This window comes from Callithrix jacchus, chromosome 3 (assembly GCF_049354715.1).
Source record: "Callithrix jacchus isolate 240 chromosome 3, calJac240_pri, whole genome shotgun sequence".
Taxonomy (NCBI): Eukaryota; Metazoa; Chordata; class Mammalia; order Primates; family Cebidae; genus Callithrix; species Callithrix jacchus.
The window spans coordinates 16,804,764-16,948,942 of NC_133504.1; the positions used below are offsets into that span (position 1 = coordinate 16,804,764).

The 144,179-nt window shown below is 35.5% G+C and overlaps 2 protein-coding genes across 22 annotated transcripts; one reads left to right on the top strand and one right to left on the bottom strand.

Annotated features, from left to right (window-relative positions):
- Positions 1-2,900: 2,900 nt before the first annotated feature.
- On the bottom strand, positions 2,901-36,843 carry CEP44 (centrosomal protein 44). Of its 20 annotated transcripts, XM_078366241.1 has the most exons (13): positions 36,528-36,843; positions 31,139-31,225; positions 26,810-26,903; positions 25,701-25,839; positions 20,783-20,930; positions 19,585-19,731; positions 19,093-19,215; positions 14,247-14,417; positions 13,093-13,299; positions 12,300-12,366; positions 7,174-7,298; positions 6,896-6,933; positions 2,901-6,127 (listed from the first exon to the last, which is right to left on the bottom strand). In XM_078366241.1, exons 4-13 carry the CDS (start codon positions 25,787-25,789, stop codon positions 6,085-6,087), a joined length of 1,158 nt encoding a protein of 385 aa, XP_078222367.1. In that variant the 5' UTR covers positions 25,790-25,839; positions 26,810-26,903; positions 31,139-31,225; positions 36,528-36,843; the 3' UTR covers positions 2,901-6,084. The 20 variants fall into 20 exon arrangements, with proteins under 20 accessions (XP_078222367.1, XP_002745255.1, XP_078222373.1 ...); XM_002745209.6 differs by lacking the exon at positions 31,139-31,225; XM_078366247.1 differs by lacking the exon at positions 19,093-19,215.
- A 258-nt stretch (positions 36,844-37,101) lies between these two features.
- FBXO8 (F-box protein 8) lies at positions 37,102-82,914 on the top strand. 2 transcript variants are annotated; one of them, XM_035292613.3, is made up of 7 exons: positions 37,102-37,359; positions 51,113-51,210; positions 57,045-57,381; positions 59,451-59,577; positions 78,314-78,432; positions 80,279-80,475; positions 82,288-82,914. In XM_035292613.3, exons 3-7 carry the CDS (start codon positions 57,053-57,055, stop codon positions 82,473-82,475), a joined length of 960 nt encoding a protein of 319 aa, XP_035148504.1. In that variant the 5' UTR covers positions 37,102-37,359; positions 51,113-51,210; positions 57,045-57,052; the 3' UTR covers positions 82,476-82,914. The 2 variants fall into 2 exon arrangements, with proteins under 2 accessions (XP_035148504.1, XP_008990691.1); XM_008992443.5 differs by lacking the exon at positions 51,113-51,210.
- Positions 82,915-144,179: the final 61,265 nt, after the last annotated feature.

A 144,179-nucleotide genomic window follows, 5' to 3' on the forward strand; every position in this document is an offset into this window, starting at 1 on the left:
CCATCTGATGGCTCATTGGAATGCCTTATTCTTCTCTTATCACAGTAGTACACATTGCTATTGCTTATTTAATTGTCTTTGCTACTTAGCTATTAGCTCCATAAAAACAGGAACCATATCTATCTTTTTCTCTGCATATATCCAGTGCCCGGCACACTGACTGGCATTAGTAGACACTTCAATCAACTTTCATTCTAAATGTATTCATTAACCTATCAATGAGCTAGTCATCTTTGGCCAACTCTTTGCTAGAATTCATGATTATATCTTTCTTGTGTCAATACATTTCTTCCATAGAAAGAATACAATATGATTGACCAGGCCTTAGCTTGATAAAACCTTGCTTATCTGGAACACAAATTATAATGTATTTGATATTCATTTAGTCAAAAATAATTATTAGTACCATTTAGTCTGTAATGAATAAATGATAGGCACTAGAAGAAATGAACATTAGAAAAAATACTGAAAGCTGGAAGACCAATGAGAATTAAAGTCATATAAATAAAGTGGGTACAAAACTCAAAAGTATAAAAAGGGCACTAAAGCAGCAAAGAGACAGAAGTAGATAATTTGGCCTCTACAGTTGAGAAAAGCTTTTCCAAGAAAGGTACTGGGTCTTTGAGGATAAGCAGAAACTTGCCAGATGAAAGGAAAAGTCATGCTAGACAGAATAAAGAGTGTCTGAAAGCAGATTTTTAAGAGTTCTGTGTATTTAGGTTCTCTACAGAGTTACAGAAGATGACACGGGAAAGAAAGACTTCAAAGATAAAGAGGTTTGCTGTCCGGCATAAGAAGTTGGGCTCTACACATTAGAAATAAAAGAAACACAAAGATACATTTTTTAGCAGCAACATGGCATAATTAATTTATATATATACACACACACACTTTGGTAGTGGTGTGGATACACTGAAGGAAGCAAGATCAGTGAATAGTGCAAGCAAAGAATGAGAAGCCTTGAATACAGCGGCAATGAGAAAGGAGATACATGCATGAAATAATTTAAAGGATAAAGAATAGTCCAGTATAAATAACAGGGCTTAGGCAGGGGATGGATCAGTAGTAGCAGCAGCAGCAGCAGCAGTAGTAATCTTTGAGTGAGATTCTATGTACTGTTTTTGACGGTGAAGTGTGGCAGAAAATGCCACCATAAAATAGGCCACTTTGGCATAAGATTATTTTGAGCTAAAGGAATTTGAAAACCAGCAAATGCAAAAAAGACACTGCCCTCCTGCACCAGGAAAAAAGAAACATTGTTATCACCAAACAGAGAAAGCTTACCTGTGAAAGATGCCTTCCCTGTACAAGGAAAGAAGAAACACTCTTATTACCAGAGATGAGTTCAAGTGGAGAAAAATCTGTACAAACGGTCTCTGTTAAAATAACTCTTACCTTCCTTTAGTCTTTTCATACAGTTACTTTTCTATAATTGCTACTCTTCATTCAACCCACTGTATAAGCATTTAGGTTTTGCAACTTCTTTGGGTCTTCATTTTCCTATGGAGCACCCACGTACATCGGAAAATCCATTTGTTTTTCTCATGCTAATTTACCTTACATCAATTTAATTATATGGCCTAGCCAGAGGCCGTAAGATGGTAAAGTTTTGCCTCCCATACAATAGCAAAGGGCACGCAAAAAAAACATCCTCCACTTTATAAGGACTTACAGAAGGTAATGCTTCCTCATCAAAGTGGGGAATGGGAAAAATAGAAAAAAAAAGTGAGCCAGTCATGGGTCTAAAAATGATCAATTTTTACTCAAATTCAGATTGATAGAGTTTTACCACTGTAATTACAAATAACTTCCAAAGTTTATTTTAAAGCCTTTTTTTCATAAATAACTTAATATTCATAGTCTTAGAAAACCTCAGAAGTTTCAGAGACAAGATAACAAAAACAGAAATACTGTTGATGGAGGACCCAGAAAGGCGATCTACCTGGGGCAAACATTACTGGGAAACTGCAAAAGTCCATCTATAGGGACGGCCAAGAGACATAAGAAACACATAAAAAATTCTGTTGCATTGTCACAAGTGCCTCTTAGGGTTTCAACAACAAACAAATTGAAGAGCTACATCTCATGATTTAATAAGTTGATTTGCATCCAAAGTACATAACAACTTAAGTGAACCAAAGGACTGAAACAAATTAGCAACTATTCCAAAATATTCAGCCTTCTCATCACTCTAATTCCCCGACTGTTCAACTTTCGTGTGATTCTCTACTTTTCTTCTTCCCACCCATCTCCCTAATGTAAAATTAAAATAATTTATGCATTTGGGATACTTACTAAGTACTCTGTTTCTAATTTTAAAATGTTGAGATTAATATTTTACACGTGAACAATTAAAAAGCAAAATCAAATCAAATTTTTACTAGTAATATAGTGGACTTTGCTGAGGAAAAAAAACCAAAAACCATGTATTCTTATATAGTCCTAATTCCCGCAAATATGACAAATAAACATAAATCATAAAACTAATATGAATTTTTAAAAATTTCCTCTTCAAAAGTAAGTTTGCATGTTCCGAATGTGTTACTGCTGTCAGTGCTGTACTGATTTTCCAGCTTTCTTCGCTGAGTGGTATAAGAAACCTGCCCTTTTTGGTAGGAACATTAAAACTCAAGAGACACAATTAAAGCTTTAATTTTGTAGTTTAATGTTTTACATTACCTCTACTTCACCTTCTTTATGTCCTTCAGTTTCAAAGAAAGGAGACAAACCAACCTGGGGAATTGCTAAAGAGTAAAAATCAAAGTGGCAATGTTATTTGAGTTCAAAAAAAGCCCTGTAGCTTATAAAATTGACAAGGCTTTTTAAAAAAAATTTATGCTTCCCCAAGTGTGTATCAATTATATAACACTATGCGTAATGAAAGGCATGAAACAAAGTTCCAATGTTTTCAAGTTTTATTTTTAAAAGAATATATTATAACATTACATAAAAAAATAGAGGAAAACAAACAAACATGATACTATTTTTTTCCAACTCAATAGTTCTTAGCTTTATCTAGAATTTTCACATAGTTGATGTTAACCTCTTTTGAGCCCTTTCTGACTAGTATTTTACCTTATGTATTCTTTATAGTATTTCCATATTATCTCTACCTAGACCTATTCAGAGCATAGTACAGAAAGGGCAGCACAAGCTACTGACATCTTTGTCGGTAGTATGACATTTTTTCATCCAGCTTATGTGAGAATGAAAGAACATTTAATTTAACTTAGGGTTAATTATGTAGCTCCAGATAGTTTCTTCAGAACTCCCCTGCATCACCTTCTCAAGTTAATCAACAGTGGTTAGTTTAAGACTACAAACCACTTACCAAATTGCGTAAAATAGAAACTTTTAAAAATAACAATTTGTTGTAAGCCCAGCACTTTGGGAGGCCGAGGGAGGTGGATCACGAGGTCAAGAGATCGAGACCATCTTGGTCAACATGTTGAAACCCTGTTTCTACTAAAGATACAAAAAATTAGCTGGGCACGGTGGCGCGTGCCTGTAATCCCAGCTGCTCAGGAGGCTGAGGCAGGAGAATTGCCTGAACCCAGGAGGCGGAGATTGTGGTGAGCCAAGATTGCGCCATTGCACTCCAGCCTGGGTAACAAGAGCGAAACTCTGTCTCAAAAAAAAAAAAAACCAATTTGTTGATTGCTCCAATAACTTCAATAAAGTCAAATTTGCTTTATTTTTCCAAAAATTATGTTGTCAAGATAGAGACTCTTTGTAAGTGTAAATGTATGATGTATTATGAGTTGATTAGTCCGTTAGATAGTTGTTAGACAAAAGTTATTAGAGAAAAGTTTAAGAAAATTTGGATTCTAAATTTCCACTTGATAATATATATGAAATATTTTATATTTTCAGTATATTCTTATCTTTAGCCCAGTGTCTATACACTAGATTAGAAATGTTTAAGTAATTTCATTGTGTATATATCTATACTATATAAAGAAAAAACAAAGGAAGAAAGAGACAACTTTTCTTCTAACTTCCATTAAGAAAACTTCAAAACTGTTTCCTTTTAAAACTGATTTTTTCAAAAGGGAAAAATTATTGTTTGAAGGGAAATCACTTGTTTTCCTAAAAGGTAAAATAGTGGCATATTAACCACAAGGTGGTGCTATAATTCCATGCTGCTACTGGTATTTTATAACTTAATCGATACAGTTTTTTACCTTATAACCATAATTTCTTAATTTTTATAAATGTACTTCTCTGGCAATTAAAAAAAATTAAACCTAACAGGCTTCATTAATTCTGGAAATATTTACTGAAACTCCATTAAATTCAAAATTGTATGTTTCTGTGGGCTAACAGAAAATTTCATTTTAAAGTCTGATGACCAAATATTTATTAGAATACTAAAAACGTGGCCAGGCATGGTGACTCACGCCTGAAATCCTAACACTTTGGGAAGTTGAGGTATGCAGGTAGCTTTAGCTCAGGAGTTCAAGAACAGACTGGGCAACATGGTGAAACCCTGTCTCTACAAAAATACACAAATTAGCCGGGCATGGTGGTAGAGGCTTATAGTCCCAGCTACTTAGGAGGCTGAGGCACAAGAATTCACTTGAACTTGGGAGGTGGAGGTTGCAGTGAACGGAGATCATGCCACTGCACTCCAGCCAGGGCAAAAGAGTGAGACCCTATCTGAAAAAGGAAAAAAAAAAATACCAAAAGTGCTTTCTTAAAAGTGATTTCTTATGCTGTTTCAAATTTATAAAAACAAAAATACATTTTTAAGTGATTTCTACTCATAACAATATTTTACATTTGACAGTGAAATACAGAATGATACATGTCTACCATAAATAGAGAATAAATAAAATACAATCAGATGATCCATATAATAAAAAATAAAGTACTTTTTCCTTCCAAATAATAAAGTTAATTTTCTTGAGGATTTTCCAGGATTGTTACACTTTTATCTATAAAATTTTAAGAAATATAATTTATATAGTAATACTAAAAATAAATTTCATTTTTCCATTGATTTAACTTCAGCTAAGGCTTTTTTTCCTCTCAAAAAAATGTATAATTTTTTATGATTTTAGAAAAACAAAACACCGCACTGTGTATCTTTTAATGCCAGCTAGAATGACTACATTCTCTGTTATACTGCTATTAAAAAGTGTTACACGACTGGGAGTGGTGGCTCATGCCTGTAATCTCATTCAGCACTTTGGGAAGCCGAGGCAAGCAGGTCACCTGAGGTCGGGAGTTTGAGATGAGCCTGATCGACATGGAGAAACCCTGTCTCTACTAAAAATACAAAGTTAGCTGGGTGTGGTGGTGCCTGTAATCCCAGATACCCAGGAGGCTGAGGCAGGAGAATCACTTGAACTTGGGAGGTAGAGGTTGTGGTGAGCTAAGATCCACCATTGTACTCCAGCCTGGGCAACAAGAGCGAAACTCCGTCTCAAAAAAAGCAGAAGTGTTACAGGACAGAGCACTACAATGTTCAACATGTTTCTTATGGTGAACCTTGAGACCTGTTACCCAGTACAAAAGGAGAATCTTAACCTTAATTTCTCAGTGTTATGTGGAAAGGTACTGCCATTTTTGACTAAGCATGAAATAGCTGTCTTCTTGTTTAATTTTCAGTGAGCATTTTTAACTATTCATTATAACTTATTCATCAGTACACATGGCAAGATGGTAGATATATGAGAGCCTCCTGGGTATAATACACAAGTTCCAACTGGAATGTTTCCAATAGGATGTAACCCATAGTCCTCAAGCTTGTGCTTTAAAAAACATTACTTAGCACACTGCCAACAAATGTCAACACAAAAATACAGTGTTGTAATGACTTCACTCTGTAAGAGAAATATACTGGAACATGAATTTTTCCTAAAAAAAAAGAAAAAGAAAAAGAAAAAGTGACACAAGGTAAAGTAGTATAACCATTGCTCAATATTACACGATTTATTCAATAATGAATGAAAATATTCATAGACCAAATGAAATCAAAATTGTCAAAAATATTGCAGTATATTAAAACTGTAGAAAGAATTCTTAAAATATACATGTACAGTAACCGAAGTCCTAGAGTTAATGTAGAAAATCCTACAATTAGTGATTTGAACATTTCAGTAACTCTGCAGTTTCTTCAAACCTGAAATATAATAGACAGATAATGTATTAAGTAAATCAATAATTCACAATAAAGCACAGCATTTTAGTTATTAAAATTATGCTTTTTAAGCTAAAATAAATTTGAATATTTTTCTTATCTATAAGTACAGTCACTATGAATAAACTGTGTCCAGAGGGAGGAAAAACAAGAGTCAATTATGAGTCTTGTATTCTCAGAGTAAGTTATTTAAATACTTTTTGCATTTCAAAAGAATATCATAATTTTCTAAAGTAGTAGGCTGCATAATCATATTACATGCAATTTCACTCATATTTTCTTTGAACTGCTCTTTAGAAAACTCACATCATTTGTACTAGATAAAAGCGTCATTTTTAGTATCTTATCAATAACTTGCCAAAAAACACCAGTGATATTTTCACAATACTGAAAATGTCTCCAAACCAACCATCTACATATATTATTTAATATTTTGATAAATCAGTTATCAAAAATAGGTAATATTCTTTATTATTTACCAATCAAAAATATCTTTGTACTGTAATCTGCAGTTAATTCCATTAACAATTCCAACAAGTTTTACATCACTTGCTGGAAAGTAAAACAGTGACTCATCTCACAAACACATAACTGTGGGTGAATTTATTATCCAATGGAGTCCTGAAGGAAATTCCACACCTGATAGAGACATTGAAGGTTTGAAACACACATGCACATTCTATATATATTGTAATCCAGTACAATTCCCTGTAGAGAAATAAATTTCTGTTGCCTCTTTCTGTTACTTACATTTTTTTCATCCTTTCCATTTTCTGGATTGTTGTTTCCTTTAATTTAAAAAGCAACAAATTTAGGTGATTTCTCAACGTAAACCATCATCAAAGATGGACCCGGAATGTATAAAATACAATCTAAAACATTGCACTAAGTACTGTTTACTTGAGAAAGAATTTGAGAGACTAAGATTTACAGTTTTGCTATTTTTCTTGCCAGCAATATATTGAACTAAAACTAATGCTTGCTTGTTTTCCTAATTTAGAAAGAAAATAATCTAAGCATTTTCTTACCTCTGAAATCTCATTCAAACCACAGTAATTAATTGTAGAGGTTCTGGGAGTTGAATCTGATGATGCTTTACTATAGCCAGAGGACAGAGGAATACTTGCTGGCCTCTCTACTTTGCTTTTGCTGTCTGTGAAAAAAATTAAGTTTTAGGTAACCTTTTCCTTTCACAGAGTCAGATATCTGAAAACATTATTTACAGACGGAAGAAAAACATACTATTTTAATTAAAAATGGCTATTGGTATAGATCAAAGAGTTTTTAGTACTCTTTTAAGGTAACAGCTTACATATGGAGATTCTCATGTTAAAAATTGGCCAGTAAAAATTACAAAAGGCAGTATTATTATCATGATAGCAATCAGTTTGAATAAACAGGCAAGTTAATAATTTATTTTACAATAAAACCTATTTAATCAATCATGTATATTCTTTTCTTAAAATGGTGACATCTACATTAAATAATTAGTATCAATGAATTTGTCATGATCTTTTATTCAGCAATATTTAAGCATTTCACAATTTATTTTTACTACTGTTCAGTGGCAAGTGACAACTATTACCATAACTGACCATACATATCTTTTAAAAATCAAGAAACATTCTAACTTAATTTGACATATATGAAAAGAAGTAATGCAAAAAATTTGATTCACAGATTTTTCTAAAAAACTGAAAAACCTAACATTTCAAATATTCTGATATTATTAATTTGACAAAATGATGGCAAATCTCCCCTACAGAAAAACCAGTTAGAGACGATTACAGATAATGGAATAAATCCTACAGACCCTATGTTTTAGTCAGAAGACATTGGGCTGCAAAAGCAATACGAAAAAAAAAAATAGACACCCATTTAAAGTGGCTCACATAAAGACAGCTTTATTGTAAGCCTACACAGACAACCTCAATTAGGAAAAAAACTATTACCATGTGAGAACTGAAATAACTAGAAGACTAACTTTCATGTCTCATTGAGCCACAGTCTCTTTTGCCTACTTCTGCCAGCTGCTCCATTCCTCTGCTTTTCTCTGTAGAATGGCTTTCTCTGCTGACTCATCAGCATATACTTAAACCACATAGCCAGCCCAGTCCAGGCTCGGTATCATTTCACTAACTTATCTGTGGTGTCCTAATTCCAAATTGTAAGAGGATGTATTTTGACTCAACACACTTTGGATTGGTATTCTCTGGGTTAGGTGTCTATTCTTGATCCAATTAGCTAAGCCTGGGGGTCAAGATTACAGGGTACAATGCTGAAGACTAAACCCAGATCTCTTAGCGAGAGCTAAGGACAAGAGGTTATTTTAAGAAATAATTTGAAATTAGGTAGGAACTATATCTACTATGCCCTAAAACTTGGATTATTCTCTATGGGTACAGATAGTTATGCTGAACATTTCTTATGTCTTTCCCAAAAGAGGAGGGGGCCCTAAGAAAAGGAAACAGGTCTGGGAAGACAGATAAAGAGTGAAGGAATGGCTCTCTTTGTCTTCCACTTTGGGGTCCAGACTTTGAGCTATCTAACCTTATTCAAGGGTGTGCCTCATGGTGGAAGAAAGCTGGCATTAGGCAGCTGGCAGGCTATTCACAGTTATTCATAAGGTTAGAGGTTACAGAGTGGACTATTACAGAACACCAGCTGTACTTAATAGCCAGATCAGTTAAGTGCATATTAATTTCTATAATTTTTCTTATTGCTTTCCCGAATCTTTTAATAATGTCTTACTTGTTTAAACATTAATCGTTTCTTAGCTGTGCTACAGGGGATTGAGAAAAGAATTGGTAACTGAGTTCAGGTTGGAAAAAAATCGGGAAAGGCAATGGCAGCTGACACAAGGCCCCCAACCCAGTTGCTATGTCCTTCAGTAGTGACTACTAAACAGTCTCTATGAAGAAAGAGACTCTTCTTCTTCTAAGGGTATGGGGCATGAGATCTTCTAACCAACTCTTACCACATGACAATTAATCTTTCACTCTATCTTTGGAGGCTTATCACCTTATTCCACTAAAATAATCAGTAGGGTCCTTCACCATTTAATAATTTGTAAGCCAATACTTCTAAATCAAGGACCAATGTATGTATCTAACTGATTTCTAGATATTTTGTCTTAAGTGTTTTAAACATAATTTATTATATATTAAAAGTGAATTCATTATTTCTCCCAAACCTTCTCCTCCATTAACGAGTAACTAACAATCATCTACCCAATCATGTGAGCCAAACACAAGTAGTCAGTTTTAACTTTCTTACTCTCCTTCACTCTTTCTGTATCTATCAGGAATCATGGCAGATCAATTTTAACATCTAAATATCTCCCAAATAAATCTTTATCCTCACTATCAGTGCCTTAGTAGATACCCTCATTATTATTAGGAAATAATGATCACTAAATACTCTTCAAATCATCCTTGCCTATCTTACTTTCCTGACAAATCACTATTCTGCTTTGATGACAACTTTGTGAAACACAAACCTGAGAATATTTGCTAAAAATCTTTCTATGACTCTGGGACAAACTCCACGACTTGATTTTTCTACTCTTCTGCTTCAGCTTCTTTCAGCACCACACTCTTCTGTGGTGCCACATCTTTCTTAATAATACTTTTTTCCTCTGAGATGAAAAAGGCATAAAACAAAGCAAAACAAACAAACAAGCAAACAAAAAAGCAGCCCTAACAGTTGGTGCTCTATCTAGCAATTGACACCTAAACTACTGTACCCTCTACTGAACATAATTTCATAAAAAAATAGCATCACATGAGGTCACTTCATTACTGTAATGAAACAAACCCCTAAAACCACTGTCATGTCTGAACACAGATAAAACAAGGACACCATGTAACCACATAAATGACTGGACAGATAAAAGCCCCCTTTGCCTAGTACAAGTACCTATTTTATGAAAATTTCAACTCTATTTCATTCTTACCATCAATCATCAAATTGCTCCTGCTTCCTGATGGCACCCATAGCCCTTGCTTTCTCAAGCCCTCTTCAAAATTATCCATCACAAGCCCAATTCTTAAAAGCCTCTGCTAACTCACTCTTACCAAGACATGAAGGTGACTTACAGTTCATGGAACACTGTATTCCTGATAAAGGCAAAACAAATCTAGAACCTCACAAAAACTATTCTTGATTTAACATGAATCTAAACCAAGAGTGGTAAATTATTGCTCTCTGTATCCAAATGAAACAAACCCTCCTATTTCCAAGTAGCATGTACAAGGTATAATGTGTCTTTATAAACTTGAGTCTTTTGATTAACCTACATCAGATCATAAACTCTGAGACCAGGTATTTACCCTAATCATAATCCGTAATTCATTTCAGATGGTGGCCTATCTGTTCATTATTCTCAGTCCTGGCACAGTTTTTGAAATTTAGCTAGGTGAGTCTGGACATGGTAATGCACACCTGTAATCCCAGCACTTTGAGAAGCAGAGACGGAAGGATCAGTTGAGCTCACGAGTTTAAGGCCAGCATGAGCAACATAGTGAGACCTTGTCTTTACTAAAAACAATAAATAAATAAATAAAATTAGCCAGTTGTGGTGGCACACACCTGTAGTCCTGCCTATCCAGGAGGTTGAGGCAGGAGGACAACTTTAAGCCAAGGAATTAATGTCCAGGAGACTGCACTGAGCTATGATTGCACCACTGCACTCCAGCCTGAGCAAGAGTGAGATCATCCTTGTCTCACAACACAAACAAACAAATAAAATTTAGCCATGTGTTTTCTAAATAGGTTAAAGATATATTCTATAATCATGTCATTAAAAAAATAACAAGCCTGAAGATGTAAAATCAAACTTGCAAAAGGCAATGTTTTGCAAATAGCAAGCATTCAATATTCTTTCAGTATGTAAATATTTAAACTCTACTATAGGCAAATATTGGTGATAAAAGCACAGATACACTTTCTGTGTGTTAGACAGGCAGACCGTAAGATAAAGTTTTGCTCCCAAGGATCCTATAGTCAAGCTTTAGCATTTGTTAAATAAATGCATGAATGGATAAATAAAACAGGCAACATTTTACCAAATCTGAAATCTGCAGCCTATAATAAATTTAGCTGCCTTACATAACACCTCAAATAATTATATTTAATGAACTAATCACCGAAATTATTCTGTGTGATGATATTGATATGTGCTCCAAATATGCAGTGGTTTAAAAAAACTTCAAATCAGTTGCCTAGATTCAAATTTGACCTACCATTCAATAACTGTGTGACCTTTGTCATAGTTACTTAATTTTGCTGTACCTCCGTTTCCTCATCTATAAAATATAAAAATAGTCACATCTTGCATTCAAGAATTAAATGAGTTAATATAGTAGTTATAATAGTGCTAGGCACACTGTTAGTGCTAGAATATACTGTTATTTTATTGTGACATATATAGTAGAGCTGAAAGATTTTATAATGTTAATCCACAGATATTAAAATTTAACTTGCTGAATTCTCAATTGGACAAAACATCTCTTTTATAGAAATGATTTAATCATAGAAGTAGCACACAATTTAGATCTGTCTTTAAAAAAATATAAGAATTAAAAAAAAAAAAACAAAAAACAAAGCTGTCACTGAAAAACAGAAATCTTATCCTGAGAAAAATATCAATAGCCTAGTAAAGTTACGTGACACAGAAAAGACCTGTCCTAAATTAGATCTTTCTCATTTTCTCATTATCAGTGAACTATTCACATGTAAGAAGTTTGCAATACTTTATAGGTTACTGACAAAGGTGTTTTCTTCTCTTCCATATTATTATTTGCATATGAGAAAGCTACTACCTACCTAAGCTTAAATTTTAAAAGTTGGAGGCCAATTTTAATATTCTAGAGCACTAGATTATTCTAAAATGATTGAGACAATAAAATATCTCTAAAATTTTTCAATTTTGTACACTAAAATTTATTCACCCACTCTATTAAGTGAAATAAGTAGGCTGGATTCTTAAGCAATTCTTGGCTTTGGAGGTATGCAGGTTCATTATTTTCTTTGTTCTAAGAGCTTTGCAATTTCTAAACAATAAGGATTAAGAATATTAAAATTACCAAATACCTATAATAATTATTTTTCTGAAAACTCATTATAGAAATTCTAATAGTATTTACAAACTTACGAGGATTCAGAAGATTCATGTTGCTACAAGAAGTGTAGTCTTCGCTAATTTCATTAAACTCATCACTCTGAAATAACAGTTAAATATTTAGAATGAAGCCAAAGGAAAACCCCTCATTTTATATTCTTAATACCAAGCATAAAATATAAAGATAGCATAATAAATGTTTAAATATTTTTAATTTCTGTATTTATAAAGCAATACATATACTGTATGTTCCACATATAAGAAATGTTTTAAATATAAAAGCAGACAGCAAGCTTCTTGAATCTATCAACTTTACTTTCTAAGAAGGAAAGACAGACCAGAAATTGAAATCCTGAGAAAAAGAAACAAATTCCTCAGATTTGATAAGGCAATGGTAAATTTCGTAACTTGTCTATGAAATTCACAATATGATTGAAGTAAATGAGAGAAAAAAAGAAAAAAGTTATCAATATCTTCTGTATCTTTTCTACTCTATGAAAATAGGTCATCTGTACTATTAAAAGATATAAAATAATATTAGGCTTTTCATAAAATCTATCATATTCTTCCCTTATTTTAAGTTCTTCAAGTATTATTATTATCTGTAAAAGTTCAACTTACAAGTTTTTCAGATTACCTTATTCAATGAAGAGAGAAATAGCCACAATAACATACAGGCTATATTTAAACAGGAATTCATTCTAACTAGGCATTTACTCATCACTGAAATATTCTCATACTTAGCATTCCCCCAATAACGTACATATAACAAAGAAATACTTTGTTATACCTGAGATATTTTATACATGTTAAAGGAAGAAAATACCTTTTTAGACAAAAGCATTTCTGTTTCAAGAAGAGTAACACGACTAAGGAGATTCGTCCATGTCTTTTCATCCACCATCACTTTTCCTTTCATTTTTTGTTCCAAACAGTCTAACCTTTTCTCTATCAAAGTTAGTTTCTTAAGATTTTCTTGGCATTCAGCAAGCATAGTCTGTAGTGCAGTAATCTCAGGATTAACACTTATATCCTAAAAAGGTTAGAGAGATTAAAAATAAAATTATACAAACTGAATTTCCTTTAAAATTAATGTATTCCCACTTCCACTGTGTTATCTCAATAGTTAGGAGAGACAGTCCTGTGCTTGAGAGTCAAGAGGGTTAGCTCTGGATGGAGACTACTTGGCCACTTAAACTAGTTCTGAAAATTTATGACCTTGATGCCTCCATTTCCTCATCTTAAAAAAAAAGAAACAGAGAGGTAAGAGCAGTATCTACTTCATATGATTCTTGTGATGAATTAATTTGCATAATTCTCTTAATACCAGGTAATAAAACTATTATTAACTAGCTTCTTGAAACAACACCTAGCACAAAGCTAAGAAGAAATGACCAAAAACAACACTTAGTGAATTGAGATTGTTCAGTTTTCCATATAACAGGAAGTAGGTCCAATGGCCATCTGGCAGTTTCTGTAAGTGACAACTATATATTGATATACTGAGATCTATAGAAGTCACAAGACATCGAAGCATAGAAAAAGAAGTTTTAGCAGGAACATTAGAGATCAGACATATATTGAGGTCTGTGGCAATCAAGAGTAATAGAAATGGCACCTTAAGAGAGGCAGAAAAGAATAGCCAGGACCCAGAAAGGAAAACGAATAGGCAATAAAGTGCCAATCTTTTCCATTCACCAGTAAAGAAAATAGGTGGTAAAGAAAATGTCTCACTAAATTGTAGATTCCTTAAAGCCAAGTACCATATATTATTCTACTTTGCATTACTCCAACACTTAGCCCAGCACCCTAAACATATCCAGCAAATAATTATTTTTAGTAAGACTTACTAAGTAATTGTAACATAGGTAAAATATCATGATTAATAATTCAAAAGGCTAGAAATATTCCAAAGTTTAGAGGCTAGAAATATTTAAGTAAGAAATATTCGTATCTATTTAAAAAGTCCGAAATTGTTACCTGTCGCTCAGCCTCGATTTCAGGAACCTTTATTTCAGGCATCTTTATTTCGGCAGCATTTAAGTCAGACGCAGTAACTGCTTCATTAACCTCTGTTACTGCACTTAACGTATCCTCCGGAATGTTAACATTATCTTCAATATACAAGTGACGAATCACCACAGCTTTTTTCTGCATAGGCAAAAATATGCAGGAAATACTTCAATGTTTTCCTCCCACAATTTTTATTTTTTTAAACTTTTAAGTTCAGGGGTACATGTGCAAGTTTGTTTCACAAGTAAATTTGTGTCAAGAGGGTTTGTTATGCAGATTATTTCATCACCCAGGTATTAAGCTTAGTACTCATTAGTTATTTTTCCTGAACTCCCTCCTACCCTCCACCCTCTGAAAGGCCCCAATATGTGTTGTTTCCCTCCATATGTCCATGGGTTCTCATTATTTCGCTCCCACTTATAAGTGAGAACAAGCAGTATTTGGTTTTCTGTTTCTGCATTAGTTTGCTAAGGATAAGAACCTCTAGTTCCATCCATGTCCCTGCGAAGGACATGATCTCATTAATTTTTATGGCTATAGAGTATTCCACAGTGTGTATGTACCACATCTTCTTTATCTGCTCTATCATTGATGGGCATTTAGGTTGATTCGATGTCTCTGCTATTGCATTTATGTTTGCTATTTTGAATAGTGCTGCAATGAACATATGCATACATGTGTCTTTACAACAGAACAATTTATATTCTCTTGAGTATATACCAAGTAATCAGACTGATGGGTCAAATGGTATTTCTGTCTTTAGGTCTTTGAGGACTTGCCATATTATCTTCCACAGTAGTTGAACTAACTTACACTCCCACCAACAGCGTATAACTTTTCCTTTTTCTCCACAACCTCACAAGCATCTGTTGTTGTTTTTTTGACTTTTTAATCATAGTCATTGTGAGAAGCATGAGATAGTATCTCATTGCGGTTGTGATTTGCATTTTTCTAATGATCAGTGATGTTGGGCTTTTTTCCATATGATTATTGGCTACATGTATGCCTTCTTTTGAGAAGTATATGTTCATATCCTTTTTCCACTTTTTAATGAGGTTGTTTTTTTCTTATAAATTTGCTTAAATTCTTTATAGATGCTGGACATTAGGCCTTTGTCAGATATAAGTTTGCAAAAATTTTCTCCCACTTTGGAGGGTGTCTGTTTACTTGGCTGACAGTTTCTTTTGCTGTGTAGAAGCTTTTTAGTTTAATTAAATCCCATTTGCTAACTTTTGCTTTTGTTGGAATTGCCTTTGGCATCTTCATCAAGAAATCATTGCCTATGCCTATGTCCTGAGTGGTATTGCCTAGGTTGTCTTCCAGAGTTTTTATAGTTTTGGGTTTTATACTTATATCTTTAATCCATCTTGAGTCGATTTTTGTATATGGTGTAAGGAAAGGGTCTAGTTTCAATCTTCTGTATATGACTAGCCAGTTATCCCAGCACCATTTATTAAATAGGGAAACCTTTCCCCATTGTTTGTTTTCATCGGATTTGTTGAAGATCAGATAGTTGCAGGTGTGCGGTCTTATTTCTGGGTTCTCTATTCTCTTCCATTGGTCTATGAGTCTGTTTTTGTACTATGCTGTTTTGGTTACTGTAGCCCTGTAGTATAGTTTGAAGTTGGGTAGCATGATGCCTCTAGCTTTGTTCTTTCTCCCTAGGATTGTCTTGGCTATTCGGGCTCTTTTTGGTTTCATATAAATTTTACAATAGTTTTCTTTAGTTCTGTGAAGAATGTCAACGATAGTTTAATGGTAATAGGAGTGAATCTATAAATTGCTTTGGGCAGTATGGTCATTTTAGCAATACCGATTCTTCCTACCCATGAGCATAAAATGTTTTTCCATGTGTTTGTTTCATCGCTGATTTCTTTGAGCAATGTTTGATAGTTCCTGTAGAGATCTTCCACCTCCCTTGTTAGCTATATTTCTAGGTATTTTATTCTTTTTGTGGCAATTGTGAATGGGAGTTTGTGATTAGTTTTCGACTTGACTATTGTTGGTGTATAAAAATGTTAGCAATTTTTACACATTAATTTTGTATTCTGAGATTTTACTGAAGTTCCTTATCAGCTTAAGAAGCTTTTGGGCTGAGAAGATCCTCCCACGATTATTTTAAACATACTCACAGTAACTTTGCAGAAGTAACACCAATCTTTAATGATTTTTAAAAGTTTAAATTGTCATATATAATGTATATATCCAAACATTACAATTACTACTCCAAATTATGTGATGATAAAATTAGAGTTATGACTTAACACAATTCTTACCTTTTAGAAAAAACACTTAAATATTTATTAAATTATGTCTGAGATTTGTTTTTTTTTTTTTTTTTTTTTTTTTGAGATGGAGTTTTGCTCTTGTTACCCAGGCTGGAGTGCCATGGCGCGATCTCAGCTCACCGCAACCTCCGCCTCCTGGGTTCAGGCAATTCTTCTGCCTCAGCCTCCTAAGTAGCTGGGATTACAGGCATGCGCCACCATGCCCAGCTAATTTTTTGTATTTTTAGTAGAGATGGGGTTTCACCATGTTGACCAGGATGGTCTCGATCTCTTGACCTCGTGATCCACCCGCCTCAGCCTCCCAAAGTGCTGGAATTACAGGCTTGAGCCACCACGCCCAGCCTGTCTGAGATTTGTTTTAAACTGTTCCAGTTTTTTGTGTGTGGTGGCAGGTGGGGTGTTGGAAAATAAAGACAAAACAAGATTAGCAAAGAGTTGAGAAATTGTTGAAAGTGGATGATGGGTACGTTTGTAAATGTTTGAAATGTTCCATAACAAAAAGTTATTTTTAAAAAAGGTTGCTGCATAATTCACTTATAAATAATCAAGAACTGGCTCTATGAGTAGGACTCATTACAATTTTTCTATGAAACAAACTGCAATTTATTAGACCTTCAGCTAGCAATTCAAACCTAATAACAACAAAGAAAAAGTCCTGACAAAAAAGCATTAGGTCACGCTAGGCATTTATATAGAATTCTTCTACCTACTTGCTATTCCACAGTTTGTATACACACTATAAAAACATACGTGACTCAGAAGTCACATATAGCGCACCATATAAGGCACGGGGATACAAGATAATTGGCTTTAATATTGACTCAACTTTTGCTTGTAAACAAAGAAATGTACTTCTAGGCTCTATCTTTTCTGAATCTGAGAACTTTCAATACTTACTCAAATTCCTGATAAAGATCTGATACAAATTTTGATACAAAACAAAGAAAACTTTTCTTTAAGAAAATGAAAAGTCTAACGTTTTGAAGTTTACATTTTTCTTGGCTAGGACAATTTAGATTATCCCCTCAACTCTCATAGTGAAAAAGAAGATTGAAAAGTATACTTAATTATATCAACTTATATATAATAAGTGCTCACAGTGTACCTAATCCTGTGCTAAGCAAAATGAAGGTACAAAAAAGTCAGTATAAGAAAATCCCTGTTTATATACATTCCTTGAAGTTGACAAAGAATATAAGCTATAAGTCATTTAGCAGTTAGAAAAATAATATATAAAACTAACGAGTTAGATGAGTTAGAGATGCAAGTGTACAAAAATTATGTGCACTTATTCAAAAATCGTGCCTCTTTGTCATTCTTTATATTGTCCTCATTATCTAGAGCAAAACAGGCATATTAAAAAAGAGTGGCATAAGAACCTTTTCTTACAATAAAACTTCACTTTTTTAAGGTATAAAGGAACAAATACATATTTCTTTGAGATGGAGTCTCGCGCTGTCACCCAGACTGGACTGCAGTAGTACAGTCTTGGCTCACTGTAACCTCTGCCTCCAGGTTCAGGCAATTTTCCTGCCTCAGCCTCTTGAATAGCTGGGGTTACAGGTGCCTGCCACCATGTCTGGCTAATTTTTATATTTTTAGTAGAAACGGAATTTTGCCATGTTGACCAGGCTGGTCTTGAACTCCTGACCTCAGGTGATCTGCCTGACTTGGCCTCCCAAAGTGCTCAGATTAGAGACATGAGCTACTATGCCAGACCCAAGAATAAATTTTTAAAATAGATTCTGTTTACGTAACTCACCTATTTTGGATTAGGACAGAAATAATTCCCTAGATTATACTTCAGCCAGGAATTATTCACATCCTTTATTTAATTACACCATTGATAATTCATCTGATATTCTATCATTCAATCAGAAAGAGTTTTCTCCAAATGGAAGACAGCTGAAAGTATATCATAAAATAATATTTTAGCTTATATCTCCCTTACTGGTAGAAAAACTGTATCTCTGAATACGTTAGATTCATTTTGCCACAGCTGCTCAAAGCAGATAAGGGCAGAGAAATTATCTCTTAACAAAGTGAAAACATTCAAAATATTAACTGAAAACCGGATTCTATGTATAGGGACTACCAATCATTGGATAATTCATATTTGGTTACAGAAATAAAAATGTACATAACTGAATCATTATAACCTATTACTATTACTAATGTAGGCTCTTCATATGTTCCCATGTTTTAGGAAGACCAGATGCACAATTAAGAGCAAATGTAGACAACTGCGTACAATAATCTTCCTAAATCACTACTCTTCTGTTTAGGAGATTAGGCAGAATTAGAAGCCAGAAATAAAAAGAAAACACCTACTTAATTTTATATTTCTATCCTACTGTTATAACTTCAGGAATATTTCTCAAAAGAATGTGACATGCACTGTTAAAAATCCCTACGCTCCATTATCTAATTAGAATGTTTCACCAGGTGCCACTCAGAAGAGTGAACACTGTACATTGGATTAGGTAACTCTTAAACTACATGATGTTTTCTTTGTGGTTCTGTACCTTTCCTGAAGTTATAAGCCTCCCAGTGATATCAATGCCAATAGCTTCTGCAGATATCTTATCATTGCTTAAAGGAGGTTCTGACTTAGCAGAACTGATTTTCTTCCTTTGTTGTGATGGAATCTAAAAAAAAGTATTAGTCAAAATAACAAATTTTGTGTGAAAGCATAATTATATATTAAAATTCCATTAACATTTAAATTTTCTTATATGAAATATAACTGACAAATGAGACTCAGATGAGACTACATGTCTTTGAAGAAGTAATCAAAATGTATTATGTTTGAACTGTTAGTTTAACACCAGCAGTTCCCAGACACAGATGTATAAAGTAAGAGAGTAGTATTTAAAATAAACATCAAGCTTTATAAGGTTACTCAAATATTTGAATAATACAGTAATTTGCTATCTAGGGTTTTGATTTTATATATTAAAATACTGAGCCATCTATTAATAGCATACATTAGCATTAAAATCTATTCACAAAATTACCTTCTGAAGACTGCTTAGTTCCTTGTGCTTTTTCATCACACAATTCAAAATATCACAAACAATTTGAATTTTCCGTTCTGCAAACCCACATTGGATGAACTGCTTTTTCGTCAAAATTGGTTTATAATTAAATTGATCACGAAGAAGCTGCAGAGGAAACAGATTGATGTAATAATTGGGAGCAATTCATTTCTAAAACTCAAAATGATAAATGGCCACCTGGTCAGGGGAATAACGGCTACTTTTGAGAGGACAAGGAAAACTAAGACATGAACTAAAGAGTACTAAAGTAATTTATAGGGCTGGCGTTAAGTTATGATCTGGTAAAAGAGGTATCAGGTGGAAGACAGGTAGCCAAACATATGCTGTAGAAGAGAAGCTGTCCAGAGAGATGGTCAATATGGTGAAACCCTGTCTCTACTAAAATGTAAAAAATAGCTGGGCATGGAAGAACGTGCCTATAGTCCCTACTCAGGAGGCTGAGGCAGGAGACTTGCTTGAATTGGGGAGGCAGAGATCGCAGTGAGCAGTGAGCCTAGATCGCACCACCATACTCCAGCCTGGTGACAGAGCAAGACTCTATCTCAAAAGGGAAAAAAAAAAAAGACTACATTTGATAAATGGGTTTTACCATTAAGAACAAACTTTAATAAAAACCACAGTACCTAAGCAAAAAATAATGATAAAAGCAGGGTTTAAAAAAAATCAAATACCAGATTAAATTAAGTATACACATAGTCCAAGTGTAAATACTAGGGTAGATACAATGTAAGACATACTCTCAGATGTCAAAGAATATATCAGTTAAAAGAGTATGTCAGTAAGAGTTCCTTCTTACAAACAACTAAATTAACTTATAATTATAAAAAACTATGAATTTTACTGAACATAATTACATTATTCTCTAATTACTGCCAGTATACCAAATTTTACTAAAATTTGATATAAAAAGGGCCAAGAACAGCCAACAACAAATGTTTATTTGCCGTCGCTGTATTTATTAGAATAGGAAACAATCAAAAACCAAACATGAATTGTATCTTGATTTCAATAGGGACTACATTTAAATGAGATAAATACAAATGAAAATAGCCTGTCAACTGTACGTGCTGTATATATTTAAGAAGTTATAACTAAAACATTCATTTAAAAAAATCATTCAATAACTTATAATTATTATTTTATAAACTCAAAATACCTTATAGACAGCGTCTATAAAGCGCAAGTCATTCTTTGCTATCAGCTCTACATTGGATTCCATTATAAGTTCTGTTACATATGGTGAGTAAGAGGTAAAAGAATAGCTGATGATGGGCAAAGATGCTGCTGTGTCCCCCTTTATCAAACTGTCAGGGAAAAAAAGAAACATATTTTAATAAGCATTTAGTAAGCATAATTCCACAAATCTGGATAATCAAGAAAATATAAGAAATGTTTATAATAACTTTAAACTTAACACTATAGCCATAATAATTAGGTGATACCGTCTAGATGAGACGTATCTAGATAAGACCGTCTAGATTCCATTCACTGTTCTAAACCACTCTAGCCAGACTACTAGGAAATACCACTGTTCATCTGCTGGAAAAACTTACTATAGCTCTCTAGTACCAATTATTTACCATTGATTTTCCAAAGCTTAGTTACATTACCTCCTTTGCTCTCTGTCGCAAACTTGCAAAGGTAAATTTTATGAATTCTAAGTTACAGATGAGGAAGACAGGGCGGGAGAAAGCATGCACTGTGACTTAGCTGAGCAGTCTATTACTTTTCACTTACTGCTTATTCCAAATCTGTACATCATTACCTATGCTAATTTCTCCAGTCTAGAAAGGTATCCCACTCTTCTTTGCTTATCCAATTGTTATTTATTCTTTATGAATCATTCATCAAATCTCAAGCCTCCCATGACACTTTCCTCAACTTTCTGATCTATACTGATCTCTCCAAAAAAGACTCCCAGGCTGCTCTGTATCTGTTGTCTCATCGTCTGTCTGGTAGTGTTTCCTGTCTTCTTATTTTCTCAATGTCAAGAACCTTAACTGATTTTCCCATAACAAAGCGCAGGAGATATTTGTTCAATTTGCCAGTTAGATTTGTTCAATTTAAGTATTTGTACTTATATAAAACATAAATGTCTTCCAAAAAAATTCGAGATGTTCACATAAATATCCCCATCCCCACCCAAATTTTTAATAAGACAGAGAACAAACACATGATAACACTACATTTTGTTTTTCTGGACAAATATTGAAAAACAAATATTGAAATATTGAAAAACATAAAAGAATTGTTTCTTTTATGTTTCTTTAAAAGTACTATTTCGCCCAATTAGAAAACTGCTCTGGCAACCTTGTCTATCTAAAAAACAGTCCAAACACAGGAAATGAAAAGTAAATGCCTTTTTACAGCAAACTCGCCCATTTTATGCACATTATACATAGATGACAGCCAGGCCCATATTTAACACTTCTTTTGTCAAACAATCTTAAAAACTTTGGTTTTTTAGTTCCTAAAGACTTAGCATATTGAAACAGTAAGAAAAACAGACATTACAAACTGGCATACTAAGCCAAAAAAGCAGCAAATGGCCAGAAAACATTAAAAATATGAAAAAAGTATCAAAATGAGGGTGTTATTGTGTGTGTACTACATGTGTGTGTCAAAAAGACTAGCAATCTGAGTGTCTCTGGGGAAGAAGCAGCTAGCATTACAAATCTCAATAGACCCTGTAGATTTTAGTAGGTTATACAATAACGTAAAAATTATTGTCCTTAACGATGCTCTTGGGTAATAAGAAAACTAATGCTTAAACATTGTGTTTAGAAAACAAGACATATTGGTATATTTTAGAATTATTCCTATTTAAAATGTCTCTTAAAATGTTGATGCTTAAAGTGGAAAGGAGAAAACTTGACTACTCAAACTGGTTAAAGCCCTGCAAGTTCTGGATGGTCAAAATTTTCATGTTTTGAGGAATCTAGATGACTCTTACATACATGGATTATATCTGTTTCATATCTTCTGCCTTTCACATATCATGCCTGTAATAACAGCAATTAGAGTTAAACTTTCTTATTCCCCCTCTCTATTGTTTCACTAGCAGCCCTCTCTTGAGTTATGTCTCCCTAGTATAAACTCAAGAGTTATCAGAAAATCCATTCTTATATGGATATCCAATCTTATATGTAAAGCCCATTACTCAAGGATTCTACTTAGTAGCTGATTTAACCAAGTTTTACTCTACTCTTGAACATCTAACTTGGACTTGTCCCTGGACACTCATTCATCCAATAAATACCTAATTGACTCCTAATATGTGCCATGCATAATTCTAGATGGGGGATTTCACAGTGAAAAAAAAAAACAACAACAACAAGGAAGTCCAAAACTTCAGCTTACATTCTAGTAAGCTGAAGGGAAACATTTAACCAATCCCTCAATTAATCAAGGACAAAAGGTTAAGGGTAAGTGTTACAAAGAAACAGAAGTATGAAAGGATAGAGAATGACTGCAGTATCATATTAGGTTGGCATGAATATAGGATAATGTATGTCGCCATACTCTAAAAACGTTAACTCACAGTTGAAAAATGAAAGCTAAAGTGAAAGGTTCAAAGTGGGGTCTGTTAAATGGGATAGCTTAATAGCAATCTTCAGGTTGCCACAGAAAAACATCTACTAACTAGAGTCTTCCATATGAAAAAGAACACTTGGCTTAAGTGTATAAAACCTTTCCTCCATAAGAGAATAAACGAATGACAAGAAAATACTGACAAGAAATGGCAACAATCTCTTCTTATTCTGGATATATTTAACTGTAAGAAATACCATAAAACTGAATATGAGAGAGTGGTAGATTATGCAATTAATGAAATCTATTATACTTCTATGAGTTTAAAAGTTGTACAAAGATTATACCTTATACAGATAAATACTGTGCTTCTAAACAGTTTCAAATTTTCTAAGTTGGAATTCTTCATTACTTCATACTTAGAAATAAACTTATATAATTCCCTGCTTTCTCAAATATTTTAATCATTTCAAGGCAGATTTAAATAGGATCCAATATCTAGAAGATCCCATCGTCTCAGCCCAAATTCTCCTGAAACTGATAAGCAACTTCAGCAAAGTCTCAGCATATAAAATCAATGTGCAAAAATCACAAGCATTCCTATACACCAATAACAGACTTAAAGAGAGACAAATCAAGAACGAACTGCCATTCACAATTGCTACAAAAAGAATAAAATACCTAGGAATACAACTAACAAGAATGTAAAGGACCTCCTCAAGGAGAACGACAAACCACTGCTCAACGGAATAAGAGAGGACACAAATAGATGGAGAATCATTCCATGTTCATGGTTAGAAAGAATCAATATCGTGAAAATGGCCATACAGCCCAAAGTAATTTACAGATTCAATGCTATCCCCATCAAGCTACCGATGACCTTCTTCACAGAACTGGAAAAAACCACCTTAAACTTTATATGGAACCAAAGGATAGCCCGCATATCCAAGTCAATTCTAGGCAAAAAGAACACAGCCCAAGGCATCACACTACCAGACTTCAAACTACACTACAAGGCTACAGTAATCAAAACAGCATGGTACTGGTACCAAAACAGAGATATAGACCAATGGAACAGAACAGAGGCAACACAGCATATTTACAACCATCTGATCTTTGACAAACCTAACAAAAACAATCAATGGGGAAAGGATTCCCTGTTTAATAAATGATGTTGGGAAAACTGGCTAGCCATGGGCAGAAAGCAGAAACTGGACCCCTTCCTGACACCTTACACTAAAATTAACTCCAGATGGATTAAAGACTTAAACATAAGACCCTACACCATAAAAACCCTAGAAGAAAATCTAGGCAAAACCATTCAGGACATAGGGAGTTGGTAAGGACTTCATGACCAAACACCAAAAGCATTGGCAACAAAAGCCAAAATACATAAATGGGACCTAATCAAACTCCACAGCTTCTGCACAGCAAAAGAAACAGTAATTAGAGTGAATCGGCAACAACAGAATGGGAAAAAATTTTTGCAGTTTACCTATCTGACAAAGGGCTGATATCCAGAATTTACAAAGAACTAAAACAGATTTACAAGAACAAATCAAACAAGCCCGTTCAAAAGTGGGCAAAGGATATGAACAGACACTTTACAAAAGAAGACATACATGAGGCCAACAAATATATGAAAAAATGCTCATCATGACTGGTCATTAGAGAAATGCAAATCAAAACCACAAGATACCATCTCACGCCAGTTAGAATGGCGATCATTAAAAAATGTGGAGACAACAGATGCTGGAGAGGATGTGGAGAAATAAGAACACTTTTACACTGCTGGTGGGAGTGTAAATTAGTTCAGCCATTGTGGAAGACAGTGTGGCGATTCCTCAAGGACCTAGAAATAGAAATTCCATTTGACCCAGCAATCCCATTACTGGGTATATATCAAGAGGATTATAAATCGTTTTACTATAAGGACAGACGCACACGAATGTTCATTGCAGCACTGTTTACAATAGCAAAGACCTGGAATCAACCCAAATGCCCATTGATGATAGACTGGACAGGGAAAATGTGGCACATGTATACCATGGAATACTATGCAGCCATCAAAAACAATGAGTTCGTGTCCTTTGTAGGGACATGGATGAACCTGGAGACCATCATTCTCAGCAAACTGACACAAGAACAGAAAATAAAATACCACATGTTCTCACTCATAGTTGGGTATTGAACAATGAGAACACATGAGCACAGGGAGTGGGGCACTACACACGGGTCTGCTGGGGGGAATAGGGGAGGGACAGTGGGGGGTGGGGAGTTGGGGAGAAACAGCATGGGGAGAAACGCCAGATATAAGTGAAGGGGAGGAAGGCAGCAAATCACACTGCCCCGTGTGTACCTATGCAACTATCTTGCATGTTCTTCACATGTACCCCAAAACCTAAAATGCAATAAAGGAAATAAATAAAATAAATAAATAGGATCCAGATAAAATCTGATTTTTCTTAGGTAATCTCCCATGTTAAATATTATCTTAAATCACTAGCAAGAAGAATACAAGTAAGTTTGATATCAGAGCTTACCCTACACAGTCCACCTCTTCAGGATAATTTAGCAAGCGGAGAACCTGTTCTAGGTTCCGTAAGCTTCTTTTTAAGTCACCGGTTGCCATTATTTAATATCAGATTCAGCTCCACTCCTTAAAATAGTCTAATTTTTCACCTAAAAATATAAATTCATGAAATACTGGTTAACTGTGTATTTTTGAAGCTTCTTGACTCTATTTTGTTCATATCTCCTATTGGCACTTACCATATATATCCTAACCTCGATCTTTTTTCCCCTAGCTTCTTCTTTACTATTCAAGTTCTACTTTGTAATGACTATAAATTCCCGAATAGTGTCTCCCCTACCCTCCTTTATGTTTTCCTTCCAAAAAAGAAGTTTGCCTTATATTCATGTTCTTATAATGTATCTTTTTTGACATTTTCCCAAATACTTTCTTTTTTAAGAATAAAGCATCATTTGAGAAGACACATCAACTTGGAATAACATCCATCAATGACTCTTTTGGATGTTTATAAAGGCTAAATAACACAATCAATAAAAAATAGATCAGCCTGTATTCCCAGTACTTTGGGAGGTTGATGTAGGCAAATCATGAGGTCAGGAATTCGAGACTCAGCCTGGCCAGCATGGTGAAACCCCGCCTCTACTAAAAATACAAAAAATTAGCCAGGCATGGTGGCATGCGCCTGTAATCTCAACTACATGAAAGGCTGAGGCAGAAGATTGCTTGAACTTGGGAGGCAGAGGTTGCAGGGGGCCGAGATCACACTACTGCACTCCAGTGTGGGTGACAGAATGAGACTCCATCTCAAAAAAATAAAAAAGAGATACATAAATTTAGCACAGATTTAATCGGAGTCACAGGGCTCTGATCTCACATAGTTGCCAAAAAGATAGCTTTCCTGAAAACTAAAACCACATTTTAAAAATGCAGGGTTCACTTGGATAAATATGACAGATAAAATGCACGTTACCTTCATTTCCATTTTCTAAAGACCACTAACATGAAAGTAAATAATTAAAAATCAGATATATCCACCAGGACAAAAAGAACTAGGTATTTCACATGACAAAAGAGGTATCAACCAAATTTTGGAAAATGAAATGCAAATGAATAACCAACCTTGCAGAGCAGAGACAAGCCAATCCCATCTGCCTATTCAGGAGGAAACCAACTGAAGCAAGATATGTTCACAAATCAGGTACACTTGATGCTTCTGAAATCAGAGGGGTAAGTCCAGGGGGCTAAAATAAGAATGATTATTTGAAAGTCTACATAAGCAGCAGCTAACCCTAGAATTTATTTTCCCTCTGCCTCCTATACATACACACATAATTTGTTCAGCAAGGCAACTACCTCTCACCTTCCCTGGAAAGAGAAAAGAGTTTTATACGCTAAAGAAATTGAATCAAAGAAGCACCAAATTTGGAAACACCAGGCAAGGCAAGCGACATGGAATGAAGTGCTCAAAGGCAGAAAGAAGTATTAATAAACACACACACACACACACACACAGAATAAAAAAGTTTCTTCCTATATCTCAGCCTCAAAAAGCTGTTTAGTTAGACTTACGCCTTCCATGACAACAGACTAGCAAGTTCTATGCTAGAGAACGGGAAAAAAAAATGTCATCACATTTCTGACATCTGAGGAAAATCCCCATTGAAAAGGCCAGGTCCAATAAACTTGCAGCAAACTCATCATTGATAAGCCCTAGCCAGGTACCTTTTTTTCTTAGAGAAACTGAATATATGCCCAAAGATCAATAACTTTTAGAGGAAAGCTTTCAGTACGAAAGGTTTATATAAATACCTTAAACAAAATGAGCAGAGAAGAAATATTTCTTCTCTGGAAATAAAGATAATACAGAGAAAAACATTCAAAATAAAGCTTTCTATTCTCAATGAGATTAGAAAAAAGAATTAAAACCTAAAACAAGGGCCGGGCGTGGTGGCTCAAGCCTATAATCCCAGCACTTTGGGAGGCCGAGGCGGGTGGATCACGAGGTCAAGAGATCGAGACCATCCTGGTCAACATGGTGAAACCCCGTCTCTACTACAAATACAAAAAATTAGCTGGGCACGATGGTGCGTACCTGTAATCCCAGCTACTCAGGAGGCTGAGGCAGGAGAATTGCCTGAACCCAGGAGGCGGAGGTTGGGGTGAGCCGAGATTGCACCATTGCACTCCAGCCTGGGTAAAGAGCGAAACTCCGTCTCAAAAAAAAAAAAAAAAAACCTAAAACAAGAAAAGAAGGATATAATAAATATTAAGGTTGTGAGAATATAAAATTAGCCAGAGACTGTTAAAGTGGACCAAAAATAAGATCTATCTACATGTTGTCTATAAGAAACCCATTTTGTTTAATAAGGAAAGTTATTAGGGATATAGGGGCATTACATAAAGATAAAAATAGTTAATTCTCCAAGAAAACATAACAATCTTTAATGTGTATGCACCTAACAATACATGAAACAAAACAAGATACATGAAACAAAAACTGACAGAATCACAGGAGAAATATACAAATCCCCTATTCTATTTAGTTGGAGACTTCAACATTCCTCTATCAGAAATAGATCTATCGAGCCAAAAAAAAAAAAAAAATCAGTAAGATATACAATATCATCAATCACCTGGATATAATGAATATTTACAGACTACTTCATGAAACAATAACAGAATACATATTCTTCTCAATCGCACATGGAACATCCACCAAGAGAGACTACCTTTGGGAGTCATAAGGCATACCTTAACACATTTTTAAAAAGTAGAAATCATACAATGTCTGCTTTTAGACAACAATAGAATTTAAATAGAAATCAACAATAGAACTTAAAATAACAGTAAAAACAAAAATTTAAATAAGAGTTAGAAAACAAGTTTGAGGAGATAATTATAGTTACATACAAATGACAAGACACAAAAATGGAATAGAAATTATAAGAAAATTAGAGTACCAAACCAAAAGGTCCAACATCTCATGAACAAGAGTTCTAGAAAAAGATCAGAAAAAATGAGGGAGGAAATTGTAAAATTAAATAAAAATTTTTAAAAAATTTTTAAAAAAGTCTCTCAAGACTGTCATGATTTTCTAGATTGAAAGAACACAATGAGTGATCAACACAAGAAGTAAAACAAAACTCACAGCCCAAGATATATCACTGTGACATTGCATAAGGTAAAAGAGAAGTTTTGAAAAACGTTTAACAAGGCAACAAAAGATCACATAGGAAGAATATCAAAATAACATCAAACTTTCAATAGCAATCTTAGAAGCTAAAGGACAAAGAAAACTTATCTTCACAATCCTGAGAGGAATTACTTGTAATCTTGAATTCCATACTCAGCCAAGGTATCAAATACCACACCAAGCAGATATGCTCTAGGTATGTAGGGGGTTAGCATAACATTCTAAAAATCAATTTAAGCCAAATTAGCAGGTCAAAGGCAAATCATGAATTATCAATGGATGCAGAAAAAGCACTTGAAAAACATCTAACACCCACCCATAATAAAACTCTCAGTAAACTAGGAATAGAAGGAAACTCCCTCAAATTAATCAAGAAGATTTTTTAAGCTAGAATTTTTAAACAAACTCCCTCAAATTATTCTAGAATTTTTAAACAAACAATACAATTAAAAAAATAGACAAAAGATGTTAACAGATATCTCACTAAATATATGGATTGCAAATAATACGAAAAGATGCTCAAAATCGTTTATCATCAGAGATTTGCAAATTAAGACAAAATGCCACTACACACCTATTAGAATGGCTACAAAGCCTACAAAAAACTACCAGCTACCACCACACTTACAGCTGAGAAACTGTATACTTCCCCGAAAAACTAGGAATAACACAAAAATGTCCTATCTCACTACTCCTATAAAACACTGTCCCCGAAGTCCTAGCTAGTGAAATGAGACAAGTAAAGAAAATAAAATAGCTTAGAAAGAAAAAATAAAATGGTCTTTGTTTGCAAAAGACATGATTTTTTTATGTAGGAAATGCTAAAGAGTCAACAAAAGAAACCTTGAAACTAAAAAGTGAGTATAGCAAAGTCAAAGTATATAAGGTTAATACACAAAAGTCAAATGTTTTCTGACATATGGGCAATAAATAATTAGAATGAAATATAAAATTAAAACATCATTATCATAGCATGAAAAATACTTAAAAGTCTAAGAAAATACGTATATGATCTGTATGTTACGAACTACAAAACTATAAAAGAAATCAAAGAAGGTTACGGCTAGAACAGGATAATGGAACAGGACCTCCCCAGCACTTGTCTTTCAAAGAAACACCAATTTCGCAACCATCTATGTATAAAAGTGCCCTGATGGGTTCAAGTAGGAGGCTGTGACATCCTTCTGGAGCCCAAGACTGATAGAAGCCACTTTGAGAAGGCAGAATCATGCCCTAGTGGCAAGCATGTGACTTGAGAACTGGCTCCAGATCCAGCAGCAGCCTCACTGGCTTGTGGGCTCCAACCCATCTGTCCAAGGTCTCATAGAAAGTCTTGTTTGTCTAGGGATCCAGAAGGAACCACACCCACCCAAGCCCCAGTAACAGTCCCACAATCCACAGACCCAATTAAGAACATGTATGCAGACCCATAACCTGGTTCCACCTAAGTGATGGTGGTTTAGAAGTCAGTCTCATCAAGGGACCAGCAGAAGAAGATCTTTACTGAAATCAGTCTGTGAAGTATAAAAGTAGTAACTGCTCCTTCAAATGCACAGGCACCACTGAAAGACTCAAAGGATTATGAGTAAATATAACATGCCAAAAGAAACTGATAATGTTACAGAAACTGACTATAACAAGATTAAGATCCATGAACTGCTTGACAAAGAATTCAAATAATCAACTTAAAAAAACTCAATGAGCTGCAAAAAAAAAAAAAGATAAAAAACAAAAAAGAACCAAACAGAAATCCTAGAGATGAAGAATACAAAGACAAAAGTGAAAAATTCAATAGAAGCCTTCAACAACAGACTCAAACAAGCAGAAGAAAGAATCAGCAAACTGGAACACCAGTCACATGAAAGTAGTAATTATAGGAAGAAATATAAAAAAGAATAAAAAGTAAAATGAAGTAATTCTATGGGACTTACGGTACACCACTAAGTAAGTTAATAAACACATTATAAAAGTTCCAGAAGGCAGAGAGAGAAAGGGGCAGAAAGCACATTTAGATTATGGCTGAAAACTTCTCAAATCTAGGGAGTTCCCAAAATGGGAACTTCCCAAATGGACATCCAGACTCATGAAGCCCAAAAACTTCCCAAAATGGACATCCAGACTCATGAAGCCCAAAGTTCACAAGTATCTTGAAGCCAAAGGGGTCTGCACTAATACTCACTATAACGAATTTGTCAAATATCAAAGACAGAGAAAAAATTCCCACAGCAGCAAAAGAAAAGTAACTTATTACATACTTATAATGGAGTCCCCATAAAGGTATTGGTGAATTTCTCAGCAGACCATTGCAGGGAAGGAGAGAGTGGAATCACATATTCGACATACTGAAAGTAAAAAAAGAAACCTGTCACTCAAAAATAATTATCTGAAAAAAACAGTCCTTCAAGTATGAAGGAAATAGGAAGGCATGGTGGCTCACACCTGTAATCTCAGCACTTGAGGAGGCTAAGGTGTGTAGATTGCTTGAGCTCAGGAGTTTGAAACCACCCTGGGAAACATGGTAAATCCTGTCTCTACAAAAAATACAAAAATTAGACAGTCATGGTGGTGCATGCCTCTACTCCCAGCTACTTGGGAGGCTGTGGTGGGAGGCTGGCTAGAGCCCAGGATGTTGAGGTTGCAATGAGCTAAGATCATGCCACTGAACTCCAACCTAAGCAACAGAGCCAGAGCTGAAAAAAAAAAAGAATAAAAGAAACATAAAGACTTTCTCAGATTAAGAATCTGAGGGAGTCTGTCTCTTTTAGACATGCAGTAACAAGAAATGCTAACAGAAATTCTTCAAGTTAACTGAAAAAAACACTAAATAAACAGCATAAAAGCTATGAAAGTATACATCTCACTGCTAAAAGTAAACATGAAAACAAACACAGAATACTGCAACACTGAAATCTGTGGCATGTAAATCTCATTGAACAATAGTATATAAATTAAAAGACATAAGTAGTATGAATAACTATAACAACCACAGAAATCTGTTAATAGAAACAATATACAAAGAAGTAAAATCTGAAATCAATTACATATATTGGTTAGGAGGAAGGGGGAGGAGTTTAGAAATTCTGATTGTAAATGAAGTTAAGTTCTTATTAGCTTAAAAAAGCCTGCTATAACTACATAATATTTGATGCAAGCCCCATGGTAACCAAAATAAAAAGTATAGTAAATAAACAAAAAAGAAAGAAAAAAAATCAAAGTATTCTACTACAACCATCAAATCACAGACGACAAATGAGAAAAACAAGAGAAACAGAAAGCAAATAGAAAACAATGAATAAAAAGGAAAGAGTAAGTCCTTAATTATTAAAAAGTATTAAATTATTAAATTTTTAACAATTAAGGGCTCTCCTCTTGAAAGACATGGAATGGCTAAATGGATAATAAGAACAACACCCAACTATATGCTGTCTATAAGAGACTAGCATTTAAGGACACACATAGGCTGAAAGTGAAGCGATTAGAAAGATATTCCATGCAAACCATAACCAAAATAGAGCAGGGTGGCTATCCATACCTATGTCAGACAAAATAGACTTTAAGTCAAAAACTGTCAAAAGAGACAAAGAAGGCATTATATAATAATCAAAAGGTCAATTCAACAGAAAGATATAACAACTAAAAATACATATGCACCCATATCAAAGGATGTTAAAATATCAGCAAACATTGGTAGATTTGAAGGGAGAAATCGATATCAATATAATATGAAAGGAGAATTTGATACATCACTTTCTATAATATACAGGTCATCTGGACAGAATACCAATAAGTAAATTGCAAACTATATAACACTATAGACCAAACAGCCCTAACATGCATATGCAGAACATGAGACCCAACGATAGCAGAATAATCATTCTCAAAAGCACATGAAACACTCTCTATAACTGATCACAGCCTAGGTCAGAAAACAAGTTCTAACAAATTTAAGAAGACTAAACACATTCTAAGTATTTGGTCTGATTACAATGGAATGAAACTAGAAATCAATAAAAGAAATGAAATGGGAAAATTCACAAATACAGGAAAATTAAATGCTAACTAAAAATTACTAACTAATAATATTAACATACTATTAAATAATACTGGGTCAAAGAATAAATCAAAACAGAAATGATAAAATATCTCAAGACAAACAATAATAAAAACACAGCATACTCAAATGTATAGGATGCAGTAAAAGTAGAATAAGGTAAAAGTTTATAGCAATCAATAGATTGAGAAGAAAGAGGCTAGGCACGGTGGCTCATGCTTGTAATCCCAGCACTTTGGGAGGCTAAAACGGCAGACCACAAGGTCAAGAGATCAAGACTATCCTGGCCAACATGGTGAAACCTCATCTCTACTAAAAATACAAAAATTAGCTGAGCGTGGTAGCGCACGCCAGCAGTCCCAGCTACCTGAGAGGCTGAGGCAGGAGAATCGCTTGAACCTGGGAGGCAGGAGGCGGAGGTTGCAGTAAGCTGAAATGGCGCCACTGCACTCCAGCCTGGTGACAAAGCAAAACTCCATCTAAAAAAAAAAAAAGAAGAAAGATCTCAATGAAGAAGACGAAGAAGAAAGATCTCAATCAACAACCTAATATTACACCTCAAAAACTAAGAAAAGAAGAACAAACTAAATCCAAAATTAGTAGAAGGAAGAATATAATAAAGATTAGATCAGAAATAGAGAATTGAAAAACAATTTTATGGGCATAATAGTCCAACGGAAAAAAAAAGAAAAACAATTTTTAAGATTGACAAAACTTAAAGTTCATTTTTTGAAAAGACAAACTAAATCAACAAATCCTTGGCTAGACTTTAAAAATAGAAGAAAGACTTATAAAATGAGAAATGAAAGAGGAGACATTACAACTGATCCCACAGATATAAAAATATCCTAAGGGACTATTATGAACAATTGTATGCCATCAAATTGGACAATCTAGAAAAAAATAAAGTCCTAGAAAAATATAGCTTACCAAGACTGAATCAAGAAGAAATAGAATGCTTGAAGAGACAAAGAACAAAAGAGGAGATTGAAGGAAAAATAAAAAAATTCCCAACAAAGAAAAGCCAAGAGCCAGAAAAATTCTAGCTAACATTTAAAGAAAAATTAATACAAAACCTTTATAACATATCTAAAAAAAAGAAAAATTAAAAAGGAGGGAACACTTCAAAGTCATTCTGAGGCCTGCATCACCCCAATTACAAAGCCAGAAAAAGACACAAGAAAACTACAGTCTAATACATTTGACGAATATAGATGCAAAAATCTTCAATGAAATGTTAGCAAAACAAACACAACAGCACCTTCAACGAATCATACACCACGACTAAGTAGGATTTATGCTTGTGAATCAAGGATGATTTAACATATGAAAACCGGCCAGGCGCAGGGGCTCAAGCCTGTAATCCCAGCACTTTGGGAGACCGAGGCGGGTGGATCCGTCACGAGGTCAAGAGATCAAGACCATCCTGGTCAACATGGTGAAACCCCGTCTCTACTAAAAATACAAAAAATTAGCTGGGCATGGTGGCGCGTGCCTGTAATCCCAGCTACTTGGGAGGCTGAGGCAGGAGAATTGCCTGAACCCAGGAGGCGGAGGTTGCGGTGAGCAGAGATCGTGCCATTGCACTCCAGCCTGGGTAACAAGAGCGAAACTCCGTCTTAAAAAAAAAAAAAAAAAAAAAGAGAACATATGAAAACCAACCAATTATAGAATGAAGGCTAAAACTCATATGGGCATCTCCACAGATGCAGAAAAAGCACTTGACAAAATTCAAAATCCTTTCCTGATTAAAAAAAAAAACTCTCAGCAAATTAGGTACAGAGGAACCTTATAACAAATTAGATAAAGGATGAACAACAAAATTAAGTCCATTTATGAGAAGCCCACAGCTAACATACTTAAAGGTAAAAAGCTGAAGCTTTCCCTATAAGATCAGGAACAAGGCAAGTTTGCCTACTTTAGCCTCTGCTATTCAGTGTAGTATTTTTAAGTACTAGCCAGAGTAATTAGGTAAGACAAAGAAATTAAAAACATCCAAATCAAGAGAAGAGGTAAAACATCTGTTTGCAGATGACATGATCTTATATGGAGAAAACCTTAGGGACCCCACCAAAAATGTGAGAATAAACAAACAGCCTTAAACGAGGAGGAAATACCGCCATTTGCAACCACATGGATGAACCTAAAGGACATTATGCTAAGTGAAATAAGCTAGCCACAAAAAGTCAAATACTGTATTATCTCAATATATGTGAAATCGAAAATAGTCAAATACGTATAAGCGGAGAACAGAATGATGGATGTAAGGGAAGATGGGGAGAACAAAATGGGAGGCGTTGTTCAAAGGGTACAAAGTTTCAGTTACGCAAAATAAGTAAGATCTGGAGGTACTACCCAGTGCTTGTGGTTAGCAATATTGTATTGTATTCTTAAATTTTTGCTAAGAAGTTAGATCTAATGTTAAGTGCTCTTATCACAAAAGGAGAAAAAAAAGAGGGGTAGAAGGAAACTTTTCAGGTGATGGCATTGATTTCTTGTAATAATGGTTTGATGGTTTCACTATCTCTGCTTATCTCCAAACAGAAATTGTATAAATTAAATGTCTATAGCTTTCTGTATGTCAATCATACCTCAATAAAGAGGTCAAAAAATGAAGCAGTGCCAGATCCGTGTACACACACCTCTAAAAATAGTCCTTTTGTATACAAAGGACCCGAAATTTTCCTCTTCTGAGTTGTGCTGTCTACTTAAGGCCCTGGACCACAAAATCCAAGTTTTCACCAAAATTTTTCCCTTCTCACACGCTGATTTTTGTCCTTCAATTATGCGAGAAGAGAATTTCAGATTTACCCTTAAAATACTACATTCTTATCTATACCTCGTGTCATCAGATCTACCTAATTCATCTTCTTTCTTTCAAGATGTTCTCAGCTGTTTAAAAAAACAAAAGGAATAGAAACGGTCTCACCAAATTGTCCTATTCCCCCTGTTCCATTCTCTTCTTCTTCCTTCTATATCCTTCCCCAGCAAAAACCAAACAAACTGGCACACAGGCCAGGGATGTATGTTGCTTGCTTGAGAGGGTTTCTTCTACTTCACAATCTTTCTTCAGGGAGCAAGACATGAATGGACTAATTGGTATCCACTACTTGTACAGCTTACATACATTAATTGATGACATTTTAACTGGTTTTTATAAACTCCATCTAGGTCTCAAAACACAGACTTTTTAAACTGCAAATGTAAATATGAAATGGTCATCACACCTCCGACCTTGGTCAGTGGTGTCTACCATAGCCGTAAGTCCAGAGTAAAAGAGAATAACAATTTCAATATTAACTTTATATAGTGAGGGGAAAATCTGTAGTCTTCAACAAAGGTGGAGAAATATTTGAAAAGCTGGGGAAATGCAAGCAAGAAAAACACGAACAGCTGTCCTGTCATCCTCATCTCAGAGCATCCGATAGGAACCAGTAAGTCTATAACTTTCCAGCCCTAAGTCACAACCTAATTCTGACAGGATGAGCTGCTACGATACTCCCCACTTCACTGTGACTAAAACCATACAGTAATTGGGTATGTAAGCAAGGCTCCCCTCCCGCCACTTGATTTAGAAGGATAAAAAGGCGGACCTGGTCATTCGTCCCCGCCCGGGGTCTCTGTAAGAGCGGCGGAGAGAGGCGACCTCTGCCCAATAAAAAGTGCTGCTTTGCCGGCTCCTCAGGGCTCACGCAGTATCCACCAGTCAAGAAGCGGGTTTCAAAGGCCCAGCACGACAGGGAGAGGAGAAGGGAGCATATGCAACCACAGACAGTCACCAGAGTCTAGCCTCCCGCAACAAGCCTCAACAACCTGGCGCCTGCGCCCAGACGCGGTTCTCGCGCCGACCGTTTGTATTTGGAACTGTGGGTTCCCGCCCGCCACGCACTGCGGCAGCACCTCCTAAGCAGAGGGCTTCTCTGAGCTCCAGGATTCCTAGCTGCAGATTCCACACCGCGTTCGTCAAGACTACTGTGGAGAATGACTCTGCGGAGAGCTTCCTTAATGGCCAGTCCAATTCTAACTGGCAGCTTAGAAGTTTTTCTGACCTTGATGGTCAGAGTGGCTGAGGCTGCGAAGTGAGAAACAACGAATCTATAGAGAATCGTAAACAACGGAGATAAAAATGCGTTCGTGTTAAGAGTCGGAGACAACGTCACTTCCGGCAACAATAGGAAACGTCAGAACTCGGACGGTCGGCAGTTCTGGCTCCTGCATCTGGAGGTACCCTGAGTTCTGAGGGTTGTAGTGCTGTTTCTGGTACTCTCGTCGCGGTCACCTCCACCGGTGTGGACAAGTAAAGTTTGAACCGGCTTCTCCATGGCCTGGGCACCAGTTCCCGGCTGAGCCGTTTTCTTTTTGGCTAAAAGCCCCCGCCCAGAGGCCGATTCGTCGCGGCGGCGGTGGAGATCGCAGGTCACTCAGGTACAAGCGTCAACCTACATATTTCAGATCTCTTGCCTCTTTTCCCTGTTCACCTTCACTTTTCTCGAAAATAAAGACAACCTATTCCTTGCCAGTTGACCGAAACTGGCCGACCAGCAAGAGCCGACCAGCAAGAGTTTGTGACCAATGACAGTGCAAAGCATGTTGAGTGACAGCGGTGGTGGCTCATTAAAGTGAGGAATCGGTGTCAAGAGGCGGGACTGAGTGTGCTCTGTTTCTAGGCCATTGGGTTGTAGGTCGGTTTAGGACTCCAAGTAAGTAACCCAGCGTCATTATGAAATAAAGCTGAGAAACGGCAAGGGTTACGTTCTTCAGGTCCAAGTGTTGGTTTTCGGGTGCAGTGTTATTTTGGATTCCTAGGCACAGTTTTTGGTTCTTTACCACTTTCCAGTAATATGAATGCAAATCCAAGTATAGTTAGGATCACGATGAATTGCTAACTGCTACAGTAGTCAAACTTCAGTTATAAAACTTGGCAAACTTGTCTTTTATTTGTTTCTCAGCGACTGGGTTCTAATCTCTTACATAGTAGGTTCTCAATGAATAATACTTATTTGGTAAAATTACATAAATGGATCCCAGTCCTCAGTCATTTAATTTTTTTTTTTAGTTTTATTTTTAGGTTCTGTATGAATTTACTAATAAAATAATTGATTCTACTTGTTTTATAAGTAAAATACTCATTTTTAAGGGTCCTAGGTGTATCTCCTCAAATGAATATATCATATTTTTATTACTGCAAAGTGAAGACAATTTATGTTTTCTATTTCAGCTTTCTTTTCCCCTCCTTTAAAGTTTGAAGTAATATATTTCTGAGGTAGGAGCTCTATACACTCCTCAACTCTACCCCTCACAAAAATGATACAAAATAGGGTAGGTTTCAAAATTCGGAGTAATTTGTTTTGTTTTTTTTTTCATATTAGGTCAGAAATTTGTCATTAGCCAATTAACCTGACAATATGTCTGATGAGGTACTTCATTAGTTGTCTATTGCTGGGTAACAAATTACCCCCAAATTTACCCCAGCTTAAAACAAAAAACATGTATGTCAGGAATTAGGGTGCAGTGTAACTTCATTTAATAATAAGTTACAGCCGATTAATATTACTTGGGGCCCTTGGATCAATTGAAATACTTCCCCCCACAAAATATTGTATTCTAATAACTTCTAGATAAGCCAAAACGTTGATCATAATTTATTACATAGGATCAGTTTAATGGGGAATGTTTTGTGTGTTTACTATTGCTAGGTTAAAAGATATTTTCCTTATTTTACAGTATGAAAACATGGAATTACCAAATCTTTTAATCACAGTGTGTTGAAATTAGTCATTCAGACTTGTAACTTTGGTTCATTATTTAAACAACCGTTAATGTACAAGTAATTTTTTCTGTCTTGATTGAAATTTGGAAACTGACACTATTCCGTTGACTGACTCATGATACTGCATCAAAATTATTAATACTGAAATCTAAGAATTATGCATTTAACTTGTGTTTCTTTTTCTTGAATTATTTTACGTAAATAACATTTTTAAACAATTTAAATGAAATACATCTATTTCTGGAAATCTATGTTCACTGTTTCTTTTTCATTTCTCTTGCATGGTTTTGTTTTTCTGACAAATTCCTTGACATAGCTCTTTAGTAAACTAAAACATCTTTGGCTGACTTGAATAAATGTATATCATATTTGGGGCAAGTACTTTTTTTTGAGACAGAGTTTTACTCAGTTGCCCAGGCTGGAGTGCAGTGGTGTGATCAAGACTCACTGCAGCCTTGACCTTTTAGGTTCAAGCATTCTCCCTCTCACCTCAGCCTTCTGAGTCCCTGGGACCACAGGCACATGCCATCACGTGTGGTTAATTTTTTAAATTTTTTTGCTGACTGTGCTGCCCAGGCTGGTCTTGAAGTCCTGAGCTTAAGCAATCCTCTGTCCTCAGCCTCCCAAGGTTCTGGAATCATAGATGTGAGTCACTGTGCTGAGTCTGGGGCAAATACTTTATAGCAATATAGAGATTAAAAATATTTGTGGTTTGGAGTTTAGGCAGCAGCTTTAGGGAGTTTATGTAGTCAGCAATTTGTATATTTTTCCAGAATAGATTGCATAGGATTCAAAAGCTATCTGAATGAAGGAACCAGATTTTAGCAAGTAAGCCAAGCTTGGAGAGACCCTATATGGAGTAGTGATTTGTGGAAGTCATGAATATAGGGAAAAAAGAGAAGGAAAGGGCAGATGGTATATACACATACACACACACCATCATCTCTTCATTTTATGGATTTATTTTTCATTTTTCCCTCATTTTTATAGAATCACATAATTATTTTTTTCAATTTTTAAATTGTAGTAAAATACACATAACAAAATTTAGCATCTTAACCATTCTAAGTGTACAGTTAATACTGTGCTGCCGTCACCACCATCAGGCTTCATTACTCTTGATATTGTCAAACTGAAACTCTATACCTATTAAACAATCACTTCTCTGCCACATTCCCAGGCCTTCGCAATCACCATTCTCCTTTTTGTTTCTGCTTTTGAGTACTCTTAGTACCTCATATAAATGGGCTTATCCAGTATTTGACTTTTTTTGACTGGCTTATTTAATTTGGCATAATCTCCTCAAGGTTCATCTCTCTTGTAGCATATGCCAGAATTTCTTTTCTTTTTAATGCCACATAACATTCCATTATATATGTAGACCACATTTTGCCTATCCATTTATCTGTTAATGGAGACTTGGGTTGCTTCCATGTTTTAGCTGTTGTGAATAATGCTGCTATGAACAAGGTTGTACAAATATCTTTTCTAGATCCTGCTTTCAGTTCTTTTGGGTATATACTTGAAAGTAGAATTGCCGGATCACATGGTAATTCTATTTTTATTTTTAGGAAGCTCCATATTGTTTCCATAGAGGCTGTACCATATTACATTCACATTAACAGTACATAAGGGTTTCAGTTCCACCATATCCTTGTCAACACTTACTGTTTTTCGATGGTAGCTATCTTAATGGATATAAGGTGGTATCTCATTGTACTTTGGTTTGTCTTTTTCTAATGATTAGTGATGTTGAGTGTATTTTCCTGTGCTTATTGGACATTTGTATATTTTCTGTGGAAAAATGTCTTTTCAAGTCCTTTACCTATTTTTTAATTATGTTTTTGTTGTTGAGTTATAAGTTATCTGTTAATTATAGATATGAGATACATGATTTGCAAATATTTTCTCTCATTCTGTGGGTTGCCTTTTTACTCTATTAATACTGTCTTTTGACGCACAATTTTTTTTTTAATTTTCATGATGTTCAGTTGGTCTATTTCCTCTTTTGTTGCTTGTGCCTTTGGAAATCGTTGCCAAATTCAGTGTTGTAAGCCTCTTGCCCTGTTTCTTCTTCTAAGAGTGTTATTGTTTTATGTCTTAGATTTAAGTCTTTGAACTATTTTGAGTTAATTTTCAGGTATACTGTTGGGTAAGGTTCCAACCTCATTATTTTGAATGTGGATGTTTTCTGAGCACCATTCATTAAAAAGACTGTCCTTTCCCCCATTAAATCATCTTGACACCCTAGTCAAAACCTTTTGACCATATATGTGAGGGTTTATTTCTGGATTCTCTGTTCTGTTTCATTGGTCTGTTTAATTGTTTTTATGCCAGTATGACACTGTTTTGATTACTGTAGCTTTGTAAAAAGTTTTGAAATCAGAAAGTGTGGCTTCAGCTTTGTTCTTCTTTTTCAAGTTTGGTTTGACTATTAGAGGTTGAGATTCTATGTGGATTTTAGAATTTTTTTTCTATTAATGCAAAAACATTGGAATTTTGACAGGCGCTGCATTGAATCTATACATCACTTTGGGTGGTACTGCCATCCTAATAATATTAAGTCTTTGAATCCATAATCACAGGATGGGCTTCCATTTGTCCTCTTTCGCTTCGTTCAGTAGTGTTTGGTAGCTTTCATTCCAGAAGTCTTTTACCTAAGCATTTTATTCTTTTTTGATGCTGTTGTAATCTATATTATTTTCTTAATTTCCTCATCAGATTGTCTATTGTAAATGTATAGAAATACAACTTATTTCTGTGTCTTGACTTTGTATCTTTCTACTTTGCTGAATGTGTTTATTCTAAGTTTTTGGTAGAATCTTTATGGTAACTACAAAGGATTTTACTGCTTTCTTTCCAATTGCATGTCTTTTACTTCTTTTTCTTATGTAATTACTCTTGGAATTATATAATTTTATAGCTAAAGAAGACCTTAGAGAACACCAATTTCAAAACCCTTATTTTACAGGGGAGGAAACTGAGACTTAAAAATTTTAGCGACTAGTTTGATTCTAACTACTGGCTAAGGAAGGAGACTAAATCAAACTAAGGTTTTCTATAAGTCTCTTTCACTATTAAATGCTTTCTCATCTGATTTCTCATCTTCGCCCTATTTCTGGCTGACCTCAGTATTCATTTAATTTGATACCTTGTTTTATTTGTATAAAAGCAATTCAGTGAGAGTTACGACTTTTGTTTTGTTTTTTAATTCCCCAGCACTCATAGCAATGGCCTTTGTGGTTAGCGGGCAGGTGAGTGTGTGTATACTGAGAAGGTAGGTTAGGATATGCTACCATGACTGCAGCTGATTACAGCCATGTTAAGGAAATAGTAATGCAATTAAGTAATAACGATATAATTAAAAATGATGCCAGTGAGAAGTATGATACATTTTTATTTAAAATTTCAAATAGTTGGACAGTGGAACATTTCTTGAAAAACCAAAGAAACTGAATAAGCCTAAAATTCTGAGATTTTTTGGTTGCATTTAAATAACACATCTTAGTTGTTACATTTGTTTAGCTGCCATTTTGGTAACACTTACTATAGAATAAAATTAAAGAATGGGGGAAAAAAAAACCTTTAGAAAACAAAGTAATATTGTAAATCTTTTTGAATTAAAAAAACCCAAACCTGCAAATGGTATGCCTTTTAGTAACAAAAATGGCTCTTGCAGGACCAGATCTTTAAATTTAATGAGTGGTGGCTTTTTATGTGTTTAATGTACCTTGTGACCTCTTAGTACTTAGCTATTTCCCTTTTCTCCTTAGAAAGACCTCCTTGTGGACTTACCCTTCCTTCATTTCTCTACAGTTGTTGCCTTTAAATTTTAGAGATGTGATTGGTTATCAGGTTTTTCTTTTCTTTTTTAAAAAACTTCTCTACCCAGTCTGTTCTAAACTACTTTGGTGGTCTGTTCTTTTGGAAGTGAAGAAATAAATGCTGTGGTCCTGATTTGATTCAAAATGTCTCAGAAAATATTTTTTCATAGACTCTCCAACATTCTTATGCCATTGAATAATATCACATGCTATCATTTAAAGATTTTTAAAACCTAAAGTAACCAAAAATAGAATTGTTACCTTTTACTTGAAAAACATTGTTTATTAAAAGATATGTGAATTTTCTTATCTTTAAGTCTTAGTAGAGTTTGTATTTTAGAGATAGCTGTTTTAGTGCAAATTTTAAACCTTTATCTGAGAAAGGACATTTATTTATAAATTTCACTATTTAGACAACTAAGAAATACTGAAGAAAAATAATCATTTATAATGTGTATTTAAATGAGGCTATTCACATGTCAGTCATCACATACCAATGATTTAACACCGTGTGTTCAGTAAAAGCTTTATGGAATTGGTTTGCTTCAAACAAAAGTATTTAAAGCAGAATGCTCTTTTGAGACCTTCGGACTCCTTTCTATTCTTGCCATCATCTTTCACTGTGTAGATTTTATATGCCCACGTAGCATAGAAGCCATTCTTCATTATTTATCATCAACACGGTATGTGCCATTTGAGTTCTTAGTGCCATGAAATTATTAAAAGCAGTAGTTCTCTTTTTCTTAATGAATACTACTTTATTTGGTGTTTAACTTGTTGCACAGAGATAGTTTGATTAAAGCTACTTAATATTTTACAGATAAACTTTCTATTAGATGCAACAGCTATTAATAAAATTTGTATTTTATTATTTTTTAAGAAGTAGTCTACTATTTTGAAAAGGAAACAAAACATGATAGTCAAAAATACCATCTCTTTTAGAAATGTAACCATCTTTTAGAATTAAAAAGTATGGAACTATTATTATTCTTATAAATTTTAATAAATATGTAGCCTCTATAATTATTTATAGTTAATCCATAGTTTGTACTGCTTTTAAGCGGAAACTCTTTTGTAACAGACTTATTTAGACTAAAACTACTTCTTTAAAAAAAACACATCCAAAATTATGTTAGAACAATATAGCTGTTTTAGAAACTACATACTGCTTTACCAATTCAAAGATGCTTTTATATACATTTTCTTAGTTAAGGCTCATAGCCACCCTGTAAAACAGGAATGATTTCCCCCATTTCATAGGAAACAAAAGATCAGAACCTTGTTTGAAATACCTAAGGTCATACAGCAAGTTACAGTGTAATTGGAACTCCACCTTTAAATTCATCTGCCGCAGTAGTAGTGTCAAAAGAAAACTTCTGCATTAATGTAAAGCAGACATTATAGTATATGGCCCACATTAGAGATTTTAGTTTTGTTTATTTATGCTGAAATTCGCACAATAAAACTGAAATTAGAGAACTTAATTTTAAAAAACTAAAAAGACCTAAATACATTCAGATTTTTTTAAAAAAACTTGGCTCTGTCAGCCAGGTACAGTGGTTCAATCCAAGCACTTTGGGAGGCCAAGGAAGGCAGATCACGAGGTCGGGAGTTTAAGACCACCGTGGCCAACATAGTGAAACCCTGTCTTTACTAAAAATACAAAAATTAGCTGGGCATGGTGGCGCATGTCTGTAGTCCCAGCTGCTCGGGAGGCTGAGGCAGGAAAATCACTTGAACTTGGGAGGCGGAAGTTGTGGGGCACCGAGATCTAGCCACTGCACTTTAGCTGGGGCAACATAGGGAGACTCCATCTTAAAGAAAAAAAAAATTGCTCTGTCAAATAAATATTTGGTCAATGTGTAATAAAAGTATTATTCTTAATATCGCTGTTGCTATTTTAATAGAAACAAGGACATATAAGAATTTAAGAGATTTTAAATAAAATTTATTGATTTTTTAATATATTTTAATAAGTAGAAGCATTTTTCTATAGATATTAGAAATACAATATTTGTCACAATCCAAATTAATTCACATTTGCTTATTACTTTGTTTTTAAATAATTATACTAATTTTCTAATTAATGTATTTTGTATCTACATTTTCTTTTTTATTAGACTAAGAGTCACACAAATATCGATCCTTTTTGCATTTTTACCTTACTCTGTTATTGATACATTCTATGTAAGCAGTCAAAACATTATTTCGGATTTGTGTCATTAAGGATTTTTATTTCTTAATTCTATCTTCTTTTGATCTGTATGTATCTGAATTTACATGACGTGAGAGATGATTCATAGGTGGTAGATTTTTAACAATTAATTGGACTCCTGAAATCTAAAACAGTTACTGTTTGTGAAATGAAGCTAGACTTACCATGTCCTTGGTCACGAGCTTTAAAGCATTTATTAGAGTTTTTCTCTAATTCTTTTTTTAAAAAACAGATTCATTAAGGTATTATTTACATACTATAAAATTCATTCATTTTAAATGTGCAATTTCCTGCCCTCTTTTAAACTTTTTTTCATCCTTCTATAATTGTTTTAAAGATAATTGTAGATGCACATGCAGTATCTAGAAATAGAGTGATCCCTTGTAAGCTTTACCTAGTTTCTCTGATTGGTAACAGTTTCGTAACTATAATACACTATCAGAACCACGATTTTGACATTGATACAATTCCTCTATGTTATTCATATTTCCCCAGTTTTATTTTTACTCAGTGTATATATGTGTGTGCGTTTGAAGTTCTGTGCAAGTTCACATATCCAGCACCATAGGCAATATAGTAAATAGTTGTAACACAACCGGGCTCTCATGCTGCACTTTTATAACCATACCCACCTTTCTCCTGGTTAATGATGTCGATCATCTTATCATGTGCTTATTTGCCATTTGTATATCCTCTTTGGTGAAATGTGTGTTGATATCTTTTGCCCATTTTTTAATTGGATTTTTTAAAAATGTTGTTTGGAAAGTTGTTTATATATTCTAGATACTAGTCCTTCTGATATGTGGTTTACAAATTTTTTTTTTTCAGTCTGTAGGCTGTCCTTTCATCTTCTAAAATACAGACTTTTTCAAAGAACAAAACTTTTTAATTTTGATGAGTTCCATTGGATCAGTTTTTACTTTCATGATGATGCTTTTGATGTTGATATCTGAGAACTCTTTGCCTAGTCTTATATACCCCAGAGATTTCCTTCTATGTATTTTCCTAAAATTTTTGTAGTTTTATGTTTTATGTTTAACTCCGTGGTCCATTTTGAGTTCACTTTTGTAAAAAGTGTAAGGCTTAGGTCAAGGTTCATCTAACTCACTTTTTAAAAAATCAGTGTTTGCTAATCATTTGTTCAGTCAACAAATATTTTCTGAGCACTTTATATGCCAAGGCACTGTGTTTGATACTGGACTTATTCATGTAGCCTCTTGTGTGGCGTCAGTTCCTTATTTTAGTACTTACAGCTGTCATTTTGCATGGTACCCTGTTAAATGAAACCAGTGCATGTTGAAACTGTGGCCTTGGTTTGTGCATTCCCCTGGTGCTGTTAACCAGTAATTAGCACAGAACTATACAAAGCAAGGACTACCTTGTATAATTTAAATCTATAAGCATATATTTTAAACATATATTTTAAATGTTCATTTCTTTTAATAAACAAACTTTAAAATAAAATTGGACAAAAGTTTAATGTGATAGTGAATTCCAATGTTATCTGAATGGACATATGTTTGAGTAAATATTATAGTATAATCAAGAGATATGCTTTAAAATAGTGACCTCAACAACTGATGCATGAATTCCAAAGGTCTAAAACATTAGCATGCTATGTATAAAACACTTACTAATTCAAATTACTAAGAATTTGAAGGTGTTACAAAGATTTGTAGTGGAAATTTCTTTTTGTCAGTTGACAGTCATGTTTTGTGGTACATCCAAATGGACCTTTGACATGACTCTTCTCAAGAATTCTTAATGTTATCATTTCTAGAAACATATTGGTAGTGACTAAAGACGATGATAGTGCCTAATTCTGTTATCACTAATGACTAAGTATTTGACCTTTTCTGCCATACTTTTTTATATATAGTGTATCAGCCTAAGCAAAATCAGCTTCTGTTTCCTTTATATACACGTTTACTAGTTGTTATTTCTTTCCCCCAGCAAAGGGCATCTTTCCAAATTTCACAGATCCTAAATTAATGAAATTTAGGACCAGGATTAAGACTACTCAGGTCATTAAATCCACAGAAGTCAGGTGTAATTTGAAATGAAGGAACCTAAATGATAGTTATTATTTAAAGACGGTAAGAGGGATGAGTACAAAACTACCTTTTATTGCAAACTCTACCTACTATGGGTTAAGTTCCATAAATTTTATCCCCACCAAGTTCCACAGAATAAGAATTGTTATCCATTATTTTACTAATGAGAAAAATGAGGATCAGAGATTATAGGCTAATCAGATTCCATGTTAGGGTTTGATCCTGATCTTTTTTCATATCAAAGCCTATGTGCTTTCCACAAGAACCGTAGTACCCTGAAAGAGTAGCTGCAGCTGGGGGCAACCATGGAGGTAATAAACAGTGACTGGGGTAAAAAGAGATGAGAACCAGTGATGAAGAAACAGATGGTAAATTGCCTTTGCCATCCATGGGCTCCAACAGTTCTGGAAATATGGTTTGTGGGTTAAGAATAAAAGCTTTGGACTCAGACCTGAGTTTGAATCCTAAATCTTCCATTTTTCCAGCTGTGAAATCTCTAGCAAATTTGCTTAAATTAACTCTCTGAACCACTATTTCCTTAACTGTAAATTTAGCATAATAACACCTACCTATTGGTTGTTGTGAGGGTTGAAATGAGAACAACAAACTTAACAGAGTGCTTGGCAAAGAGGAAATATTTAATTAATGGTTTGTAGCACAAAATAATATTGTTTAATGTTTATATTATTAAATAGTATGTAAATAAATATTGTATGTATAATATTATGTACAAAAGGAGGGAACAGAGCCAGGAATTCATTCTAAGGCTTAAATCTCCATACACAAGAAATAATTAAAGGGATTTTTTATTCTACTTTGTTAGAATAAAAAAAGAATGTCTCTGCCCTTTAAAATAGGAAATTCTTATCAAAAATGGCAAAAATAATTCGTACTAAAATTTTGATGATTTCTAATAGTAGGTTTCCTGCAGCTCTTATACTGTGATGCTGAGTATTTGTCTCTTTAGTAATGGTTTTTAGTCTGTATTACACTGAGCCCTAAGGCAGCAATTCTTAAACTGAATACACAAACTCAGACACACATTTTTTCAAATTTACGTGCCTGGATTCCACATCTAGGAGATTCGTTGTTACAGAAAAGGTTGTAAAAAGAATAAAAGTAACCCTTGAATACTTTATAGCCAGGTTTACAAATTTTAACATTTTGCCACATTACCTTATTATTCTATCATATAGACATAGATTTTACTGTTTTGCTGAACCATTTTGGAATAGGTTGCATACATCACCCCATCACACTTCAGTGTGTGTTTCTTAAGAATGAGGATATACTTCTGTATAGCCATTTCACAGTTAGCAAATTTAGGAAATTTAATATCGATAGCTGTGACACCTATTTTTATCTAGTCTTTAGCCCATATGTCTAGTTTCTTATATATCTCAATAATGTGCTATATAGCAATTTTTTTCCAATCCTGTTGACATACTGCACTTCGGTGGTATGTTTTTAGTCTCTTAATCCAAAACTTTTCTTCTACTTTTTTTTTTATGGCATTAGCATTATTTATTTATTTTTTAAGGACAGAGTTGCTCCATCACTCAGGCTGAAATGCAGTAGTGTAATCTTAGTTCACTGGAACCTCCAATTCCTAGCCTCAAGTGATCCTCCTGCCTCAGCCTCCTGAGTAGCTAGGACTACAGGTGAGTGCCACCACACTCACCTAATTTTTTAATATATTAGAGAGAGACGAGCTCTCTGTGTTGCCCAGCCTGGCTGCAAGCACTCTTCTTGGCCTTGCTCTTCCAAAGCACTGGGATCAGAGACATGAGCCACCATTCCCAACCTGGCATTGGCATTTTTGAAGGAAAAAAATTCTTTTATTTTACAGACTACATTTGAGTTTCTCTGATATTCCCTATTAAACTGAGATTGTGGGTTTTTGTCTGGACTACTATATGATTGATATGTCCTCAGGGGATCACGTCTGGAGGCACATGATGTGCATTTGCCTCTTATTGGTAAATGTTCATTTGCATCATTCGGTTAATGTTTTGTCTTATTTCTTTATTTTTTCTTGTAATTAATGATTGATATGTGGAAAGATACTTTGGGATTCTGTAAGTATTCCATTCTTCGTCAAACTCCAGATTAAACAACATCCATTGATAATTCTTGCCTTAATTATTCTTTCTCTGATGGTAAAATGATAATTTTTTTTAACCACATCATTCTTTCTATCTTCTTTAATTAGAATTCCACTCTTAAAAAGAGTTTTTCTTCCCTTTATTTATGTTTTTATTGATTATCATGAGTATAGACTCATGGATTCTTTTTTTATGTAGTGGATTATACAGTTGGTCCTCCGTATTTGTGGATCTGCATGCACAGAGTCATCCAACAATTGAAAATATTTGAGAAAAAATAGAAAACAACAATATAATAAATAATACAAATTTTAAAATACAGTATAACAACTGTTTCTATAGCACTTACATTGTATTGGGTATTGTAAGTAATCAGGATATGATTTAAAGATACAGGAGGATGTATACTCTGCCATTTTACCAGTCCACTGCAAATACCAAGGGACAGTTAATTCATTACTGTCATTTTTATTTTGATGTTCCAGGTTTAGCCAATAGGAGCTTCCTTCAAATTAGTTCATAATGTCGTTTTTACATTATCTCATTGCTTTTGTTTTGTTTTGATTTGCTGTTCATTGAATACTCATAATCCAAGTTTAAGAAACACTGCCTTAGGAGGTTCTTGGTAGCCCCTAGGGGGTTCCAAGTAGACTGAAAAGGTACAAGTTGAGAAGAAGATGCACCTTCTTACCATATTTGTGTATAGCAGAACTTTGATGAGTACCTACTATAGATAAATGCCTCAAATATGTAATATGTATAGTACAAGATTTTATAATTATATCTATTTAAATTAAGATTAAAACTAACTTTTATTGACAAGATACCGGGTGAAATCAGGAAAAATAAATCAAGTAATTGCTATGCAAGTGTTTCATCTACACTTTAATGCTTGAACATTGGATCTTTGAGGCAATAAAAAGTGACTTACAGATTTGTGCACCATATTGCGCTGGTGGTCCTTGCTTTGAGGTGATTGGTTTGACAGCCTTTATGCTGGACCAATTGTAAATGTTAGGAGGGTGGTGGCAGGGAGTTTTTCTCTAGTGTCATTCAATTTCTTTAGCTAAAATGCTTCTTCAATTTGCCTGGGTGAGGGAGTGGGGTTGGGGTACATGCCTAAGCATTCTAGATACGTGATGTATATATGTTGAGGGGGGAGGTTGTGGTCTATTGTTACATATGCATATATACATTGTTTAATTCTCATAAAAATCATAAAAGGGTGATATTTTTATTGTTACTGTATAGGGAAGGAAACAGTGACCCAGAGATGTTAATATCCTCATTCTTTTGCTCATTTCACTCTGAATTTCTCTCTTCCATATCCTATGTTTTGGAGTTCCAAGCCTCTCAAGGTTTATGCAAGATACATAAGCTTCTGCTTTTCTCTCTATACGATTCCAGACTATCCTTCTTTTTCATTAGTAACCACTCCTCTGTCTACTTTTCATGTTGCAGAAAAATATGTTGAAATCTCATGTTCATGAATATCCTGTTTTCCTTTTCTTTTAGGTATAGATTCTACCTTTTTGATATGTTCTTTGTCATTTTATGGGAGAGAGGGGTGATAAATATATATGCTCCATCTTACAAGAATCCATCCAAGGTTGAGATTTTTTCCAAAAAATTCCTTAAAAGATTTTTTCAAAAATGAATCCAAACATTGTTTCGTCTATCTCCTGTCCAACTGATACCTTACAAATTGCAAGTCATGTTAATGAGATGATACACTACCATTTATATTTATCCCAATATTGGTTTAAAGCCTATTTCTAAAACATGAACATGAATAAAAATGAATTTAAAGTTTAGCATATTAAATTTAAGCTGTGTAATACCAAAAGAGCTTTTGCAGAAAGAAAAACACCATATATCCATATTAATCCTAGATGTAACTTTCCTGAAATGTTATCCGGTGTGAGTACAACAGATCATATAGGGGTGATAGTGGCTGTTTGCTCTATAAAATGACCTTTAGCCAAGTAGGAAAGTTTATGCAGTCTTCTAGATAAATATCTTTCAAAGGCATTGTTTATTTTTTAATAATGCTGGAATCTTTCTAAAATCATATTACTTTCCATTTATGCCTTCCCAGCTACTGTGGAAATTATTTGTATTTAAGTTTACAAATAGTGTCTGAATCTTCAGTTATAAGTACTTTATTGCCATTCTTTTTTTTTAAGACATAGTCTTATTCCGTTGCCCAGGCTGGAGTGCAGTGGCACCTTCTCAGCTCACTGCAACCTCTGCCTCCCGGGTTCAAATGATTCTCCAGCCATAGCCTTCCAAGTACCAGAGATTACAGGTATGTGTCACAATGCTCAGCTAATTTTGGTATTTTTAGTAGAGACGCGGTTTCGCCATGTTGGACAGGCCAGTCTGGAATGCCTGACCTCAAGTGATCTGCCCACCTTGGCCCCCCAAAGTGCTGGGATTACAGGCGTGAGCCACTGCACCTGCCACATTTCATTACCATTCTGACAAATAGGAGAAAATGTAGAATATGGTTTCTTTGGGGTTTTCCCCCCCATGTTTGTTTGTTTTTGGTCTCCTCTGTAAGGAAGAGTTTCAACTTTGAAATCTTATAGATAATTTTTTGGTAGCATAATTCTTCTGTGACCTAAGTAATTATGAAATTTTGGTTTGCTTCTTTCAGATGCTAAATAATGAAGTTCTGTTTCTACTTTGTAGACCAGGAAAAAATATGTTTGGTTTCATTTTGAAGCTCCTTAGAAAGAATTTTATAGATCCTCTCAACATGATAAAGAAGCTTTGAACAAAATAAATTCAAATTTGGAAGAAAAGGCAGGGAACATCTTGAGTCATATTAATTTACAGTTAATTCTCATTATTATTTTGTGAATTTGCCTACTCACTGACATTTATTTGTATCTCCCAAAACAGTACTCCTGGTGCTTTTGCAGTCTTTAGCAAGCATGCACAAGACCTGAAAAATATGTGTTGTTCAAGGTGCACATTCACAGCTGAAATTAAAGGCAAGGCTCTGCCTTCTTACCTTAGCTCTCATTATTAACAAGTGTCTTTTTTGTGGCTTATGTAATACCACATTTTCCACATTTTTGTGCTTTTTCTTAGTGATTTTATTCTTTAAAACGGCCCCTAAGCATAGTGCAGAAGTGTTGTCTAGTTTTCCTGAGTATTGTGCCTTATGGAGAAAGTACATGTTAGATAAACCTCATTCGAGCCTGAGTTATAGTGCCGCTGAGTTCATGGTTAATGAATTAACAGTATGTATTAAATGTCCTTCAGCAGAAACACACATAAAACAAGGTTGTGTATTGATCAGTTAATGAAAATATTGTGACCACAGGCTTACAGTAACCCCAAAATTTCCTAGGAACAGTGGTTCAGTATTGCTAATTCGGTATTTGCAGAAACATTATAGAACATAATTGCCATGAATAACAAGATGCAACTGGATTTCTTTTATTTCTATAAGAGGTAGACTAACATAGACTAATTATGTTCTTAGAAGAGTAAATGTTTTTTCAAAGAAAGAAATACCTGTTTTCTCTACCTATTTTGAGTGAACAAATAAAGCTGTAGTTTCATCACAGAATCCATATTTACACCAAAACTAGTGATTTCAAATACATAAACTTCTTTTGTGTTGTTTTTTTTTTTTCAATCTGAAATTTTTTACGTAGTCAGTGATTTCACATTGCAGCTGAATTTTTTTTTTACCAAACAATTTCTGCAAGTGGCAGGACAGTACTATATCTTTTATAATATTGTATTTCAATTTTAAATCTTTATACCAAGATATTATTAAAACTGTAAGACAAAGCTAAAGACTTTATACTTTAAAATTAAGTTTTAATTTGTTCAGTCTAAACAGACCCAGCATGAAACTGCCTCACATTCTGCATCTCCTTTAGAGCTAGCATTGACGGATTTTCTTTTATTTGTTAATTTTAGTTTTAATTTTTTTTAGAGACAAGGTCTCACTCTGTCACTCAGGCTGGAGTGCAGTGTTGTGATCATAGCTTACTGTAACCTCAAACTCTTGAGCTCAAGTGATCCTCCTCCCTCAGACTCCTGAGTGGTCAGGACTACAGGCATGCACCATCGCACCTAGCTAACTTGTATTCTGTAGAAATGGGGTCTGTGTTGCCCAGTCTGGTCTTAAACTCTTGGTCTCAAGCAGTCCTCTTACTTAGCCTCTCAAAGTGCTGGCATTACAGGCATGAGTCACCATGCCTAGCCACATTGTGATGGATTATTAACAATAACATGAGGACCTATTTCATGACACCACTGTTAGCACCATTCTCAGGGATGCTGAGTTTTAAAATTTTTTGTGAATAATAACACAGCCTTTTTTGTATTTTAGAATTTTTTGTTGTTTTTCCTGGGTCATTGATATAAAAGAATTACATTTACAAGAAGAAAAAAACATAAAAACATGATCAAAATATGAAATAACGAAAGGAGGTGAATTGTTTGTAGAGGCCCTACAAAGCTGTACAAGTAGCAACATGAGCAAATAAGCTTTTTTAACAGGCAGGACATCAGAGCAGTTGAAGTATCATCAAATAAGTTTTATCAAGTGCTTATTTTCACTTGATAAAACATGCTTGTCAAAGTAATATCTAATGTGTATTGACTGTTAGCCATAAAATGAATTTTATGTAGATTATCTTATTTAACACAACAGCTTTTGAACTGTAGATATTATTATTTTTTTTTTTTTACATTGTACATGAAGAAACTAAAGCTCAGAATAGTCAAGTAACTTCCCCACAGTTCTGTAAGTAATAACTAATAAAGTCAGGATTTAAACTCAGGTCTGTCTGACTTCTAGACCCATACTACTGTACTCCCTCCATGACTTGCTTCATTTACACAATAGATGTCATGTCATTTTGAGAGTTTTATCACTTTTCTGACAGTTACATCCATGTTTCACTCCCTATTATCCTAAGAAAGATAGGGAATGGGAACAGAACACTACAGACTCCCTTTTCTTTCTCCAAATGCTAAACTCATGATGTTACTCTTTCTCAGAGTGCTTTATCATTACTGTGTTTTTACCCAGGATCAATAACTGCTTTAAAGGGAAACGAAAGTCCCAAGGGGACAATTTGCAGTATGGTTTAGCAGTAGGAATACAAAAAATGAGGTATAATCTTGCAGTTTTTTTCTCTATCTATACATAAGCCTCAACCCTCCAACTTCCCCACTATTATTATTATTATTACCATTATTATAAAGAACCAGCTGCTGGCTTTACCTCTTTCTACCTGCTGGATGCTTTCTGAGTCATATTATCCAGTGCTCAGTTTAAGTGATCCCCATTAAAGTCCAGAGCCTAGGGAAATCACCCTGAATCTTTGTTTCCTAGCAACAGGCCTAAGAGTAGCAGCAGCTGCTTAACCATATGCCACTAGAAAGATTCTGTAGGAAAGTAGACTGAAGTTGTTAATAAATGCTTTAAATATTGAGACTTCAGATACTGCAGTTACCATGTTTGATAATTTACTTTTGGTGGTACAAAAACAAAAGAGAAGAATAAATTTAATTATTTAACAGCTGTGCTGGGTGAGCCTAGCAGTTAACATGATTTCTAGATATTTTCTTGTTGAGTTAAACAGAAGAATAGCCATGGTGAAAATAAAATACTTTTCTTGATGATTAGTAGACTTAAAATGTTCAATATGTGTCCAAATTAAGTTGTACTTATGTTGTACTGTGACATGGCACATTTAAACATTAAACAAAGTACAAAACTTATAGATTTTTGTTGACATTCTCTATTTTTTGTACATAATCATTTCTACTATATTCATAGTTCTGCCTTTTCCAGAATGTCTTAGAATCATACAGTAAAGAACATTTTTAGGTTTCCTTCTTTTATTTAACATTAATAATAGGCACTTACATTTCCTTCATGTCTTTTCATTGCTTAGCTCATTTCTGTTTAGTGCTAGTTTTCCACTGTGTAGATATACTGTACCACAGCTAATTTACACATTCACATGATGAAGAACATCATAGTTGCTTACAAGTTTTGAAAATTAATTACTAAACCTGCTTTAAACGTTCACATGTAGACTTTTGTGTGAATATAAGCTTTCATCTTATTTAGGTAAATGCCGTGGAGTGCTAATGCTGAATCATATAAAGTATGTATAATTTTTAAAGAAACTACCTGTCTTCTAAAGTGGCTGTATCATTTGCATTCCTACATCCTTGCCAGCATTTGGTATCGTCACTGGTTTGGATATACTCTTTTCATGGGTGTGTAGTAGTACCTCATTGTCATTTTATTTTCAATTGCCTCATAACATATCATGTTGAACCTCTTTTCATATGCTTATTTGCCCTTTGTATATTTTTTTTGGTGAAGTATCTATTCAGATCTTTTGATTATTTTTTAAAGTGGATTATATTCTTATTGCTGAGGTTTAAGTGTTCTTTGCATATTTTGGATATCAAGTTCATTTATCTTATATGTGTTTTGCAAACATTTTTCCTGGTCTGTGGCTTGTCTTTTTATTTTCTTGATAGTCTGTGTTTTTTAAAGAATTTTATCTGTATAGCTTAACCACTGATTTAGGAAGAAATACCATGGTGGGTATGTGTAGTAGGGAGAGAAAGGTTATCTTTTGTGCCTTCTTTTCAAAAACAAATATTCCCACATTTTAAAATTATTAATGTCTTTCTTCTCTTTGTAACTCCCCGCCATACCTTTATAGTTTAAGCTGCTGGGATTCCAAGAAGTGCAATTTCAGGTGGGGTTAAAAATTATCCCAGACTATTTTTTCTGTTTAAATCAACAGATGACCTAATTTAGTGGCCATTACCCAAACAATAGCCAATGATTTAGTCAATAAATTCATGAATTATACCTTTTTGAATACTAAAATAATAGTATCTTTGACATTCTTTGAAGTTCCACTCAATTTTCAAATTATTTCTTATTTTATAATAGTTGGGTTGGGTTGCTTTTTGTCTTTTGGGGTTTTTGCCTTTGTTTTTGTTAGTCTTTATTTTAAACAGTTAATTAAAACACCACCATAGTTGAAGTTCAGATCATGCTATAAAAATTGTTTGACTATTTTAATGATTTTATGAGAAAGTCAGTATCTTTTCCAAGTTTTTGAAACACCCACAGGTATTAGTAGTCAACTTGAGTTGATAAAACAAAAATATTTTGCTTGAAAAAGAGATCATGAAAGTAATTATTTGTGTTTGTTAAAAATTCTGATTTAGTTGTTCTCAATGACTTCATTTGCCCCGGAAAAGCTATTTAAAGGCAATGCCGAATCTAGATCTAGGAATTTTCTAATACATTTGTATACAAGGAAGTCAATATATGTTACAGACAAATGTAAAATGCTGTGGTGGGAGGTCAGATTGTGGCGGAGGCACAGGAGCATGCCTTCTTTTGGTACTTCTTCCCAGGAACCTCTGAGAATCCGTAGGGATTTGTGAAGAAGAATTAGAAAATTCGTGTAAATTTTAATTTTTAATTTAAGGCAACAACAAAATGAAATAGTCGACTATTACTGAGCTATTTATCATGGATTTCTAGGTGTCTAATTTATAAGGTTTCTGAATTAGACTTCAGGGCCTATGTTACATTTTATTACAGTCTACAACATAAGTGTAGACTGGCAAGAATTAAACTAAAAGCCTGTTTCCCAGCTGTTACGCATCTGGGAGTTTGGTTAAAAGGGGCTAGCTTAGCTTAGACTGAATTGTGATAAAAAGCAGGGTCTGGAGGCCTTTTAACTAAAGTCTGTGCTCTAATCAGAGCTGTATTTAATACTAGCCCATAAGTCCACATAATTATAATTTGTAAGAGTATTAAGGACATCAGTAATTTTTAAATCTTACCACGTGAAAAATGATTATGTCACCTATTGACTTTAAAAGTAGTTAGTAAACTGGGGTAAAGGTGATGATCGAACTAAGTAGTTCTGAAACTTTGCCTATCAAAATTTGCACTTTAATGTTCCCACTATTCTTTGTAATATATTACTGGTTTTAATAGATTTTAATGAGGAGTTTTAATTCTGATAAATGAATGCTTCATGTCAATTTTGTTATACCACTGGGGAAAACGGGTTACTTTTAAAACGTTACCCTTATTACATTCTGGCTTTTTCCCAGGCTTGCAGATGGGTCAAGGGCTGTGGAGAGTGGTCAGAAACCAGCAGCTACAACAAGAAGGCTACAGTGAGCAAGGCTACCTCACCAGAGAGCAGAGCAGGAGGATGGCTGCAAACAACATTTCTAACACCAGTCATCGTAAACAAGTCCAAGGAGGCATTGACATATATCATCTTTTGAAGGCAAGGAAATCTAAAGAACAGGAAGGATTCATTAATTTGGAAATGTTGCCTCCTGAGCTAAGCTTTACCATCTTGTCCTACCTGAATGCAACTGACCTTTGCTTGGCTTCATGTGTTTGGCAGGACCTCGCGAATGATGAACTTCTCTGGCAAGGGTAAGTTAAACCGACCAATGTTGAATTCAGGTATCTCTAAACATCATCATGCTTAAATGTTCTTTTTATAATATATATTATGGAATATTTTGTTTAAACTTGGGCTTTTACTTGGAGTTACTCCTTATTAAAACCTGGAAAAATATGCAGTTAGCATCACAGTCAAATTTGATATTGTGAAAAGGTGGACAACAGAAAATAGAATAATAACTACAGTTATATCTTGTTATTCTTGTATTCGTTTGTCATAGTGAAAACTATGACACTACTATGTAGTGAGAGGAAATTCTATTAATAAGGAGTCTTTAAATAACAGTTAATTTTTTAATTATGTAATTATAAGAGGAAATGGAAGTACTTTTAAACTGGCTTATTCTTTATAATCTCTCTTCTACATTTTAGTATTCCTCAGTAACTTTATTTCTGTTTCTTGATTTGAACTCTTTTAAAAGTTTAATTTCTATTTTTACCTGAAGTCAGTCAGAATGTATTCTCCATTTGGGGTTCAAATCTGAATTGTTCATTTGTGAAAGAAATGTTTGCCATAATTATGCCTATTTTTATAATAATTGGATTTTCTTTCTTAGTAATAAATTGCTTCTATTTGAAATTAAATACTGGCTTAGTTTTTATTTCAACTTTGGGTGTATTCAAAGTTGAATACTTTGATGTTGGGAAGTCCTCTGGTTTTCATATAACTTAGTACTAAAACTCTAGTTTTGAGTTATATTGGGATTAAAGAGACTGAAAAAATATTGATAATATTCTAAATAATTTTTTATACTTACAGTTTTGAGTCAATGATTTTACTTGGTTGGTAAAAATAATACAGTAGTATAAATCAACTGCTAATAGGATATTCTCATATTAACTCAGATGTTTGACCCCCCTTGTCCTCACAATTTTTGATGTTATGTGCTCAGACAGTAACTTTCTCTTGTTGCCCTGTACTTTGTGTGTTTAAAAAAAAAAGGAAATTTGAGGCAGAAATTAATAATGAAGGAAGAAACAGTTTCATTTGTCTCAGCAAGTAGCAGGTGATTTTGAATATACAACAAATCAGAAAATTTTGAGACAAAGACTCATTATAATTGTATCAATATAATTTCAGTATTCTCTATCTCTAAAATAATACATTTATATTTAAGCTTTGGCATATATCCAGAATTTTCAGGCATTATAATAAAACTTTGGCTTTCAAATAACCAGTAGATATTGCCTCTGTAAAGAGTTAGAAACAGCTATCCCAATCTGCAGTGTGTTTTGAGATATGAACTGTTAGTATTTTGGGTTTTACAGAATTTCTAAACAATAATGTATCACTCTGATAGTAAGGAACCAATGTTTTTGAAGCAGTATCTTAAAAACAGATATATTTAACATCACAGCTTGATGAATGTAGTGAAGTTGTGGCATTAAAAACACTTCCTATATTTAATTTGTCTGTTGTAACATGTATATTGTTTGAAAAACAAAAGTTGTTTCCCTGCCCAGCAATCTTTTCCTCCCGTTTAGTTTTATTTCACAGTGGTGTACACAGTACTTAATAAATCCTATTCAGATTCTTGGTTAATATTGCAAGCTCTGGATTAAGACTCATTGGGTTGAAGTCCTGCATCTATACATATTAGTCATATGATCTTGGGCAACTGTTTTGTCTCTGTGTTTCTTATCTGTACCACCAACATCATAGGATTGTTGTGAAGATTAGGCAAACTAATATAATTAAAATACTTAAAATAGCGTCTGACATCTAGTAAGTACTCAGTAAATGTTAGCTATTGTTACTATTATTATGAAGTTTATATTTAACTTCAGATAGTACTCATGAATAGTATTAATCTTTGTATTTCACATTTATTAGATGCTGTCAAAGTTGCCAAATTTAAGGCATCAATCATACTCTAGTAAACAAATAGAAAACAAGTACAAACTTAAAATTTTAAACTTTAGAGCTATAAAATTCAATTTTATATTATTTCCTGTTACCATTTTTTCATGTGTTTGCATGTTTAACTTAGGAAATTAAATATAGTAATATTTTCTTGTCTCATTTTCTGATTTAACAGGTTGTGCAAATCCACTTGGGGTCACTGTTCTATATACAATAAGAACCCACCTTTAGGATTTTCTTTTAGAAAATTGTATATGCAGCTGGATGAAGGCAGCCTCACCTTTAATGCCAACCCAGATGAGGTTAGTGAAGAACTTGAATATTTGTATACAGTGAACTTTATTACTATCTTGCTGCAGCTTTCCAGTATGATAAACTAGCAGGGAAAATAACAAGTCATTGAACATGCTTTTTTAATCACTGAGAAAACCAGTATTTTAAAGTATTGCTATGTGATATAGTCATTTTTCTTCACCTTACCATGTCACGTTCTAGCCTTTCTACCTGCTCACTTTGTATAGCAACATCCATAATATATGTTCAGACCTCTACTGACCTGATTACAATATTAGTATATTATAAGTAGAGAGCACAAAAATTTGATAATAAGAACAGTGTTCATCAGGTTTTATCTGTAGCAGTTTTTTCTGTTTATTGTTTTTCATTAGTAGTGATGTTACTTTTATCAAAGGTAATCACTGAGGATGTTGTTCTAGTTTCTGACAAATCAAAACGATGTCTTCAAATAATGCCTTTAACAGTATAAGTCCATGTTGACACAGGAACTATTTATAGGTTCTGTTATAAAATTAAAGAATTTTGTATTAATTATTTAATTATTTCTTAACATAACATGTAATACTGATCAAAATGTAAAAACAACTTTTTCACTGATTTATTTTTTCCCCTCTTCTTATTTTACTATGTCCTGGAAAATGTTTAAATGTTTACAGATTTATTCTTAGAAATCTAAGTCAAAATTATACAGCAGACAGAACTACTACTTTTGGGTGCATTATTCTTTTGTAGAAAAATTTAATTGGCAGCATTATTTTAATTTACCTAATTTTCAAAACCAACTTTCTTTTTATTTGTTGTCACGGTATTAAGGACAGTTTAAATCATGTAGCCAAATATTTTCTAAAGTTACCTTAACTTCTGTTACAATTAGGGAAATGTTTCTCCTATGTAAAATATTTGAGTCTTAAACAAAAATACCAATTTTGTAAGTATGCATATCATAATACCAATGATATCATTTTTTAATCAATTGATTTTTACTTATTATATATTGTTTTTTTTTGTTAAATTTTTATGGTACATAAATTTAAAATAAAATCCCATTGCAAAGATTTACTGTTATCCTTCTTATCAGTTATGTATCAGAAATATAGCAAAGTATATATATTGTAAAGCCAGGTATAATATTTAAATTCAGGTGTTTCTTTCCTTTCATCACTATTTAAAGAGGTATAACTGTCAATGAATAGCAAACTGATACATTAATGAAATTAGAATGATTTCTACGAAGTTCAAATTACACATTTACCAATAATATAATATTGCTTTTTAGAATCTAACGATCATTCTCAGAAAGGCAAATAAATGGATAAACTATTTACCATAAATTTAAATGTCATTACTTGTCCCCTTATCACACATATTTTCTTATGTCTTTTATTATAAAATATACTTGTTTTCGCCTGTTTTTGGTCAAGTCCCAGTAATCTTCCATGTAAACATATGGCAACATAAGAATGTCATTTTTTTGATCTTGCACTGTGGCATACCTGCTCTTACAAGAGATTCTGTTCCACATACATATTCAAATATGGCATACTTTTAGAGACTTTTTATTCTTAATTCTTTATTTAGACTTAAATATTATTTGTTGCTAATTAAAACAGTTCATATGATGATTATGTTGCAGGCCAGATCTGATGGCTCACGCCTATAATCCCAGCACTCTAGGAGGCTGGGGTGGGCAGATCACTTGAGCATAAGAGTTTGAGACCAGCCTGGGCAATATAGAGAGGTCCTGTCACCACATAAAATAAAAAATTAGCTAGCATTGTGGTGCATGCCTGTGGTCCCAGCTACTCGGGAGGCTGAGGTAGGAGGATCACTTGAGCCCCAGCAGTCAAGTGTGCAGTAAGCTGTGAGATAGGCCCTGTCTCGATGATAATCGTAATAAAGATACGTAGCCCCAGAGGTCAAGAGTGCAGTAAGCTGTGAGAGTGAGACCTGTCTCAATGATCATGATCATAATAAAGGTATATATTTTGCATCAGTCTTTTGAGGTAATTGAATGATGATTGCTGGAGTAAAACTGAGGCAGAATGGTACAGTGTTTTACTGTACAGTACGTAAGAATCAGGAGAGGCAGCTGTTGTCAGCCCCAGTCTTATGCCCATCTGATTAAGGCGTGCTGGCTCCTGTCATAAATTATTTTGCTGTTGAGTAAAAACTGTCATCTTCAGTTCATATCACTTTTAAATGTTACATTCTAAGGGAAATGTAACCTGGTAAGTACTAAGTTGTAGATTGTTACAAAATCAGAAAAGTTGGATGTAGCTACTGATACTGATTATGGTAAGTAGTCATTCCTTGCTGAAAGAATGCCAATTTTTAAACAAATTATAAAGCAATCATTTTTACACAAAGATGAAAATATACATGGATCCTCATTTACTAATATATGTATAGGTTCAAATATCTAATTGGGAAAAGCTAAATGTAAAAATAGGTTTTAATCTTTGCAGCTACAAATATCAGACTATACAGTTCTTGTTAGTACCTCCTCTAGAGTGTTTGGAGAGGGGGCAGAGAAAAGAGCTATAATTCAAGTTCTTTTTATATCTGACATAAATTTTTTTAAAATTACAAGCCAAATGTTTGTTAAGAGAGGGGATTCAAGTTATTAAAATAAGATGTTTACATCTTCAAATTTTACTTATCTATCCTACCTTCCATTGTTATTGAGAGTTGGCTGTATTTTCTTCTCTTTTTTTTTTTTTTTTTTCACTCCCTGGCCTGATTTAAAGATACTCTGGAACATTCCAGAAGCACTGAATTTACCTTTCTAAAAGGGCCATATAATACTGTCAAGAGGCATAGAGCTGAGCCACTCAACATATCTCATGGTTCCAAAATTCTGATTCTGTGCTTTTATGAACATGTAATTTTGTAGGTGTTACATAATAGCAAAAGAGAATGCTGTCTTTATCAGAATACACTTAGGAAATATTTAGGGAAAAAAGGACATTGCTATATACTTAATAGGTTCAGAGAAATGAGGGGAGGTATTTCAATGACTATATTCTGTATTTCTTTCATTGACTAACATAAATAATGTAAACTTGGCTAATTGTTTACCAAGTCACGTCTTCAAAATTGAAATCATGTAAGTGAAAGAGCTAGCCTAATAAATGTTCTTATATAGCACTTATCTCTATGAGTCATACTTTAACCAGACTTTAAAATGACTCTTGCCGTGTTGTTTGAGTGCTCAAAATTAGGTGGTACTTTTTCGAGATTGTATTTTGTTGTCCTTTTCCCCACTTACTGGAGCACTGTCATCAGACATATTTTGGGTTCATTTAACTCTGAGCAGTAAATTATTTTTGATGATATGTTTAAATATGTGATGTTTATTGCAAGTACCTGAGATAAGATGTGTATAATTGCCTAGTATTGTAAAAAGTCTGCTTTTCCATAATTTCCAGTATTGTACTTAACATTTTTCATAGCGAGCATCATTAAAATATTATAAAAATAAGAATACTTACAGCCACAGGGAACAAGATTCTCCAAAGGACACCGTTCATGTCACGGATATGGGTAACCAAACTCTACAGCAGCTGCTGGCAGTGGCTCATGGGGTGGGGGAGAACATCTGCACAGTTTGTGGTACGATAATCTAGCACGCTGTTGTACTATGCATGACGTTGTGATCTCAGCTGTATGTAACGTCTTGATCTTGTGCATGAGCTTGTGTACTTTGTGGCAGGTGTCCACATTCTAGTAAAGGAATGTGCTGAAAACCATCTGTTTACATTAAGTTGTATTTTCCCTGCATGTACAAGTTGTGTGTGTCAATTTTATTCCACTTGCTGAGTGTAATAATTTTATTTAATAACCAGTAAACTATATTCGTCACACTCCAATGTATAGTAATTAAAACGTTTTTGATATAGTTATTTTTAAATTTAGAATCTGAAAAATTAGTCATGAACTGGTTTAACTTTCATACAGGCTTATTTTTGTGTAAATGTGTTTTTAAACAGTTTTTTGTTTTAAATATCCTCATTGGGGTCAGATAACAAAAGTTTTTTATTTAACGACTAAGCATATTTTTTTGTTATTCACACAGAAATATCCACATGCATAAATTTTATGCATTTTACTAAATAGATCTTGAATATATTATAAAATATTGTAAATTTAACCTATCCACATGTTTTAGATAAAAATGAATACACAACTTATTTTCAAGATAACGTATTGCTTTTGTTATTAGACCAGCTAAAGTATGAACAGGAAATTTGTAGTTCTCTGTTATAGAAACCATTTCAGGAATATATATTCAGTTTTTATGAATGGTATCTCAGATATATGTTAATGACTTTTGCTCCAATATGCAGCAACAAAATGGTCATTACCATTACTTCATAGCATAGCAATGCTGGTGAAAAATAACTTTAATTTTTATTCCTAGGGAATGAAATCCTTTATGGGTATTATTAGAATGTACCAATAAGCATTTCCCAAATGCATTCTTTGGGAATACACAGTTAAATAGGAAGTCTTAAGTCTAATTTAAACATGATAGATTGTGATTAGTTGGCTTATTTACAGATTAACTTTTACTCTGATGCACATTGTGACTATCTAACAGGGGAGATGTTGTATACAATATATATCCAGTTTTGTTTGACTTGGTGTTCTTTTTTAGGGGGTGGAAGGTAAAAGCATTCCAGGATGCTTTTTACACTTTGAGATAACCTAGTATAGATTATCTGTAATCTTACTGTGTGTAAATAAATTTTTTAGAATGGTTGAAATACCCTGTTGTTCACCTACAATTATCTGATGTAATCTTCTCTCATCAAAATCTGTGGGTCTGTTATTGTTTTCTTTCCTTTGGTCTGATAGTACTTACTACAAAACAAACAAACAAAAAAATCCTGAAAGTTGAACTGAGTCTTGACAGACTGAGAGATTTTTCCATTTTATATTTTGATTACCATCTGATTTGGAAAGGGAAGTGTTACTTTGGGCAATAAGGGTAAGATAATAAACCTGTAAGCAATATTGAATTCAAATAACTGCCTGTACACATTGATATAAGTATCTGTGTCAAATAATTTGTAACTAACAGACCATGCCTCATTATTTCCTTGATATCTCATTCTCTGTACTAACTCTTAAATCTTAGTACCTCCTGCAATACAGAGGTTTTGCTAATGAAGGCTGACAGGCCACTAAGATAGTTTTTAATTTGGAAAAGGTACTACCTTTTGAGTTTTACCCTTAGTTCTATACAACTAGAAATTTGACTTTATTTTTCTACTGAAAGTGAATCTCTCAGGAATAAACTTATAGGTAGTAGAATGTTAGCCAGATTGACAGTAAGACACACATACTTCAAACAATACCTGATAGTATAAAGAAAGAGAAAAATAAACTCAGAATTCTAATTCTTGGCTGTGATATAAACTAAAATCTAGGTAGGAAAAATTGAGTCCTCAGCACTCTACATAATGCTACTCAGCTCAGCATGTTCCACATTTTATGATGGGCTTCTTTCAGTACCCACTTCTCCCTGTATGCATCAGCTAAGATGTTTTTGGCTGCAATGAACAGAGAACCTAAACTGTGACTTAAACCCTTTACATTTGTTTACTTCTAAAGCGGCCTGGAGGCAGGTCCCAGTTATTTTAGTGAGATGATGATCTCATGGTAGGCCCATGGTGTGTGGACTTTCATTCTCCCTTGATAGCAAGATGCCTACCACAGCTCAAAATACCACTTCCCTTATGACAGTGCCCCCAATGCGAAGAAAGAGAAGCAGAAAAAGTTTTCATATTCCTTATACTTACTAGGGAGAACAGTCTTTTTCAGAAGCCTTCAACGTGCTTCTACTCATTTCTTGTAGAACATAACTGAGTCATACAAACACCCCTAGAGCACTGGAGAATAGAATAGAAAGCTTACATGATTGGCTTAGACTTATAATTCAACAACTGCAGCTAAGATGCTAGAAGAAATGAAAAAAGGGAAATGGCCTTTGTTAAGGCATCCAAGCATCTGTAACACTTATTTTAACTGGTGATCCACTTAAAAAATGTGTGTTTCAGCCTTCCTTATTCTGGTATCTTCTGGGTTAAAGGCCTTAGTATCTAAAGGAGGAACATTGGCACCAGTGGCACAACAATTTGAATTTGTAGCTGACCCTACCTTCTTGCCATTTTAGGTCTTCCTACTGCTAAACAAACACATCAAAATGTTAAAAAGGAAGAGCAGGGATATGAAGGGAGGTAGTTAGGCTGTGGTTGAAGTGGTTAAGCCTAATAACCAGAGGGAAATAATACTATCCAGAGTGTCAAAAGAAAAGGATATAGGTGGAACTCAAGAGATCTCTTGGGGTTCTTTCTAATGCTACTATATCCTATGGTAAAAGTAATTTTTTAAAAATTACATTGGGCCTATTCAGGCAAGGCTTATAACCTACCATTTAGGCTTCTCACTAGGGAAGGCACCTCAACCAGTTGTGTGGCTGGCTGCATTCCGAGGCTCCAGAGTTGAATATGGATTACTCCAGACTGCATTCCCTTTGGCTTTTATGGCATCCATGTAATCTACTCTGACTCATGAGGTTGGAAAAGGTGTATGTAGAGAAAGATTATTTTTTGGTTTTTTATTTTGATTTTTTTTCTTGAGACAGAGTCTCACTCTGTTGCCCAGCCTAGAGTGCAGTGGTACGATCTCAGCTCACTGCAGTCTCCACCACCCGGGTTCAGGTGATTCTTTGCCTCAACTTCTGAAGTAGCTGGAATTACAGATGTACACCACCATACCTGACTAATCTTTTTTTTTTTTTAGTAGAGACAGGGTTTCACCATGTTACCCGGGCTAGTCTGGAACTCCTGGCCTCAAGTGATCCACCTGCCTCAGCCTCCTAAAGTGCTGGGATTACAAGCATGAATCATCATACCTAGCCTATTTTTTAGATTTTAAAAAGACAAAACAAAGTAGTATTGTATGTGCATGCTCACATGCACGAGCACAGGCATCATGTACACCTCTAGGCATTGGTATTTAAGAATGTAATGACAAGACCATGTGCAGCCATCTGGTAGCCATGAGGGTTATTAGTTACCCTACCAAGAATAGCAGACTGGAAAGAAAGAATTGGATCTGAGATGTTGTCTGTGAGCCTGACAACCTGGAGTCATATTTGTTTGGAACTTCTTGTTATGCAAAGTAGTATTATTTTTTAAGTAAATATAGCCCCCTTTTTTTGAACTGGGTCTCCTGTTATTTATAACCAAAATCATCCTGACGTATTGTTGCTATTATTATTATCCAAACTCTTAGGAGTTTGAGATGTAACCCTCAATGCAAATTTTTTAAAAATAAACATTCCTAGTTGGGTACAGTGGCTCATACCTGTAATCCCAGCATTTTAGGAGACCAAGATGGGTGGATCGCTTGAGCCCAGGAGTTTTAGACCAGCCTGGGCAACATGGTAAAACCTGGTCTCTCCAGAAAGTACAGAAATTAACCAGGTATGGTAGCATGTGTCTGGAGTCCCAGCTACTTAGAAGCCTGAGGTGGGAGAATCACTTGAGTCCAGGAAGTTGAGGCTTCAGTGAGCCATGATCATGCCATTGTACTGCAGCCTGGTTGACAAAGCAAGATTCTGTTTCACAAACAAACAGACATTGCTAACTATCAGTAGCAGGTCAATTTATCTCCAAATTTGCTGAAGGAAATTTAATCAGGGCAAAAGAAGGTAGGTGACAGTGAGAGGAGTTCCTCACCAAATGTGGCTTAACTAGCTAACCCATCTGTAAGAATTGTTTTCCCGCAGGAGCTAAAATGCCAGGGTTCATGGCAAGCTCCTTCCCTTGATCAGCATTAGAGTCAAAGTGAAAAATTATGTCTCTCAGACACTAAATACCCTCCTCCTCTGCCTAGGCAAGTTAATACCTTCATTTGACTAGTTACAATTAGTCAAATGGTGCTGAACTGGAGATCATTTTCTTTTTTTGAGAGTAATGTGGTATGTGTGGATATGTATGTGTTTATGTGTGTATTTATCCATCCAGCTCTTTTTAATCTGATCCATCAGATGATTTTATGGTTAAGAGGGTAACTTTACCCTTTGTCTTTTATGACAACTTTAGTTTACACCTTGCCATCACCATACTCTGTCCCAGCCACCCTTCTTGTCCCTTGTCTTCCAGTGGTTTAGAATTAGTTCCTAGAGGAGGTTTGTGGACTCGGAATAAATCTTTCAGAAACTTCAAAGAAAGACAAATTTCCCAGGCCCTCTTTTAATCTTCATCTAGTTGAAAAAGAGATTCAGGCCTTAAAGTATTCCATAGTTTATTCATCAATCAAACCACCTGACATATTTTGCTCTTGTTTTCTTCAGTGTGCTATGTGAGCTACTAATTTGCTGTGTTATTGAGTGTGAATTGTCTAGGGTAAAAGCTGAAATTAGTGAATAATGTCTTGATCATAGGACACATTTTAAAATTTCTAATAAAATATATGCTAAAATGAACAATTTTTTATTTGAATTTTACTTTTGTTAGCAATTTAAATAAATGTAACTAGAGACTTTGCAGTGGTACATTGAATATTTTAAGTGCATTTCAAAGAAATATCTGTTTGCTTTTTATTTCCTTATCAATCGCTACCTGACCCCCTCGATATCTCCCAAATATTTTTCCTTATCCAATGGGAATCACAGTTTAGTGAAACTTTATATCACTTTCTAGATTTAAGTTCTCAGCTCTAATGTCCAAGGTGTTTGCCTCTAGAGCCTACATGTCTTTCATGAATTTAGCAATTGTTATTACTAGCAGATGTTACTTCAAAATATGAGTTTTGTATAAGAAATCCAAAGGATAATATTTCCTCAATTCTTGAATGTCATCAATTGTAAGACATCAATCAACTTACAGTTTTTGAAATATGGGAGTATGAAGGAAACACTACCTTAAGAGCATTTCTTAAACCAGCTAACTGTAGTGTACATTTATCCATTAAACTATATAACATTTTCTGCTTGTATATCGTAAAGTTTTTAAAGAGATGCCTTCTTTATAACAAAATTCCTAAGATTTCTGTAAATCTTTTTTGGTCATTAGCAGTTAAATGTAGCATCAAAGTGATGTGCTACCTTTGATTATTTGGATTGTGACTCTGACATTTGAGAAGTCATAACTTGAAGTATTTCAAAGTGCGCTGGGGTTTTATCTACCTTACATATTTGATCCAACTTATAGATTTTTTGGAAAGGGGTTGTTTTTGTATTTTTCCTCTGGTTGAATTATATAATCCTCAAGAGTTTACAACATCTCTTGAAAGTCAGCTGTAAGCTTTGTACACATCGATTCAAATACTCATTCAATGAATATTTATTAAGAGTCTCTACCACTTTTAATTTATGTGATGTTGACTCTGAGCAAGTTATTTAACCCTTGTGCTTCAGTTTCCCCTTCTGTAAAGTGGGGACAATAACAGTACTTACAACATAGTGTTCTTGTGAAGATTAAATGAAATAAGACATGTTAAACATGCTTGTAAGTGTTCACCCAACTGTAACTGTATATTTACACTAAAGGTGCAACTACGACAACTTACAATACCAAAAACAAGGCGCTGTTCTAGGCCTTGGGGTTCTTCCTCCTCTGGAACTTTCAGATTCTAATAGATAACTGTATGACACCTGACTAATGGCTCTTCGTGATATATGTACTGATCACCTCGATTTCTCATAGCTTTAAATGATACCCTTTGTCTAAAATGGTAATTGCAGACACATATATGCAATCTTTTGCATATACAGTAACATTTTGTTTCAGTAGTGCTGCTGAGTTTAATCTTTTTGACATTTAAGCAGTAATTAGGGGTCCAGAGTTATGTTAAAATTGAAATATATGTCTTGGCTGCAATGTTGGCAGGATGAACAGATACTTACATCATGATTAGGTGTATACATGTGCTGGCAGTGAAACTACCATGGAAGTCCCAGCTTGCTTCTGTGCTTGTCTCTTAGTAAGACCTTTTTTTTAATGTTATTTACTTTAGCACTGTTTCAGAGCTGTTAAAATATATTTATAAATGTACATATTAAAATCTAGGTAATATGATGAAACTAGTATTTATGCATTAGTCATTTAAATAGTTATATATATACATATTGCAAATCCAGTATTTGTATGTGATTTTTATAAAGCAAGAATTCTAAATTAGCTAACATCATTGTTAAATGTGTCACTTTCTCATTAGTTTCAGATATTAATCATAACCTAATAGTTCTGTCTCCATATTTTGATTAGAATGCTTTCTTTTTCTGATATAGAGACAGGTTAGATATAGAGGGGACTTTTCCAAGAAGCTTGACTCAGCTACCAGCAACTTTTTCAATAATAATTATAATAACAATTGTTATGCTTAATTGATAGTAGTAATTTATTATTTAGGAAATACTTTCTTATATTGATTCATCCAAGTCGCAGATGTGATTCTTTTGGGGGATATTAGAATTCACAGATGTGGTTCTTTTTCTGTTTGAGACTATTAGAACTAATTAGTAGGGACTTTTGATTACTTAAAACTTTAGATATTAGGTTACGTTATTTTGTTTGTCATTGCTTTTTCTCTCTTGGAAAAATAAGCAGAAAGATCTGTCCTATAACTCCTCTCTGTTTTCCCTGGACTCTCTTGGAGGGAATTTTTATTTTAATTTAGATTTTTCTTAAACTATCCCTCTTCTATGTGAGATTTTCTGTTGGTATATTTTAACTACAAATAATTTCAGATGTCTGTGTCTCTGTCTTTAGCAATTCCTCGGCATCCTGCCCTTTAATATGTTGAAAAGTCTTCCATAAATTGTTCTATCTGAAATCTTTGCCAATTCAAAGTGTTTATACATAAACTGGTTTCATATTATATGAAAGGTAAATGTAAAATCAAAACTGAATAATATGACTCTTCATTGTCCTCTAGACAAAATATGGTATTATGTTTCATAACTATCAGAGAGAACTGGCTGCAGGATACTGGCACTGTCTCTTCACAACTGTTAATTCTCCCACTTCAGTGTGGATAGTGTGTGCTCTCTGTTCTCTGGAAGAGAGGAGACTGAAATCTGCTATTCAGGCTTAAAACTGACATGAAAACTATCTTTGCATTTATTTCTCAATTTTTCATTGCCCCTTTTCCTCTTTGTTCCGTGTAGCACAGAGCATGCCAGTGAATAGCCCAGTTATGGGTTCCCCAGTGAGAGGAATACTTAGTTCTCATAATCTTTCTATCTAGGACAACTTTTTAAATCTGGGCATAGTTTTTACTTTAGTCTTTGAATCTAGTGACTGTATTAGGAATAACTATTGTAATATTTATAGGCAACTTAATGATAAAAGCAGTGTGTAACATTTCTGTTATGTATGTGCTCAAGGTCACCGTTAAACATAGAAGGACATGGAAAATTACAGAAGGCAGAAAACATTACAAAATTTAGTGAGTAGAATGAAATGAAATGACAGGATAAAAACATGGACACCTAATCTTAAACTTACTAATTAAGAAATCTTTTACACTTATTTTACTGGAGCTAAAAAGCAAGGTGTTGATTTCTTATTTGAAAAATAAATATCCTCAGATCAATTATTCTCAACTATTCACATTCTTTGGGGCCCACCCTTCCTTAACTATAGAGCACACGTTTTCTCTGAGTAAAGGGAGAGTGAAAACTTCTGGACTGATAAAAATTGATATATTTTACATTTACCTTAGCAATTCTTGAAACACTGTAGAAAAGAAGAAATAGTATCAGAGCAGTCATCTAAGCATTGCTGCTGCTATTTTCAGACAAAACAATGGGAATGTTCCCATTTGACCTGCAGATGTGCCAATTATTTTTTACTATTCATAACATATATTGTATCACTTAATTTTTTGCATTACCTTTAGTTTGTATATGTTACATTTCAGTTTAAATTTCACTGTGGTCAAATGTATACTTGAAAAATAATATATTTAGTTAATTTCATTGTGCTTAAAATGTATACTTGAAAAATAGTATGTTGGTTATCATATTGAAAGAAAAGTTAGAAATCTAGATTGAACTATTTGTTTAAGGGTTATTATTTTTTAAAGTCTTCAAAATTTTTTTTTTTTTTTTTTTTTTTTTTGAGACAGAGGTTCGCTCTTGTTACCCAGGCTGGAGTGCAATGGTACGATCTTGGCTCACTGTAGCCTCTGCCTCCTGAGTTCAGGCAATTCTCCTGCCTTAGCCTCCTGAGTAGCTGGGATTACAGGCATGCACCACCATGCCCAGCTAATTTTTTGTATTTTTAGTAGAGACGGGGTTTCACCATGTTGACCAGGATGGTCTCGATCTCTTGACCTCGTGACCCACCCACCTCGGCCTCCCAAAGTGCTGGGATTTACAGGCGTGAGCCACTGTGCCCAGCCAAATGTTTTTTTTTTTTTTAAAGAAAATTAAATGTAGTGTCCACTTGGCTTTCTATTATATAATGGTCTAAGGACAGTTTTATTACCTGAAAAGTAGTCACCATTATACTAGATTTTACATCATATACAAGGACAAAATTGAACAAAACTTACTAAATCAAATTTTTTTCTAAATTTCTTTACTAAGTTGTTTTTTGTGAAAAAAATTAAGGGTTCTTCCTAGTATGTGACAGTCTTGTTTTATTAGTGACACCAATAAACCAAAACAATACATTATGTAACTTATATTGATACTAACTGTTACACAGTGTTTATGCCAGGTGTCTGTGCCAGTAGCCAGTACTTTCAGTACCAATAGTCAGTACTTTTTCATTTGGCTTTGCATGTCTAATTTTCTAGAATTCACTCTGCTCCCAAGTATATATTTACTGGTTCTGAAGATTCGTATGGTAGATTTTGGTTAACCTTATCAAGAGATGGGTTGAATTCACGTTAGGTTCACCTAGATTCTCATTGCTGTTTGGCACTCCTTGAGTTTATTCCTGGTGAATTAATTCCCAGTCGTACCATGCATCATCGTTGACAGAAATCTTCACCATTTTGCCCAGGGATCCAAATTAGCCCTCTCTTTTCCAATGCTTCCCAGATAGTCTTCTCTAAGAAGGAAACCAGCATGTTCTTTGTTTTCTGTTTTTTACTTTCTTACTGTAGCTGTCTCTGAACCAGTACTACTGTGCTGTCCCCCACCTAATCATTAAAACTCCAGCAGCATTTTCAGACCTTCCCCCTGCTATCTTTGCTGCCCCCAGCAAAATCTCCTGCACATCAGTCTTTTCCTGTCTCCATTAACTCTCTCTTTTTGTCTTCTAACATGAGTCGGTCGAAATTATCATGAAAAAAATTATTTTCTCTTCTTTTCCTTTAATTTTGCCATGTATTTTTTCCTCCTTTGTACTAATGTATTTTTCAAGTGAGTGAACAATACTCAGCTTTTTTTACCTTGAGCTCATTTCTTCGTTTGCTTCTTATATTGCAGCCTCTGCAACTGTGTGAAAAGAGACCTCTTGAAAGTCACTTCTTCCTTTCCTCCCAGTCACCAAACTCGGTGCCCTCTTCCTATTTTAGTCTCCTTGAGCTATCTGAAAGAAAAAGAAAACTAGCTTTGTTCCTTTTGCTATGCACTTAGCTCGCTAAGATTTTTACTGATTAGGAAACTGAGGCTCAGGAAGATTGAGTCAGTTGTTGTGTTCATATCATCATTAAGTGGCAGAGCCATGGTTTGGCCTTCTAAAAGTGATGCTCTTTCCATCATACTTGTAATTGCACTAGACACCCTTTTCTTTAACTCAAAGGCTTTTGGCCTCCGCAGTGTTTGTAATTCTGTCCTTCTCTTCATTAACTACTCCCTTACTGATCCTTCTTATCCAAGATACTGAACCTATATCTTCAACCCTCACTTTTAAAATATATCCTATTTCATTACCAACTGCCTACTATGCCTTTCTAGTTATAACTGTCATCACTGAAAATTGAACATTTCTAAAAGCTGTTTCTTTTAGAAAGAAAACATCACTGTTTTCTTCAAATCAGCACCCTTCTATGGCTTTATTTTTGACGTATCCAACATTTTTCTGTCAGTCATTTCCCTCTTCATCTAAGCCAGAAGCATCAACTGTCTTTCACTCTTCATTGTCGCTTGCTTGATAGCCAGCATATTTATCAAGTTATTATCATATACATAGCATATTTCTAGTGCTTTTTAATATGTTCAGACCTGGACATATATAGCCTACTATCTATTTTTATTTCTTCAGTGGGTGCTCTGCTGAATAGCCTACTATCTAATTTTTCTTTCATTATTTTTCTTTATGATCCTGCCAGATTGACATTGCAGCCCATTGCTTCATCAGATTTAAAGCGTTCAGAGGCTTCCAGTTAGATTTAGGATAGAGAATAAACTTCTTACCCTAAAATTCAGTCCTATTTCTGTCACTGTCATAATCTGGTTGTAGACTTGATCTCACACCCAAAATACTTCCCCTTTCCTAAAAATAGTCTTTAAAATTTTTATATTACTTTTGCTTATATAATACAGTATTAACTGGAACATTCTTCTCCAGTGTTCCCCTCATTCAGAGCTATCTAAACCCCTTACATTCCTTCAGTCTAATCTCTAGCACGAAACTTTATCCAAACGTCCTATCCCATAGTGATTTTGCCTTTCATTGAACTACTGAAACACTTATTTTTCATAAGCATTCGTTTAGGGTTTTTTCTACTGCCATATATTATTGATATACCTTGACACATGTGTGTATTCTAGATGGTTATGTATGTGTCTCGTTGCCACAGATAAACTTTAAATTTTCTTAGGACAAAACTCTCTTACACTGCTCAGTGTCTATCACTGAGTACCTTGCATATCACACCTTGTGTTTAACATATTTTAAAAATAAGATGTAGATAGTCAAAGATGACTGCCAAAAAAAAGTAATAAAAAGAAAAATAAGACGTAGATAATGTATTGTTTATTTCATGTTTTAAAAAGCATTTTATATGTAAATATGCACATATGTAAATTTATCTGTTATACAAATTAGTCTCTAGGCATTCATCTTTCTGTCTAAATGTAAAACGAATTGCATACTTTTGTTAAAAAATTAAATTACTAGGAAATTTATAATTAGTAGCATGAACATTATTTACCATTTGTTATTTTGCCAAGAAATATGTGGCTTAATATCTGTTTTCATAAGAGGAATTTTATTTACCCACTGTAATTATTCTTTAAAACTATTTTTTTTTAATATATTTGGCCAGTAGTTTCCTTTCACCTGACAAGAGCTTATCTCTATGCTTGGAGATAGCTCTGAGGTGAATCATCATGGTTTTAGCCCATGATAAGACTGACACCATCATGATTCAGCTCAGAGTTATCCAACAAAACTATCTTAGAATCCTCCCGACATGCAAAAAAAAGGAACTACATTGTAACTGTAGCAATTTAGATAATTCTAAAAGTTGAACAGAGTTGGAAATGGGAGTTAAAATATATAAGAATTAAACATTTAAATTTAAGTAGTTCTAAGTTTGAAGCTTAATCTTATTTTTAAAATATAAAAAAAAAAATTAAGCAAGCAAAGAAATGATTGATATTTGAACAGCTCAGCTGAAGTTACAAGCATGCACTTTCTTATGTGGTACTAACCTGTCTGCCTATAATTGACATTCCCTTACTTTACTTCTGTATTCATCTAGGATAGGAATTTGTAACCTGCAGTCCTTAGATGGAAGTTGATTTCTGTTTTACAAAATGTTTATGTGCATTTTTCTGGGAAGAAGTTCTATAACTTACCTAGTACCCAACAGGATCCATAGCCCCCCAAAAGAGCTTAGTATCTTTACTCCAACCACACACATCTTTTCCTTTGTCCTTGTGACACAGCCTTTTACATATCCTAAAGTCTTAATCTTTTCTTCTTTCCTAAGTATGTCTTCTCTGGCCTAATACTCCTACATTCCTCAGCTCTTTCTTACATAACATGAATTCTACACCCTTCAACAATCTCACCAGGCCTTGATTTCCTTTATCCAGGTAAGTCCTACTAATTTGTCAATGTGCCTCATAAAATGTGGCACCCAAAATTGGACACTTTTATAGTCAATTATGTAGATGATGCTGAGCTACAATCTTTCTTTTTCAGAATACTACATATATATTAATATGGACTGATGATTTCCTTCGCATGTGAGACACTGCACAGACATGCATGCACATTACACACCGCTCAGTTAGTCCTGACTAATCACTGATATGCTATGTGGTCTAGGAGTTTCTCTGTACCATTCTTCTAATTATTTTTTAAAAGGCTTATACCACTTACCAAACAAATGTATAGTTATTCAACAGACCTCATGCTGTTTTATGGGGTTTTTTTTGTATTTAATTGTAGGTTGGTTGGACATTACTTTTAATGGCAGAAACCGCAATCACTTTCACACCTACCTAATATATAAAAAGATAAGAATTTGGATGACTTTCAGCTTGCTTATTAGAGACAGTTATAATCTGGTCTCATGTTTTTTCTATTTGTTATTCCTTTACCATCCACTTTGTAAGCACTTTGAAAGTAACCTTCCTCTCCAAAGGAATCCCAGGCCTGAATCTGATGCCTCTTTTCCTCATAAAACCAACAGAGTTGGCTTATTTCAAACCGTGTTCCCAATTTTCAGGATTGGATTTAAAATTCTTTGTGCTTTTGCCTGCTCTTATGTATTTGATTGATTTGGGAGAACTCAGATTAGATATAAGATTCTCAAAATGTGTTTTTCATAAAACAGAATATGGCTAACAATGTATTTTTGTGATTTTTACATGAGGCAAATACCAATGTTAATTTATAACTAAGTATCACCAAATGATATTAAAGTGCCATAGATTACATACCTAGATAATTAGATATAATTAATGTATAATATTAGTAGGTTTATTTATTTTGCACAGTTTTTAAAAAGTAGCTTAGCATTAGTTCTACATCTCAGATACTGATTTAGGTATGAATAAAGAATCTGTTAAATAATACTTAATTGACTTCGTTTTTAAATCATTTCAATTAAAATTAAATACTGGAAATAATTCTGAAATATTGTTATGCTTTTACACTGAGGAATTTTGGAAACAAACCTGACTTAACTTTTGCTAAGTAGATCAATTAAGTATACAGTCAACTCTCGATTATTCAAACTAATGGAGGAAAGGATAGAACAAGCATTAATGTTTCTCTAGTTGCTGCCCCCTCAGACAGTTGCTTAAAGACTCATTCCAAAGAAATATTTTGGCTTTTCATCTTATCCTATTATATTTTCTAGCCCTTGTATTCAGGATTTAGTCTGAAATACAGGTTACAACTGAGTTGGCAAGAAAGTTTCATGTTAGCACATTCTGCTTTTCTTCATTTACATTTTTAAAATTAGTGCCTTTGCATTGCTGTTGTGTTATTAAAATTCACATGAAAATTTGATAGAATTGCTAGTAGGATATTATGTTGGTGGCTCCTAAAGGTAGTTGTATATAAAAAGTCTTATCTTTGAATTGCAACTCACAGATAATTATAACCTTTCAAAAGCATTACCTCACGGTACCAAATAACTTTAAAAAATTTTTAACATAAAAAATTTTATGAGAAAGTTTTTATCTTGAAAAGGTTTTTATAGAAATTCTTCCAACTTTTGAAATTCTTAATGTGTGTAATATTTCTGAGTACTATGTAAGTGTTTGTAAAGTGAAGAAATGCCAAAGGAATTTATGTGTGGAAACATTATGTTGTGTGTATATAATACGTCATTTTCTCTACCAATTAACAGCACATAGTGTGCTAGTATCCAGACATAAGTATTCATGGGAATGCATGTATCTGGATAACCACAAGTTGAAATAAACCCACCTGCCTTTTATTTCAATAACTGCACATTCAAATCCAGCTAAGACATTTTTTGAATGTGACCTCTGTATATGTGAGAGAATACTGTTTTCAGCATTTGAGTTTTTTTGTTGGTGTTTTGTTGTTGGTGGTTGAAATCTAAAGTGAATACAAACTTATGGATAATGCTTCTCTGGAAAACTTTGCATGCAGAGAAAAGGAAATTCAAAGATAAATCCTATTAAAAACGTTGAATTGTTTTGTCTTACTATGTTTTCCCTCAGTGTGTATTGTGCTAGGTTCTTGCAGAATGTAGCAGTGTTTAAAGCCAAAGTAGTGCAACCTATAAATTGACGTGGAGTTGGGCCTTCTTTAAGTTAAATAATTTAATATTTTTTTTCCAGAATAAAATTGCTCGTCTTTCATTTGGAGTATTTTTTAATTGCTAGTCTTTCATTTGGAGTGTTTTTGAAGCTATTTCCTTGAAGGGCCTTCTACAGTATATATATATATGAGCTTTAAGGAATCATGTTTTCTGTTAGACAGCAGAAGTGTTTGTCACAAGGCTTGTTTTAACGTCTGTATTGTGGTTTCATCTGCATCTTCCTTCCCCAAATTAGGCCATATTTCTGTGTAGTTAGTTTTACCTGACATGAGCCTGAAAATTAAATAAGATTTCTCTAGCAGTCTTAACTTTGAATTTCCTGCTTTTCATTGCATGTAAACTATCAACCACAAATAATAGTTTCAGTTCAAGTTCTAGCTTGTATTTGCATGATAAAGCTACAAAAAGTCTCTTAATGCTGGAAAGAATTTATAGCTACTGTTCTGCTATTGCCTAATTGTTAAAATGTATAAATAAAGACAATTTTATTTATGTAGACTTGTCTTTCTGCCTTAGGGAGTGAACTACTTTATGTCCAAGGGTATCCTAGATGATTCGCCAAAGGAAATAGCAAAGTTTATCTTCTGTACAAGAACTCTAAATTGGAAAAAACTGAGAATCTATCTTGATGAAAGGTAAAAATGAAAATTAACTTTTCATCTGAAATAAGTTAAATAATGCTTTTGATGAGTTAAGTTTTACTTTAAAAACTAATACCACATAGTAATCATCTGATTGCAAAATTGAGTAAAGACAGGGAAAAGATTCCTGTATCTCTTATATCATTTCTTTTATGAGCTTTAACTTGCTGATGAGGAAGTTGCCATTGTAAAAGTGAGAAAAAGTCCAACCCCAACGTCTTTGTAGTAGCAAACCAAAGCAAAATATTTTTGAGGAATCTGTAACCCTGAGTTTTTAAAATAAGTAGCCATAATCTAAGCGTTTATATTGGTAAAAGTTCTGAATTATGAAATTAACCATATAAAAATCTAGTGTAAAGACAAATTATAGTCATAAACCCCAAATCCTGGGGATATGTTTTCTATATATATATTTGCATGTAGATACTAATAGAAATGTCATGTTCAAATGTGAAAATTAGGAAAATGTAACATGTAGCGGTGTTTTACACAGAGATGCTGGTTAGTATACTGTTCTGATTTGATAGTTATTCATTTGTACACTTTACTTTTGGTTATTAATGACCGTAAAATATTGGGACAACATTTGGATGCAACATTGAACTACCATTTTTAAAATTATGTATATCATGCCAATCTAATGTATGGCTTCAAAATATGTTTACCTTCATTGTAATTCTCAAATGTTTGTGTATCTCAGGATTTTTCAACAACAATCTGTAAATGTTCATTATATTATAGAAACTTTGCTAGAGTAGTAGCCCACGGATGATTATGACGTTATCCCTGACTTTGAGAAGTTCACAGTTCAGCATACTAGTCATTGAAGATGTAAAGACGGCATCAAGTTTTTTGTGTTTAAGTGCCTAGTACCTAGGGATTCACAGGGCTTTTTTTTCTTTTTCTTTCTTTCTTTGTTTTTTTTTTTTGTAAAGAACCTTACCTTTTTGTAATATTTTAGGTTTTGTGGGTCATACAGTCTTTGTCACAGCTACTTATAACTCTGCCATTCTGTGGTAAAAGCAGTCATAGACAATACATACACAAACTAGTGTGACTGTGTTCTAATAAGCCGTATTTACAAAAGCAGGTGGCAGGCCAGATTTGGCCTAGTAGCTGTAGTTCGCCTATTCCTGTTGTTATATGCAATTGACAGAAGTTGAAGATTATGATTATATAATCATGGTTGAGTTCAATAAGAACTGTAACAAAGTGTGACTCTATATTGGAATGCTAGTGATTTTTAAAAATTATATATACACACACAAATATTTATATCATAGTAGATAAGCTAAATGTTTATGAATAGGATTGTTGTTTCCATTAGATAAGATACTGTGAAGCCATTAAAAAAAATTAAGCCCCTCTAAGTGTAAAGATTTAAAAAGCTGTTCACAATACACTATATGAAAAAAGCAAAAACAAATTCTAAAACAACGCATAGCATATATAGGCATTCTTAAAAGTCTATATAAATAGTTATTACTCTGGAGATGTGAATTGGTTTAAGTGGAGACTGTCATTACTTTCATAATTTGAAAAATAAACAATTTTATTGCTATTTGGATTTAGTCAAGAAGAAACTTAAGAAGTTACTCATTTTAATACTACAAAATTCCTTTTTTCTTCATTTTAGAAGTAAAATTGCTAGGTTTTACCTTGTTTTGTTTTGTTGTAAACTACTCATGAGATATTTCAAAGTTAACTGCTTAAATAATCATACTTAGATTTTTTAATTTTAGGAATTATATATACTTTTATAGGATTAGCTAATCTAGCAAACAATAATATGGTATTTTTATCCATAAAAATGGCAATTTGTTGTTTTTTCTTTCTATAGGAGAGATGTCTTGGATGACCTTGTAACGTTGCATAATTTTAGAAATCAGTTCTTGCCAAATGCACTGAGAGAATTTTTTCGTCATATCCATGCCCCTGAAGAGCGTGGAGAGTATCTTGAAACTCTTATAACAAAGTTCTCACATAGGTTCTGTGCTTGTAACCCTGATTTAATGAGAGAACTTGGCCTTAGTCCCGGTAAGAATACATATATTAATAGTGCCTCACCCCCTGCCCACCTTTAGGTAAAAACAGAGACATATGAAATATTTGTCTCACTGTGGGGACAAATTTCTCAGTAATTACAAATACTTGTTTTACTGTTTGCAGCAATGACTGACTACATCATTTATGTGAGCTTAGAAAAAATAATTTGTGATAGCTATTTGTTTGCATGTGAGTGTGTGTGTGTACATATATATGTACATAGCTATGTATATATAGTCATTTATATTTTTTATATATCATACAAATTTATATATATAAATGTCTATGTATGTAGAATATATATTACTAATTTATATATATATACACAAATGTCTATGTGTATATATGTCTATATACATATATACATATACATAGCAGTATATACATATACATAGCTATTGTGCATGTATGTATATGGGTATATGTATATACAAAGAATTCTATAGAATACATATACACATATCACATAGAATACTTACACATGAAATATGTATTTAAAATAAGCAGTCTTTTTCCTTCCAGATACTATGTACTGTGCTTTTCTTTGATTCTACTTTCCACTAAAACTGTGTGTGTGTGTGTGTGTGTGTGTATGCACACAATAGCTATACATACACATATATACATACATGAACATATATATTCACACACACATATCCTTTTTTTTTCCTGTTGCTTTGAACAAAAACACATACACTGTTTTAAGAAAGTAGCTACGTAAGTTCTTTAAGAAACTATTCTAGTTTGGGTGTTAGATATTTTTACTAGTCCAATTGAAAACTTGAGAAATTATTTTTAAAGTTTTTAATAGTCTGCATATTACATAGGTAGCACCATTTTTCACTAAAATTTGGTTTTAATACAACTGGTTTTCATTGTTTGTGTGTGCCTCTCTCTATATGTATATGTTTGTGTGCATATGATATAGCCTGAATCTCCTACATATTTTTTCAGTTGGTATAGCTTCACTTTTCATAGCAAAAATTTTATTGTGCTTATCTTATTAAACAGAGATTACAAAAATGTTCCTGTCATGTGAAATTTGTTGAGCATACTTTACAAGACATAATGTTCAAGTTGGCTTTCTTAAGACTAAAGGATTCCGAAATAGCACCACAATAGTAGAACCATCATGATGTTTGTTACTATTTTAGTATTAAACATTAGATATTTCCCTAGGCATATATAAAATCTTGCTGCATGGTGTTCAGGTGTAGCAGTCTTTTTTCTAAATATTTGCTTTTGAAATTAATATGTAAATTCCACAGGCCTTTAAAACATGTATCTTAAATAAGAATATTAATATTTTGAGTTATTGCATTTTATTTTCTAGTACCAGGTTAATATGCTTTCTTGTCATTACAGATGCTTCCAAATTAAATTGGGTTTTTGTAAAAGCATTCTATATAAATTTTTTAGAGAAGATAAATACTGACAGTATAAATGTATTTTATGGATAGTAGAATAGAAATATCACATTTGAAAGCATAGATGAAAAGAAAGCCAATTCTAAAATGTTCAAATCTAGAATTAATATTTACTATAAACTTCTAAACTGTCCTAAAGTTCTTTTGAAATGAAAGAAAGGCATGCTTAATTAGTATTAGGATGATAACCATCCTGGTTTGCTCAGGACTGAGTTTCCCAGGATGACAGGACTTGCAATGCTAGACTGGGAACAGCCTAAACAAACTGGGATGGATTGGTCACTCTATATTTATGAGCTAATTGCCTTATATGATGCCCTTGGAATCATATTTTGTAAACCAACTAATAATTTGAAGTGTTTCTTTTTCCTTTCAGATGCTGTCTATGTACTGTGCTACTCTTTGATTCTACTTTCCATTGACCTCACTAGCCCTCATGTGAAGAATAAAATGTCAAAAAGAGAATTTATTCGAAATACCCGTCGCGCTGCTCAGAATATTAGTGAAGATTTTGTAGGGCACCTTTATGACAATATCTACCTTATTGGCCATGTGGCTGCATAAAAGCACAATTGCTAGGACTTCAAGTTTTTACTTCAGACTAAAGCTACCCAAGGACTTAGCAGATGTGGGGGTTACATCAGCGTTGGTCATTGTAGCCTGTGTATACAATCAAGCTTCAGTGTACAACCTTTTTTCTTTTGTCATTTTTTATTTTGGTAATTTCTTTGGGGAACTAAATAATTTTGAAGAATTTTTCCTAATTTTGTTTATCATGTTTTGCACAAAGCAGAGCCATTGTCTAACACAGCTGTTAAAGAATGATAAACTGACATACTCTAAAAGATGGTGTATTTGTGCATTAGATTTGCCTGAAAAATTTTATCCATTTCCATTCTTTATACAAATACCATGTAATATGTACATATTAAACTAAAGAGATTTATAGTCATAATTATTTTATTTTAAAGATTTTAACTAAAGTTTTTCCTTTTCTCTCAAACTGAGTTCTGAAATTTATTTGATTCTGATCTGAAGTTATTATCTTCATAAAAGTGGATCTGACTAAAGATAGAAACAAATACCAGCTTCCTTTTCCTTTAAACTTTGAAGAGTGTTGATTTTATTACTATATTACTATGCAAAACTGGCACTTATTTTTATAATATAAATTTATAATTTGATTTATTATTTTAAAAACTGGGTTAATCAAGTCTCAGTAAGTTCTTTAAACCATTTAGGATTTTTTAAAAGATCAAAATTTATGATTTACATTATAGGAATAAAATAAAATATTAGAAGTCTTATAAATGTTTTCTTGCTTATATGTGATGTGATTATGCAAACTACTGTTTTTCTAATCTCGATGATCTCTGTGCAGAGTCCATTGAGAAAGAGATACTGTGAAGAACAGTGAACACTCTACTCATTGATTCAGTGATTATCTATTCAGGGCTTTACATGTATTTACACTGTGCTAAGTGCTAGACATGGGCCCTGCTCTCACAGATGTTACATAACTGGATACTAAGAAGAAAAATTCGCTTAGTGGAGAGCAACTATATGAAGTATATCTTAATTAACAATTATTTAATAATTAAAGTATGCAGCATTAGAATGATAGAGAACAGTGTATTTATATGGTGAGTTAAGGTGACCTCTAAGTAAAAAGCATATAACCTTAGGAGGGAGCTGAGGGAGATAGTGAATCCTGGCTTCCTTCCACATCTGACCCTTAGTCAAAACTGGTTGTCAGTATTACAACTGGAATGTTGTACTACAGATTTTTCAAGGACAAGACATAAGATCATGAAATTTCAGATGTCTAAGGGACTTTTAGACTGATAGTAAATAATTTCTAACACTCTGAAGCAGATATCCAAATCATGTTTAAGTGTGCATAATTTTGAATTCCATGACAATTCTAATTTTTAACTTCAAAACTGCTTTATTATATTTCAAAAGACAAAGGGTGGTGTTAACTATTATTTATTGTCATTCCTGTTTTCCAGTGATTGGCACTTTGCCCTCTCCCTCTGTCTACCTCCTATCTTTTCTTCTTTGTTTTTCTTCATACGTGTCTCACTCTTACCATCCAGTTTTCTCTGCTTCTGTTTTGCCTCTTTTCCTTGTTTTTGTATCCTCCATTTCCTAATTTCTTCTTTTTCCTATTTTATTTTTCCACCCTGACCTGATTATGAATATGGATTGGCAATAATTGCTTTCCAATATTTTCTTAGGAAAATTTCAAGCACAGAGAAAATTGGGGCCAGGTACAGTGGCTCATTCCTTTAATCCCAGCACTTTGGGAGGCCAAGGTGGGAGGATTGCTTGAGCCCAGGAGTTTGAGATCAGCATGGGCAACATAGCAAGACCACATTTCTACTAAAAGATAAAAATTTAGCCAGGTGTGGGAGTACACACCTGTCTGTAGTCCTGGCTACTCCAGAGGCTGAGGTAGGAGGATGACTTGAGCCCAGGAGTTCCAGTTTGCAGTGAGCGATGATTGCCACTACACTCCAGCCTAGGCAACAGAGCAAGACCCTGTCTCAAAATTTAGAAATAAAATAAATTTTAAAATAGAAAAGTGGAAATATTTTGCAGAGAATGCCTATGTTCTTACCACCTGTGTTCTACAATGAAAATTTTACTGTATTCACTAAATCACGTTTATCCATTCCTCCATCAATCAACCTATTATTTTGATACAGCTCAAAATAAGTGTTAAACGTAAGTATGCTTTCTTCCTAAAGACTTAAACTTGTATATCATTAGCTAGAGAGCAACTCTTAGCTTTTTCCTTTTCTTTTCTTTTTTTTTGAGACTAGAGTCTCGCTCTGTTATCCAGGATGAAGTGCAGTGGCACAATCTTGGTTCACTGCAACCTCCACCTCCCTGGTTCAAGCAATTCTGCCTCAGCTTCCCGAGTAACTGGGACTACAGGTGCATACCAGCACACCCAGCTAATTTTTTGTATTTTTAGTAGAGACAGGGTTTCACTGTGTTAGCCAGGATGGTCTTGATCTCCTGACCTCATGATCCACCCACCTCAGCCTCCCAAAGTGCTGGGATCACAGGTGTGAGTCACCGCGCCCAGCCGGCTTTTCTTGTTTGAGGTAAAATTTATATGTACTAATCAATGAGTCTCTCAAATGCATGTATACTAGAGCAAACCAAACCCAGTTCAGAATGTACAACTTTATAGCCTATTTACAGATAATATTGTACTATATAACATAAAATATAGAAAACTTATAACTATATAGGCCTCTTTACCCTGACCCCCATCCATTATCTTATTAAATGTATTACACATAGTGCATGTTATAAAATAGTGCATGTTATAAACTCCAAAAAAATAGAATGTTACAATTTGTTTTGAACAGGCATATTCATTTAAGAAAAAACAATGTTATTTTATATTTACCCAAATTATCATTTCTGCTGTTCTTATTTATTCCTGAAAATCCAAGTTACCTTGTAATATCTTTCCTTTCAAACTGAAAAACTTCAACATCTATAGTTCAGATCTCCTGGAAATTAAGTATGACAAATGTTAAAATCTGAAAATGTCTTTATTTTGTTTTCCTTCCTGAGGAATATTTTTGCTGAATATATAATTCTAGATTAAATTCCCCACCCCACTTTCGACAGTTTAAGGTTATTATTCCAGTTTCCTGACCTCCATTTTTTCCAATGAGAAGTCATTAGTTTTCAAATGGTTTTTCCCCTGTGAACAAATGTAATTTTCCTCTGAGTGCTTTATTTCATCAATTTTTTTTTCAATCTCCTTTTCTCCTCCTGGGACTGCATTTATGAATATGCTAGACCTTTTGATACTGTCTCCCGGGTTTTTGAGGCTCCTGATTTTTCATCTTTTTTTTTTCAATTGGAGTTTTTTCAGTTGATCTGTACAGTCCAACTCACTGATTCTTCTGTACTCATTCTCTTTTAAGCCCATTCAATGAACTTTTATTCTATTTATTGTATGTTTTAGTTCTGGAAATTCTATTTAGTTTTTATATTTCTGTTCTGAGATTTTTTTATCTTTTCATTTATTACAAGTGTATTTTTCCTTGCACCCTTTAGCATAGTTATAATGGCTACTTTACGATACTTGCCAGCTCATTTTAGTATTCTATTTTCATATTCCATACTTGTCTGTTTTAATATTTAGTTTTTTAATATTCAGTATTTTCAGTATTAAATATTTCAGTCTTCAATTTTCAAAATTTTCATTTTTATATATTGGATGAATATATTTTTTCAATATTCTGAATCATTTCATTGTCAGCCTTCTCTGATTTTCTTTTCTTTTGAGAATGGGTTACATCATTTTCCTGTTTCTTCATATGTTGAGTAATTTAGATTATGACCCGACATGGTAAGTAAGATATTGCAGAAACCCTGGATTTTTATTTGTTTCTCCAAAGACTTTTTTTTTTAAGCAGGCAGTTAGTTTGGCCAAACTCCCAGCTGCAAACTTTGGTTCCCCTAGAGTTAGTAGCAGCTGAAATTTTAATTCAGATTTTTAACCTGGGTACTGTACTTGAAATCTGTTGTGTAAATGCATGCTTGAGAGACCAGCCAGAAATTTTGGCAGAGTCATACACAGAATTTAGGACTCTCTCTGTTGGTTCTTTTCTTATCAGGATTTCCCTCTGCATTTTCCAGCAGCTACCTTAATCCTATGTTCAAGTCAATACAATATAAGCACCACATGATGCAAGGTAAGGCATTGCCTCAGGCTAAGAGATATAAAAGTGGGGCACTCACCCAATGCCATTTCTTCTAGGTACTCACTCCTCTGTAGGATAAGCCTGCTTTTGGTTGTTTTCTATTACTTTCAATTCGCTGATTTTTAAATATTTTGTCCAGAGTTGTAATTTTATATGTTGGCAGGTTGGTATGAAAGAACTTCTTGACCATCACTTGAAGTGGAACCCTCTCCAATTAGGTAGTATTCTTTTTACTACTTCGTGTGATTACTAAGTAGAGGTTTGTTCCTGATTATTTTTAAATCTAGGTGAGTATAGAAATTTTTAACTTGTTCCATCTGTGAAAAACCTTAATAAACATTTAGTAAATGTTTACCAAATTAGCAATCCAGCATTTCCCATTGGGTGTCCTACTGCCTTTGGGGGAAAGATATTCTTTCACGAGAGATGGCTCCATGCAGTATATGACATAAGCAGGCCTAGATTTTGCCTACTAAATGCCAGTAGCATACCCTAGTCATTTTGACATGCAAATAATGTTCCCACACATTTCTAAGTGCCTGCTGGGGAGACAAATCACCTGAAGATGAGAATGATTGCATTTTCTTTCAGATGTATCAAAGTTATTATTCTTAAACATAAACCTCCTGATGACACATCTATTTAAAGTCTTTCAGTGTCACCCTTTGTCCTGCAAAATAAGGGTAGCCTCCTTGGCATGGAATATAAAACCTTCACAATCTTGCCCCACCTTCTTAAAGTTTCATCTCCAACCATGTTCCTCAGCTCTGGTCTGGTCTTTTTTGCCTTTTATCAGCTTGCTTGCTTTCTCTGGTTTCTTTTTTTCCCATCTGTATCTAAAGTTCTCCTGCTAATCATTCAAGATCTATGTCAGATGTAATTTCTTTATCAACACTTTCAAGGATTGTCTGTCATATATACCATCATGTTAATTGCTTCTTTCTCTGCAAACCGTAGCACTTTGTGCATATCTTTATTATAATAATTCACTATAATTTTCTACATATCCAGCTCCTTCATTAGATGTGATCTTCTCAAGGTCAAGGATTGCTCCCAGCCTGTTATGTTCTTACTGTGAAACCTGAACTAGGTAAGTGGCAGATGGCTTAGAAAGAAAGAATGGGGAACGATCCAAGATGGCCGATTGCTAACATCTCGGGATTGCAGCTCCCTGCAAAAGCTCAGACAAGGAGAGGACGCCACACTTTCAGACAAATTTTGGTCACTCACAGAACAGAAGATTCCCAGTGGAGGAGCTCCACGGGTCGCCAGCGCGACTCTTGTGGCTGGCGCAGCGGTTTCATTGGCACCTTGGCGCGGCAGCTCTCGGTGCAGAGTAAACGGGACTGGTTCCCCTTCTGACCGAGGTTTGGAGGAACCACACGGGTCACCAGAGCGACTCTTGTGGCCGGCGCAGCGGTTGTGCTGGCACCTTGGCGTGGCAGCTCTCGGTGCAGAGTAAACGGGACTGGTTCCCCTTCTGACTGAGGTTTGGAGCTCCGGGAAGGCAGAGTCGCCTATTACGGACTCAGGAAGGAAGCCAGACAGGAGATTCCCGGGCAGAAAACCACCATCAGTCTTAATGCTGCTGTTTTGGCTGGCACAGTGGGTTGCTCATATTTCAGCCCTGGGAATTAACAACTTGGACGTCCACTCAGAGACCTAATTTGAAAGTTGGTAATTACAAAGACAGCAGGTGGATAAATTTACAATGATGAGAAAAAACCAGCATTAAAAGGCTGAGAATACTCAAAATCAGAATGCCTCTCCCTCTAAAGAGGATCACAGTTCCTCATCAACAAGGGAACAAGACTTGATGGAGAACGAGCGCATCCCAATAACAGAATCAGGCTTCCAAAGATGGATAATAAGAAATTTCTGTGAGTTAAAAGAACATGTTGCAGCCCAATGTAAAGAAACTAAGAACTTTGAGAAAAGGTTTGGCGAAATCCTAATGAGAATAGACAACTTAGAGAGGAATATAAGTGAATTAATGGAACTGAAGAATACAATGCAGGAACTCCAAGAAGTATGCACAGGTTTAAACACTCAAATTGTTCAAGAAGAAGAAAGGATATCAGAGGTAGAAGTCCAACTTAATGAAATAAAATGAGAAGACAAGATTAGAGAAAAAAGGATAAAAAGGAATGAGCAAAGTCTCCAAGAAATGTGGGACTATGTGAAAAGACCAAATTAACGTTTGATAGGTGTACCTGAATGCGATGGAGAATCCAAGCTGGAAAATATTCTTCAGAATATTATTCAGGAAAATTTTCCTAAACTAGCAAAGCAGGACAATATTCAACCCCAGGTAATACAGAGAATACCACAAAGATATTCCTCAAGAAGAGCAACCCCAAGGCACATAATCATTAGATTCACCAGGGTTGAAACGAAGGAGAAATTACTAAGGGCAGCCAGAGAGAAAGGTCAGGTTAATTACAAAGGGAAGCCTATCAGACTTACAGCAGATCTCTCAGCAGATACTCTACAAGCCAGAAGAGAGTGGGGGCCAATATTCAACATCCTTAAAGAACAGAACTTTCAGCCCAGAATTTCATATCCAGCCAAACTAAGCTTCACAACTGAAGGAAAAATAAAATCTTTTATGAACAAGCAAGTACTCAGAAATTTTATTACCACCAGGCCTGCTTTACAAGAGCTTCTGAAAGAAGCATTACACATAGAAATAAACAACCAGTAATAGCCTTTCTAAAAATATACCAAAAAGTAAAGAGCATCAACATAAAGAAGAATTTACATCAACGAATGGGTAAAACAGCCAGTTAACATCAAATGGCAGTAATCCTAAATTTAAATGGACTAAATCCCCCAATCAAAAGATACAGCCAAAACCCAAAGGCATGTTACATCCAGACCCATTTCACTTGCAAGGATACACAAAGACTCAAAGGGATGGAGAAAGATTTACCAACCAAATGGAGAGCAAAAATAAATGAATAAATAAAAAGCAGGAGTTGCAATTCTCGTAGTGGATAAAATAGATCTTAAAGCAACAAGGATATAGTGGTAAAAGGATCAATGCAACAAGAAGAGCTAATGATCCTAACACCCAGATATGTAAGACCTATAAAGAGACTTAGACTCAACGAGACAGAAAATTAATAAGGATATCAAGGGCTCGAACTCAGATTCGGAACAAGTAAACGTAATAAATATTTATAGAGTTCTCCCCTTTAAATGTACAAAATATACGTTCTTGACAATACCACATCACACCTACTCATAGGTTTAAATGAAACATTGATTGGCCATTATTAATACGTATTTTTTTTAGAATAAAGCAACATTTCCCTTCTCTCTCCCTCTTTCTTTTTCTTTCTTCCTCTCCTTCACTCCTTTTCTTTCTTTCTTTCTCTCAAAAAAAGAAATCAAATTTTAGACCTCTAGATCCAGGTCGGCAATGTCTCTCTCATTGCTCGATTTCCTTCCTTTCCTTCTCTCCCTCCCTCCCTTCCTTCCTCCCTCCCTTCCTCCTTTCCTCCCTTCCTGCCTTCTTCCCTTCCTCCCTTCCTAGAAAATAAAATTTAAAAAAAAAAGAAAGAAAGAATGGATTTTTTTAAACTATGGAAATTGATAGGATTTGGTAATTTTTGAGAAAGGTTTCTAATACAAGGGTCTGGTTTTCCTATTATCAAAGGTAACTACCAGGAGAAGCACCCAATGAAGTAAAATGGAAAGGGTAATGATCCCAAGTTTTGTAACTTGAAAGTGTCAAAAGAATATTAATTGACTACAGCTAGAAAATAGAATTTTTAAAAATGAGAGCTGGATATGTAAATCGTGGCTAGCTTTTATTAATATTTAACGTACGTTATACAAATGAGACATAGGAAAAGATAAATTCTCAAGGCAGTATTGAGTTAAAAAACAATTGGGAAACACAATTTAGCTTTTGATAGAGAAAAGTCAGAAAAAATTCATCAGAACTGTACAAGGACCAGAGATGAATGGTATTCGAGGAACTAAGGAAGAGTTTCAGGAAGGATGCTGAGTTTTACATTGCTGGAGACCAAGGAAGTGGTTTTTTTCTATATATATTTGCTTTCTTGAGTTCACCTTTTTCACCTGGGTCTGAGTTCCGTTAGGCTAGAAAATCACAATATTGTCCATACCCTTTATATTGTCACCAGACAAATACTCCTTTACCCAGTAATAATTTGAGCTCTGCTGAAACTCAAAAAAGTGCTGTGGTCCACTGCAACTCAGGCCTGTCTATACATTTCTTCCCTAGTAAGCTCTGTTTCAAACCCATAACATACCATAGCAACTGGGTACTGCTAGTGAATCTGTCCTATACACAGTCAGCTGTTATGTTTTCTAAGATGCAGATTGTAATTTGAAGGAAAAAGAGAAAGGAAGAAGGAAAGGAAGAAAAATGAAGGAAGAGGAGAGAGGAAAGAACAAAAATGCTTAACAGTTTGCATACATTCTTTTAAAATTAGCACTCTCTAATCTTGATGAATGTGTATTTTTGTAAAAATCTGTATTGTCATACTTCCATTCATTTGCACTGTTTCTCTTCTGTAAAGCTGTTAACCTTTCCTCATATTTACCTGTGGAATGTCACTGGTCTTTCCAAGTCCTGTTACATTCTTTCCCCACCGGGACAGCTTTCTTAATTCTTGCAGGTGGAAATTTTGTTCTTGTATCTCACTCAGTGCCTAACACAGATGTTAGACCAGAGCAGTTTCTTGATAAATCCAGTTGGATTATTTTAGCTCTGGTTTAGTTTCTAAATAAACACATAGAACGGTGGCTCTACTATTTTCATTTTTTAAAAATAATCCAGACCTTTCACAATTTACAAATCAGAATATATTTTAAAATATTAAGATTTAACTATGTATTGTTTAGACATAAACTCACCTCTCCAGAAGTAATTTGAACTGTCTGAACGAATTATTGCTACTTTAAGATTGCCTATTTTTTTTCTTGCAGACTCTATGTTGGTGAACTTTAAAAAAAAAAAAAAAAAGAGCATCAAGAGTTTGTCATTGATCTTGTTGCTTCTTTTAATTGGTCTAAGTTTTTGACAGTATTATGAATATTGGACTCAATGAGAGTAAGCTTATTCATAAGCTTTAATATTTAAAATAACAACTTATTTGAATTAAAACCTGTTTTCCTGTGTCAAAGTGAACTTTTTCCTAAATAGTGCTATTAATAACCCAACTGCCAACAGTTTCTTGTTAAACATTCATGAGTAAATGTGTCTTCTTCTAAGAAGTCATCTTAAGGAAATAATTCCAAATTGGGAAAAGGCAATATGTACAATTTTAATTACATTATTGCTTTGTAAAGAAAAAGATGAAAACACTGGAATTCTAACAAATACCAACAAATATTTAAGTACATGCTATGTACCACGGACTGGTTGAGAAGACAAAAATACATCCTCATGTATTACTGTGATGTCATGATATTTATGAATAATATGGAAAAACGTTTATAAAATTGTAAATGTGTGTATATTGCACATATATATACATAAATTATAGTTACTATAGAAAACAAAGCAAAACCTATGAATAGAAAGAGACCGGCATATAATATACCAAAATATTATAGGTAGTGGATTTTTTTCTGTTTCTCTTTAAAATCTTATTAAGGATCATATATTTTAGATAGAACAAAACTAATTCACCAAACTACTCAGAAAATAAACAGTGTTCCTAATTTACCTAGTAGAGTTTCTCTTCAGAATCTTTCCATGTATTTTTATTCAAAATTTATTTTCAAAAGACACTTGAGTTGACCTGTTAAATCATTGTCTGGATAAATGTTTTGTTTTCAAGTTTAGAAAAGTACATTGTTTTATTTTATTTTTGTCTCATTGAATTAAAGACCAACAGGAGAAAGATACCAAATCTGTACTGAGGAAACTTTTATTTTGTACAAACAAAAAAATTAAAGGCTTTCTTCCTGGCATGGTTCGACAGGAAGGTTGGATTTAATTTTAAATGATTAATGAGATTTTGTCAGACTCCTTGACTTTGCCACCACTGCAGTTTGTCAGTGCAACAACTTGGGAAGCCCGGACGCCACTCTGTCGCCCAAAACCATTCTCCAAGGAAAAAATGAACTGGAAGAACTAGTGCCAGGTCCCCGTCAATGGCGTTGTCTCTCTGGTATTGACAGTTTGAAAGTCTAAATCAGAAATATGTATGTTTGGGGACCCACATACTTAAGATTTTGGTTTTAGTCTCTTTCCAAGTAGTTAATCACTTTTTAAATATTTAAGTTGTTGACATTTTCTAAAGGAAACTTTGAAGACAAAATCTGTACTAATGTCCCCTCTCCTTAATTTGTTTTAAAAATTAAACAAGGAATTTTAAGATCTCAGGTTACATTCTATTTTTTTAGCTTAAAGAATTAAATTGAAGCATTTTTTAAAGTAAAATCATTTTTCACTTTTGAAGATATTTTTTAAAAACATAAACGTGACTAATTTTATAATCACGTTTTTAAATTAAGGCATAAGGTTGCAATATGATTTAATACATCCTTTTTTATTTATGTATGCATTGTTTAAAAATGATGACATTAACTAAACCCAAATTGCTGAATATAGTTAATTACTAGGTGGCAAATGCAATATATATTTTTGGTTCAACATTGGTATTGTATTTGGTATTTGCAAATTATTATATTTGACATTTGTGTTTTACTGAAAGTTAAATAAATGTTAATAGCAATTAAATGCCAAATGTTAATTGCTAATTTTAAAAAAATACCAAATTACAATAACAATTGTACAGATTGTTATTTGTATTTGTAGCAATGACCAATATCAATGTGTATCATTTTATTTCAAAACCTGCCCAAAAGAATTCAAGCTAGAAAAAATTCTTCCAACAAAATCCTCATGGAAAAGGTATTGACATAACAGACATCCAAGGGCTACTTTTATAGAAACTTACTGTGTATTTGCCAATTTTTATCTAAACAAAAAAGAGTGCCCTAACCTTGAACAATTTCGGGTTAGTTGTCTCCTCTGAGCTGCATGAATATTTGTTCCCCAAGGGAAAATCCCTTTTGCCACGGCCAGAGTTCCAGTATCTGCCTGCACTCCTTTGGAAGGCAGTCTGAGAAAAGTGGGGTGGCCCAGAAAAGTTTATCAAAGCTGCCACCCTTTTTGAAAGGACAGTAAAAGGAGCTAAGTCAAGTAGTTGTGTGTGAATGGCAGCTCAGCTGCACCCATCACATCGCCCTCCAGTGGGTTTCTTCCAAAGCCAATGTCGTTTTCAACCTTGAGGCCATTGTTTATTGTATCTCTATAATTCTCAACAAGTATATATTTTATTTTCTCAATGTTTGTGAAATTAAGGGAAGGAGAGAAAGACATAGTTTTATAAAAAAAGGATGGCAAAGTCTAATTTAGGCAATTATGTTTCCAAAGGAATTCATAGTTATTTATTTTCTTTCCCTTTGGAGATTTTTGTTCTTACAGCATAAAGTTTAAAAATATGTATTTCTCTCCTTCCCTTAATTAATCTTGATACTATAATATATAGTATTTTCCTGGATGACATCCACAAAAGATTATGACCGTTGTCAATAATAAGCCAGAGAAATGAAAAACTTGAATGAGACCAAGCTTAGATTGGATTAGATGAAATTCAGTGCCTTCTAACAGCTCTTCCAGAGTGGCATTTATTACCATAATGGATCTGTGTTGGTTCTGGGTCCGGTTCTTAGCCTCAGAAATCTGGTTTTGTCAGCATCCCTCAAGCACATGTATTTTTCATGGCATGATTTTAAATCCAGAACTAAAGGAAATGTTACAGTGATAACCCGCTAAATATGATCAGCACCTTCTCTCTGTTACCAGCCTACAGTAAGTTGATTGAAGGGCATGGAGTCTGATCAAGAGGAGTTACCTGAATTAAATGCTTTATGTTTTGCATCAGACTGAAATAGCCAATTGCAGTCCTCAATAGCGATCATTTTGCACATTTAAAATTTGACAGCTAAAGTCACTTTCTACTAGATACTGCCAACAATCGCTTCCATATCACTTTTAATTTTAACCTAAACAGCACGATGTTTTGCCCTTTCTTTCATCAGCTTCCCATTTCTTTGACTCAGAATGTTTCTAGTACTTCCACTTATTATTACATCAATTTATTAAAGCCTTAATGTAGCCAACCACATTACAAGCCAGGCCTACTGTCCCAACCTCATTCTGATATATTTTATGCTTTTCTCACTGTTTAAGGGAACTATTATTTCTCACATATTGAAGTTCAAACTTGCCGTAACCCCTCAGTACCTGTGATACAACAGTAAATTTAGAACATTATTTTATATTACAGTGGCATTTTAATTTTTAATATTTAAAGAAGCATTTAAAGATGGCTCATTTTGTGCAAGAAAGGAACTTAGGTGCTGTGAAAGAGACAAAAATGAAGAAAACTACCTCTTGTTATTAAGGACTTCAGGGGAAGGAAGGCCACCATAATGGCTCACATACAGTCCTGTAATAAATACTTCATATATATATCACCATAATTTTTCAGAGGTCTGGAGGAGTTATGTGACTTCTGGAGGAGCATATGACCATTTATAGAAACCAAGAGAAACACTGACTCCCAAGTAACTTTTGTTTATTCCTAACCTTAGTGAATAACAGAAGAAACCATATTAAAAGATTGTTTTTAAATGACTAGTATTTTAGAAAGAGAAGAATAAGCAATTAATCCTGACTGGCTGAGTGTGAAAGAATGAATGCTATTTTAGTAGGTGTATTACCGGCTGAGTCAATAACATGATCAAAGGCATGGAATGAAAAGCACATAGGGGTCATGAAATACTGAATAATCTGCTCGAGTTGTAGGCTAAAGTAGGAACGATGTGGAAGAAAAGCCTGGAAAATATACTTTGCATAGACAGTGAGCTAAAATAGAGAAGCAGGACTTTATTTTTGCAGGCAGTTGGATATTTTTCAAGAAAAAAGTGATCATTTCTGATCTGTGTTTTAGAAAAAAATCTTTCCAATGCCAATCTCAAATATGAAGTAGAGATGCAACAGAATGTAGTCTAAGGAAATTAGTGAAGAGGATACTACAATTATGCAAGTGAAATACAATGGGAATCTGAACTCTAGTACTGTCATTGGGAGTGGAAGCGATAGAAGCAAGATTGGAGAGAAACTTTTGAAGTAAACCATCTTGGTGAACTACTGGCTATTGGGCATGCAGAGGAAAGTGTTAAAAATTACTCCAAATACTCTGAAGAAAGAGTTCCCATTCTAGATGGAGGGAATGTAAGTGGAGGACACACGTTCTTGGATCGGGAGGAAGGTGGTAACGATGGGGAGGATGTAAGCAGGAGAGAAGGAGTTCATTGTGGTCAATTTGAAGTATGCACAAGACAGTTGTGTGAAGGTATTCAGCTGTTGGTTGTATAGTGTTAAGATGGGAGATAAAGGCTAAGATAATGTTTTGGGAGAGTCCTCAGCATAGACATAGAAGAAACTAGAGAAGCTGATAGGCATTGTGGCATTGTCAGGAGCACTAGGCATAGTAGGGTCTAAGTAAGTATTTGTTGTATGAACAAATTGATTTTGACCAGTGCTCTCAAATCAAGCATCCAAAAATCTCAAAGTACCTTAATAACATTTCCTGTATATAAAAAGTGACCATCCTGTCTCAATTTAAACCACCTTTCACAATAAAAATTTTAAATAACCAAGGTGCACTCTGTTCCAAAAGGTTTCCTCCTGACAGGACATGAGGTATTCTACTTCCTAAATTCTCTTTTTTATTTGATAGATTGTATCTGACCCTATAATTGGAAGTACTAAAAGCTAAAACTTTAATATAAAATCAAACCAAATTAAATCTTACACTGGTGAATAAGATGCATGCAAACCTAATCCTAACCCAACCCCAAATGTTTCTGCGAGTCTTCAGAAACTGGGTTTAGTTGCTTTCATACTTCACTGAGGTTTAAGATTGCAAAGCATCTTCTGAGTTTTGTCTCACTGCCCGATTCCTTGCTATCTTTAGTTCTTTTATAAGCCTCAAAAGAACTAAAACGAAGCTGTTCTCTCCCATCTTCACTGCCTTAGAAAGTGCTGTGTTGTTAGCAGAAATGAGAAGAGGAGCTCTCTCTTACAGTTTCAGCCTAGTTTTGAGGCCCTCCTGACTCTCCTCCACTGATTCTGCCTTTGGCCCTCAGCACCCCTTCTCCTCAAAGCCCTTCTCTGCATGCAAAGCAGCCAGACATCTCTGGGTCACCAGCATCACCAATTTCTCAAACAGGCCCACACTTAGCTTAGGACCACCCCAGTGCTCCTCAGCCTCTGCAGCCAGTCACCTGCCTCATAACTGGGGGACTATAGAGTTTATTGTCTGAACCAGGACACTTTTTGCGAGTGCTAAAATGCTAAACCAGATGGTATTTCAGGACAAAAGGCATAAACTTGGGATGTGTGGTTACCCTACCCATGACTATAATACAATGTGATAAATGCAATAATAAAAGTTTAAACACTTTGCAAGGGAGATATTTTGAATGTAATGCACTACAGGCTCAAAATTTGTTTCCAATCAAAAACATCACTAAATTATGTTCTAATCAGCATCCATGATAAAAAACCGTGGTGTTAAGCTCGGGATATTTGTATGATGCTGTACAGCAGAACCCTGGCTCTGGGAAGAAATATGTTTTCAGCTTCTTGGAAATGTATTTTGTAGTTCAAAATTCCTGCAGAGGAGCTCATTTTGCAGTTTTGTCAATGACATAAGGAAGCAAGTCTCAGAAAACTCTGAAAAAAATTGAAGAAATATTTCTTGACAAAAATGATAATAAAAATCAAAATTGTTGATCACATTTTTCTTACACTCACTGTGCGAAGGGCTTTGTATTCTTTCACTCAGCCTTCACAAGTATGCTCTAAGGAGATAAACATGACTATTTTTAGAGGTCACAGGCTATCCTGGATCTACTGATTAATCTCTCCTCTCTTTGCATCCCTGAGAGGATAAGTGCTTTCTAAAGCAGAGGAGCAGTAAATGCCAAGGATGGGAGGCAGAAACAGTGCTGGTCCATGCACCATAAAATCTAAGTGCCATGAAAGAGGACACTGTTACATTCACTTCTCCATTCCCAGCACCTAGAACAACGACTAACCCATGATAAAGGTCAGGAAACATGTGAGGAAGAAAGGAACTCATAGACGGAGATGGGTTTCGGGGAAAAAAAAAAAGGCAGAAGCCGTATCTGGCAGGAGCTGGTAGGTAGTAGCAAAGAATCTGAGTTCTATTTCAAGGGCAATAAAACGTTATAGAAAGATTTTAAAAGACGAGCAATGCGATGTGATGTATGTTTCTAAAACAATCATTCCTGACTATTGTGTGAAGAGCGGGTAATAGGCCGGAGCAAGAGGGAAAAACCAGGAGTCCAGCTAGCAGGCATCTGAGGCTGTTCAGATGGAAGGTCTGGGTGGCGGCAGTGGAGAAACAGAGAACTGAGATAGTGCCAGGACTCCCGCCTGTAATCCCAAGGGTTTGGGAGGCTGAGGTGAAGAAGTGCCTGAGCCTAGGAGTTCAAGACCAGCCTGGGCAACATAGTGAGACCCCCCCATCTCTCCAGAAAATAAAAATATAAAAATCAGCTGGTTGTGGTGGTGCACACCTGTGGTCCCAGATACTCGTGAGTTTGAGGCGGGCGGATGGCTTGAGCCGGGAGGTTGAGGGTGCAGGGAACTATGATCACACCATTGCACTCTAGCTTGGGGGACAAAGAGAGACCCTGTCTTAAAAGAAAAAAAAAAAGGGATGAGGGATTGATAGCTCCCGGATTTTTGGCTTTTAAAACCAGACAGCTGCTAGTGCCATTACTGAAATGAGGAACACTGGGAAGGAGAATGTTTAGAAAGAAATCCAAGGGAATTTAGCCATTAATCTAGACAAATATAAAAACTAGCTGAGGATCAGAGAACTGTTTATAATAGCATATGAAGTAAAAACCGTAAGTAAAATGTATTTAGTAATTATAATTATGAAGAAAATATATATTGAAAATTTTGAGTAGAAAATATGGTTACATGAAAACTTCCATGTACTGAGGATTTATTGAGAAATTTGTGGTTTAAAAAAAATTTTATTGAGTTCTGCTCTGCTTGTTCTACTATTGTGAACTAAAAAGTAAAATTCTCACAAAAGACAGTTAAGTCTATGAGCAAAGCCTAAAATGATCGTAATCCAGAATATAATTTCATCATAATAAAGAGTTGACATTTTGTAATGGGAATTAAAACTACAAAGACTAAAAGCTCTATTTCCAGGTCCTGAAACCCAAAGCAGAATTAAGGCAGTGAGGGTTGGGGGAAGGGTGGTTAAGATTTATTCTTTTCTTTAGACTAACTGCAAGTAATCCCTTTACATTTAAAATTGTATTAAGAATGGATTTCTTTTTGTACTGGTAATACCTTGGTTTGATTACATTGTGATCTATAAATATATTTTATACAAATGACTTCTTCATGAAACAAATCGTAGATTGTAATTATCAATCAATAAATATGATAATTGAACTATGTGGACACCCCTGAGCTAAGCAGAACAGATTTAAATTGGGAGGAATTGAGCCTGATATGTTTTTCTCTAACTTCAAAAAATGGCTTCCCTATAACTCTGATAAATGGAAAACAACCACATCTATCAGAAACAACCCAAATTTCCAATTTATGTATAAAATAATCTTTCATTTGCTTATTCACAACTGTTATTAAAACTCATGGTCAAAGTTATAAACTCTGCTATGAGGCACACATTTGAATATGTTGAGAATTATCACAGTCAAAGTGAATATGTAAGGAGAAAAATTTCAGCTATACACATTAAAATGTTAATGTTCTACTAGTAATAACATCTTTAGGAGAAGAACACACAGGCTTGTTGGGGAGAACATTTTCACATAGAAAAATATTTACCTCTAAAATCCCACTTTAATTATGCAGTTTTAGAGATTAGGTCCTTGCTGTGCTGCCCAGACTGCTCTTGACCTCCTGGGGTCAAGGAATCCTCCCACCTTGCCATTTTGAGTAGCTGGGACTACTGGTGAGTGCCACAATGCCTAGCTAATATCTCACTTCCGGATTTAGCGGCTACTCATCTGAAAACAAAGATCCAGATTTCATGTGATAGACAAGCACAGGAAAAATTTAAACTCTATATTTAAACAACTCTACAAGTATTCTACATTCCATATAAACCATTTTTCAAAGAAGGAAACTTTTTTTCCTTCAATCTTTTTGGGAGATCTAAAGACGCATAAAGATCCAATTTCAAAGATCCAATTTCATTGAGAAAAATATCACAATTCTTTTGCAAAGAAGAGATCTGATTAAACAAAATAATTTTATTTCTTTGCTATAAATGTGAGATCTCAAGTGGTCTCCGAAAACAAAATATATGCATGATTGCATGTATGTACATATGGCCATATGTGTTTGACTACTTGTCAGCATAGATGTTTTGTAATGTGTCGGTGTTTTGGACACTAGCCTCCCAAATCAGCAAATCAAAGTGTGATGCTGAATTGATCTAGCTAAATTGGAATAAAATTGAACTGACGCTTTGTGGTCCCCTGCAAAGCCAGACGTTCAGACCTTTAGATTTCATAATCCACATGCCTGGGGAAACAGAAAAATATAGGGAGGAAAAGAGAAAAAGTTCTTAAGGTAAGCTTGGGTATTTTGTAGGTGGGCCTCTAGGGGAACACAGCTGGCGCTCTTCTTTCCCTGAAGAGATGAGCCCCTAGCAAAGAATGCTTCGTAAAACTGAACACAAAGTGTATCCTGACAGTTAGTTCTTAACTGTAGAGCTCAGAAAGAGACTTTACAATATCATTACAAACAAAATATGGTGGAAATTTTCATAGAAAGCCAATATTCTTTGTACCAAATTTCGCTGTACAATAAGCCGTCAATTTTGCACACCTTGCCACCTAGTGGATAACCTGAATACTACAGGATTTTTCACGCTTAACTTTCATACTTGGCACAAAGTTCCTTCCCCTAACTCTACCAAGGGTAGGTTATTTCATTTGTTTTAGTCATTGGTGCTTCTACAATTGTATTAAACAGTCAACAAATAGTTATTACAGGAGTGACAAACATTAAGTTGAGGTATACTTCATTTAAAAACGATTGTTATGGAAAATGTAATCGGAAAAAAAAACCAATATGATGTTGGCAAAATGTGTTTCCTAAGTGAAATGAAAGTTTTGAATTATTTTAAAAGTAAATTCTGGGGGGCCCATAGTCTCCTATTAGAGATGTATTTACATGGTGCATTAGGAAGAGGAGCTGGGAGCCGTGGCTCAGGCTTCTCATCCCAACATTTTCGGAGGCCGAGGCAGGCAGATCACTTGAAGTCAGGAGTTAGAGACCAGCCCCGCAAAAATGGTGAACCCTCCATCTCTATTAAAAACACAAACATTAGCTGCCGTGGTGGCGGGCACCTTTAATCCCAGCTATTCGGAAGGCTGAGGCAAGAGAATCTCTTGAACCTGGGAGGCAGAGGCTGCAGTGAGCCAAGATGGTGCCACTGCACTCCAGCCTGGGTAACTCCAGTTTGGTCAACAATGTGAGACTCTTTTTCCAAATAAACAAACAAAACCAAAACCAAACCAAAACAACAACAAAAGGATGTCATTATTGCTCTGTGTAGACAAATCATCCAGATAATTTAATTTCGATATTGAGAGCCTACTTCTCTTTCTTCCCAGTTGTCCCAAATAAAACTAACTCTAAAAGCAAATGTCCTTTGCTCCTTTGTCTAGAGGTCATTACTAGTTTCATTCTTGCCTTAGGTTGTGATGCATGCTACTCCCTTTTTCTGCTGTCCCAGGTTATAAAATCCTTTTAATTATGTAAAAAGAATACATATGCATATGTACATATGTATGTGTGTGTGTGTGTATATATATATATATATATTCCTTTTTCAATATATTTCATTTGTTTTGATCATATGACTCATTCATATAGTCAACGAGCCCAAGGTATTGATGACTGTTAAACATATTTTCCCCAGCATCAATATTGGTGGCAAAAAGCAGAATAATGATCAAGGTTTTGAAACAGGAAATACCTCTAATGTCTTTGATTTTTGAAAAATTTTTTAAAAAGATATTTTAAAACATGAAACATATGGCTATGTGTTAGTACCTTAAAATTCAGGAGGAAAACATTGATTAGGTAATCCACCTCAAATTTCTTTTGCAGGAGGATTATTTTCCATTTTCTTGCTAAAATCAGCAAAGTACATATACATATAACATAACAATATGACACTAGTTCATTAAAATAACTTATTATTTTTGTTTTCAAATCAAGCTCATTTTAGATTTACAATATCTTAACACGTTTTTGTAATATATTATCAAGATTAAAATCTTACTTTTATTTGCTGAAGTTGTATATATTCATTATATAAAACTGACTTATGTTGCATAGAATTAAAACTCTCCCAAGAGTCCATATTTTTAAACAAATATCCATACACATCCAAATACATATTAAATCCAAAGGAAGCAATGACTGTTTTGACAGTCAATAAAAAAATGCAACCTTACCTGCATAGTCTATAAAACAACTGAAAATTTTAAAATACCAGATTTGAGAAAGTCAAAAAATTTTAATAATGGGCAATATGTCATGAATTAAAAATATTCAGTCTTCAAAGGCTTTAAGAGTGAAAGTTGCACTGTAACTCCTTTCTAAGGTAATTTTTCCCACTTTTAGGAAAAAAGATGCTTATGTAACATTTTTATAAGTACAATCATTTCTTACATAGCTTTATGATTGAGAGTGTCATTAGTATGCACATACGAATTAAGACACAAAAGCCAAGCTTAGAACAACATTTTAATTATGTTTTAGTGTATGTGAAATAACTTGTTTTTCTCAATTCTATTTCTGGGTCAAGGTCTAAAGCATTTATCTGAACCAGCTATATATCTCATTTTCATAAGGGTCTCTGGAGGCAGTAGCCATATGTTGTTACTTCAGCCGTCATAAAGGCAATAGAGTACAGATCTCTGTACTGTAATGGACAACATGGACCAGTCACAATTTCAGTTCTTGTTCCATTGATAAGACTCCTTCAGGTAAGAGATGAAAACATGCCTTTATTATTATAAGGTTAGTGACCATTTTAATGGAATAAAAAGATTATTCCTGTTGCATTGGAGATAGGAAATTTGGGGTGTGAATGTGTGAGGTAGGTGTCTTTTCCCTCCTCTGCCTGTATTGTTCAAAAGGTCTTTGTGATTGGAAAAAGGTTAGCTCCATCATCTAAATATTAATATGCACTAGAAAATCTATGGAGAACATGCATTATATAGAGAGTCAAAAAGTTAAACTTTTTTTTTTTAATCAAGAGAAGGTAAGTAGGTGATTTTCACAGACTAAGAGGTTTGGCCTTTTAATTAACATCAACAAGATAATGCTCTTTACATTTGCTCTAACATTGTGTTAACCGTCTTCCCCCCAATAAAACACATTTCGCTTATTTAGCTTCCTCACCTAACAGTAAGGACATATATCATTTTAAAATCAAGGAAAAGTTTCAAAATTAATTTTTCTACCTAATGTGCATGACTGATGTGGAAAAGATAGTGAGGGTTACCCAAATATTCACACATGTAACTTGTGGGAATAGGCAAGAGAGAGAAAACTCAACAGATATAATCTGTAAAGTTGCCAGAAGACTTTCAAATAGCTAATTCCTTCAGATTATATATTCAATATAATTTGCTGTTTAAATATAGGTCTCTCTCATTTGATGGGAGGGGCTTTAAAAAGAAAAAATATATCAAGGTAAGTAATATTATCTGTTGCCATTTGCTATGAAATACAAATATCATGAGGAATTATGTTTCAGTCAAGTGTCATACTTACAGATGACAGTTTCATATGGTCAGATATAAAATGTATTTGTTGTGTTTTACCAGATAGATTATACAGCATTTTTAATCTCGATTTTTCCTGACTTCTTACAAACATGCATTTATTGCTTTCCAAATCATGTCTGGGAATGAAGGAGAAAAAAATTGTTTTATCCGAAGAGTTAAGTATTCTTCCTCGGTTCAGTCAGGAGTTCTGCTGTCATAATGAGGAATGTATTAAGATAATTCCTAAAATATTAACCATGTTTTTACTGCTTCCTGTACGCTGCCAGGGAGTTAAATGTATTTTGTTTCCAATAAATGTGCATGCTTAAAAGTCAAACCTTTCATTTGCTGCCATGTGGTGTAATTTGAAGGTGGAGCAATGTTTTTCCCAAAAAGTGAAACTTTGTGTTTCGACAAAGGAGTAATGCTTTTCCCAAAAAGTGAAACTTTGTAACCAAAGGCCATCATTGTACTAAGAGATTTAAATTTTATTAACTTGGAAACGTATTTTATTCGCTGTAACTCTTTTAAGAGAAATTACCAGAGCGCTTTGTATGTGGTTATTTTAAATGTTCTGTGTGTCCTTTTAGAAACTCTTTTACTTGTTTTCCTGCTCTTCGCATCAGTGTTCTGGCACGCGGGTAGCACCAGTCAACCTTATGTGTCAGTATAAAGTACAGCGCTGGAGATTCTAAAGAGAACAAAATTACTTAACGTCCGTAACACCTTTGAGGTAATATTTATGAATTAGGGAGGGCTGTCCAATTTTTAGCTTTGTCGCGCCAGTGGTTGAGGGATTTTCTCACTATCATCTCCGGGCTTCCCAGAGAAGGAAGCCAGTCGCGTGGCCTTAGGACCCCGGGCCGCTGGGCGCGGAGGAGCGGAGGGTCTGCCCCCGCGACCCCGGACCTGGGGCCACTGCCTGTCCCTCCAGGTGTGTGTGTGGAGGGGGGCTGACAGAAGCAACAGGAGACTTGCTGAAGTAGGGAGGCCCGGCTGAATTTTCCAGGGTTCCAGGACCTCACCTCTGAAGGACTCACTATCGCGTCCTTTATCTCACGGTCTTCCTACTGCCAGGCCGGGTGCCCAGACTTCGGCGGCGAGCGTGGGAGTGGGGCCCGGGGGCTGGGGAGGAACGGCACGTGACGCCCCGTTCGGGGTCGAGGCCGTGATCGCAGCGCTGTCTGGAACGAAGTCGCCCAGGAATTCCGCCATGGAGAGGAGCGCTCGAGGACGAAGTGGGTAGAAACCTGGTGAACTGGAAAGGGGGATAGCCCCTCCTCCAGTCTCCAAGGAGAACCTTTTTCGCAACGTGGGTGCCGGCCCAGTTTAATTCTTTGCCATCTTTCTGACTCGTGTGTTTGTGAGGGGCAGTTACAAAGTGAATTTTTTCAACTTATTGTACCTTTCAATGTACAGTTATAAAGTGAATTTTATAACATGAAGTTTCTCCACGGCTGGGTTGAGAAACAAACAGGAAGGAATTGGGAAGAGTGAAATCAGCTTCCACCACCGACCCCATTAGAGCTCCCTGGGCAGGAACCCGCCGGGTCGCGGCTCGCGCGGCAGGAGGTCTGCCTGGCGGAGACGTGGGCTCCACCAAGTAGGCGCTGCCCCCCCGCTGTCTTCGGAGAAGCGGCCTGCGGAGAGCAGGGAACGGCCAGGGAAGCGCTTCAGGATAAGCGCTTCAGGATCTGACTCCTTTTTTATGAAAAGGTATATTTGTAACCAGACGGAACCATTCTCGCGCCTTTATCGACAGCGCAGTCTGGCCGTTTGCCTGGCGCTGGGGCTCCGGCCACAGCCTCTGCAGGTTTCTGGAGGAATTCACATCTAAAAATAAATGATCCGAAATGATTCTTCCCCTAGGCGAACAGCTCGAATTCCCCTCCTCCAACCGCCACGGTCACAGCAATTCGCGTTGAACTCTAGGGCGGACCGTTCCCACCTCCACTCACGGGGCCTGGGCGCTGCGATGGCTTCGCAGCGTCCTGCACCCGGAGCTCTGCTGGGCACGCTGCAGCCAGGACCGCACCAGACTCCTCCAGGCGCCCCTAGGGTCCTGCGAGCCGGGTGGGGTGGATGCGCTTTCAGTTAACCGAGGAGTTTGAAATAGGATCCAACCAGGCAGGAAAAGCTGAAATCCCTGCGCTTTGGAGCTGGAGAGCACTGGGTGGGGAGACCGTGTGGGCCCGAGGATCAGTCCTCTGCATTCACTGAGGCGCAGCTCCCTGCACGTCTAGCAAACCAGGTTTACGGTCTACTTGGGTCACACTCGCATAAATCACTGTCAGCCCCGACGGTAGGTGCAGAGCTCTCAGGGGGGCTCTGGCCACACCAGCCTTTAGGCAGGTTAACTACAGGGGGCTCGGCGCGAAATTTCCCAGCCTAGAATATTTGCCCCGAGTCTTTCCGTCCAAGTCTCTGAGACAGCTCCAGAGTGTGCGCTAGCCCTTCGAATAGACCTGCAACGGGCGCTGGGCGGAGGGGGGGGGGGCGGGGGGAGGTTCTGGCAACCAAGCGCATCTGCTCACTTTGGCCTAATGAATGTCCTACAGTCAAAGAATGCTAGAGGGCATTATCGGATATTAATTTATGCTTGGGGAAACTTGACCCCATCCAGGTTAAAGTGACATTGTACGAGGCCACACAACGCTCTGGTAAAACTGCTTGATCCTAGGTCTCTTGATTCTAGCTCTCACACCTGGCCCCCTCCAACGTCCCCTCAAATATTCACTGTGTGGTAGAGATATCAGGATCTGAGAATGCTTGTAATGAAGGACTCGTTATTTGTTGCCACTGCCATTTACTAATATAATTTTCAATATGATCATTTCCAGTCACAGTCTCAGGAATGTATTTCAGATCTTTTTCCTCGTTCTGAAATCAGGGTTTTAGGCACCCAGGTGCTTCAGCCGCTGAGCCCTGTGTTACCAGTACCTAACCGATTCAAGGAAAGGAATTCCGTGCTGAGCCGGGAGGACTGCGAGAGCTGGGGGTTCCGGCTTAGAAAAACGCTGGAGAGAGGCAAGTGGTCAGGCAATCAACTTTCACCTTCTCACAAGCTATTAGTAAAGGGACTGGTTTTTGTCCAGCAAACTCTCCCCTCAGGCGTGCGGGGCTTGATGTTAACGTGATTAGTTTTCACTATTCACATTAATTACTTTAAGACAACACACACACACCTTCTCACAGAGTCAATACCAACTTGAGCCATTTCAGATTGTTAGTCCCGTTTGCGTGTCTGTTTGCATTTTTAAATCTGGATTCGAAATTTCCTAGCCTCTCAATTATTTCTCTTTCCTTCTATTTGCATTTCTCTCTCTCTCTCTCTCTCTCTCTCTCTCTCTCTCTCTCTCTCTCTCTAAGAGTTGAAAAGAGAAACGCCAACCTTCAACTGTCAACTGTTTTCCAAACATCACATTAATGTTCCCCAGGACTGGGTAGTAACGTGACCTTTCTGTTTTCAGATGTGTTTTTCAACATGTAATCGTTTGTTTGTTATGTCTCAGTATGGTACAAGGAAAGCTGGGGGAAGGAGTGTGTGCCGCCAGAGGGAGGGGAAGATGGATGTGGAGGCTGTTTTTGTTACTTCTTCAAAATGCTCAAATCATTTTATTTTCAGGAAGATGGTCTCCAACGGGGAGAAATCTACAATCTTGGTCCTGAAAAGAAATCCAAGAACTTGATGAACAGTTACTTAAACATAAACATCCCCCCAAACAAAAATCTAATACGTTGATTTTAAAAAATATCTTCCAGTAGGGGATTTTCTGGGGTGCAGGCAATGCTCTTTTTCTGGAGCTAAAAAATGTCATAAGAAGATTTTTAAAAATAATGTATCAAACTTTTCATTTATGACTTATGCCCCTTTTTGGACCGTTACACTTAAGAGGTTTTTTAAAATTTGAGAAAGGACACCTCCAATGTGTATATATTACTATGTTCTAAAACTTAGTTTTAATAAACTTCCAAGCCAATATACTTATTAAACTGTATTAAGAAATTTGCCAGTGGCTTGTGTTCTGAATAATAGGTTCTGAATCAAAGTGAAAACAGTATACTTGAATCAGTTATTCAAACACCAGCATTAACTGTTGCACCACTGTTTCTAATAAAGCATTAAATATGCAATGAATTTAAAGTGTGTTTTAAGAAATACCAAAGAAACCAAATAGCTATTTTGCTAAAAACCAAAGCTTTATACTCAAAAAAGAGAAAATATTAGATTGGTGCAAAAGTAAATGCAGTTTTTGTCATTTGAAAGTAATGGCAGGAACTGCAATTATTTTTGCACCAAGCTAATATTTGATATTTATTTGAGATGAACTCTTATTAGAAAACGTTTTATTCTAAAGGGGATTTTTAAAAGCCCTCCTTAGAGGTGAATTTCTGCTACCAGAAAGATACCAGTTTTAAACTCACCACCCTCAACCCCCATAAAATATTATTAGGCCGCTTTCATGGTTAGTGACTAAGCATTTCACCAAGAAACCAAAGACTAAATTGCTCTCCTCATTTAATCAACAGCTTTTATCGCCGGCATCAACCTCACTAATGACCTCACTGTGGCCTTCCAATCCTTGTTTGGTGCTTTCCGTCATCACCCCCTTCAAATCATCCCAATATTTCCCCTGCCCCGTACAAGTTAGAGGCATCATGATCCCCATCTAGGAAACAATTTCCTGAGGACTCGCTTAATTATCGCCCCCTCCCCCGCCCCCACCGTCCCTAATCCACCCTTCCCCGCCCGGGAACCATCGCTAAGCCTGAGCTGCCCACCACCCCAGGCCTCGCTGTTGCCCTACTCTACGGGTCCTTCCGCGGTTTTATGATTGGTTGCTGTGGATGGAATGTTTATAGATAATAAACAACTAATCCATTTCTTGCCTAATGAATTGCCCCACCCGCGTACCCGTTTAACACCCGCTACAGGATCAATCTGCGCCAGCAGCCCGGGAGCGAAGGGGGTGGTGAAACCACTCAACCTCACTGCTACTTAAAATCAAAGCCGAGGAACCCTAGGTTAGCAGACACCGAGTTCCCATTTTCCATTTCCTCTCCTCTGCGATCCCCGCCCTCAGCTAGGGCTCTGTGCCCACAGGCTCCTCTGCTCACCGTCGAAGGAGTGACTTTTTTTTTTTTTTGAGTTGGACTCTCACTCTGTCACCAGGCTGGAGTGCAATGGCGCGATCTAGGCTCATTGCCACCTCTGCCTCCCGGGTTCAAGCGATTCTCCTGCCTCAGCCTCCTGAGTAGCTGGGATCATACGCAGGCGCCACCACGTCTGACTAATTTTTAATTTTTTTTTTTTGGTAGAGATGGGTTTTCACCATGTTGGCCAGGATGGTCTTGATCTCTTGACCTCGTGATCCATCCGCCTCGGCCTCCCAAAGGGCTGGGATTATAGGCGTGAGCCACTGTGCCCGGCTGTAAAGAATGAATTTCAAAAGTGCTTTTCTTGGCCTCTAAACATGTGAGAGGAAGATCCGCGAGCTTAGGCGCGCCCACAGGAACCGGTACTCCGGTGACGCGCTGAAGCTGGTGTCTGCTGCTGCTAATGTGGCTCCAGCAGCCTCTTAAGGCTCCCGCGGTGCGCACTCAGGGGATAGTTACAATCCCGCTGGCTCGGATGAGCCTCTGCCCGCGGAAGACCCAAATGGCTGAGGTTGGCAAGGGCGCTGGCTCGCGCGCCAGACGACTGAGAAGGAAAATAGCGAGCACAGGCAGTGGGGAGGGCGCAATCCAGTTAACATTTCGGAGTCCTGCCTGAAATAAGGAAAAATGCTTGGTCAGACTCCCAAGAGACCCGAAAACGCGGAGGATCTGCCAAAAGCATTTCAAGAAGAGAAGAAACGAACGCCAGGGAGAGATTCTTTTTATTTATTTATTTATTTATTTATTATTACTATTATTTTGGAGACGAAGTCTCGCTCTGTCTCCCAGCCTGGAGTGCAGTGGCGCGATCTCGATTCACTGCAACCTCGGCTTCCCGGGTTCAAGGAATTCCCCGCCTCGGCCTCCTCAGTAGCTGGGATTACAGGCGCGCGCCACCACGCGGGGCTAATTTTTCTATTAGGCTGGTCTTGAACTCCTGACCTCGTAATCCACTCGCCTCGGCCTCCCAGAGTGCAGAGATTACAGGCGTGAGACACCGCGCCCTGCCGGAGAAATTCTTTTATACACATGATGGCAGTTACGCATGGCCTCCGTCAGTAGCTGGGCCAGGGTGTGTGAGGACGGTGACTGGGAGCCAAGGAGGAGGCCCCGGGTATCCAACACCGAAGTCTCGATGGTGTTGCGCTGTGGGAGTCCAATGTCTGGTCCTGTCTCCGAGCGTGAGCTCTTGGTCCTCTGGGACCTTCCCTTTCGGGAAGGACCCAGAGGAGAGAAGTCTCATAGTTATGGAAACCCCCAAGTTCCAGAGCAGTTCACTTACTAGAGCTGTTTCTAAAATTCACTGAACAGCCAGCTCAGCTCTGAATGGAGAGACGTCCTTTACTTACACAGTGGTTTGAAAGTTCTGCAGGTTTGTGTTTATAAATTTAATTTTAAAAAGCTAATGTGTATGCCATCTTCAACCTGAGCCCCCTGCTCCAGGTATCTTCTTTCCAAGACCCCAGCGAAGGATCCTTAGAAGCACTCTCCGTGGCAACGTCCCCACCTTATTTACCTGTGATTTTGCTTCCCTTTCTTATAAAGAGTAGGTGAAGATGTTGTTGGGGCAGTATTTATTTTACCAGGTCGCCGGTTCTTCCCAAAACTCTGGTAAAGAACAGTTTAATACCTGTATTTTCTTTCTTTCTCCAATCTTGGTTGGGAAATTCCATTTTCCACCGGATGGGGGGTAGGTGGGTGGGGTGCAGTGGGGTGGTAGTGGTGCTTCTAACGTTCTGTCACTCAATTCACAAATATTTACTTCATGCCTACTGTTTTAGACATTGGGGACACAGTTTAAAGACAGACATGCACACAACAGTTTAGAGACAGACGTGCATACTCGCGCAAACACATACGCACACACCCGCTCCTAGAGCTTCCACTCTAAAAGGAGTGTGAGGTTAACGTTAAGACTCACTTTGGGCTGGGAGCTGAGAGGATGTGATTTTTAACAGAAGCATAAGGCACAGCACCAGCCGTCTGTTCAGAACTTTTCTCTGTGCCACCTAAGAGGTGTCTTCATTCTGTATGGTTTAAATCACAGCCTTTCCACAATGTAATTGATGCGCTTAACAGCAGATAACACTCTCCACCCCGTTGCGCTAGCAGAGCCTATTTTAATTGCTGGGGGGTGGGGCGAAGGGTACTCCAGGCCACTCTCAGCCAGTGTTAGTCATTGTTCCAGCCATAAAGTCAACAATTTCAGATTTTTAGTGTCCTGAAAAGAATCTTGGCCCCACAGATTTTCAGTAACACCGAGCCAACTTCAAGACAAAAAGCAGGTTTTGTCCCTCACTGAGAGAGGGATTTTCTCACTCCATCAGCACTGAGCCTGAATCCTTTACCTACCTGAGATCTCATTCTCCTCCTCCTCTCTAGGGAAGTAGGAGTGCCTGAAAAAGAATTAGCAGCTCCTAAATGGCAGGATTCTTCAGGCATTGACTGATTTTGCTGGAAAGTTTTTATATCTCTCTTCCTCACCTGAAAGACTCCTCCTTAGTGGGAAGTGAAGTTACCCATTGAACACCGGGGCAAGGAAATTTTCTGGGCCTTCTTACTACCCCGGTTATTCTTGCTGAGCACAAAGATACAAATTTAACTGCCCCTTAACAAAGAAGAGAATTAAAAATGACCCACAAAAGAAAACTCGTGTAAACACAAAGGCAAAGTGGCCACCGCGAGCTGTTTGATTGTTTCCTCTGACTTGGCTGTTTGATTGGATGGAACCTGCCTCATCAGAAACAAAAATAAATAAGAACACAAAACGTTGATTGGTTCTTCATCAGTGAATGTGTTCATGGCTGATACAGAGAGAAAAGAAAATAAATCCTGATTGCTTAACGAAAGGAAGAAAAAACGTTATTTGTATAAATAGAGCTTTAGAAAAAGGAACCGAAGAACGCGCAGGAAAAGCCTGCCTGGACCAGGGGGACCTTCGCTGACTCGCGGGAGCTGGGAAGCCTGGAATGAGTCTTCGCGGATGCCTCCGCAGCCCTTAGAGAAACTGAGTCACAGATCAAACAGCAGGGAGCTGGCCTTAATTTTATTTGATCATCAAAGAATCGGATAACTGAGCAAGGCATCTATATCTGCATCTTAGGAAGCACTGAAAACTTTAGAAAGGTGTTTGCATTTCGGAGTGGCTTTTTCTGAACGTGATGGACAGAAGAGAAGCCTCTTACCTGCAATAAGGTGCGGCTGTTCCCGTGTCTTGACAGTACCAGACGCGGTAGACACCTTGAGAGCGCAAAGGACTGTCCAGCGACTTGCGGAGCTGAGAGCGCACTAGTGGTCACTTCCCCGAGAGGTGGTGCCTGCTTAGAGCTGGAGACCCAGAGCGCTACTCTTCAGTCTCTAGCATCCAGGAAGTCTCTCCGAGTGTCCGCGAGGGTTCCGTGATCATAGCCCGAAGGGAGAAAATGCATATGAAAGGGCTTTATCAACTGTAGAGGATTAGATGGCAGGATTACCAGGCGTCTCTGAAAAATTCATATATAAATGCAGGGACAATTGGTAAGAAAATAGTAGGTAAATTTCTGGTTTCATTTCATTAAGTGTCTTTGTCCCCTGTCCTTCAGCTCCCACTGTCTTCTGAAGTTGATGTTACTGAAACTTTACTTACAAAATCCAGTTTCTACTTTCTGTCTCTTTTGTAAAGGTAAGCTGCACATAAACTCGGCTTTAGAATTAACCAGAGATCACCCTCCATTCAGAATCACAAAAATTTCATTCGTACAGAGCATGTTTAAAGGAAACTTCCTCTAGTGTAGGCCTGGAAAAATGGAATAGTAATTCGCAAGTAGTGAGTTAACAGCTATGACTCACTCTTACTTCTCACTTTAATATAGTGTAAAAACTAGCCACAGTAGGCTTTTTTTCTCACTTCATTTAAAAAATTGCAGAAGTTAAATAAAATACTCTGCCCATTTCTTGCTGTAGGGAGACATATAATCAGAGAAATTATGGCACATTTCACTTTAGCACCTTAGATGATCATTTATCAGTAATTTTCTATGCAAAAATAGAGACACTAAACATCAATGTGTATAACAAATTTTGTGCAGTCCTTTGAGCTTTCCTGCCTGAATTTGGGGCAGATTGTAATATTTTATAAAACAGACTACTCAGAATGAATATGTTAGAAATTATTATTGGTGTTGGTGACAACAGAAGGCTTTTGGAGTAAGATTCGGTTAAAATTAAAAGATAGCTGAAATGATCAGAAAAATAACATACTTATATCAGAAAAGAAAAATCCATGTTGATCTGGACTAGAAGCTCAGCTGACCAAGGGGAGGGATGGAGGAGTGCCTTCCCCTTTACTAGGTATCAGCCTTCTACTCTCTTGGTGACAAACCTCAACTCTCAGAGCCTGGGTTTCCCATCACTGCCCTCTACAGCTCAGGGTTGCATTCCTTTTCTTCACCCCTCCACTGCACTGAGCTTCAGAGTACTTTACAGTTCTCTGAAGTGATGACCTGGGAAGCATTTTTTTGAATACCGTGACCCACCAAAACTTACTAGATTTTCTCCAGGCCTCTCGAGGTCCCAAGAGCTAATAGATAAACTTATTTATATGGAGGTGCTAATGGATGGTTTAATGCATTCTCTGGTCCAACCTGTAATAGCTGCCTAAACTAATGTTTTCAATGCCTTAAAACAAATGGGACTAGAAGTAGGGACTAGAAGTAGGAATGGTAGGCAGCATTGCTACAAGGGGAGATACTCGGGGGAGGTTGCTCGTAAGGGACCTTTTAGCTGCAATAATGTGTTATTTATCTATGGTGAACTGTCCAGAGGCTACCTCTTGTAGTGAGTGAATTCACTTATCCTCTAAATTAGTAGTGAAATCTTTTCTTCAAATGGAATGTTACCTGGAAGTCTAATACATAAAATCAATTCAAAAGAACGACCTTGGTTGAAGGAGAGTGATGGACCTATTACATTGAAAACTAGGCGAGTATTGATAGCAGCCCACCACTCCCATCTTTATCATTTATAAAAATAAGAAACAATTAACTGGAAATAAAAAGAAATGTATAATTAGAAGCATTTTCAGTGGCCATAATGAGACTAACAATATAATGTATAAAATATGTAATAGATCCTATATTCACAGAGTGATAAATATGTTTATAAACAACGATTACTGGAAAGCGTTCACTTTTATATCTTCTTTAAACCAAGGATCTAGTCACCATCTGTGCTGTCACCATCTGCGTTGAGGAATGTACACTAGAAAAATCACAATTCAAAGTCTGGGAAGAGAGCCACAGGAATGCGGAGAACATTGTGGAGATATATTTTCTGTTATCCCCATTCGGAATAGATCAGGCTGCACTGATAACAGCTGCAAAAACAATTGGGGACCTTATTCATAAAATCAAAGGCAAACTGCCAGATGGCAACCAACCAAAGGAATTGAGGATGGAGAGGATTGCAAAATGCTTGTGAAACAGAGAACAAATCCTTTGGAGAATAAACATGTCTGTATCTTTGTTAAAATGTAGAAATCAGAATTTTTCCCAAACTTGCTAGTAATAGAGAATAAAATAAAAACACTAAGTGTTTGTTAACTAGAAAGTTTACCTATAGAGGAAAACAATTTTCTTAGTTGAAAATGTGATGGGCTGTTCAGGCTGCTCTGTCATTTTTCTTGTCTCTCTTCATAATCTCTATGTAATCCAGAACAGCCAGTAAAAGAAGAGAATCTCCAAGTCTTTAATTACTTCCTGTAAGTTCGACAAGTACTACCTCAGTCTCATTGGCTATGCTGCGCCTCAATAAGCCACCCTTTCAAAGACAGCATAATTATTTGCATACACTTACTCTCCTAGCTATATATCATGTGTATCAAAACTAAGTGCTTCCAACCTAGCTTAACAGCATCTTAGCATCTATCTCATTTGAACAGTATGTTTAATTGTTAAATGTTCCTTAATTTCTGTTTGACCATCATATATAGTCAAACTATATATGATAATATATACTCATAATCTGAACTAAAACCCAGAGCAGCATTTATTAAAATTGAGGATAAAAATAAACTCAGTCTTAACGACAAATCAGAATTACTGATTCCTACTTAATCTCACTCACACCTGAATATTTTGTAACATATATTTTATATTTATGAGACTCTTCTAAGTGAGTAAGCTCATGAATGAGAGTGTGAAAATTTGTGTTTGTTTAATTGAGAAGGAAATAGTCATTAAGAAAAAGAAAATAAAATGGAACTTTTTTTTTCCATTTTGGTGATTTAAAGAGTACTAAAATTGTAAACCTAAAATACTGATATTTTCTGTGGAGTTCTGATAAGAAATATTTTCAAGTTTTTAAAAGCATCAGTGCTGGTATAGATAAAAGTAATCTACATGAATTTTGAAAAACTAGGCCAAATGTGGTGGCTTATACCTGTAATTCTAGCACTCTGAGAGGTCCAGGGAGGAGTGTTGATTGAGGCCAGGTGTTCAAGACCAGCATGGGCAACATAGTGAGGTCCCATCTCTACAAAATACATACATACATACTAGAATTGTATTTACTGGTGCAAGATACATTTTTCCAAGAAAAATTATGTCTTTGTAAATGATATTTAAGCCTTGGGCACTGATTTAAATACAAGATTAATAAAAAAGAAATAATTCCAATTCAAGGCACATGTGTGGGATACACTTTAAAGTTCTATTTTGTGAAATCAAGGGAATATCTGACACATATCCCGTTAGTTGGGTATGTTAAAAGCAGTCAATTTGATAGTTAAAGGCTCTTTTAACTAATGAGTTTTAAAGGATCCAGCTTGTCTGGTTTTGGCTCTCTGTTGGTCAAATAAACCACTTGATTCCAAACAACTACTTTATTAGATTCTGTCTGATACTTTAAATCAGTAATGCTAGGCATAATGTTTAACTATGAATGAAAATGACTTTGCTTCCAATGCTTGACTTAGACATTATTTTATTTCTTTATATAAAACATCATTTGGGCGTTTATCATTTCACAAATTGATACATATGTTTAAAATAATAAGAAACTGTGGGGTATTTAGGAAGCAGCCGCGAGGTGGGTGGGCTGTCCTGTCATTTCTAATAGACGCAATGTGAAATGAAGATAGACGTAATTATGAAAAAAAGTTTCAGTGCAAACACACCTTGGGTGAACTTGGAATGCTGCAGGAATGAAAGAGCTCTAAAATGAAACAAAGTCATCCATTACAAATCAGCAATTTTGCTAATCTTTGTATCAGCGTATGTATCAGAACCAAAGGAAACATGGTAATGTGTGCTTGTATCTGGAACATATTAAACTATCACAGTAAAACAACACACATCTGCATATGTGATTAGTCATGCTTCAGTTTCCTTTCAAGAATTGTGTATGGGCACGAAGTGTCTGAAAAAACAGACTGCTTACTTTATTATCCTTCTTAATTGAGGAAGAAGGTGTTAGAGAGTCAGTCTTACCATTAAATAGTCTATCCCAAATTTGAAAAAAGGAATTGTACAACCAACGAATATTTGTTTGACAGACATTATTATAATGAGCCAAGGTACATAGACTCCATAAACGGGAGGATAACTTGTATGTACATAAAATGTTAACTATATGTAGAAAAAATAAGATACATATTTGTTTAGTACAAAGTGCTAAACATATTAAAAGACCGTAACTTTTGTTTGTTTCTAATGAATTATCTCTGGAAAGATACACAAGAAGCTGATAATATTGGTTGCTTCCAGGAGGGAACTTTGCTGGCTGAAGGACAGGGTTAAGGGGAAGACAGTTAAACACTTCTGTACGCCTTGAAATTTAAACACTGAGAATGAATTACAAAACTATTCTAAAACTAACAAGATAAAATAGAATGATTAAATACACTCTTGGCTTCCAAAATAATGGTTCAAATGGACATCAAGATACCTTGGAATTCTGTGCTGGCCTTAATGAAGAAACAGTCTGGACTGAATATTAAAAGATGGGTAAGGTTGGGTGTGGTGGCTCACGCCTGTGATTCCAGCACTTTGGGAGGCTGAGGCAGGAAGATAGCTCAAGCCAGGAGTTTGAGAACAGCCTGGGCCACAGAGTGAGACCCTGTCTCTACAAAAAATTTAAAAAATTAGCCAGGTGTGATGGTTGCATGCCTGTAGTCACAGTTACTCTGGAGGCTGAGGTGGGAGGATCACTTCAGCCTAGACGTTTGAGGCTGCAGTCAGCTATGATCATGCCACTGCACTCCAGCCTGGGAGGTATTTTGTCTCTAGAAAAAAATAATAATAAAAGAATAAAGATGGAGAATATTTGTATACACTGAAAGTAGCCGGAAGCATTCTAGGCAGGGCAGCTGACATCAAGCAAAAGTATGAAGTAGGAAAATAAGACATTTGTTGTTACAATAAGTAGAAGGGACTGGCTGTAAGTAATCTCGAGGGCTGTGACTGGAGAGGTTAGGATACAGATTATGATGGGGGTCTTGAATGTCAGGATAAGAAGCTTAGACTTTAAATAATACAGGCAATGAGAAACTTTTGAGATTTTTGAGTAGGAGGGAATTAGTCTTCTATGAATACTCAGTGTGAACTGGAGTGGGAGAGACGGGAGTCTAATACAGCAGTCTAAGCAAGCAGGTGGTGAGTGGGTGGTGGCATTAGTTTGTAAAGGTTGGAGGGACGAAACTGAGACAAAGTGATAGGAGGGGTGAGGAGAACCAGTATGCTGGAGAGTCAGCAAAGATAGGGTCACCATCAGCATCAGATAAGGGTCAAAAGGAGTCAGAGCTGAGAACATGTTATTTTATTTATCTATTTGTAAGTAACTGTGTTGAGACAGAATATAGACATGTTTTCGGTGAATGTACATTTCCATGAGAGTGGAGTGGGTGGAAATCAGATTTTCAGGAGTTATAGTGGAGGTGATAAGAAACAACAAAAAAAGTGGCACTGTTAATATTAAATAATACAGGCCAAACTCGGTGGCTCAAGCCTGTAATCCCAGCACTTTGGAAGGCTGAGGCAGGCGGATCACTTGAGGTCAGAAGTTCAACCCTGGCTAACATGATGAAACCCCATCTTTACTAAAAAAATACAAAAATTAGCTGGGCATGGTGGCAGGTGCCTGTAATCCCAGCTACTTGGGAAGCTGAGGCAGGAGAGTCACTTGAACCCGGGAGGCAGAGGTTGCAGTGAGCCGAGACCTTGCACCACTGAACTCTAGCCTGGGCGACAGAGCAAGACTCTGACACCCCCCCCCCACAAAAAAAGATAAATAATCAAATATAATCAATACTTTTTGAATGTCTAACATGTGCTATAAAATGTATTAGGCACTTGTATAACCTAGAACAAGACAAACTTAATCCTTGACTTTATGGATTTGATGTTATGAGGAGACAGACATTAAATAATAATGAATGGATTATGCACCATCATAAGAGAAGAAAAATAGGTGCTCATAAAGTTTATAGCAATGAAAAGAAGGATAGAAATGAAAAAATAGTTGTAGGAATGTGATGGGGACACATGAAATATTTTTTCCCCAAGTAGAGACGTATGTCTTTGAAGGCATATTGGAAGGAGTTTATGTAAGGACAAGAACAGATCATTAATGATGCAAAGTCCCTGGGGAGAGGGGAGGAGATGAAATTAAGCACAGGTGCAGAGGCTTAAGTGTGGAAATGAAGACACTGATTTTTTGAGCCAGAAAAGAAGAAATGAAAACTACAGTATAAAGGTAACGCTGTTTAGAGTTTGAAAGAAGCAAAACTGAGAATATTCAAATCTGGGCACTTTACCCTGAGTGTAAAGTGGGGGCTTGAGGAATATGAGTTTGGCATAGCCAGTGAGGGTGTATGTTGAAACTCTTTGTCTTCATTCTGTTTCAGGGTTATAGACTGCACCTTTAATGCCAGGTCAACTCAAGGCAGTGGTGTTGCAAACTCGCGGTGTGGTTACAGAGAGCTTGGGGTGCTGAAATAGAACTTGTTACATATCAACAAAAATCCATCACTGCTAATTTGAGAAGTCTTATAAAGCAAGACCTAGTCTTTAAAACCAGTAGGATTATGTAAAAAAGCATTTTTTTTTGCATACCATAGGAAGATAGGATATATTCTCTACTTACTTATATAATGATCTCACATAGTAAGTAGCTTCTATGTGATAAAATATAATAGTTTTAAGAGGGATCAGTTGAAACATTAAAGAGGTTTTCAGCTAGTTCGGAAATTTCCCTGATATTGCGTGAAATAATCATCAGATTGGAGTGGCCACGGACCTTCTGATGAAAAGATATGGTTAAGAGTTCACTCCGTGGCTTTGGTCTGAGATGTTTCGGAAGGATAAGAACAGCGGTGATTGAGTCCACAGGTTTCTTTTCCCAATGCTAGTTTCAGATGAAAACTGTAAAGGGGAACAAGCCTCTTTGTGTCTGATCTTGCTCGGTGGTGGACAAGATTGATGCATCTGGAAGGCCAGCACTAATATCTGCTCTGGGGCAGCCACAGAGGGAAAAGGACAAACCAGTTGCCGACTGCGGGTGTCTGATGATCGCGGGACCTCATTCACAGCTACTCTCTCCTGACCAGGGGGAGCCCTCCTTCCTCATTACTTCAGCCAAATGAGAAAGCCTACCTCTCAGCAGGCCTAGGAGGAAGAAGGATAAGAATCCAAAGTTGTGTAGATGATAATCAGGATTTATACTGGTACATTTAATAGCTTGGGGAGTGTAATCCAAAGTCAAATATTCAGAAAAGGAATAACTTCTGGCTGGAGACTGAGCAGTATAAATCAAGCCTTTCACTCAAAACAGTGTTGATAGGGCCATTGCCATTCAGGAATAGATATTTTAATGAGAAAAGCTGCATATTATGTTGTCATACACTCCCTGCAGACATATCTTTGTCATTTACTTGGATATGCATTTCCATTTCCTTAAACAGTGTTGTCTCTCATTTTAAAACGTGATAAATTGCATTTAAATATAAAGTTATTGCAATTTAAAAATAAAACAATTCTGTTATTGCCATATTTTGCAGAACATTAGAAGTCAGTCTGTCCTCATTATTATTTTTTTAAAATTAAATGTTTGTCAGATAACCTAACCCTTTAAAGCCGTATATCCTATTTTAATTAAAGAAATTCTGGTTGTGCTCATTATATAGAATTAAAATCTCATGTAAAATATGGGAAGAAAGGAGGCAAAAGGAGGTCATATAGTGTTACCTGATAAAAGGAGACAGTAATATTTAAAATGAGGTAAGTGTTGCACCGATTTATGATGTATTTTATCTGCAGGAGAAACCATAGTTTATCATGGTGTCAGTCAGCTTGAATCGTCAGCTGTATATCTTTGACTTTTTGAATGTAACTGTTGAAAGGAAAAGACTTTCAGAGATGTGAGCTATGAGATAGATCAAAAGCTTAAAGCAATTTTGCTTTGCTAGTTTAAATATATTTTTATTAAAACATATTTTGTTGTCATGCATGCATAAATATTATAGAGTATCCGCAAAGAGAGTGAGTGCAAGAGTTTCTGGGTGTTTTAACAGAAAGGTAAGAATTGAAATATCCCCACAACTTCTGTAATCTTAAACTCTGCTTCATTTAGTGTTCTTTTAGCATCTAGTTTTATAGTAGGCATTCTTTTCCATACGTAATTTCTATTATAGAAAATAGAAAGGAATTAATGATGTTAGATTTACAGACTAAATTTAGCAGTAAATTTAAAGGACATACATTCTCATGAGACAATAGGAAACACTAATTAGAATGTCTTAGGAAGCTGAGTGTAGTTCCACATCCTATACTAGCCATATACTTAAACTGTAGGGTTAGTTTTGTGTTTTAGCTTATTTTTTTCTGTCATTATATACTTTTTGTTGTTGACAATTGGTAGCACTGCAAATAGTCGTGAAAAAATTAAAATTGGTTAATAATTTGATAAAAATTCGTTAATTTGAGTTCAGCTTATTTTCTTTCTTCAGCTTGAGATGTTCTCACTGTATTAACATCCTCCCACTATATTAACATCCTCCTCTTTAAGTATTTTTGGAAACCAAAGAACATATTTTCTTCAATGATTGGAATACATTTTACAATGTATGCCATTTCCTTTTTCAGGAGTTGGTTTTAGTTTAGAATTGAATGATAAAAAGAAGCTATTAAAAAGTCATTAGGATTATTAGAAATAGTGTGGAACTAGCTATACTATAGTCTGAAGACAGGAAGGAATTTAAATTCTTTAAATAGTCTACAGAAATCAATCCCAAAGGATTTAAATTATTTAATTCAAAAATATGCAGTATAAAAGATGGGTGAGACCAAGAGAAGAGACTCTAATGATGATTCTACACTCAATTCTATTTCAAAATAGATTTCAAAGGTTATCGTCTTTCTTTCAGCTCTTAAAGACCACAGCTAGTAAAGTAATCAGAGGTTAATGAAATCATCTGTGTCCCCTTTACCAATCTCTTTCGGAAGAATAAATGCCTAGCATGTGTTCTTGCTCATGTCATCTTCGGTATCCTCAATGAGTTAATGATTTGAGATTTTAGAAGGGGAAGAAAAATAATTAGTGCTCATAAACTAAATGTACTGATCTCTGCCTCCAAAAAGTATGGACATCAGACGAAATACAGATTCTTCATTGCTGCGTTCTCACCTCTCTGTAAAGTGGAGGAAGAATACAGGTTTTCTGAAAAGGATTCAAAAAAGATAAAGCAGCCTAGTGTTTTCAGCTGGTGTAGCAATTTATATAAGGAACTTGGAGACTCATATAATTCTTAGTATTATTTAGAGAACAGCAGCTTGAAGGGTTCTGATGCCTTGTATATCTTGCCCAGGCTTTATTACAATGTTTACAAAAGGACTCACTTCATAACTCACATCCTTTCTTAAAGCAGGGATCATAAAGCAGCAAACCTATGACAGATGTGTGTCTGTGTGTCTTTTCTGCCTTGTTTAGGCTTTGCAAAAAGTTGTTTTTTTTTTTAAGAAAATAATTAGTGGAGGATTGTTTCACATTAACATACATTCTTTTGTTTGTAGTATTTTTTTAAGCTTGCCTAAATACTGTATTTTCATTAGGTCCATCAGAGGAAATATTATGTAGGTATCTGTATTTAATTTAGGTCACTCCATGCTAGGTTCACATTTACTGCAGCTTATGGTAATAAACTACCTTTAAATATCATTTTCACCATATTTTCTACTTTGCTATTTCAAAGACCTTTTTTGTTCCAATATCTGCTTGCCTTGACCCACCTCCCTGCTTTTTTGTATTTTAGCAAGATGAACATCTTATTGAACAGAGGCTTTAAAAATCAAAAATTATCTTATAAAACCTTGAAAAAATAAGTTCCAGAATTTTTTATATTTAAAGATAAAATAATTATAATTGATTTAAATATCTAGCATATATATTGAGTATAAACAATCTATACGAGTGGAGTAAGTACTAAAATATGCTAAATATTATACTTTATAACCAAAAAAAGTCCATCTGTTGAGACAGTTATTCATCTTGGTATTTTAAAAATATCTATTGTGACAAACATTGCATTAAATAGTTCAATTGTACAACCTAAACAACATTATCAACTATTTTGATTTCTTGTTTTTGAGAAAAGAAATGAATATATCACATAGAATAAAATCATGCTGATTAATATTCCATTTATTTATCTGGTGATTGATTTAATCAAAAGATCACAAGCTTAAAGCAATTTTGCTTTAAGTAACTGGCAATTAGTAACTGTTTGCAATAGTTAACACTATTAGTGGAATTAGTAACAATTCAGAGAAAAATGAGTTTATTAAAATTATTAAAATAGCTTAGGAAAACTTATTTTGTAAGAATGTTTTGAGTCCCTGGAGCATGAAAGGAATAGAAATAAAGAATGAGAGGTTTCTACCTGTGTTTTTACTGTCGTGATGGAGAACCTCGTCTGCTTGGGAAAGCTTTTCTGTTAATTTCATTGGTTATGTGTTAAGTTCTAATACAAACTTACTTCAGTATAATATAATTATAATGTGTTATTTATGTTTCAGTGTTTTAATTCAACTGGATTACTCTTCCCACAGTAAAATTTAACATAACCTATATTTCGGAATCATAAACAAAGAATCATTTCTTAAAACATGATACAATTAGATTTTAGACAATTCAGCTGGTGTTTTTATATCTGCCCTCTTCTTCACCAACACAGTTTTTTCCTTTCTTTTTCTTTTTTCCGTTTTTTTCTAGGATTTTTTTTTTTAAATCAGTTTTATCATTGTGACTTCATTTATAAGCATTTGCTTTTTAGGGACATTTAATAATGTTCTCTCCGTAAATTATTTTCAGATATTTCATAAAGTGGCAATTTATATTCTGTTTCTGGAGCTGCTTTGTAGTTTAGAAGGGAGTTTTTCTGAATTTTCCCTAACAAGTTCAGTAAGTGTCTTCCAATTAATTTACCCCTCCAGTCTTTTGCTAAAACTCTTTAGTACTTGAAAATAACACTTCCCTTTAAATAGTAAATTTTGTTAATAAAAATAATAGGGCAATTATAGTGATTTTAATGATCAAATTAATATATTTCATTATTAGTTTATAATCTGTTGGAATATTTTTAAAGATATTTCAGTTGCAGTTACTTAAGAGACATATAACTTAGTTATGGCATATGCAGATACTACAATAACTCTGATAGACTTATTTCTGAGAGTTAATTAACTTTAAAAAATTCTATTAGTAAAGTGATTTCTTATTTTCGCTGATGGATGCTTTGTGACTAACCAAAAGAAAATAAAATCATAAAATAGTATTACAAAACTGAACCAAAATGGTGCGTCTTCAAAAATGATTCAAAACCTCTTTGATTCTGAAGAATATGTTCCAATACTACTGTTTAATAATTTTAAAGCTCATAGTTATTATATTTTAAAATAAATAAGAAGCAGAGAATCACTCCCATCTTTATCTATCTATATCTATCATCTATCTGTCTATATCTATTCATCCTTCCATCAACTACCGTGCCTTCGTATTAGCAACTGAATTCCATCAATCATTTGCTAACATGAAAAACGTTATTTGAGACTCCAAATGTCCTGAAAAGCTGACTGTTATTTGCATTCTACTTTGGTAGTGCTACATTTGAGAGCAACATCACAATGCTTATCATAATTCATAAGCATTAAAAAAAGCAAAAACGACTCTATTTTAAATCATATTAAAATTATGTTAATTAAGTTTTTTAGTAATCAGTACAAAGATATTTGAGATAACTAAGCAGGGTTAAAATTAAGTTATTGTTAACTTTGTAATTAGTACCTGCTGTCAAAATAAAATTTCAGGTTTAAATGGCACAAAAGGAAAAGCTACCTGAACCTAAGCAAATGACCAATTATTATGTGATGCGTTGTCTTTCTCTAGAAGCCAAATGCTACGATGTTGACTGTGTTATTTTGTTATATATTCCTCTAATCATTAAACAGATGCCTTATAAAAATGGCATTTTGTAAGTTGAAATAAATTATTGATAAAGGTAGAAGACATTGACAATTCTCAGTCTCTTATAGTGAGAACAGTTGCAAAACTATATTATCATTTTGAATTTTGAACATGTGCTTTTTTACCGCTGTGAAAAGCCTCAGCTTTCTGCCTGCTACATTGCTACAGTTCTTCTATCGGTAGTCAGGACTGTGAAAATCTGCAATAGCCTTCAATGTGACTTGATAAATAGCAAGAGAGCTTAGTGGAAATGTTGAACTCCTTCATGATTAAAAAGCAAACCTTTAATGTAGTTTTTGTTTACCATGTCATAAGTGCAGCGTTGGAAGTTACTGCCAAAGAGTCATTGGAACAGGCATCAGTAAGGCAATGTCAGCCAGCCGATGCTTTGAAAATGATTCAGTTCCTCTAGCCTTATGACTAAAATAATATCCAGTGGCTCCAGCCCCAAGCCTGGTTAATGCATCTGTCCAGAACACATAATTACTCGGTCATAACACTCCCCCGGCCACCAGCCAACAAACCAATCAGCATTTCTTCCTAACTCACCAGAATTTTTGCTGTGTCAAACTGTTTGATCTCTAGGTAGTAAAAATGCAAAAAATGAAAGGACACTGCACTGGAAGGTTTTAATTTAGAATAGTTTCTCATGGAAATTAAATTTAAAGAGAAATATGTTTCTGTTGTCATGACTGAAGTTGAGATTTAATATGTATCGTTTTTCATATCATGTAGTTTGTTTTTGCATCATAAGCTAACATTTTTAATCATTTTAGTGAGGAAATATTCTGAGAACAAAATAATACCTGATATATCTCCAGTTACTATTTGTTTCAAAAACATTAACAAATATAGTAGCAAAACATTATATTTTTGTTTAACATAAATATATGTGCATATATTCACGTACATGGATGTATATAGAATTCCTCATATTACTTTCCAAGGGCAATTATGAAATTATATATACTTATGTATGTGTGTTTGTTAAATAGCATGTAAATATATGATATGTGCATATATTTACATACATGGATGTATACAGAATTCCTCATATTACTTTCTGAGGGCAATTATGAAAGTATATATCCTTATGTATGTGTGTTTGTTAAATAGTCTAGGCATTTACAACTTATTGGAATCCTTGTTAATAAGATCCTTGAAATGATTCTAGATTTAACTACCAGATTTTCCTGTGTTTTTCACTGGCTCAACTAAAAATGTTTTAAAATAAATTTCAAAAATCATTTTTATGAAGTGAAATTTCACTGAGTATATGAAATTTGAGCTTAGTTATAAAGGAAAAATAGATTTAAGCCACCAGAGGAAATGAGGAAGAACACTCAATATAGAAAGAGAAGCATGTAAGAAGAAGTGTAAGCGTGAACGAAAATGACATGCTTAGGAAAGTATAAGGAAGTTGATCTTTCTGGAGTATAAGGGCCCATGTGAGAGGAACGTGAGTTGAGGTTGCGCTGGTGGCGTCGGTCAGGTTGTGAGTCACCTTAATATGCAAAACAAAAACATGGATATTAGGCCTGATAATGTAAAGATTAAATATTTAATTAAATCATTAAATAGAGGCTTTATAAAGAATGGCATTTTATGACTTAAAATAAATCACAAATAAAGGTAGAAGACATTGTCAAATATAGTGGCAAAAACATTATATGGGAGTGCTTCAGGGAGTTAACTTATGAACACATAAAAATATTTTCTCAATTGTTTATTTCCTCTTAGCTTTACTTCATCTTGTATCAGGTTTAGATGTCCATGTGCCCCTGGGATCATGTTTCTGGCTTCAGGTTTGATATGAACAGAAAGAAGGTGTAGAAGGACTTCGTTCCCACAAAACAGTCGGCAACTTTTGTATAGCATCACCTTTTTATCTCAGGAACACATCTCGCTGCAAGGGAACAGGACCTGGAATGAGGATAAAAGACAATGTCACAGAACAAATTTGTCTTCCAAATAGCTGGTTATCGAACACTTGCAGGGAGAACCACAGTAAATGTCCTTTTGAGCTCCAGAGGGGAGAATTACGCATATCCATATACCTACATACACACACAATGTTTTCTACATACCTTCTCTCTTTACTGTGTCATGCATGCTTGTGTGTGGACCTCCCTATTGATGGTTTCTGGACTGGTCTTCATGTCCCACTTTGTTTCCTAGTGACGGCATTGTTCTCATGTTAAAAACCTTGAAGCACTTACCATGATACTACGATAAATAACACATAAACCATCTCTAAGACATAATTGCTTTCTTTTTTTAGTGATTGTATATTTCATAATTTCAAAAGCAACTTGATTTTCCACTAAAGTCAATATGATTAGCTTCTAAAATGCAAAGTGATTCTATGAAGTGAATGAGTAGTGTGCTGGGGCTGCACTGTAGCTGTAAATCTGCATTTCTGTGTTCGCCTGTAGCCTTACAATTAGCTCTAGTTTGAATGAAAAATTTGTTTGAAGGATGGCTATAATTCTTAAAGTGATAAATTTAAAAACTATTCTATCTTAAAGGAAATAAGAGAGAGTGTTAGTGAATTATCACTATCTCTACTATTAATAAACTGCACCATGATTTCAGGGAATAGGTATCAAATATGGAGCTTTTTGTCTTGAGTTAATGGAACTCATGCTCCAAGACAGTCCCTGTAATAACAGAATGTAATTAGTGGTTTAATAGTCACATTAGAATAAACAAAAAGAAACAGATGCAATTAGAAATTAATTTAATAATATATTTTATTCAATCCAGTATGCTAATACCGGCCTCCCAAAGTGTTGGGATTATAGGCATGAGCCATCATGCCCGTCCCATTCTTTTTCTTTTAATTGCTTTTATCAGTCTCTCTTTGAATTAGTTTTCAGCATGGCTTTTAACATTAGTGTTGTAATGATGTGAGTAGGTGCTGATTATTTTTTGGGTTTTCCTATTTGTGCTTTGTATAGTTTGCTCAATGTTGGCTTCATTTATTTCATCAGTTTGTGAACATTTCCTTTAGCTATAAGTCCTGTTCCTTCTCTTTCTTTTCTTCTTCTGGAACTTCTATCCATTGATGTTAAACTTTTATACTATATCTCTTACTTACTCTTATTTTCTCATCTGTATTTTTTGTCCTTTAGTCTCTTTATACTTCATTTTGAAAATTTTCTCCTAATTTACATCCCAGTTCACTGAATCTCTCTTCAACCATATTTGATTTACTATAAAACTCATCCACTGAGCATTTAAATTCTGGTTATTTCATTTTCTGTTCTGGAACTTTCATTTTTAAAAATTGATTTTGGTGGTCTACTGAAATTTGAATATTGTCCATGTCCTTGAACATAGTAAATATTAACTCCAAATTAGGTGTTCCTGTGAGTCTGTTTTTATTGTTTGTTTTTGCTGTTTTTCAGTAGTGTTGCTTTTTTTTTACCTGTTTTTAAAAAGTATTCTCTGAACATTGTGTTTACAAAATTGTTTTCAATAATATTCTGGAAAAGAGGATAGTGTTGTAATTTCCAAAGAGAATTTGCTCTTCCCCTCTGCCAAGTCACTGGAAGCACTGGCAAAGTGGGATCATTTTAACTCAAGTATTGAGGTGATTTCAAGCTGAAGTACAGTTCCTGTGAGTGTTGTACACTACCACCCCACTCTTATCTTTTCCTTGACCCTTTTCATCTGAAACTTCATTCCTTCACAATTTCAACTCAAAGTAAGGAGAATTCAAGTGGGAACTCCCTTTGGCAGGCTCTGGACTGTTTCTGTTCTCTCAGTCAGAAGCACCACTCACTCTCTCACCTTTCCTCTTTCAGATTCAGAGGACAGAATCCCACAAAACAGGGGAATAGTGGCCACAGCGCTGGACTTAGTTTTCTGATGATCTTTTCTTCAGGATCCTGAACTAGTAACTTCGTTAACATGTTAGTTTTCCCATGCCTTAAAGTAAATATTTTATACATTTTGTCCAGCTTTTCTAATGTTTTAGAGACCTACTTCAGATGATCCAGTATACCATTCTCCCTTTAATTCCTTTTAATTACTAAAACTGCTGTTATTTTTGTCCATGTTATGATCAAATTCACCTTGCTGCAGTGGCAGTTTATTTGCTTTTTGGAGAAGCTGGTCTAACAGACTGAAGCAGGATCTCTGTGAGCCAAGCATCATCTTTAAAAAATCTTCATATTTTTCATCTCTTTCACACCTCTTTCCATTCAGATTTAACTAGAATATTCCTTTACAGTTTTCCAATTATCTCATGTTTTCTTTGAGATAAAGTAGCTATTGTTCAGTTACGTGATATTCTCAAAATACTCTGGTTTGCCTCCAGGGATCACGGCATCTCAGCAAAATGTATGTGAAATATTAACTTGTACAGAAGCCCTAAAGATACTTTTGTCTAAACATTTGATATGAGCAGTTTTTAGCATCACTTTTGAACACAATCATTGAGAAAGTTCTTTTCTTTACGTGTATCGTGTTTTCTAACTGTACTGTTACAGGTCGTTTCAGCCGTTTTTTGTTTGTATTTGATTATTTGTTATTTCATTCATTCAGATGACAGATAATAAAATGGGATTTGAAAAGACTGAAAATCAGTTAAGACAGTAGATTTCTTGGGGCCTAATGGAGATAGAAAATCCATCCACGAGAACTTGAGATATTCAGATAAACTTGATATACCCCAGGCCCAGCAAATTTAGAAGAGAAAGAGGTATGATTTGATTAGACTAGTAATTCCCAGTCCTGTTTCCCTCAGCTCAAAGCTCCCTAAGCTGGTGTGTGCATGACTCAGCTGAGTCACTGTCCAGCCCCATGCACTTGCCTTGCTTGCTCTCTGGCAGGAGGTGTTCCTGCCTCTATAGATGAATGTGCCTGCTGTGGCAATTTTTCCACACTTCCTCTGTTTTTCACAGAAATGCTCCTAAATCATCAACTTACTTTCCTCAATGAACATCTCTTTCTATGGTCCTGTAGCTTCCCTGCTACTGAGAAGGTAGCAGGATACTAGGGAATCTGATGGGCACCCATATATACAGAATCCATACATGTTAATGCCTGTGGGGCAAATTTTGAGTTGTGTAAGCGTTAATAGATAAGTTTTATTTCCTCCTCTACCCTAAAAGGACTGTAGCTTCATAAATGTGCACCAGAGAGATCTTGTGCAAATGGGCAATTAGCTCATCATGCAGCTGTATTCAGAGCAACACACTCCCTTCTATCTCCCTCACCTTTGCTTTCATGCCTGCATTCCTGGATTGACTCCCCTAGTAAAGCTTTAGCACACCTGCTTTTGCCTTGGGCTCTGTTTCCAGAGGACTTGGCTAGGATAGACTCTATCGGCAACATACCGAGCATTTACCATGTGATATTGCTGAGTAGGCCCTTGGTAAACACACATGCAATATTGACTAAAGACTTGCCCTTCCCAGAAGGTATTTTGACAAAGATGATTAGCCAATTGAAGTTCACAATGACAGTAATAGCAAAGCTTTAGTGAGAAGTCACTGTCTGCCAGACACTGTGATAAGTGCTTTGCAAGTGTTATCTTTTTAGGCTTCTCAGTAGTGCAGTTGGTTGGGATACTATCAATACTGTTTTTCTCGATGGGGAAGCTGGGGACCATGAGTTAGAATCAGAACTGGGATCCAAACTGTACAATTCCAGAACCTATGTTCTTGAACACAAACTGTACTACCTGTACAAAGCTTTGTTTTTGTTTTATTTCGTTTTATTGGCCATGCCACTGTTTCTTACTGTGACGACGTCTAGAAAGGGCATCTGGGAAAGCGATGGTTTTCAGTGTCTTCCACCTACCTGTCCTCTAACAAAGCTCCTGTTTAGGAGACTTCTAGAATATTCATGCCCCCGATTAGCATTACTTTTCTCACATTGTCGACAGTGTCATCCTCATCCTTCAAGTCAAAGAAAGAAGATTTTGTAGTTGTTTCTGTGAAGAATGAAGAAATACGAGACATAAGCGTGAGAAATTGTTAAAAGTTTGGCAGTTCTGAAATTTGAGTCATTAATGTCAAGAAATGCCTACATACTGGAGAAAGTATAGAAATTAAAAATAATCTCCCGTATGGGACAGCTGAGAAGCTATCAAAAATGGCAAACATCGTTACTAGAACTAATCAGGCATCTGTTAATTCAGATTAATTATAAAAAACAATAAACTACTGTTTTCCCAATGGAAGAAAAATGTGAATGCAAGTGTATGGTTAAAAACAATTCCTTCTTTGCTATTTTAATCATCCTAAAAAATAATATATTATTTCGTTAGTTTACCTAGCATATCCCACTTGGCTTTTACCTCAAGTCAACTCATTGAAACAGATAAATACTTTAATGCTTTAAAAAGTATTTGCAAAATAAAACAATTTGTTGGAATCAATGAAAGCAGTACAGTCATAGTGACTTGATTTTATCATTTTTTTCTTGCTTAGAAACATGATTTAAAATAGTATTATGAAGTGCTTATAAACTGATATTTAAATCCCGAGTAGGAAATAGTCTTTGAATGCATTCCACCTGTAAGTAGTAATCACTCGTCTCAGTAGGAAGATCAGGCATTTTCATAATTAAACAACAACATTCAACAAGTATCTATCTTGTGCCTACTATCTTACTATCTTCTGCGTAGGAGCTAGAAATCTGGGCTCAGTGGGAAAATCAGGAATTAGGATCAGTAGAAAAATCAGGCATTTTCGTAATTAAACAACAACATTCAAATATCTATCTTGTGCTCACTGTCTTACTATTTATTGTTTAGGAGCTAGAAATCTGGAAGTGAAAAAGGCACAAAATTCCTGACTTCATGAAGCATACAGTTTACTGAGGGAAAATCAATAATAATAAATAAAGGAATATAACATATTTTCAGATTGAGACACTTACTCAGTTTTATAAACACTCAGATAAGGGCAGGTTTTCTTGAAGCCTTGGAAGCTAGAGATAATGTCTCCTTCTGGAGTAATGGGCCAGCATTGAAGTCCCGAAGCTCCATGTTCCTCCCCAGTGACACAACCTGTAGCAGAATGTAGCCCAGTGATTGAGGGACTTCTCTGCTGTTTGCCACTGGGTTGGGTCAGGATTTAACATGAGCACCCTTGCTCTCTGATGTCCAAAGCTCTCACTACACAGATGCTACCCTGTAGGTTGACATGGCAGACGTTTCGGTCTCAGTAGCCCAGATTGTGGTGCTGTGACACCATCACTAGTAGGGGCGTGGTTGATAAATCCCAACAAAATTCAGTGGCATACTCACCAAATAAAGATTCTTCTTATTTTGGGAGGGGATTCACACTTCTCAGTTTCTCTGGAAGTCAAGAAAAAACTGATATCTCTTACATCCTGCACCAAAAAGAGACTCAGGATCTTATATACTGGGTATTGGAGAGAGCATGTGCCTTTCTTGAGCATTCTACCTAAGCTTTCAATTGGCTGACCCACAGATTGCAGCCTTGGAATGGAACCCAACCAATAGGCTACTTTGAAAGCTGTGCAGCAGACTGAAGCATGCTCTCTACCTTTACAGTCCAACAATTCAAATGTCCCCTTAAAGCTATACATGTCTTGGTGACTAATGGCATTGCTGATTAGAGGTAACCTCTCTCAGGAAGCTCTTTGTGCTTTGGACTTGAGACCTCCTAGACATGTCTGCCTAAATACTCTCCTTTTAAAAAGCAGTTCTTAGCTTTCTATTGGGTATTTCTTGACACTGAATGCCTGTCCCATGAAAACCTTGTGTCCCTCCAGCCTGATATTCCTGTTTTGTAGTGGGTCAATTTGGATCCAGTGACTAGCAAGCTGGGAAGTAAGCCTTACTTACCAAATGAAAAAGGTGTATTTAAGAATTTAGCTGGCCCAGCTCCAGTGGTGTCTTGACTCTCTATAAAAAAGTGGCAGCTTTTTTTTTTTTTTTTTTGAGTAACTTTACCTCCTATTATACCACCTGAAACAAAGCTACTGCCCCAATGGGACGCTGGGTACACAGAGCTTTATTGAATATCTAGGACTGGGTTCACTGATGGTTTGGCTGAGCTAAAACCTGATAGTACCCACTGGGCTGCTGTGTTTTCAATCTCAGTATGAGCTAAGCAGTACCTACAGTGGACACAGTGAGTTTACGCAGTGAGCAGGATTCAAGGTCATTTTCCCAGCTCTGGTCAATACTCTACTTGATGAATTCGTATTTTCACTAACACTTGGGCTATTGCTAGTGGCCTATTCGATTGGTTTGCCACTTGGAAGACTACAGGTTGGCTGATTAAATATTCCTCTTTGGGGAATATTTGGAAATATCCCCTGAATCTGGAAACAAATACTAATTACACTGTTGGGTCACCGGTATAGAAGGCCACAGTTAAAAACTATTCTCTGATGATACTGACTGGATTCAAACTGCAGATAGAGCCTCCACCACCCAGATGACCACCAGAGTACACTGAACCCATCATCAACCCAGACATGGCAACACATCCACTACCAGAGACCGGGTGCAAAATAAAGGACCATGTTTCTGATGCAGAAGCTACCACTGCGTATTAGTCTGCTAAAGTCACCGTAACAAAATATCACAGACTCAGTGGCTTAAATAATAGAAATTTATTTTCTTGCAGTTCTAAAGGCTGGAGGTCTAAGGTTGAGATGCTGGCCTGGTTGGCTTCTTCTGAGGCCTCACACCTTGACTTGTAGTTGGCTGCCTTCTCTCTACATCTTCTATGTCTTCACATGGTGTTCCTCTGTGTCATGTCTAAATTTCCTCTTCCTATAACGACACAGTCATATTGGATTAAGGCTCAATAAAGCTACATATGTCTTGGTGATTGATAGTTTTGCTGATAAGAGATAGCCTCATTATGAGCCTAATGACCTCATTTTGACTTACTGCCCTCTTTAAAGATATTGTCTCCAAATACAGCCACATTCTGAGGTACTGGGGGTTAAAACTTACAACATATGAATTTTGGGGGACACGATTTACCCCATAGCACAGTGCAGATAGATTTCTGACTCCTGACAAAGGAAACTTGCATTGCACATTGACTCATGGCACCTATGACCTCTTGGGTAGGATTCTCAGGGTTGCCTCACTGCTGCTGACTCTTTTTTAGTTTACAGAGTTGCTTGCTGCTGCAGTCTGATAAGGCAACCCTGGGTGACGTTAACGGGAGCCTCGAAACCAGTCTATGCCAAGTTTTCAGTTTTCTAGATACTTGCAATCTCACAATGATGAGCTTTTATTGCAAAGCCACGAGCAGTGCACTAATAGTCAAGAAATAATAGAACCTCCTGAGCTTCATAGGCATCTGATATTGTTGACTGTTAGAATAACTTCTTACAAAATGGATGATAATGTCCCTTGGGGGCTATTTTGAGGACATAATGGGTCTCCGTATTTTTTATAAGACTGTCTTTGTCTTTCTACCTACACTCTATGTTCTCTCTAGATATACTGTACTCTATAGGTCTGGGTGTAAGTTAGAGATGATTGGAAAAAAGATGAAGTTACATCTGCTGAAATGAGACACACTGATTTTTATGGCACTAGAGGAAGAGCAAGTTCACTGTCTCTCAGGGAGGGAACACTCATGCCCCACATCATATGAGGGATAGAGAAACATTAATAATCCTTACCTTCAGAATTACTCTTGGAACCTTTCTTAGAAGGGAAAATGCCCTGGTGCAGCTCTCTCAAAGAGCTTCAAGCTCCTTAAATATAACAAATGGATCTGCCATCCTCTCCCAGGCCTCCTTGACTATGATTTTATCACCATTCCCTTTAACTTTACTGAGAAATCTACTGAAAATTGCAGGGAATTGCCTCAACTCTCAGGCCTTTCATGCAAAACACCTGTTAACACCTCTAGATGGGTGCCTTTCCCATCCCCATTGTCAGGGGCCTTTGCTCAGTCAGCTGGATTGCTGCCTTGGGTGAAGCGGAGAAGTCAACAAGGAGCCTTTAGGCATGTCAACTTTCACCTGACTCTTTAGGGAAGGCCATAATGGTTTAAGGGTCTTGTTTATATGGTTGAGTCCTGGACTCTGGGTAGCATGTTTGAGGTTAAGACTGCAGTTTGGCCTCATCCTGCTTCTTGGTGTTCTGTTGGTTTTAGCCTTATTAATGGCTGTATGAGACAAACTGAACAGATTTGGTCTTAGCCTCTATTAGTATGATTCATCAGAGCGGTAAATAGAGTGGCATTCTCATGAGAAAATTCAAGCTAAGCCTGACGCCATCCTTTTTTAAACATTTAACTTTTAAGTTCAGGGGCACAAGTGCTGGTTTGTTATGTAGGTAAATTTGTGTCATGGAGGTTTGTTACACAGATTATTCCATCACTCAGGTATTAAGCCTACTAAGCAATAGTTATTTTTTTGTGATCCTCTCCCTCCTCCACCCTCCAGCAGGCTCCAGTGTATGTTATTTCTCTCTATGTGTCCATGGGTTCTTATCATTTAGCTCTCACTTATAAGTGAGAAAATACAGTATTTGTTTTTTTTGTTTCTGCATTAGTTTCTGAAGGACAATAGCCTCCAGCTTTATGTATGTTTCTGCAGAAGACATGATCTTATTCTTTTTTACGGTTGCATGGTAATCCATGGTTAATATGTACCGTATTTTCTTTATCCAGTCTACCATTGATGGGCATTTAGATTAATTCCATGTTTTTGCTATTGTGAATAGTGCTGCAGTGAACATACATGTGCATAGGTCTTTATGATAGAACTATTTATATCTCTTTGCATATATACCCAGTAATATATCCAAATTACTAGGTATACACCAGTGATACCCAGTATGTTGGGTACTACTGGGTCGCTTACTGGGTCTAGTGGTATTTCTGTTCTGAGCTCTTTGAAGAATTGCCATACTGTTAAAAATGGGTAAACTAATTTACACTTCCACTAGCAGTGTGTAAGTGTTCCTTTTTCTCTGCAACCTCACCAGCATCTTTTTTTGTTTTTGCTTCTTAATACAATCACTTTTTAAAAATTTACATTACTTTATTTGTAAAAATTAATATTTTTATATCGATAGGGTTTTTTTGGAGAACAGGTGGTGTTTGGTTATATAAATAAGTTTTTTTAGCTGTGATTTCTGAGATTTTGATGCACCCATCAAAGCAATGTATACTATACCCAATGTGTAGTCTTTTATCCCTCACCAAACCACACTTCTTCCACTGAATTCCCAAAGTCTGCTCTATCATTATTACATCTTTGAATCCTCATAGCTTAGCTCCCACATATGATTGAGAACCTATGACATTTGGCTTTCCATTCCTGAGTTACCTCACTTAGAATAATAATCAGTCTTCAGTTCTATCCAGGTTGCTGCAAATTCTGTTATTTCATTCCTATTTACGACTGAGTAGCATTCCATGGTATATGTATATATACCACATTTTCTTTACTCACTCATTGATTCATGGGCATTTAGGCTGGTTCCGCATTTTTTTAGTGGCGAATTGTGCTGCTATAAACATGAGTGTGCAAGTCTCTTTTTCATATAATGACTTATTTTCCTCTGGGTAAATATCTAGTAGTGGGATTTCTGGATCAAACGTTAGATCTACTTTTAGTTCTTTAAGGAATCTCCACACTGTTTTCCATAGTGGTTGTACTAGTTTACATTCTCACCAACACTGACTTTTTAATAACAGCCACTTTAACTGGTATGAGAAGGTATCTCATTGTGGTTTTGATCTGCCTTTCTCTAATAATCAGTGATGTTGAGTTTTTTCACATTTTTTGTTGGCTGCATGTATGTTTTCTTTTGAAAAGTGTCTGTTCAAGTCTTTTGCTCACTTTTAAATGTTTTTTTTTTCTTGTAACTATGTTTACATTTCTTATAGATGCTGTGTATTAGACCTTTGTCAATGCATGGTTTGCAAAACTTTTCTCCCATTTTGTAGAATATCTGTTTCCCGTTGTTTGTAGTTCCTTTTGGTGTGCAGAATGTCTTTGGTTTAAGCAGATCCTGTTTGTCAATTTTTGCTTTTGTTGCAGTTGGTTTTGTGTCTTCATCATGAAATCTTTGCCTCTTCCTATGTTCAGAATGACATTGCCTCAGTTGTTTTTCAAGGTTTTTATAGTTTTGGACCCTTCTTTTTAAAGAAAAAGGTGATATTATTGAGAAACAATTCTCCATGTGTCTCTCATGTTTCTGGACATCATGTGAGCAAAACGGCGAGCACTATTTATTCTGGATTATCTTTTTAAGGATGTTTGTGTCACTAACACCCTTCGAAAATAGAAAGAGCACTGATCTGCAGAACGAAGAGAAGACATGATTGCTTTCAATATGAAAATGATAATGTCTTCCTCTGGTGGGAAACTCAGGCAAGCTAACTGTCTATCAGAAAGTTTGGGTTCCCTGAGCTCAGAGCTTCTCTCCTATAATGCAGCCCACACCTGGCCTTCTTCATCACCCTGTGGTAATTCTGCCCTGGAAATATAATACAATCTGATACTCTAGTTACTGTTTGCTGTGAGCAGTAAAGTCTTGTGTCTTTTGTTAGCGTCCATAAAACTATTTCAGGGTAATTTGTTAGCTTGCAATTAGGGTAAATTCTCAGACCCTCCACAGTTTTTGACAGTACCTTCCCTCCCACATTTTCAGATTTTTTCTTAGCATATATCATCATCTAATATATCATATACTTGGCTTATTTATTCTCTTTATTGTTTGTCTTCTCTGGCAGAGAGTTTCCTCTGTTTTGTTCACTGCTATAGCTCCACTGCCTAGAGCAGGGATGAGCCCATAATAGGCAGCTCATGTATATTCTTGAATAAAGGAATTTGCTGTATTGCGTCATTGGTATCCATGCAGGTGGAAGGTAATCAAATTGATTATGATCCAGCCTCCTGATAAATATTGTTGTTAATATTCACGTGTGAACAGAGTGGAACATATAGCTATAAATTGATACATTACAATTATGCACAGAAATGTTTGTCATACAGAAGCTCCTTTGTATTCTCTTCTAAATAATCTGTCTGCATAGCACTTGTCATCTTCTTTTTATTAGTGCTTTGGAAGAAGGAGTTTGCTGACTACTTGAAAAGGTTAAACTTATCTGTATTCCTCTTATCGCTGCCTGCTGCATTTGTTTCGTTTTGTTTTTTCAATATTATCTTACAACTCCTTCTTTTTAGTATTTGTTTCCCGCATTCTACCAACTGGCTGTTTGCTCCTTGTTTTAAAATCATCTACAATTTTATCATCCCTATCATTGCCACAGACTTCTCTTTTACTGCTTGTGCTATTTGCCACTAAATTTCTCAAAGGAGTGGTCTTTGTTAGATGCCATTCTCTCTCTCAACATTGGCATCATTTCAACCTTGTGCCATCTGATTTCTTTGCTCATTACTGTAGAACTTTTTCTGGAATTGTCAATGATCATTGATTTACTAAATACAAAATTTCTTCTCTCATTTCTTCTTCCTAAAATTGTTCAGAGATATCTCAATTCCTATCTACCCCTTACTTATTAACATTCATATCTCCCTTGGTTTCTATTATACAGGGTGATCTTGTGTTTATCTTCCTAAATTATGACTACTCTTTCTGCTGTTTCTCTTCTTATTTGGTACCCTAAGTATAGGTAGCTATTCATGAATTCATCAAATATTTATTGAGTGCTTATAATATTCTAGGTGCTTGGACTACATTCATGGACAAAATATTCTAAAGTACCAACCCTCGTGAACTTATATTTTAGTAACGAGAGTTAGGAAATAGTAAATAAAATAAATAAGTTTAAAAATTATATAGTATATTAAAATTCAATAGAAAAAAGAAAAATTCAAGCAGTATAAGGGGCATTCTGAGTGAGGGTGGAATGTGGGTGACTGGAAGAAGGCAGCAGGTAGCATCAGTAAGAGTAGACCCCATTGAGAAGATAGTCCACCAAGGGCTTATCTTTTTTTCTTGTGTACCATGTTCCTGCGGGAACGCATCAACTTTAAATTCTGCAAGCACTACCTCTATGCTGGTGATTTTCAAATCTGTACTCTAATACTCTTTCCTCTCATGTATAGACTTTATGTAAATCTTAACATTATTCATTGATTCAACAAAAATTTGAGCACTTATTCTGTGCTAGGACTGCAAAGGTAATACCAAGATAAATAAATCAAAGCCCTGAAATTGAACAAACTCATGTTGTAGCAGCATCATTTTAGAACCCGCAAGACGGGCACTGACAGACATATGGGAATACTATACAAGGCCACATAATACAGGCTTAGAGAGGAGTTGTAACACTTCATTGGAGACTTAATAAAAATAGTAGGAGTAGAGCAGGCAAAGAAGAGGTGTCCTAAAAGCCTCTCCCAAATGCCACGCTTTCAAAATTCCATCTCATTTGGATCATGTCAGTCTTTCCTTTGACCCTCATCTCCAACCCAGCAGCACTTCATTCATACTTTCATCTCATGAGAGAGACATCCTACATTGCAATGGATTATAGTTATCAGTGTACTTCTCCTCCAGATTTTGAGGGCAAGCCTGTGACTTACCCGTATTTGTGTCCACAGAGCTTGCACACAGTCACAGAGTTGAGTGCTGTAAAGAAAAAGGCCAGGGAACCAAATAGAAAATGAAAAATTACTGAGTACTTTTTATATGTTTTTATAAAGATAAAATGTGCTAGAAGGGAATGAATCTTATTTAAATATAGACAAGTATGTAAGTTTAATGTTAGGAATCCCAAGAAGAGATTTTGCTGTTTTCTCTTCTATCAGTCTAGCCTCCTCAGGCATTCAATCATCATATACCCAAGGAAATCACTCTTTTTGATGAACTCTTGACAATTCCAAGACCCCCCCCCCAACCCCGTGACAACTACTTCTATGTGACCTAACAATGGTAAATTGCAGGTTAGGTTTCTCCGGGACAGAATGATGTCTAGAGTAATTTGCATGGAAATTGCTGTGATTATATAGCTCTGCTTCAAACAGAAATTTTATGTTATGCACTAGTTTGTCTTTATTCATACTAGCAGAACATGGAAGTAATTCCATGTTGTCTTTACAATAATTACAGTGACACATGTGGCTCATCTCAGATAAAAATACTTATGCATGAAAAATTATTTTAGAATGTTTTATTTGAATAAGAATCTGTATAGAATGGCAACGTTAAAAACGAATAACTAAAACTGTTGCCTGCCAGCAGCACTTACGTATCACCTCCACATAACTAGGGCATGTAACAGTGTGGTGAAGATGTAAGTTGTAAAGAATTCACTCCCGAGACTTACCCGTGTCTTGTAACAGTGTGGTGGAGAAATTGTAAGTTATGAAGAATTCACTCCTGAGACTTACACATATCTCGGGCTGCCTGATTATAGTTCAGGGCTGGCTGTGGCTGTCTGCATCATTGGTACTTCAGAGCACCAAAGAGCAGGCTGTTTTCTGCTTTAGAGCTGGAATCGCAGGACTCCATATATTTCAAGTCATAAATTTCGATGAACTTTAGATAGCAGGGAAAGAAGCATATAATGACTTCTGTGACCACCTTAGTTTTTAGAAATTCATGCCATCTAGCACCTTCAGTATTTTTTTTTAATCTTGAAGCAATTAGTGGTATTTTTACTTGCCTAGTATTTGCTATCGTGAAGTACCAATCAGTACTGAGGTGTTCAAAAATCAGAAACATTTCTAGCAAGTGAAGTTATCATGTACTAGAGAGTCAATGTAATGTTCAGGAGCTTTGTCTTTGTATTTAGATAGAGCTGCATTTGAATCCCTGGGATAACAGATTACAAGCTAGCTGAGTACACTGGACAAGATGCTTCCCTTCTAAGCTTTAGTTTTCTCACCTGGGAAATGGGAGTATTAATAGTACCAACTCCATGAGGTTGCTTTGAGTATTATATAAAATAATACTGTTTTCTTAAAAAGAATACTTACCTTGTAGATAAGGGTCTTCTACACATTATACACTGAAATATTTATGGATAAAATATAAGAAAATATATAAGATACACTTCAAAATTGTGTAGATAAGAGGAAATGGGTGAAATGTAGAAATAACTTGATTGGCCATGAGCTTGTAATTGTAGAGGATGAATAATGAGAATGAGTTATACTGCTCAACTTTTATACAATTTTGAAAATTTTCATAATTAAAAGTTAAAAAAAAGATAAAAGAAGGAAAGCTCTTAGCACAGTGTCTGCCACACAGTTTAAGTCCAATAAAATGGGAGTGGTGAAATATACATTAATGTAAATACGTCATCTTTAAAATGCATGGTTCTGACTTTTATGGTTTTAGCAGGATAATACCAAGTATGTCCAGCTATTTATCAATTGTTTTTTTGTTTTAGTTGATAGGATATCAAACTGTTTGCTTTTGCCAACAGATACAGAACCTAATCACAATTAATATTTTCATCTCATTATAATAATCAAGTCACCTAGAATGGATGAAAAGAAAAAAAAATTAGGCAATTTCTGAATGTTGTGACTTAATGGTAATAAAATCAAAAGCACCCACAAAATTTTAAGCCAATAGGAACTGTCTTAATTTGCTTCAATAATAAAAGGAAGCATAATAGTCACACAATATGTTTTAGCACAAAGATAGTGAAATCTGAACCGTGTTGGCAGAAATATTTGAATTAATGTTTATTTGTTATAACCCATCTTTTCTTATTCAGATGGGGTTTGTGTGAAACTCTATGCCAAAGCTAGAAACCAGTTACCGCTAGGGGATTTTGAGTATTTCAGGACAGGTTTTGATCTTTCCTTTTTATATATTCATGGAGCTCTCCAAATCATTAGAATGACTACTGAACAGCATACTTCTCCACATCCCTGTGAGATTTTCTGATGTATAGTTGATTTCTCATCCTCTAAGATAAAAATTAAACTGCAAAATACATATTTCCTATAGGACCTCACAAATCCTTCTTTTTGAAGATTTTCACTTTTTCTTACTGTCTGAAAGACAAGAAAATCTCTAACACCCCATGTCTTCCAATGGTCAGGCTCCCTTCAGAGACTTCTGGAAATAATTATCTTTGTACTTCAGAGATGAAAGCTGAGTTAAATATGTGAAAAACCAAGCAGATGTGGCAGAACATCTTATGCTGCACATCGTCTTGTGTCACAGCTGTGTAGCTGATGAAGAGCTTGCCTAGGATGGTGTCATTTAGAGACGTTAGAAATAATGGCTGTTTATGGAAGAAAATTAGCATCACTGTTGTTACATGATCTAGCCATGAAATCCAGGATACTTCATCTGAAGAATATGGATCCATTAAAAAAAAAAAAGAGTGGTGTGTAACAACACTATCTACAATTACTTCACATCTTAGTTTTATTATTGGGCCTATAATCTAACTTTTTTTTTTTTTTTGAGACAGAGTTTTGCTCTTGTTGCCCAGGCTGGAGTGCAATGGCGTGGGCTTGGCTTATCTGAACCTCAGCCTCCCAGGTTCAAGCAATTCTTCTGACTCAGCCTCCTGAGTAGCTGGGATTAGAGGCATGTGCCACCATGCCCAGCTAATTTTTGTATTTTTAGTAGAGATGGAGTTTTGCCATGTTGGCCAGCCTGGTCTTGAACTCCTGACCTCAGGTGATTCACCTGCCTCAGCCTCACAAAGTTATGAGATTACAGGTGTGAGCCACTGCGCCCAGCCTTATATAACATTTTTTAGACAGGATTTAGAAGTTCTTTTGAGAAGAACTTTTTATTCTTTAAATAATTCTACAAGTTAGAACAGTAATAACGTACATTTAGATAGTACTTCAGATTATTAAAATAATTTCATGCCCACAGTATCACGACACACTTTAAAAAAATACTTTTTAACATGTGACACAAAGTAAGGAAGGGTTCCACATGCACCTCTCACATCCTGTAGCCCACATTAATCCTGCACTGTCATTCATAATTCACTGATGGCTGAAGTGAAAACTTTTATTTTTTCAAGGCTAAAAAGAAGTAGGAAACACGGACTTTTTGATCTCTAGATGAGAAGTCTCATGGTGTGGTTTGGGAATCTGGTGGCCATTGTTTTAGAGGACATCAAAACTTTGATTAAAATGGGCCTTCAGATGTTTGATGGAAGGGTGTTAAAGCTCTATTTTGATGGAAGATCAAGTTGTGGGAGATTTCCAGTAGCCATGGGAAAAACTGTTCCTGAAAAAAAAAAGGAAGAAAGAAAAGAGAAAGAAAAAGATCAAACACGTGCATGGTTGTGCATTTGTGTGTCTGTGTGTATGAAAAACGAGAAGCGAAGGCATTACTATATTAGGCCATTCTCACATTGCTATAAAGAAAGGCCAGGCACAGTGAGTGGCTCGTACCTATAATCCCAGCACTTTGGAAGGCCGAGGTGAGCAAATCACTTGAAGTCAAAAGTTCGAGACCAGCCTTGCCAATATAGTGAAACCCCGTCTCTACTAAAAATACAAAAATTAGCTGGGCATGGTGGTGCACACTTGTAATCCCAGCTACTTAGAAGGGTGAGGCAGAATTGCTTGAACCAGGGAGTCAGAGCTTGCAGTGAGCCGAGATCCTGCCAGTGCACTCCAGCATGGGTGACAAAGCAAGACTCTGTCAGAAAAAAAAAAAAAAAAAAAGAGAGAGAGAGAGACTGGGTAATTCATAATATAAGAAAAGAGGTTTAATTGGTTCATAGTTCCACAGGCAGCACAGGAAGCATGGTAGCGTCTGCTTCTGAGGAGGACTCAGGGAGCTTTTACTCATGGCAGAAGGCAAAATGGGAGCAGAGACGTCACATATGGTGACAGCAGAAGGATGACAGAGAGCAGGGAGGTGCCACACACTTTAAAATAACCAGGTCTCATGAGAACTCACTCGCACTGTCATGAGAACAGCACCAGCACTGAGGGGATGGTGCGAAACCGTTCATGAAGGACCATCCCCAAGAGCTGATCAGCTCCCACCAGGCCTTACTTCCTGCATTGGGGATTACATTTCAACTTGAGGTTTGATTGAGGACACAGATTCAAACCACATCAGTTACTTTTCAGTATGTCACATAGTATAGAACGTTGTTACCAAATGATACATTTTTTGACAGTGTTCATTCCTCTTTTTTTTCTGTTTCCTTTAATTGCCCCCAACAACCTTGGGAATGTAATGAAGCAGGTTTATCATCTCCGTTCTCTAGTGGAGACCCAGGGAGTCAAGTAACTGACCTTAAGTCACTCAGCACCTGAATGGCAGAATTCATATTAGAATTGGGTCTACCAACTCTAGTCCAACTTACTGTATACACATGAAAATAAATACAAATTACTTTATTTTAAAGTAAAACTTAGAAAAACATTGTGTTTAAGAACTTTATTTTAAAATGAATAATATTGGGTGCTCACATGTTTAATTTGCATTTTAGGCAGGCCTCCCTCGCCTCAGTATTTGCAGGATTTGTCAGTATTTGAGGATTTTGAGATTTAGGACATTTTGCATTTTCTAGCTGAATACTTTCTCATTCATTCTGTCTCCTTTTCAGTTGTCTTTCCTGGAACTGCCCCACTTTGCTTCACATGATCACATCCTGACCGCCCTTGGAGACCCAGCTGAGCGGGCACTGCATTATAAAATCATTAATAAGGATATCCTGGACTTGAACTCAGATCCGGAACAAGTAAACTTAATAAACATTTATAGAACTCTCCACTTTAAATACACAGAACATACACTCTTATCAGTACCACATCACACCTACTCACAGGTTTAAATGAAATATTCGTTGACCATTATTAAGCACAATTATTGGCATAAAAGAGGTTTTCAATACCCATTTTTAGAATAAAGCAACACTCCCATTCTCTAAAAAAAAAAAAATAGAGTTATCTGTACACCCTTCAGGCAAAAACCATATGTCATTTTTTTTTTAGCTTATCTAACACTTTGTCTTTACTATCCTTTACTCAATTTATCTCTAATAATGTTCATTCATAT

Coding starts and splice junctions, on each gene's coding strand:
- CEP44 (XM_035292611.3), bottom strand. CDS start 25,789: ATGGCAACCGGTGACTTAAAAAGAAGCTTACGGAACCTAGAACAGGTT. Junction 20,931..25,700: donor GAAGAGGTGGACTGTGTAGG/GTAAGCTCTGAT, acceptor TTTCCCTGACAG/TTTGATAAAGGGGGACACAG. Junction 12,367..13,092: donor AAATGCTTTTGTCTAAAAAG/GTATTTTCTTCC, acceptor CTGTTATTTCAG/AGTGATGAGTTTAATGAAAT.
- FBXO8 (XM_035292613.3), top strand. CDS start 57,053: ATGGGTCAAGGGCTGTGGAGAGTGGTCAGAAACCAGCAGCTACAACAA. Junction 57,382..59,450: donor GATGAACTTCTCTGGCAAGG/GTAAGTTAAACC, acceptor CTGATTTAACAG/GTTGTGCAAATCCACTTGGG. Junction 78,433..80,278: donor AGAATCTATCTTGATGAAAG/GTAAAAATGAAA, acceptor TTCTTTCTATAG/GAGAGATGTCTTGGATGACC.